The sequence below is a fragment of the Watersipora subatra genome, chromosome 3 (assembly GCF_963576615.1).
Source record: "Watersipora subatra chromosome 3, tzWatSuba1.1, whole genome shotgun sequence".
Taxonomy (NCBI): domain Eukaryota; kingdom Metazoa; phylum Bryozoa; class Gymnolaemata; order Cheilostomatida; family Watersiporidae; genus Watersipora; species Watersipora subatra.
In genome coordinates, this window is record NC_088710.1 from 60,537,518 (window position 1) to 60,675,035 (window position 137,518).

At 36.3% G+C, this 137,518-nt stretch overlaps 9 protein-coding genes and 1 long non-coding RNA gene across 11 annotated transcripts; 4 read left to right on the forward strand and 6 right to left on the reverse strand.

Moving 5' to 3' along the window:
- Nucleotides 1-9,669: 9,669 nt before the first annotated feature.
- LOC137391233 (transmembrane ascorbate-dependent reductase CYB561-like) lies at nt 9,670-13,691 on the reverse strand. The gene is made up of 4 exons (XM_068077641.1): nt 13,395-13,691; nt 12,560-12,762; nt 10,692-10,849; nt 9,670-10,031 (listed from the first exon to the last, which is right to left on the reverse strand). The coding sequence occupies exons 1-4, from the start codon at nt 13,582-13,584 to the stop codon at nt 9,878-9,880; spliced, it is 705 nt and encodes a 234-aa protein (XP_067933742.1). The 5' UTR covers nt 13,585-13,691; the 3' UTR covers nt 9,670-9,877.
- Nucleotides 13,692-22,475: 8,784 nt separating this feature from the next.
- Nucleotides 22,476-25,740, forward strand: LOC137389822 (transmembrane ascorbate-dependent reductase CYB561-like). The gene is made up of 4 exons (XM_068075948.1): nt 22,476-22,737; nt 23,432-23,634; nt 23,884-24,041; nt 25,207-25,740. Exons 1-4 carry the CDS (start codon nt 22,548-22,550, stop codon nt 25,355-25,357), a joined length of 702 nt encoding a protein of 233 aa, XP_067932049.1. The 5' UTR covers nt 22,476-22,547; the 3' UTR covers nt 25,358-25,740.
- Nucleotides 25,741-27,722: 1,982 nt separating this feature from the next.
- On the reverse strand, nt 27,723-38,984 carry LOC137391742 (AP-1 complex subunit gamma-1-like). Its single transcript, XM_068078277.1, has 19 exons — nt 38,819-38,984; nt 37,593-37,823; nt 36,547-36,671; nt 36,181-36,355; nt 35,952-36,092; nt 35,568-35,663; nt 34,903-34,983; nt 34,490-34,644; nt 34,088-34,201; nt 33,714-33,897; nt 33,243-33,334; nt 32,903-33,035; nt 32,671-32,798; nt 32,354-32,490; nt 30,429-30,568; nt 30,197-30,323; nt 28,980-29,138; nt 28,503-28,765; nt 27,723-28,372 (listed from the first exon to the last, which is right to left on the reverse strand). Exons 1-19 carry the CDS (start codon nt 38,864-38,866, stop codon nt 28,271-28,273), a joined length of 2,631 nt encoding a protein of 876 aa, XP_067934378.1. The 5' UTR covers nt 38,867-38,984; the 3' UTR covers nt 27,723-28,270.
- Nucleotides 38,985-39,388: 404 nt separating this feature from the next.
- LOC137391288 (uncharacterized) lies at nt 39,389-54,878 on the forward strand. 2 transcript variants are annotated; one of them, XM_068077713.1, is made up of 10 exons: nt 39,389-39,576; nt 40,331-40,841; nt 44,012-44,113; nt 45,615-45,682; nt 48,160-48,222; nt 49,151-49,168; nt 50,766-50,896; nt 51,080-51,131; nt 51,511-51,579; nt 53,574-54,878. In XM_068077713.1, the coding sequence occupies exons 1-10, from the start codon at nt 39,550-39,552 to the stop codon at nt 54,819-54,821; spliced, it is 2,289 nt and encodes a 762-aa protein (XP_067933814.1). In that variant the 5' UTR covers nt 39,389-39,549; the 3' UTR covers nt 54,822-54,878. The 2 variants fall into 2 exon arrangements, with proteins under 2 accessions (XP_067933814.1, XP_067933815.1); XM_068077714.1 differs by lacking the exon at nt 49,151-49,168.
- A 613-nt stretch (nt 54,879-55,491) lies between these two features.
- LOC137390816 (ubiquitin carboxyl-terminal hydrolase 4-like) lies at nt 55,492-98,393 on the reverse strand. The gene is made up of 22 exons (XM_068077131.1): nt 98,329-98,393; nt 92,177-92,300; nt 89,991-90,115; nt 87,350-87,450; nt 86,170-86,314; nt 85,197-85,473; nt 82,984-83,283; nt 79,359-79,527; nt 78,930-79,096; nt 78,045-78,210; nt 77,506-77,730; nt 77,333-77,416; nt 77,041-77,135; nt 72,021-72,083; nt 71,495-71,634; nt 70,121-70,276; nt 69,487-69,681; nt 64,411-64,603; nt 63,246-63,410; nt 60,158-60,261; nt 58,167-58,255; nt 55,492-55,916 (listed from the first exon to the last, which is right to left on the reverse strand). Exons 2-22 carry the CDS (start codon nt 92,287-92,289, stop codon nt 55,869-55,871), a joined length of 3,120 nt encoding a protein of 1,039 aa, XP_067933232.1. The 5' UTR covers nt 92,290-92,300; nt 98,329-98,393; the 3' UTR covers nt 55,492-55,868.
- A 174-nt stretch (nt 98,394-98,567) lies between these two features.
- Nucleotides 98,568-106,107, forward strand: LOC137391983 (ubiquitin-conjugating enzyme E2 2-like). The gene is made up of 5 exons (XM_068078565.1): nt 98,568-98,623; nt 103,041-103,354; nt 104,611-104,661; nt 105,174-105,306; nt 105,431-106,107. Exons 1-5 carry the CDS (start codon nt 98,570-98,572, stop codon nt 105,674-105,676), a joined length of 798 nt encoding a protein of 265 aa, XP_067934666.1. The 5' UTR covers nt 98,568-98,569; the 3' UTR covers nt 105,677-106,107.
- LOC137391773 (uncharacterized) lies at nt 99,391-100,013 on the reverse strand. Its single transcript, XR_010978169.1, has 2 exons — nt 99,871-100,013; nt 99,391-99,777 (listed from the first exon to the last, which is right to left on the reverse strand). It is a non-coding gene; the product is annotated as an uncharacterized lncRNA (long non-coding RNA).
- A 3,454-nt stretch (nt 106,108-109,561) lies between the features above and the next one.
- On the reverse strand, nt 109,562-110,611 carry LOC137390817 (tol-Pal system protein TolA-like). Its single transcript, XM_068077132.1, has 3 exons — nt 110,503-110,611; nt 109,931-110,257; nt 109,562-109,839 (listed from the first exon to the last, which is right to left on the reverse strand). Exons 1-3 carry the CDS (start codon nt 110,609-110,611, stop codon nt 109,562-109,564), a joined length of 714 nt encoding a protein of 237 aa, XP_067933233.1.
- A 4,146-nt stretch (nt 110,612-114,757) lies between these two features.
- On the reverse strand, nt 114,758-115,579 carry LOC137390818 (ATP-dependent RNA helicase glh-2-like). The gene has a single exon (XM_068077133.1). The coding sequence runs from the start codon at nt 115,577-115,579 to the stop codon at nt 114,758-114,760; it is 822 nt and encodes a 273-aa protein (XP_067933234.1).
- Nucleotides 115,580-118,839: 3,260 nt separating this feature from the next.
- On the forward strand, nt 118,840-136,416 carry LOC137392200 (superkiller complex protein 2-like). The gene is made up of 26 exons (XM_068078847.1): nt 118,840-118,979; nt 120,137-120,231; nt 121,200-121,317; nt 122,601-122,769; nt 123,146-123,378; nt 124,832-124,966; nt 125,090-125,235; nt 126,128-126,274; nt 126,361-126,445; nt 126,632-126,738; nt 126,925-127,071; nt 127,516-127,612; nt 127,849-127,925; nt 128,975-129,110; nt 129,486-129,596; nt 129,745-129,870; nt 129,981-130,085; nt 131,192-131,387; nt 131,647-131,726; nt 131,872-132,010; nt 132,285-132,501; nt 132,707-132,908; nt 133,089-133,250; nt 134,550-134,717; nt 134,818-134,958; nt 135,796-136,416. Exons 1-26 carry the CDS (start codon nt 118,860-118,862, stop codon nt 135,994-135,996), a joined length of 3,660 nt encoding a protein of 1,219 aa, XP_067934948.1. The 5' UTR covers nt 118,840-118,859; the 3' UTR covers nt 135,997-136,416.
- Nucleotides 136,417-137,518: the final 1,102 nt, after the last annotated feature.

Sequence of the window (137,518 nt, forward strand, 5' to 3'; positions counted from 1 at the left end):
AAAATTTGTTTGAAGCATTGCAGCTTTACTGACTATGCCTGATAGTTTAATTGTAGAATTGGCCAAATTGCAATATATATTTTATTGTTTCAAGTTTGGCCATATACCAAGAGGCGATCTAATCACTAACGAGGGTTCAGTAAGCAACAAGTTTGCTAATGGTATCAAATGATATAATAATATCAAATAATATAATAATATCAAATAATATAATAATATCAAACACAGATTCACAAGATTTTTATTTAGCAGTTGTAATCATTTTATCCAAAAAAAGTTAACAGTAAATTCATGTAAAATAAATTAACTGTTAACTTTAGCCAGAAATAAATTAGCCTGTTTCTGGGTATAAAGCAGTGTGAGCAGTTTTAGGAGTATACAACTCTATTGTATGCAATTCAAAAGCAAAATTTCTAGGTTGGTTTATTTTTTTATTTTCAAGGTTTCTTTAGCCTATTTTTACTTGATCTCATGGTTATAATTTCAAGTGACCTCAAAGTTGTTTTTTATAGGAATTTCATTTCAAGCACCGATTTGACTCTTAGTTCATAAACCTTTGTTCACTTGCATATTCTCTGATAATAGGAATAATAATAATAAAAATAACTATAATGATAATGATAATAAAAATGGCACAGACCGAGTATAAGAAGCAACACGACAAGTTTGCATGACTGATTCATTAGAGGATATGCAAGCAGTATGAATTAGATCACGAAAGGAATTGATACAAGCATCAGGCGGAAAGTGTGACAGAAAATGACAAAGCAAAAATACTGTCGGACTTTTTTTATACAACCAGACAAAATCATACCAACCCACAGACCGGACATCATGGTGCAAGACAAAGATATCGACCACGCATGGATCATTGATATAGCCATGCCAAGAGAAGCAAAAATAACAGAAAAAGAGAAAGAGGTATCAAGACCTGGAAGAGAAAGAGGAGAGGTATCAAGACCTGAAAGAGAAAGAGGAGAGGTATCAAGACCTGGAAGAGAAAGAGGAGAGGTATCAAGACCTGGAAGAAAAAGAGGAGAGGTATCAAGACCTAGAAGAGAAAGAGGAGAGGTATCAAGACCTGGAAGAGAAAGAGGAGAGGTATCAAGACCTGGAAGAGAAAGAGGAGAGGTATCAAGACCTGGAAGAGAAAGTGGAGAGGTATCAAGACCTGGAAGAGACTAGAGAAATAAGAAGAATATGAAAAACATCAGTGACAGTGGTACCGATAATCATGGGAGCACTGGGAGCAGTAGCAAACCTGCACAAACAAATGCAGTTGCTGGACATAGAGAAGAAGAAAGTATATAGAGTACAATTCTCTGCCCTACTAGGATCAGCGAGGATACTGAGAAAGGTGTTGGATATCCCAGGTTAGGGGCCAGATACCCACGCATCACCAGCTGAAGAGCTGAAGAAATAAACAAGGAAAACAATAATAATCAGAATATTAATAATAATCAGAATAATAATAATAATTGAGGAAGCTCCTCTGTTAGTGGAATTGAGGAAGATGTTGGATCCTTTGGCCTTTTGTTAAGACCCGGACTCAACACGGACTAAAACCAGTCACCTACCACCACACGACTGGGAAGAAAAACTTTTACAACAATAATCATAATAACAATAACATGTTCATACTCCTTCTAATCAAAATTCTTATCTTGGTCTTTCTTATGGTAACTTGTTAGCTACTACCCCAACTTTGGTGGTTCATGACCTCTAGTTGACTGTCATTACCTATAGTTGACTGTCATTACCTTTAGTTGACTGTCATTACCTCTAGTTGACTGTCATTACCCATCGTTGACTGTCATTACCTCTAGTTGACTGTTATTACCTATAGTTGACTGTCATTACCTATACTTGACTGTCATTACCTATAGTTGACTGTCATTACCTCTAGTTGACTGTCATTACCTCTAGTTGACTGTCATTACCTATAGTTGACTGTCATTACCTCTAGTGTACTGTTATTACCTATAGTTGACTGTCATGACCTATAGTTGACTGTCATTACCTATAGTTGACTGTCATTACCTATAGTTGACTGTCATTACCTCTAGTTGACTGTCATTACCTCTAGTTGACTGTCATTACCTATACTTGACTGTCATTACCTATAGTTGACTGTCATTACCTCTAGTTGACTGTCATTACCTATAGTTGACTGTCATGACCTATAGTTGACTGTCATTAACTATAGTTGACTGTCATTACCTATAGTTGACTGTCATTACCTCTAGTTGACTGTCATTACCTCTAGTTGACTGTCATCACCTATAGTTGACTGTTATTACCTCTAGTGTACTGTCATTACCTATAGTTGACTGTCATTACCTATAGTTGACTGTCATTACCTTTAGTTGACTGTCATTACCTATAGTTAACTGTCATTACCGCTAGTTGACTGTTATTACCAATAGTTGACTGTCATTACCTATAGTTGACTGTCATTACCTCTAGTTGACTGTCATTACCTATCGTTGACTGTCATTACCTATAGTTGACTGTCATTACTTATAGTTGACTGTCATTACCTATAGTTGACTGTCATTACCTTTAGTTGACTGTCATTACCTCTAGTTGACTGTCATTACCCATCGTTGACTGTCATTACCTCTAGTTGACTGTTATTACCTATAGTTGACTGTCATTACCTATACTTGACTGTCATTACCTATAGTTGACTGTCATTACCTATAGTTGACTGTCATTACCTATAGTTGACTGTCATTACCTATAGTTGACTGTCATTACCTCTAGTTGACTGTCATTACCTCTAGTTGACTGTCATTACCTCTAGTTGACTGTCATTACCTATAGTTGACTGTCATTACCTATAGTTGACTGTCATTACCTATAGTTGACTGTCATTACCTCTAGTTGACTGTTATTACTTATAGTTGACTGTCATTACCTATACTTGACTGTCATTACCTATAGTTGACTGTCATTACCTCTAGTGTACTGTCATTACCTATAGTTGGCTGTCATTACCTATAGTTGACTGTCATTACCTATAGTTGACTGTCATTACCTATCGTTGACTGTCATTACTTCTTGTTGACTGTCATTACCTCTAGTTGACTGTCATTACCTTTAGTTGACTGTCGATTAACCTTTGTTCACAGAAGTCTTTTTGATCCATTGTTTCTTTTGTACAGCAGTTGGCTTCCTGGCACATAATTAGCTTCTGTTCAAAATATTTTTCAAGAACATATTTTTCATGTTGACTAAACTCATCTGTATGTGTAAGCTTTAGCTGGCCACGTCTAAATTGGATAAATGAAATAAAATTTTATTTGAAAAAAGTTATATTATTTGGAAAATGATATAACCTTATAGTTTTGATTGTTTAAAAAAACTTGTAATAATGACCAAAAGTCTTACATACTTATCTTATGTTTTGAAACAAATTTCAAATGAAAAATTTGAAAAACATTTCTATTTGAACTGAAATGACATGTATTAACTTTAAAATAATATATATGTATAAATTTAAATGTTGTCAATTTGTAGTGTGCATGAAATTCTTTACAGAGGTTTTTATAGGATTAAAATGTTGAAACAAACTGGATAACATCTTTCGGAAAAAGTTGTTTTCTGATTTACACCAGTTTTTAAATAGTGATTAAAAATAATAATTAAGATGAAGTCATTTTTAAGATCATAAAAGAACTTATAAAGAGCAAATTGTGTAAAGTTCTTTAGATAGCTTTAGTCTTTTTTCATGTAGTGACAAAAGACTAAAGCTATCTAAAATATTTGAAAAATTGAGAAAAAATATTTTTCTCAAGTTAATAAAAAAACATAAAACAATGACACATTTTGTAAATGAGTAAATAGTATTTTATGCTATATTGTTGAAATCTTTTTCATGTATCTAATTAGGGGTACTATTTTAACTATAACAAAAATGCCTGTTGAAAATTACACTAGTCCTTCATTTCCTGAGCCGTTCCAGGAAATTGGTAAACAATCAAGCCCTAGTCAACACCACAAAGTCATACATGGGTGTTTGTACATGTGATAAAAGATTTTTTATAATAAATCAATTTAATAAAAAATCACAACCCGCTCAGTGAATTCTATTTCAATTCTTTTTATTAACTTAAAGGTTGACTTGCAACAAAATTCACATTACCGTTATTTAATATGAAAAAATTCACCATGTCTTACTCTGTTGTGTTGTAGGTGCAATATGTGAAAAGGTGATTACAAGCTCTTAAAAGCTCAAAAACAATCAGAAAATCGCAGCCACACGAGACCGCCGTAGTTTGGATTCCCTTTCCAAAACGGCTCAAATGTGATGTAGTTGTGAGAGATGGTTTCTGTTTACACTTTCTTGCAACCTTATTCGTCGAATTATTTTCACAAATATACTTCACGCATTCAATAAAACTATGTCTATTGATCTTACGCGTCTATTTTATCGTCATCGTAATGCTGTCACTTTTAGCACTGATATCTTATAACTTACCGTAAAAAATCGTTAAACTTTTTAACCTTACCTCGAATGAGTACACATCATTGTCTGATAATCATGACGAGCCTGTTGGTCACCTGTGATAATTGAAAAGTGCTGCAAAAATTATCTGCGAAGTATTGGGTATCATGATCAGATTACAACTTGACGATTGAATAATGCCGAAACAAAACTGTAAAGTAGCGAGCATCTATATTTGATACGGAGTCTTCAGTAAAACCCAAAGTGTTTGTCATAAACTAGTACTACGATAAGTTTTATATTGAGCTTTGTATTGGCCTTTCAATTCAAGCGAGAACATAGGTGACAAGACGATAACCAAATTTCGTGGTTACGTCATGGAAATAAAGAGATTCCAATCTACGGCAGCTTTTCGTTTCTGAGCTTTTATGAGCTTGTAATCACATTTCCACATATTTGGCACTTACAACACAACAGAGTAAGACTTGTGAATCTTTAGATACTAAATAACTGTAATGTGAATTTTGTTGCAAGTCAACCTTTAAGGCAATTGTCTGATGAACAGTTACAGACATAGCATGAGCAATGTATGTTTTACTAGCTGCAAATTACACAATTAAGGCTTGTTTCCTCTTTGATTTGGACTAATATTTGCAGGAAGGCAGACAACTCTTTGTAACACTTATGTGACTTCATAATTCTAAAAAATAATTTTATGCAATGGTTTTATGAACATGTAGCGAGTGTAATTATTATTGCTGTCAAAGCAAAGATTATTTGAAGCAGGTGATGACCTGCTGCTTAGGCTGAACACAGCCAATCATTTGTCTTGTCTTCCAATGCCACGACCTTTATCAAATAACTGCAAGAATGCCAAGACAAAGGAATTAGCCAATGCTCGCACTATTTATTAGTCCTATTCTTGAATGTTTTATAAGTCAATAAACAAACAAAGAGCAAATACATTTAATTGTACTTTTTCGAATAGCTTTGAGAAGCGTTGCTGAACAGTACTTTTGTATGTAAAGTATATCGATTGTTTGCAGAATATGAATGCCCATCGTAAGAACACAGTAATGACATGCACTGATATCATTAGGTTGGCAATCTTGACTTTATTAGGCAAGCCCTATGATGAGTTATTTTTTGACTGGCCCTAAACTGCTACACATAGATTTTCGTAAAGCATTACCTATGCTGTTCTACAACTTGGTGTAAATAGCTTTAGTTAGCTACTAATAGATAATTATATTATGGCTATTAATAGAGCTATCCGAAATGTGACTGTTTATGAAGCAATATTGACTGTTTTATTGATCGTTTTTACTTTTGTGTTTGTCCCAGTGTTCTGATGAATGTGCGGTTGTCTTTGAGACTCAATAGTCTGTGTTATGCATGAAGACAGGATTGCATAGCTCATCCACCGTCATTTGCTCTATCGGTTATGTATATTATGCCTAAATGCGAAGTATTCAGTTTTCTTTTTATATGATTTGATGTTTGAAGAAATATTCAAAATTAATATGGGAAGTTCTGTTAATCAAATCAGCTATACAGACTTTGGCATCGCTGTAGGCAGCAGCAAGATGTTATTACAATAGGAAGACTGAAAAGGGAAACCTCTGGAGAAGGATATATGGTAGATGTGCTGCAAGCAGAGCCTGTACATGCTTTTAATATTTATTTGGCACTGGGAATATTTGCATTGCATGCTAATCCTGTCACCTATTATGGTAATTGAACTTCGACCTCCTGATCAGAAATCAAGCAATCTAGATCCCTAGGACACAACTGGTCATTAGGAGAAGGCAGTTCCAAGCAAATGTTTCTTACAGCAGAGTGAGCTGGATGTAATCTATTATTGAAGAATATGCATTTTATAGATTGCCATATCGTCATTATGTCTTCACAGACTAGCCTTCAGTCTCTGAAACTGTTTGGTATTAATATGATAGCTGTTAAAAATGAACTTGGTAATGTAAACAACTAAACAAGTTTAAAATACTGTGCCAAACATTTATACAATAACATTTAATAGGTCGAAATTTATAGTTCTTTCTTGTCACTTTTTGATATTACACTTAATGCAGTATAAAATTAATCAGACGGATAGCAGTTTGGTTTGAACGCGGCTCCTAGCATTGACTCATGATCTATATATAGGGGAGGCCAAAGATTTTTTTCACAAAACATTGGCCTCCCCTATTCTGTAAGGGAAAGCTGAAGACCAGCATCTCCTTACAGAACTCCCTGCTCACCTAACCTTCTCACCAAGTATCATCATATGATTCCAGTCTTATAAATAACACAGTTTTTAATCAATTACTGAGCTCTATTGACGCCCAACCTGTCCAATTTACTCACATCTTCTCTTTATTCTTTCTAGACTTCACTTTCCAACAGATATACTTCATCAAAACATGTAATCTGATGCATTGCAGAAAAAACACCCAAAGGATGTTTTAGTAGTTACAAAAGTTACAAATATTTCTATACTAGCTATGCTACCCGGCGTTGCCCGGGTAATAAAAAAGTCTTTGCACAGAAAATTGATTTGTATTTAACATATAACAACATGTGCCATTCTAACTTTCAAACTACATATCATGAGAAAAGTGTTTTGTGTAGTTGAAATAAATTAAGAGAGGAAATAAAAACAACTGTAAAGGTTTCAAAACTTTGTCAAACAATTTTTAAATTTCATATCATGAGAAAAAGGTTTTGTACAGGTCAAATAAATTAAAAAAATAAAACGATTATGAAAAGGTTTAGATGTAAATGTGAAGTAATATTGCAAGTAGGTATATAATGGCTAAATTAAGTCCGTTTTGCTACGATTACAATAAAAGATTATTCGGCAATAATACAATTGATACTAATTGAGAAAACAAATTAAAAATCCTGAATATGTTGTATTAATAATAACAGTTTTTGCATAGAAGTGTGTGTATAAAAAAGGTTACTGTTCCACCAGAAGCTATCCATCAAAACTTTGAATACGACAATAATGGTACCTCTCGATACCAGTACAAATGTAAAAATGAGATCTTGCACTGTTTTTGTCTGACTGAACGAAGAGATAATGTCGAGGCTTTTCTCACAGAAGCAATATAATTGTCTGCGTGAGAAAAATTGGCCTTGATCCCAGATATAGTAATTGTACCTTACAAAAAATATTTCTTATCAGGGGCAGCATAACGCGTGGTCGCATTGGTAAAGTAATCAGTGTGCGCTATAGCTATAGCCAGAATGATTCTCATACATGCTTTGAGAAATATATATATATATATATATATATATATATATATATATATATATATATATATATATATAGATGTGTCATACAGTGATAGTACACTAGTGTACTTCTGTGGTACATTTCCTTGTGGCTTGATAGCATGAGTACATATAGTGTTAGCATATAGTAACTGGCACGCTATGGATGTGATACAGTTTACGTCTTTTATCTAAAAGTAATCATATTTTATATAAAATAGATAATGCAAATGTAATATGATGGCATGTATTATGCAACGCTCTTGATTGTACCAGATAAGTTGCATAAACGTAGTGTACTATTAGAGGAAGTAGATATGTTATCAGTTGTGGGTACTTGAAGCATGCCTCTAGCAGCTAGTTTATATAGGATATAGTAAAGTGCTATTGTATCATGTTGCTATTGTAAGTATATAATATGTTGCTATTGTAAGTATATAATATGTTGCTATTGTAAGAGATGCTGTAACAATATACGGTATCTCATAGAGTTCATCAGGTACAATGTTTATATGACAGATAGATAGTTCTGTAGGCCTGTGGTTAGTCATGGTTTAGCAAATAAACCAGTAGTTTAGGACTCTAGGCAAAGCTTAGATACTGGTTTAGGGCGGTTTGGCTATGCTATCAGATATGTTAAACTTCTGTCTGCAGAGATTTAACATTCAAGTATCAGTCTTCAAGATAGCATTCAAGGGCAAACATGTAAATAAAAAATTGCATAGGAGTCTAAAGCTAAAAATGACCTATTTCTATGAAGAAGAAATATTTAGGTGTAACAATAGGTTGTTGACACACCAACTGCGTGTGTAAATACTCACATAAAGACCTATGGAAACCATCCTTTTGTTATCCACACTTGATTCCGCGTCTATAAGTTGTGAGAGCATAATATTTGCTTAAGCTTGTTGCTTGTTTGTGGAATCTCAGATGTTCACAAGTTGGCCTGGAATAATCTAGAATAAAAGAAGCTTTCACCCGAAATCAGAAAATGAGACGCCTTGCTTTGTATACTAGCGAGAGAGTCTTTTGCATAAGCATAAGTCCTGCAGAACAGAGAATAACAAAGAAAATAAGTTCAACTCTTTAATATAATTTAAACTATGGAATGGGGACTCGCTATAATATAGGGCTTTAAAGGCAGTCGCAGAGAATCCAAACTTCTGGCAAGAGTTCATCTATGGTAGCTCACTTTTTACCAGAACGATAAGATATTAAGGTTTTTCTTTAGTACCATGAGTTCTCGAAAAACAAGAGCAAACATATCAAGGTTAACAGGGGTAGCAGGGCAGTACAACAAATAAATACCTTTGCATGAGCATGTTTCATCTTAAATTGAAATTAACGAACTAATTTGTAATGAGTAACAGCTGTTTTCCAGTTAGTCTTGAATGCCTTGAATTGCGTGCTTCAGCCAATATTGTTGATGACAGATTGAATGACAGACACCAACGTTTTCTTGTGGAGACAATTTGCTTTTTTTCAAAGCTGATAAGCCACTGCAGACTAGAAGGGGTGGAGTAAGGCAGACTAGAAGGAGTGGAGTAAGACAATATTCTTATACATATTATCCCCATCGTGATATGAAATCATAGCAATGGTAGTTTTGCACCCAGCTTTGTTTTTATCACTCAATTAAGCGCTCATTGCATTTCATAGCCTGTTTTCATTCAAAAAAGAAATATGAGTTTGAATGCTGACATCTTTAGCCCATCCGGCATATTGCAAAGTGGTTTTAATGTGGGGATACACTTGACATCCTCCTGTTTCAATGAGCTACGATATGGCGAAAAGGAGAGAGTTGAGCCATGAGTGTTCCTGACTACGCTGTTTACTACCATGTGAGTAACCAAACAAAAATTTGTTTAACTTTAAGCAGTACCTGTGAATTATCGACGGTCTAAGGAGTTTTACAGTTTGTGTCTGTGTCAATAGTCAGTAAACATGGTGACAAAAAACCAAATGGCTTATTTTTATTTACAAGAGAATATGAACACTTTTATTTGTATATACAATTATGATGAACTGATAAGGTCAAAACAATTCCCGAGTTAGTGGCAAAGAAAATAGAGATACATTTTTAAACTCTTATATTACGATTGCATAAATGCAAAGATATTGTCGAGTTAAGACTTTTTAGTTGATAGGCGGTTATCGGGCTTCCTCGAGTGTGCTGGTGTAGGCATTGTCATCTCGTTTGTACTCAGGTTTTGTAACCAGGTATGTCACTAGCCATCCAAACACAACGAGACTCATAGCCATAAAATTAACCACGTATGCTTGGGCAGGTCTAGAGCTGTAGTCCCTGTAACAGTCACAACAATAGAAGCTTACAGCGTGATTGGCTGTTTTCCTAACTATTTTTAGATTATTATACAAGCTAACACAACTCTTCTCTAAACCTATTAGTTCTAAAATGCTTTTAAAAAACGTTAATGATATCAACATACCCGGATTACACAACGTCATCTGGCAAGTAAATATTAAAAACCTTGTGTTTTGAGCTACATGAATATACAACACAGTCATTTGATAGCATGTTTTGTGAGCAATTACAGATGGTGTATGATACCTATAGCTAAAATACTCAGCCTATAAAAGCTGGTTTTTAGTCTAATGCAACTGACCCATTTTCCTCTCATGCTATGATGCAACTACATCTAGCTAATGGCAACACTTACCATGTAGGTTCCTACATGGTATGACCACAGATTAATCTACAACATTGGCTTAGATTGAAGGACAATTTAAGGTTAAATGTCTTTTCAGTTACCGCCAATGGCTAGTCTGGCCAAGAGTAAGGGTGCTATACTGCTATACTCCAGTTTAGCTCTGTGGAGCACCAGGATACAGCTGCTCTACTGCATGTGAGACAATTGATTTTTCATAAAAAACCAGCTGTCAAATGGAACTTATTGACTAGTCAAAACGTATCTATTTATGTCTTTCACTGTAAATAACTTACCGGATTTTGAATCCAACCTCCTCCATGGTTCCTACCAGCGCAGTGGTAATGGCCATTACAAATATAGCTACTCCCCAGTAGCGATGTGAAGACATATACCATGCCTTAAGGGGCTCACTCATAGCAGGTAACAAGTAGAAGATAAATCCCATCACAAACTGTAACATAACCAAGCCATAACGGATGAATAATTCAAGTATACTCTTGCAGTCTAGTTGTACCATAACTAAAACCCAAGCGTGCACGCCTCCATTAATACAAATTATGTGTATAGGAGCGGCCACACCGACCCCAACTACGCTCCAGAAATTAATGTCATTTTAGTTGGTTCACGGGCTGTTGTTCATGCGACTCAATTTGTAGTATTCTAAATCAGCGTAAAATCATTTGCTCGCCAAGAAATAAAGAAACAATTGCATTTTCTAATAACAAGCACACCAACCAAACTTGAGCTTCAAGTGTGTCTGGTAGAATGCAAGTAGGAACAGGAGCAATTTAGTTGGGAGTTTTTGGGCAATGACTACTCCTGGAGCTTCCCCAACCAAGGTTGCACACAATGAAGCTAACATATGAGGTACTCCAAGCAACTAAACCGACTCATTGTCAGAATAAAGGTGTTTATCATAATAGAGGCTATCTACTGCATATAAATCACTGTGTTTGTCCTTTGATTAAATCTTGTGTCCAGTTTTAGCAATTAAAACCTAGCAATGAAAAAACAGGATTTGATCTCAGGACCTAAAGATCTAGAGGCAGTGAACTTATCCATTAAGCTACATGGAATACAATGGATTTTAATGGGCAAATAGTCATTACATTGGTTAAGATGCTCACAGTTAATGCACTGATGACCCTTACGCGTAACGATTGTTAAACTGACCCAAAAATGCGGATGTTGTTTTAGTAAAGATTTTAATAAAGATCTAGTTTCCCAAGTAATTACTCAAATGCATTAGGTAATTATTCTATTACCTGTGCAACGGCGAGTATTCACCTATTATACTTATCATAATACACAACCAAATATTTTTCAAGTTCAAGTATAGCTTGTAAAACAAAAAAGGTATTTGAGACTAATCTAAACTTGAATGCTTTTGTGCTATTTCCTATTTTTCTAAAGTTGAAAGCAATTTATAATCATAGGAAGTATAATGGCCATCGTGCAACAAACTTGAACATGCCTTGAACATCTACGGACATGAAGAGGTATGCCATTTTAAACAATCCTATCCTTCGTTTTTTCGTGACGCCATTTTATTGTTGTCGGCCATCTTTATAGACAATTTTACCGTTAGAAACACGAAGCTTTTGCAATGATAATTTGAAAACGATGTTTTTGTTTGAAATTTTTTTATTATAGTATCAAAACAGCACTTAAAAGTACTAATAAATCATAGAAAAACGATCGTTTTCTACAAATATGGCGGCTTTTTTGTGAGCGAGCGCATGTGCAAACGACTTGATGACGTCAAAAAAACGATGGATTAGGGTGGCCAAATAATTCATGACAAGTGATCTGTAGACAGAGATATTCAAAAAGGTAATCTACAGACATTTATATGAATAAATTCTACTCGTCATTGTGTGTGAGCGCGTGCAGGTGCTTGTGTGTCTGTTAGTCTTTGTAAATGCAATGCATTTGTACATTTTTTTGCCTACTTCTTAAAAACTTCATGCTCATATGCTTCGTACCTCCCGCCACGTCACTAAAGAATATTTTGTATCATAACTCTATCTAGTTCATGAAAACCAGCGTCTTACACACCTACTTGTGGCCTGTCTGTTCTTGGTCATTGCCAGTTTTACTGCTAGTGAAGAAATAAATATGTAGCAGCCGCATAGCGAGGAAAGTCACATCTGGTTCCTACCTGCAAGCCAAATAAGATGATAGTAAGAATGCCAAGCCAGCCATGGATACTGTAGAGATTCGCTGCATCTTCATCCGAATGTGTGCTGAATACGGCCTTGACCCCGATCACTGTTATAGTAAAGGCTGCCAGCTGCAGAACCATATGCAGGATCTTTATGTATAGTTTTTTTTCCTTTCGAAATATTCGATATACCAGAATAGCTGCAACAAAAAATGGCATTACTACTGTATAGAAATAGATACTAAATAACAACCTTGACCTAAATAGAAGCAGCTCATTTCTCGAGAGATATCTCGGGCTATCACGGAAATCATTGGAGACGCAAGGAGGTGCCTGATTGTTTGAAGCATACAGGAACCCAGGCAGTTTGCGTATGCAACTGTTAGCTACAGCGCTTCATTTCAACCAACGTTACATTTGAACCGTAAAGGCTGTTATATGCCTGCTCAAGTATTGTCTATTACCTGGGCAACGCATATATCAGAAACCTTTTTTGAGCTGATCTGCATGAATATAGAGATTTGATAATTTCTTGTGCCTAAAACTCTAAATGTTGTTGTGTAAACTTTGAAAAGGAAGCTGATTTTAAAGGTAGCACTGAGAATAAAATTCAGCAATAAGGTTGGTGCCGCTGTAGAGCAAAAACACAGCGTTACTCTTTTTTAGAGCTTAGCCAGAACCGACAAAAAAGACCTCTGAGCTGAAGCCATAGAAAACTTTCAAAAACTACTTTGGAAGATAATCTGGTGCTCCATAAACATGTGACAATAAAAATAACTGGCAAGAGGTGCCACGCTAAAAAGTGTAACAGAGTTCAGTCAGATGTACTCACCATCACCATAGATAAATATGAGACCAACTGTCACAAGAAGTGGGTGGTAGTTAAACTTCAGTTTGTTCTTGTATCCCCATCCAAAGCCTCCCAGGTAGTAGCCCATCCAAACACCCATAAGGATAACAGCGAGGATGCCAACAATTTGTGACAGAATCCCTAAAACAATGAATTTCCTCCAAACCTCCATCTTGAGGTGAGGACAGGCGTTAGTCTATCTCTCTGTCACGCGATAAAGCGACTCAAACGCTCCAGTACTACGAATTGCAACTATGGCGGCATAGTTAATAATAGCGACTAGTTAGATAGCCATGTGATTAGAATCTGTGAGTCATTCAAGCGGAGCGCTGGAAGCTTTCATACAGCCATTGACTAAGTTATCAATAGCTTTTATTAGCGTTTACAGATTCTGCAGCAAAAGTGCAGCGATAACCTGCCTTAGATAGCAACCTTTACAGGTTTCATACCTTTCAGGTTTTATTAGGTTTGTATACGCATGTACATACACGTGCATATACATGTAAATATATGTAGAGGCTCAAGTGTAAGTGTGAGTGAAAAGTTGCACAAATAAGTTTATACACTGAATCCATCGGAAGGGCTTTACCTTCCCATTCGGAAATGTGAGGCCTACAGTACAGACCTAGCACTGTAGGGAAGAACTATGGTACAGTGGTAGAGGAGTATTCTATCAGTGTTTGGCTGATACATGTTTATTCTTTCACCAGCACTGAGACTGGCATTGACTAGGATTCCCTTCATTTTTCATCAGATAGTCCGTAGGTGAGTGTTTAGGACGCTGGTTCTTATGAACCAGATGGAGTTTTGAAACGAAATATTCTTTAGTGACGTGGCAGAAAGCACAAAACATAAGCGAGTGAAGTGTATTTCATAAAGAAATAACTTTAGTAACTCACGCTCTTGAAGACAGTGTCAGTATCGACCGACTGCTGCTGGTTGTCATCCGACTGCTGCTGGTTGTCATCCGGCTCATCAAGTTCTCCACACCGTAATCTTATGTAATCTTAAGGCACTATAAATAATAGCAATAAATCTGTTATCACATTCAGATTGACTAACATCTTGCTGAAGGCCGGTCCACGCTATATCATCATATGTCGGCATTGTCTTTTCACCGATTATTCATCGACTATGAACATCGTAAACCTATGGCATCGTCGACGATACACGGGGATGTCGGCAAACGTTGCAGCTGTCAAACCTTTCTGATAGTTCGCCAAGTATTTCCGACAGCAGGTGCAATGTGTGCTACTTCCACTATGGTGATTGGCTGTCGCAAATTGCTTGATCTATATTTTCTTTCAAGATTGTTGCTGGGGACGAGTATTTCATCGTTCCCCGAACCCACATCGTATAATGAGAAAATGGACTATTTGCTGATGTAAATGTGGATGAGTTTGTGTTAGTTGAAATAATGTTATCACAGACGATCACTGGAGTAGGCCTACTGTGCGATTCATACCGACATACTGCAATCTAGCCTGAACCAGCCTTTTGAGAGATCTGCTCATACAAGAGCAGGGCAAAGGCATGCTATGCAGTAGCTGTTCTATCAGCATCAGAATTCAACCAAAAATGCCAAAGTTATGGTTTAGATTTCTCAAATATGACAATTACTGAAATAAAGCTGCTTGATTCTGCTTGTTAGGCATGAATGCACCTAATGTTTCCTTTGTAATTATGTAGTATAAAGTTAACTTACATCATCCTGGACTAGATAGCTATGACATGGTCTATTGACAGAAACCTTCTTACAGCTTGCTAACACTTGCTCAAGTTGGGAGACTGCTAGTAACAGCACTGTATTGCCTGGAGAATTTCACGACGATAAAAAATGCTTGTTTATTGGTCGCACATAAAATAAAATTTCAACTCTTTGTGTAATATTTAAGAAGTATGGTATATAGGCCTACATATGACTTTCTATTGCTGTAGCACGGTGTAATAAAACAGCTTAAATGCCACAATCACTCAACCTCTCTTCTTCATTTACAACTCTCATTGACCTCTTCAGACAATTTGCAACCCGCATAATTGTGCAGATTCCCCATATACTCCCTAGAGTCACTCTAATTATTGCCTCTTTACAGTATAGTAACAAACAGGCATGTGACCACCAGCAACTGGCATATCTCGCCCAATCTAAATGACAAAAAGGTCACCGGAGAACAGATGAAGCTAATTAGCACAATAGCTATCTGAGTAAGAAGGTCTAACCAATGGTTCCGCTCCATAAAGTGTATAAGCTGTACGAAGACATCAGTGGGATTTCATGGCAGCTTCTCTTCAAATCACAACTATGTGCAGTAATATATCATCCTGGCATGTATATTTTAGTCCAATTCTGTACCAACCGATTTACATTACTTGAGCCAAAATATCTACTTAGCATTTTACCCGCCCCACTGTGCACCTTATCCCTATTGGTTAGCATACATATAGCATCAAGAGATCATCCAAAAACATTGCCTTAATCCTTTATTACCGCAAAACTTGAAAGGGACAGACACATGCCTAACCTAAAGATAGACTTGGTGAGAACCATGTGCAATTTTTTATATTTGGAGTTATCTACTGTTACGCCAAGATGTTATCTCAATTGTTCTTTCCTCTACAGACAGCAGTCTCTGAGGCTGCATAATGATTTCTTTCACTTGATATGGCTCTAGCGTCAATAGAAGGAGCACCAACTGTGTGCATGTCTCAGAACGCTATAGGATTTAGTAATAATTTTAGGCAAAATCAGTCTTACAAATAAAATTTTAAAAAGTTCTGCTAATTTTAGTGAGTAAGAATCCGAGCTACTATGCTCAGCAAAGCATCACAAAAGATCAGAAAATGCTAAAGTATGTGTTGATCTAAGGCTTGAACGAGGACATACAACCTGCCACAACCTGTCTCAACATCTGTTTGCTTCAGAATTCTAATTATATATTTTATTTAACATAATGCTTTTTCATCGTCAATTTTAACTGTCAATTCCTGCTCTATTGCAATTTGAAAATCAGCCGCATGCTATATCAAAAGCGGTCGAAAGCGAACCATCAGAAGACAACTCCAAAACTGTTTTCACTGATTCAGTTAACAATCAGTCAGTAGACCAGCTACTAGTAGTGTGCTCAACGGTGACTGATCGGATACCCAGATACGTATGTAGCTCATCGTCACACCAACTGCCATCCCCAGTCTGGCTTTCCAATAACTCGTATCGGTTCCGTCTGATTGGATTCGGATTGATTCATGGCAAAGGCGAATGTTTTTAAGATTTTGACTCTCATTGTTCATACACCATTTCTGGTTCATAGGCTACTGGAGAGTAAATGATGCGTGGGGCATATATTGTTAAAGTTTTAGCAAAATGTTCGGAGAATGAATGACTATATGATTGATGATGTATTGTGTAAGGAAAGAGCCGGAGCGGGAAAGTCAAAATAGATAGTTTCAGAATCGGCAAGTATGACCTCTCCCTGAAATAAACAACCTTTCATGAACTTATTCGAGCTAATGTGACTCGCCAAGCGTAAAGCCTAGCCTAACTATTTTAATCTCATCACATGATTCCGTAATTTATCATAGATGTCATCTGACTAATAGAAGTTAAGAAAATTGCTTGAGAAAGCTTCTCTGCATTTGAACAAAAGTTGCGTAAGGCTAGCTTACATAAGCACCGCATTTTCAGGTTGTAGACCGACCAAGTGAACAGACGGCTGACCCAATTACATTCTTTTAAAGGAAAATATGCTGGGTGAGGAGTACTGAGCCAAGCTCCTATAGACAAGTTGCCATTCAAATAAAAATTACATCTGTCTTGTCTTTCTTCAGAGAGTTTAAGCGTCGTTCAAAGCATTGGTTCAGCCTCTACTCTGGAGCCTCTTGCTCTGAGCTCAACCAACAATGCTAATGCTATCACTCAAAACCCCTTGTTATGAAAAAAAAGTATTAAATTATGCTTTTTGCCGAAGTCTCACTTATTGACAGACACATCCTGACGATACTATGGGATCATAGCCAATTCTCATGGATTGCACACACAAATTCAGTTTTTAAAAATAAATGAACTTAGCTGTTTCTTTAATTCGATTTGTTTCAATTCTAACACAATGTTTTAAAAACTTGACTCAAGAGAATTGTTATGATCAGCAGCGTATGAGTGAAGGTAGGATATAATATTACCAAGCACACCTAAATGCTCATAGTCCTTTTTCTAAAGCTTCATAGTTTGCTTACATTCTGTGATTGATGGTTTAAATTGGTTAAAATCAACAAATGGAATCATGTGATAACCTGTTTCGCGGTTTAAACCTCTGCGGTTTAGGCATATTTGCATGAAACCTACATTTTCCTCTATAATCAGTGCATTTATATATAGTGCAGCTCTGCTTGCCACGCGATGGGTTAGGAAATGTACAAAAGGTCTTGTTGATCAGGACTCTTTTGCAATTCAATCTTGCAAAAATATTTGAGGTGGTTATACATTTAATTGAATGCACACAATGTTCATTAGCGTGCACTATTCAGGCCTCTTGCTGAGAACAGACACTTATCTCAGGGCCGGTGAATGAGTGCCTAGGGGATGCAGAGCCTAGTAAGAGTGTGACACACTACACTAATATCACACAGAAGGAAGGAGCAAGAACTCCAAAGGAGCTCACAACCAGCCAGTTTGGCGGGTCGTGTAACGGTAGAAGTCAAAGTCTCAATTGATTAATCAATATTCACAATTTATTTTTTTGATGTTTTTATAATACGATGGCTGAGTTCTAGTTTAAAGTCAACCCACTGACCTGTGTTATTACAGCTGGCAATTGCCATTATATCACCTGGTGCCAGCAGGCAAATGGTTACAAGGAGATAGCTCGCTAGTTGTTTACCATCTATGATAAGTGAAAATTAAATTTCTCAACCTGCCAGCGCCCTGCGCAAACTGTTTCTTTCAACACCAACATCTCACCAGTGATAACTCATCCTATTTCCTACACTAATGACCATGCCATTTATCGGTGCGGTTAGGAGACTCACGCCAACATTAAGAGGACATTGATAAAAAAGCGATTAACGATCAGTTCCTATATTGTCTTTTAATAGATCTGGTCAGCCAATGTATTTCACAGCCCTGAGTCTCTTACCTGTTTCCTGTAAAGCCAGAGAATGATTAAGCGTGCAGGCTGCCAAGTACGGCAGAACACATACAGTAGGAGTATATTTAGAGATTTTGTGAGTTTTAAAATCTACTCAAGTATTATTTTCTAGCGACACTATTTTTTGGAAAACTTAGAAATCAAAGATAGCATAAGGTCTACCGCTTAGCGTAGTGCAGCAAGGTATAAACAGCTTCAATAAAAGCCTGATGTCAAATGCAGTATTTGGTAAAGTATCAGTATAATGTTAAAACAGTTGCAGGTGTGAAGCTATTTCTAACACAAGATGAGATGTTGAAAAATACACCTGTATGGCAGTAATTGTATTTAACTAGATATTCGTTCATAAACTTCAAACTACCGTCCATTGTTTTGAAACCATATACAGTGGACCCTCGCCATACGATTTTAATTCATTTCGGTGTTGGCATCGTGAGGCAAACACTTTGCATAGCGGTGTACAGAAACCCATAATGATTATCTAATGCAAACACCTCTTGGTAAAAAATCATAAAAATTGTTATATACGGACTGTACATCTTGAAAATTAGTAACAGAATAATACAATAACCTTAAAAGTCGACTTGCAACAAAATTCACATTACAGTTATTTGATATCAAAAGATTCACCATGTCTTAATCTGCTGTGTTGTAGGTGCAAAATATGCGGGAATGTGATTACAAGCTCTTAAAAACTAAAAAACGAACAGTTAATCGCAGCCACGTGAGACCGCCGTAGTTTGGATTCTCTTTCCAAAACGGCTAAAATGCAACGCAGTTGTGGGAGATGGTTTCTGTTTACACTTTCATGCAACCTTATTCGTCAAAATATTTTCTCAAATATACTTCACGCATTCAATAAAACCATGTCTATTGTTCTTACGTGTCTGTTTTATCGTCATTGTAATGCTGTCACTTTTAGCACTGATATCTTATAACTTACCGTATAAATTCATTTAATTTTTTAACCTTAGCTCGAAGGAGTACATATCATTATCTGATAATCATGACGAGCCTGTTGGTCACCTGTGATAATCGAAAAGTGCTGCAAAAATTATTTGCGAAGTATTGGGTCATATGATCAGATTACGACTTGCCAATTAGACCATGCTGAAACAAAACTGTAAAGTAGCGAGCATCTATATTTGATAAGGGGTCTTCGGTAAAACCCGAAGTGTTTGTCATAAACTAGTACTACGATAAGTTTTATATTAAGCCCTTTAGTGGCCTTTTAATTCACATGAAAACATCACGTGACAAGACAATAACCAAACTATCATGACTACGTCAGAGAAATAAACAGATTGCAATCTACGGCGGCTTTTCGTTTTTGAGCTTTTACGAGCTTGTAATCACATTTCCACATATTTGACACCTACAACACAGCAGAGTAAGAAATGGTGAATCTTTTGATACCAAATAACTGGAATGTGAATTTTGTTGCAAGTCAACCTTTAATAATTATAGTTACCTGCAGCAATTTTGGTGTATTTAGTGGTTATGATCTACAATAAATTGCAACGTTACAATGTAACATGTGTAGTGCACTGTAGGGGGTTCTTACACTCGAGGCAGATGATAACATGAACATTAAAGTTAACTTAAATTAATTTAACTCCCTAAACCCATATTTAAAGCTAAGTTTTAGCGTGTATTCTTAATCATTTTACTGAACTTCAATGTTTATATCGCTAAAATTTTATCACTTATCTGTTTCCGCTTTCGTTTTAACTATAACTATTAATGAACAGCGCTGAACAGAGTGAGATCGAGCATCGCATCTCTTCCATTTGTTGTTCAAAGAATGTTAGCATATCGACATATTTGTTATTCCGACGTAATCAGCATACCGACTGCCAGTTTTGAATTTTAAGAGAAAGTTTTGTTGATTTCATATGATAAAAAATATTTCGTATGGAGAAGGCAAAAAATATGGTCATCGTAACCCGAGGACAAACTGTAGAGCTAGAGGAGTTGAGAGTGAGGAGAGAAGGAAGCAGAAGAAGAATGTTGCCATAACTGCTTTAAATTAAGAAGAGAAAGCCTACAAATTCACCATTGCCCTGGCAATTCTAAACCTGCTGAAGCCTGTCAACTGTTAAAGCTATTTATAACAGAGTCTGTGACAAGATGCAGGTGCAACACGTGATGCTAAATGATTAAGTTGTTTCTTTGGAACTAGCAAATAGACCGATACCCTTAGAGAATAAGCAAGGGCAGATCCAAAACCTCTCATACTGGTATCACCTCTTCTGTGTGTGTAGCAGCTATGATGGGCCGAATCATCATTGTGAGGTACATATATCAGACTTTAGTAGTATCAGACTCTAGTAGCGCCAAAGACTGTCTGGCTATATAAACCCCTCAGAGTTACCATAAGCTATTGAACTTTATTACAACATCTTTTGTCTAGAACACATGTGTCAAACTCATGGCTCACGGGCCACATATGGCCCACCTTGTAATCAAATCTGGCCTGCAAGATCATTTTACATTATTGTTATTTGTGGTCCACCGATATGTAGCGCTGATAGCATAATACTGCACAGAACTACGCGCCCATAATGAAATGCTTCAGTTGCCTTGCTGCGTACTTATCGCGTCAATTTAACCTGGAGTTTGTTGCAGAAAGATATTCCTGTCTGTTTTTATCCATATTTATGTTCCAAAAACATTTAGTTTTAATGTGTCAATAAATTTTTATCCTGCTCGGCCTGTGACCTAGATTGTGCTTTGAATTTTGACCCATTGTACAATTGCGTTTGACATCCCTGCTCTAAAATCATGCATCATAAGTACACAATATCTAACAGCTAATATTGAAGGCGTCTCATCCAAACCAAAAACTGACGATATGCTAGTGTTTGCGCTTTACAACACTTGGGTATGTGAAACTGTTATTGACAAGCCGCAGCAGAGCGTGAGCTGGCTAGTTAGTTTATCTGACGCTGACATTGCAAACATATCCTCACAGGTGTTTATATTGAAAGCGTGTGAGTGTGACATGTGCCTTTCTAGTTACTAGCTGTTTTTGCTAGGATAAGCCTTTGGCTTGATCTATGCCATCTTTTGGTGATGTTAGTTCGCCTCTGAAAGGCCATGTAAGTTATTTCTGGAGGATTCTGGAAGATGCAAAAGACTATATTAATTGAAAGTTTCTTTGCATAACGTTGAAGTTGCTTTAGAGCCATTTATGTCTTGAATATTGATTGCTGCATTTCATCAATATTCACGGTAAAACGGAGCATGAGATAAATATTTTATAGATTTGGAATAATATAATAATAATAGTAAAACCATTTGGAACAAATATTTTATAGCTTACGAATTGATCACCAAACTATTGTAATTATTGAAGTTTCCACTTTTAATACCCGCCGAATATGTTTCTACAGGAAATACAAATTATGCAGCAAATCTGCAGCTCACTTAATTATTATAGATAAGAGCTGATAATAGATGAATTGGAATACTTCATATTCCAACGTGTGGTTGTCCATTTAAGGTAGTTTTATGGATGATTTCATCTAAACCTCATCACAGCTAATAACAGAGTATATCTCTAGCGAATGTGTAACATATATCTGCTTCAGTATTCCTTTTTCTTACACAGATAAGTTTTCCAATCAATAACATGTTAGATGCGTAATCTTACAGCTTGCTAGATTATAGCATTGCATTTCATTCACCTATTACAGCTACTAAATGACCCACGCCAAGCCTTCACGTCATTAACAGAGCTTGAGAGATGTACTCTAATCCATACCGAAGCTTTCATGAGTATTCTATGCCGGCCTGCAGGTGTTTTGTTCTATTCTGTGACCAGACGAATTTACTCATGTGATTAGGAAGGCACGGCTCATGTGACTCTACAATTTATATAAGCCGGTTTCGGTTGGGCGGTTTTCTGGGGTAGAGAGGTAGCTAGTGTAAGCAGTCGGCGAAGAGGTGGCATTCATACAACAAGTCTGCTCAGCTCTCTGCAAGTCTCAGCATGGAAGGTCGAACGAAGTTTATATTGCTATTTGTAATTGCACAATTCGTTGGTCTGCTCGCTGTGCTTTTGATGGGAATATGGATGGGAAAGTATTTGGGAGGTTTTGCTTGGTACACAGGAAGCCCTACAAAGTTCAACTACCATCCCTTCTTTCTCACTCTTGGTCTCATCTTCATATATGGTGACGGTGAGTATAGTCAGATTTTTGTAATACCTGGAACTGCATGAATAGTAATGTTCACATGCACTTTTAGGGTTTATTATATATGCCAAATATTCAATTTTTTCTCAATAGCTGTGAAATCTTTTAAAATTGGGAAGATTCATTTTTGGTAAGTTTTTAAAACTGCTTGAAACTTGTTTGTTATACTAAGATATTTTATTCTGATTGGTCTGTATTCAAATTTACAATTCTACTAGCCTCATCTACACATTTTCTATTTGTTTTTTGATATTTTTCACAAATTTATTGCATTTCTGTTGTTCTCTGATTTGTAACGTGCCAGTATGTATCAGCCTTTTCTATTGGTCGCATGTTGCAAAATTCTGCAAACTAAGTCATTCAGGTAAAGTTCCAAATTTTGAAGCTTCAGCAAACATTTGAAATACTCGAAACGCTTGAGTGAAGATCATGTGACTGTCACAGTCATTGATGAGTCCATCTAGACCAGTTGCAGCTACTCCTAGCAACAATAATGGCGGTTACAGCCAGTTAATAATACCTTGAGACTTACGTAACACCACGCTCCAACCGGTTGAAATGCTATTGTCTCGCTAACTCCTTTTGAAATGGTTTGAAAAATTTTCTCAACACGATGAGGTTGTTTTGATGCTTGACTGAGACAGGAAATGCGTGATAGATCAACTCCCATCTATTGCAGCTATTCTGGTATACCGACTATTCAACACCCAGAACAAGCTAACTATTAAAATCGTACACACCGTACTTCAGTTTGCTGCGCTGTTGTTCACCATCACCGGAGTGCAAGCAGTCTTCAGTGCACACGCTGACACTGGCAGCGCTAATCTCTATAGTATTCATGGCTGGATTGGAATCACTACAGTCTTCATGTTTGCCCTGCAGGTATAACATAATATAAAACAAACATTGGCACCCGTGGTTTAGGTTAATAGAGCTGTTAAATAGTGAGTTAGGGTTAATAAGTGCACCAGAGCAAAATAAGAAATAATATAATGGTTTGACTGTTTTATTTTTTGCTGCAAAGTGGTTAATACGATAAAATAACGACAGAAGTTGAAACTATTTACCAAATTGTTGCAAAAAAACATACAGACATTAACCGCTATTCTACTGTATGCACTCGTGTTGCAGTTTACAATGGGATTTTTCTTCTACCTGTTCCCTGGAGTGAGTGACTCTCTAAAGACCTGGTATATGTCAGCCCATCGCTATTGGGGAGTAGCTATCTTTGTTATGGCTATTGCAACGGCTCTCATCGGCTCTATGGAGGAAGTTGGATTCAAGATACCGTAAGTTATTTACTATGGTTGATTTTGACAGCATATTTTGATCAGTATGGGTTGGTTTTGCTATTCTGTGCCGGTTTAGATTAATCTTTGATGTAGAACATAATGTAAAATTCTATAAATGCATCAGACAGGCTTCTAAAATTATTAATTCTCATATCTATGGCATGATTAAAGACTACAATGTAAAGCATGATTGATAAGTTCTGATAATAAACACTTGCAGATAAGCCAATGCAAGAGAAGATAATGAGTAGACAACTCTCAAACCAATATGATTGTTAAATTTTTATTTAGTAGAACATAGCGGTGATATTTTAACTGGCTCATGTCATCAATGAAAAGCATTTCAACAGTCAATTTTTTGAACTCTGAATTATGGTTTTAAAATCTTTCATGGTTTGTGTTCGTTTTTTACAAGACTGTAACAAGTTTAAAAACTATTTTCCTGTAAGCACGAATTGCGTACGACCCAACAATTGTTTTAAAAATTTCCATTTTCTTAGCAGAGAAAGGTATTTTAACTGCTATATTTCAAACCATTTTTGTGATTCTATTGACTGTTGCTATGTTTTTGTTTTATGATGCTTGTATGGCATAAATTGGAAAACATTTCTGTTTGAAATAAATTTATTGTCAATGAAGTAATATATTATAGCGGGTATATTACTTTACATTTTATATATACATGTGTGTATACATATGTGTATATATATATGTAGATATTATATATATATGTATGTATATATTTATATATGTATACATGTATATATGTATATAAAATACATATATATATATATAATATGTGTGTATATATGTGTGTATATATGTATGTATATATGTGTGTATATGTATGTATATATGTGTGTATATGTATGTATATATGTGTGTATATGTGTGTATATGTATGTATATATATATATGTGTGTATATGTATGTGTATATGTATGTGTATATGTGTGTATATGTATGTATATATGTGTGTATATGTATGTATATATATATAGATATGTATATAGGTATATAAGTATATATGTAAGTTTATATGTATGTTTATACGTATATGTGTATACATGTACACAATAAATGCAGTGACTATTAATAAATGTTGGTTAGAAGTTGTCTCCCTTATAATAATAATCGTCTCATAAGAGAGGTTCTGTTACAGAGACTACAACACTAGGACTGCCCAAGCCTATGTTGTTAATTTTATGGCTATGAGTCTCGTCGTGTTTGGATGGCTAGTGACATACCTGGTTTCGAAACCTGAGTATAAGCGTGATGCCAGTGGATACGCCAACATGGATGCACAGTCGTAACATTCCATTGTTTGTAAAATCATATTTGAGAGATCTGATCATAAAAGATCTACACTGATCTGAATTCTGAACAGCTTGATGCCTATAACTTGTCAATTAAATACTTTATTTCTAACATTTTTTATCACCTGTGTAATTGTGAAATGGCCACAGTTTTCTGTATACCACAAGCAGCTACCCAGCTGAAGGTCAGTCACTTTTTGTCTCTTGTTTTCTTGGTCTATTCTTATTGATGCTGATGACGCTAGTTAGTGATTATTTAATATTTCATGTACAACCATATTGGTTTCTCATATTTGTTAATGTATATACTTGAAATGCCCCAGTTAACCACTAGTTGTACTCTAACGTTGTCGCATCAATATAATTCGCGCAAATACGAACGATGAAAGCCATAATGGTTAGTTGCAACTTATTTTGACTAAGTTCAATTAACTGGACCATCGGATTCATTTTGATAACGTTGGACTTTCATTTGGACAGACAGAAAACAGTTTGGCATTAAGGGAGCTTTATCTGGTAACTGCTAAAAGACACAATGCTACTATTTTGCTTAATGTACGCAAAGAAGCATTATTAATGTTATGATACGGTTTTCAGGTGAAATCTTTTTAACTGTTTCAAATAAAAATATCTATAGAAGCAAGTGAGTTCGAAAGCTTCCATCAGCTTGGAACATCCTCGAGGGCTTCAACAAGAGCTGTAGCTGACCTAGTAGCCAGGAAGGTGTTGGTAAAGAGTAACATCACTAATAGCCTAATAATAGTTTAATAGAACCTTGTAATACATCTACTGCAGCAACCTTGAAAGTATAGAAAGGTGAATAGTGCATATTCAAACCAGGTACTAATAAATTTAGTTGAGGGTTGATGAAGACAGCGGAGAGTTATACAGTCAAAGAACATCAAAGAAAAGGTAGAAGGGACATGTTCTACACACTGCTGTGACCTTTAGGAAGGGGTAGTGGATGGCTGAATAGATGCAAGATTTAATGGACCATATAAGAGGTGTAAAAAGATGTTTCATGTATGATGGAGAAGGGAGTGACAACTCCCCATAATTTAAGTAAGCATGGAATGAGATGCTCTTGTAAGGGTCTCACATGTTTCTATATGCTCTACAAAGAATCAAAATTAAAGATAGGAACCCATTGAAACGGAGTTGGCATAATGAATAGCTGCAATAGTGAAGACTTTATGAGAACATTGAGCAAAATGGTGTCTTCAGACTTCATTGTGGTTTAGCGCCCAGTCTAAGAATCATAAAGGCCGAGATAGAGGCTTTTGATAGTAGCTATTATACGTTGGTGCTTGTGAAGCCTTACCCTTTAATTTAGGCCGAGAGAGATCTAATCCCTGTCGTTGCATGGAGTGTGAGGGGGGAATAACTTCAATTATCCATAGTAATATACTCATCCATGTTCAATTCTCGTATTAGACCAGCCTGAAGCATGAAGATATTTTTACAGCTCCAGTAGCAATGTACTCATTTTATGACTTGATGAATTAATGGCCTGAACTGATAATTCCGACAGCTAGGGATATAGAATATAAGTACACAAGGTATGTAAGTACACAAGTACTTATATACCAAAAGAAAAAAAAACTGATTATCAAGTTAGTGTAGATTACACCTAGAGATATCACGAGGTATTATCTACTCAAATAGATATTTGATGGTTCAACCGAGACAAATCACCAATATTGCCTCATTGGCACATTTAAGCTCATTAATATGTTGTATATACATATTTACAACATATATATATATAACTTCTCTCATGAGATGAGGATTATAAGGGAGACAACTTCTAACCAACATTGTTAGTAGTCATTGCATTTATGATGTACATATATGTACAGTATTTATGTACATCGTAATAAATGCAATGACTTAACAATGTTGGTTTGAAGTTGTCTCGCTTATAATCCTCATCTCATAAGAGAAGTTCTGTTGCAGAGCCTACAGCTACAGACATGTCCAAGGGTACAGGTGAATTTCCATGGCTATGTGTTTCAACATTTTTGAATTGCTAGTGACTACCTGGTTACAAACCCACAACATATAGATCGTGTTTATCATTAACAATTTGGTACTTTTCTGGCTGTCACATGGCCATTTCAAATCTGGCTGCAGCCAAAGTGCACTCTAGGATTTCATTGCCACACATTTGTTAGCTATAACTAGTGTGAAGGGACTTGACAACTAGACTTAACTAGGCTTAACATAACTAGACTTAACTAGTGTGAAGGGACACTTGACAATAGAGTGTTTGTACAGTTGCGTCATACAAAGCATTTAATTATATAAAGATGCGCTACAGTCCTGCTTACTAGCAATCATAAAATACACAGCTTTACGCATATTCACATCGCTTTTAATCATTTATGTATTGTAAATAAATATCAGAGATCCACTGCCATAGTTGCATTAATGATTTTAGCAGAGGAGCTCATCATACCTATTAATGCTTGTCTGAGAATACGAAAACAATGGTAGGCAGAAAAATAGTGTTCAATAAAAAATCTGTAAATGACGTACAATAGATTGACAAAAGTGAATTGTTTCTTGAGGCGGACAGCAGATGGCCAGCTATAAAGGAGCTAGCCACACAGAGAATGGAGCATAACTATCACCGTTTGTCCATCAGCCAAACCATGAAGCGCCATCTCGGGTAACTCATTGGGAAGGGGAGGGTCGAGTTGGCCAATACAATCTGTAGCACCTTAATACCCCATGATGGAGCGAAACAAAGTGTGGAATGTGCATGTATATGGTGATGAGACTTGACAGACCCCTGAAATGGTCAGTCTCGCCTTCATCCATGTTAAACGTCCTGCCAGAGCTGGTATTACTCTATATTACTCCATATTGAGCTTCCTTGACAAGGTAGGACTATACAAGACTACGAGTTCATTGCCATGCCGCCTCGGGAATATTTGTAACATCATGAATCTCACTCACAGGGCTTCCATCTCGTTTGAACTGTATCTTCAGGCGCAGTTTTAGTTGTTGCTAAAAGTACAGAGCAGAGAAAAGATATTAACCATCTACCATCGGCCTCTCGACATACAATATTGCTGCCACTACAAGGACTCCAGACTAGACCAAGCGTGACTGTGCGCAATAAAATATATGGCATTACCTTATTTGGATTCTTGATAACCATTCGTTGACTAACATTTCCGAGGCCGAATGCGGCAATTTGATTGCCGGATGGCGGCTGGAGATTTAGTTGAAACGATTTTGGCACTGCCGCTTGAAAGATAAAATCTGTTAGTTCACTATTTCCATTGTTCATAGCTGTCATGGTGACTGTCACATCTGGGCTGCCTGCAGACCTCTCAAAGTCAAAGTTGAGAGTCAGGCCATTCTTGCTATAACCTTCTATAGAGCGTATGGAGGGAGCTGTGAATGACAATAACATCTGCAATAGTCATTTTAACTGAGAGAACTATATTCGAGAAAATTATTCATCATCGATACAGAAACAATTTCCGCTCTTCATTGACAAAATTAAGCGTCTTTGGGCGGTGAACATAACAGGCATATACCATAAACCGAACCTTATAACTCATGTATGTCAACTACAAGCATACGCTATGGAAAACTCAAAATGTACCTTCGCCATTTGTAGTAGGAGCTGTAAAACTTCCCAAGCCGAAGTCGTTCAATAATGACTGTTGAGCAAAAGATGTAGGCGTAGGTGCAGCGGGCGCTGGAGCAGCTTCTGTGGTGCCCAGTCCAAGACTACTCAACAAATCCATAGAGTTGCTCACATCTGTGTACAGAAATCAACTATTTACTATGCTGCAACCAGCTTCTTTTGAGAGTTGTGGCCTCACAGAAAAAACATTTTTAACGCCATCTTCAATCAGTACATTATTTTAGAGTTTTACTGAACCAGTTTTGTTGCAGAAGTGTAAAAATAACAACAAACAGTCTTCTTAGCGTGTCCATTTCTACTGGTTAGTACATGAAGGTAAATACTTGAAAGTTAAAATGATCTTGTTAACCTTAGCTTGTGATTACGGATTCTTTACAAACTCTGCCAGAGTCTGAATAGGAAATTGATGAAACCATCATTGGAAATTAATTGCAGCCTTACAATAGAATTTTGAAAGGTTTTCCTGCCCTAATTTGTTAATGCTGTATTGAGTCAGTTCATTGTGAATATATGCTACAATCTTGTTAAAACCATCTCAAACAGTTCTAAAATGCACTAAATACAGATTATTTTGGGCTTAAATTAAATGGGCTCAATCATTATTTGGTATTTTTGTAGGATTATTCAAAGGTAAACTGTGAATATATTGGCTATCCATAAGTGGAAGATTGCCACAAGGCATATTTTCAAGACTTTTGCGGTAGTAGATCAACTACTTTTCACATAGAGCTGTTAACCATTGATGTAACATTGAGAATAAAGTCAATTTGAAAGACTACCAATTTGGACACCAGCACTAAGGAGTTGAGAAAACGCCGCAAGGAATAGACAAAAAAATGGTTAATATATTCCTATATCAATTTTCATACAACATGTTAGGAAGCGTCCGCATACCAAGTAGTGAGCCTCAGTGCGAATTCAGCTTATTAAAACAGTGATATAGCGGGGATAGACTGCATTGTACGCTCTTCTATGTACTTATAAGATATGAGGTAAAGTCTCCGTGCAAACTAGCAAACCTAGACTATTACACCAGGCAAACACAAAGACTGATATAAACATGCAACAAGTTGCCAGCCTAGCAGTGTTACACGCAGTCTTGATAACATGTCTGAAGTCGATAGCAAAACTAACTCATAAGCTCACACCGAGTGAGGTGCTATGATCCCTACCGGTATTGCTAGGCTGGCTGGGAGTCCCACCCAATAGGTCTAGTATGTTTCCTCCACTTGAAGCGGAAGGTGTTGGTGCAGAAGCTGGAGTAGAAATGTCTCCCAGCAGGTCAAATACGCTCGAGCCCTGTCACACATGAATAACATATTAACTTAATAAACCGAATAAGACAATCGCATTGTTTCAACGCAGCCATCGAGCAGCATAATATCGTACACGTAAAAGTCGCACCTGCTGAGTCGGTGCAGATATAGGTATGACGGCGGGCGCAGCAGACTTGGTCGGACTACCACCGTCACCGCCCAATAAGCTGGGCTCTTGTTGGCCGACAGATGACTCACTTCCTCCATTGACTAGACCTGACTTTGATTCTAAAAGAATAAGTTGAAAATTTAGTTTCAACAAAGTTTTATATTATGAATTTGTTTTTATACTATGCATAATTACTTCAAGCATTTGCCATTGTTTTTTACACTAAAATGAATTATACAATTATTATACAATTATTGATTATAAAACTATTTGAACCAACATGAAACTTTCAATGAAGTAAATATCTGAGCAGATTCACTTTGCACATCTATGTTGAGGTTTGACTGCACACGGGTGTGAAAATCATCACCAAATCGTAACCACAACTGCTATAAGTGTACAGGGCCTCAACAACATACTGAAAAACTTTTGTTTGAACATAAAAGCACTTTATTTTTTAACATTTCCCTGTAGTGACGTTTTATCAGAGGTGACATTCAAATACGGTGACATTGAACTTTTTTAAATAGCTCGTCAAAATTTTGGGAAGATAAATTTAATCCTTTTAAGTGGGCGAAGCCAATGTCGCTTATATTTTGCACTCTCCTTAGGGTGGAGCAACACTGACCCTTTTAGATTTTAAAAATCTGTTATAATTTATCTCCTACTTGTCGTAGATCTCTAAATAAATATGTATTGGGAAGCCGAGAAATATCTCCACAAGTTGATATACAGTATATTGCTTGCAATTAACCTACGATGATCTTATAGCCTGTGTTGCAAATTTTGAAGCTTTCAATTTTTTATTTCATTACTTCAAATTTAAGGCATATTTTATTTTATAACTATATTTTACAAGGTTGCATGAAAGCTCCTCGCACTCGTTGATATGTTTTTACCGTTTGCAAACAAAACTGGCTTTTTATGCGCAAGAGAAGAGGAGTTATGATCGTCGATCATTGTAAGCCGAGTTTAGATAATGACAATGATGCTAACAAAAAGTAATATGCTATAAATCTGTAAATTTATAAGTTATATAATAATCTAGCAACACAACAAATATATATTTAAGAACACATGTCATAAACAAACTATATTAATAATGCATGAAGAAACAAAATTGACTGTTTTGAAACAAAAATATATGCATCGATTGGTCGACCAGTTGAGTTCTGATTGCTGCTTTCGTTTAGACCCATTTGATCTTCTTCTGGCTGTTAAATACCTTCCAGTGTCTTCCGACCTCAACTCTTCTCTACACTGCTGAACTAGTCAATATTGATGTCCATACAATTTTTAGCAGAGAAACAAAACTTTTACGTGTCGCCATTTAGAATACTTTTTACACAAATAATGAGCAAAAATTTTTAGCCACGGATACAGCCTGCACGCGAAGAGTGCTACCCAGAAGTCTTAGCCTTAAAAATAGTAGTTCAGATTCCAATGTAAATGCTAGACAATTTGTCATATGCATCAAAGTATTACGACCGCATTAAATTAGGAAATACAACTATTAGTCTGATACAGTTATTTCGATAGTGTCGCTTTCTAAGTTTTAAAAAAAAACTAAAGCTTTGCAGTTACAAGACAAACTTAAATACAAACAGAAACCATGAAAAAATTACTTTTTGATGATGTAACCGAGTCATTATCAGTACCAATTTGTGAACAATTTTTTACTTATCATGTTTTATTCTGGGTTCATAAAGACCAAAAAATGTCAAGTGGCGGTCAAAAAAAGGTGAAGGTCAAAGAAAAGTGGCATTCAAATGAAAGTGGCGTTCAAATAGAGGTTTTACGATATTTTATGTTGACACGATGTACAACAGCCATAAAAGATCTGCAACTGAGTTGACACACAAAAAGACAATTAGCCGGTGAGGATATATATAAAAGACACTCACCCACAAGAGGCATTCGTTCCAACAGACCATTACGGAGTTCTGAGAAGTTCCCAAAGAGATGGGAGAATTCCGCAGCTCTCTGCTGCAGCTCAACCTCTGTAGATGATGAGTACGGATGGACTATGGACTGGACCCTCCTGTGACAATAACACTGTTAAAACTGCTAATATGTTATGATATGTAAATATGACATTCTCTAAGAACAAAATCCGATCAGGTTGTAGTTTCGCAAACTTTTGAGAGTTGCAAAACGTGACAATAAAAAAGCTTCAGCATAACTCGGAGTAAGCTGGAAGAAACTTGCCAAGCAAACTCACTTGACTGTCTGATTAAACCTTGTGCTGAGTTTAACCAAGGCATTCAGAGCGTATTCTTTGGATATAACGGAGGACAAACTTGATATGAGGGTCTTCTCGAGCACATCCAGTACTTCATTCTCAGATATCTGTTAGCATCAAAACAATCGATTACGATAATAAACTACAAGCCAAGTCTGTTGACAGGAAATCATGGAAGAAAACAGGAAGGCAATATTTGACCAAGACCCACTTGTATTGGATCAGCCTCTTCAGAAGTGCCGTGGACAAGCACATCTCCATACTCCCCTACACACCAACAGGCAACTTGTGACAGTGATTGCTGACTAGGGTCTTCTTTCAGTGCCAAAAACAGTCTCTGAACACTACAACATATGTGGTTGGTGACTATGCACATTTTATGAGTAAGGTGAAGGTCGTATTACAAGTAAAAGTCAATATGCAGCCGTTTACAGTAACAAACAAACAAGAAATATCATACAAATCAATTGAATGCAAGCAAAGGTGAGGGGAACACAAGTGAAATCAGTTATTAGACATCAACACTGGCTAACAACTGTTTCAACAAGCACCTGTACTGATGAAGCTCACTGGTGTTGGCCACTAGCTGACACATGCTGTATATAACATCATCTCTGAGATGCTGCCCGGCTGACGTGAGGACCTGCAAGCATAACACATCAAAATGTCAACTCGATGTTGATAGAAATTCCAGCAACCACACAAGACTAGTTGTTGCAGTAGGAGGTGGTAATGTTGTATCTGTTGTATCACTCGACATTTTAACAAATAGCAGCACTATTTAGAAACGAGAGATGAATGAGCAAACACAACATGCGGTGTGAGGAAACAGCAAATATATTACTTGACAGCAAAGGAGTAAAATGACCCTTCTCACTGGGTATGTGCAAGACTGCCACATCAACAGGCACACCTCCAAGCACACCATACCAGTATGCATATACACAACTGTACATAAGGAAGACAATGATGAATGTAAACAAACTCGCACACGCATAGTGAACGTAGCGGGTTGCACGTACCTTAAGGACTGTGTCAACATGCCATCTCTTGTTCGGAGCGTATTTCTCAGCAGCCAGGACGATGTTCGACGCCACGTCTGCCTTAAAATCATCGTCACAGCTGACTATAAACTCTAGCAGCTCTTTTATCATGCCACGTACATTGTTCTCATTGATGAGTGCAAAGCTCAGTTCCATCGCTCGTCTGTTCACAAAATAAACCTGACATTACAAGAAAGATAAAGAGGGTTATTAACAAAAAAATGAGCAACTGATTTCTCAATAACTTACTTCTTAATGGTACTATCTACATCTTTGAGACAAAATCAACAATGGTAACTTACTTCTTAATGGTGCTATCTACATCTTTGAGACAATCAACAATGGTAACTTACTTCTTAATGGTGCTATCTACGTCTTTGAGACAATCAACAATGGTGCTCCGGTGCCGCTGTACAGCATTGTGGTCAACATTGATTACTTTAAGAAGAGTGCTCAGTGCCACATATCTGCAAAGGAAAGAGAACACAACTTCAAAAAGTTTGTCTCATCGTAATTAAATGCTAGAAAAAAGTGACTACAGAGCTTATACCAATTGTGAAACCTAGTAATAAAAGCAAGTTGGGCCATTAGCCGTTTATAGGTCAAAGGTGAAACTTTGTACGCTGCAAATAAAGTTGCAACTCTGATGCGAACGTTCAGACAAGATAAGATATTAATCTATGTAAAACACAAAACAACTGAATTTAATATTTATACATTTACGCACAAACTCAATAACTGAACAATAAACTCACCTAATATTTTTGTCATTATTGAGGAGGAACCTGCCAAGAATGTTGACAGCCAGAACTCGGAGACCACTTTCAGAGTTGATCTCCATGATGGTGCTGCATGTCTCATACAATATCGCATTTCCCACATTTTTACTGCTCTCTGTGTTTGTTGCCACCTGTTGGGTGTTTAGATATCAAATTTGGAATTAGACAATTATATATTGAACTAAAAAAATATGTGCGATAAAATATCAAGTTGAAACAGAGCAATCAGTTGTCAGTGAGACCAGTACAACTGTACATAGAGTACCAAATAATTCTTTATCATATATATTCATTACTGTAATCAACATATATTCATAAAATAGATAAAAGTCTGAAGGAAAGGAGTAAGGATGTGTAAGACAGCTAGTCTAACTGTATGTGGCACTCACCTGCGCTAGTATGTCATTCATTGTTTCACTCGAATCGTCATCATGACACCCGAGAAGACGAAGCAACTTTAATATTCTGGTCTGCAACAAACAGCAGAATGCTACACAGTAAGCATTGAGAAGACTTGCTTAGCTCAGGCTAACTTATTGCCATGGTTACAATGAACTCAGACAAACTTATTGCCATGGTTACAATGAGCTCAGGCTAACTTATTGCCATTGTTACAAGGAAGAGTCACAGACGCACCAACTAGCAGCTCTCTGGTCTTACTATTAATTACCAGAATCTTAGGCCACTATCAGACTTTACATGAGGCATGCGTGGAATGAAAGAGATATTCTTACTGTAAAAGCTAGATATCGTGGGTTAATGCACCTAGATTTCTTTTCTATCATAATGTAACATTGATCGTGATTACACACAAAAATGGCATGCTGTCAACTTTTAGTCAAAAGATCAATTACATGCTCAACCTTATGTTTTCTAGATTAGATTGCACACTACAAGTGCACCCATTCTGGCATGCGCACTACAAGAGCATTCGAGAAAACATTGTTTATCATCTGGCACGTCCAGAAGCACCACAATTATATCATGCACCAACTATATATAATTTAAGGCTAAAGCGATGACATTAGGAACAAGGACAGAAAAGGCGAGATACCTGCAAGAATGGGTCACTGATTCCGGAGACATCGTGTTCAGGGGAGTATCCGGCCATTATAAGGTTCTTTAATATTCTCACCAAGAGAGGCACCGACTAGAGACAACCAACATTCATAAAATATCCAATAAGATACCTCCTTTCATAATAGACGAGCGAGTCTAACCTCGTGGCATGGCAATAGCTCAAATTCATTAGCTACAAGTTAATGGTGATAAAACCACATATTAAAAAGGGGGCGTTTCTTTCAAGCTGGACTATATGCGTATCAGCTTATCAGCTAGATCTATTCAACCATATCAGCTTCAGGCAGTCCATCAGCAGAAATAGCACTACTCTCTGCGTTTGAACAAACTTCACTTATGACATCGCTAACTCAGCTACCTTTCTAAAATGATTGAGGGTGTCAGGACTGAGCCTACACATTTCTGTAATGAGAGCTATGGCACTCAGCAACACTCCATGATTCTTCTCATTCAGCAGTGACCTTGTACACGGTATAAACATCTCCATCAACTCGGGTACCTGCAACGAACACATCAGACTAGTAATACATAGCAGTGGTGTAACTGTGTCAGCGAATGGCAGCGCAACAGCAACTCCAGTCACATACCTTTCGAACAATTTTTACAGCGCACAGAATCGCCTTTTTCTTGAGATATGCGTTGGAAGATTTGATGACCCGTTCTATTTCTCCGGCAAGGTCTCTGCCCATCTCAGGAGATGCGATATTGCCGAGTGTGCATAGGGCCAATGCTGCTATATACTGAGTATTGTGGTTCAGATCGCTACAATATTACGCATTAACAGACACTGCGCAGCCAGAGATTGGCCAAAGAGAAAGTGATAAGTTGACGGTGAGAACGAATCAAATGAAGCATCTCCCAGCAGTCGGAGCAACTCTAAACACTCTTATTCTATGACCTTGTAGATAAAACAATTATATGGAAAGGAAACTAAAGCGTGGCATAAGTTCAACCTTTTCAGACAGTTGGTCACTAGAATGTGCACATCTGTCCTCTCATCCAAGAGCAGCATTGCACCCAGGTATCCTATCCGCTTGTCAGTAAATCTTGGGGATGCTATCAATTTCATACACTCCAGCTGAAGTAACAGAATATGAGTTGCTAGAAGAGTCAAATATTGTATGCTCTTTGAAAGACACTTCAGATTCGAATCCATCAACATGAATTTATACACTTCAATGATTAGGAAAACAAAGAATCTAACTTCCATTCACTGATACTAATTGTTTCCAGTTCTGGAAGGATGTAAGCCATAATTACACTTACCTATGCCTTGGAGACCAGTAAATGATGTTTAGGACTAGCGAGGTGAGAAAAATAAAGACCAATCAATATTGTGTCCTAATCAAATTGACACTAAATTATGACCCACAGGGGTGTCTGCTAAAATAGCAAACAAGTTCAACTCTGATATTATTATTACCACAGGTATAACGCCAGCAAACTGCACGACTCTGGTTTAAATTGCTCAAACTAGAAGCATTTACAAACTGTGTGTCAGCTTTAAGCTAATACGAATGAAAATGTTCCCGAATTGAAACATTTTGAGTCATGTCAAAAATTTCAATAAAACTGCAACAGCTGTTGAAGTAATTGTTTTCGCATTTGAAAAAATTGGAGTTGCCTAAACCTGTATATATACAAACTATTGTAAGAGTGTAATGTGGTGCGTTTGTACTCTAAAAGTTCCCCAGTAGTTATGACACTCATGCATAAATTTTTGTATAAATTACTGTGCATAAATAAGTTTGAGGTCCTGTAGTCTGAACTGAATTACTGTGGACAGCTTTAAATAGATTATAAAACCAAAAGGTTATGTATGGCATTAATACCGATGTGACATGAACCCCCTTTCGGACAACTACTAAGGAGTGCAGCAACAAATTTAGAACCGTAATCACTGGCCAAACTCCAAAAAGGGGAGCTAAGTTAGATTATACAAATAGGTTAAATCTCTGCAAAGGGTCTGCTCTATTACACAATCTAAAAGGCAGCTTACCTGGCCATAGTGCGCATCATAACCAAGCATGTAGATATAGAGTAGCTTGGCAACATTTCGACACCTGTAGGTGTTGTCCTCATCTCTAAAACTATTCCTGATATCTGCTGTCTCTCTATTGACTACAGCTCTTTCCTCGGCTTGAGTTTTTGCAGCTCTTATTTCTCGTATCAAGTCTCTCAGCTTCTTGGGAGAGGTCATAATGGACTGCTGCAGCTGACTTTGCAAACTCTACAAAGGGCGACCTCAGGATGAATGTGATGAATAGTTTTACACTTGATGTTGAGAGCGATTAACATTAAGTGCAAAACTATGTTAATTAAATTATGTGTGAAGAGTTTGTAAAAAACACTGTTTTGTTTATCAAAATGGTACTTCAGAACTATTCCATCATCTACCCGTGAATAAGTATTGTGCAGTAATAGATGAGACACTTTTTCGTAGAACACCAACTAATAATAGTTTTAATTTAATTTAAATTCAATAGTATTCATTTTTTACTAATGTTATTTCAATGCTTAAAAATGAACAACTTAATTACTGTAAAATATGGCAAAGTTAACGAACATCTAGAAACCGAAAAGAATTCAATGAGCATTCCGTAGAACTACCACCAGCTTTACTCATTTTATAAAATGTGGTGATGCATTGTGTAACAATAACATTATAAAATGACATAATTTGGATGTATACAAATCCTTCAAAAAACTTGCTTTAAAATCTGAATGATCTTGGTTTACTAAAATATCACTTTTATTGTCAATGATCTGTAGATGGATCAAGTAACTGCTAGCAAAAGTCTTCAACTAGCTATTAGATGTACTCTTATTCTGGTAGACTAATCCAAATGAATCCAACAATAATTGGTATGCTAATCGGTCCAAGATTTATTAGTTCAACGTGAGCAATGAAAATGGATTTCTTCGTTAATTGATTTTGCACTACATTGCCAATGTTGATCAGCCATTTTGTGTTAGGTTAGAATATAAATCTTGTGCTACAATGTTTGTCATTTTAAAATGTTTTTTGCAAGATCTTGTGAAGTATCTCATGCCAATGAAACTTTTTATGCAAATCTACAGATCAAAAAATTAACGTAAATTTTAGGAATCGAGAACTTTAATGGAGTCCAGAAAAACCACGCCAATATATTGCAGATGAGAAAAAACTGTCAAGTTGGCGAAAGCCGATCAGCAGTAAGTAATTGAATAATTTTTCAAACTTACCTTGATTTTTTGAAGAGCATCTTCTGTTTGAACTTTTATTTTCTGCATTTTAAATACAACAAAACACTAAAACCTGTAAAGTGACAAATGATTTAATTTGTATTTTTGTTTTAGTGAAGCTGTAGTACAGAGTAGAATTAAAATACTAGGAAATGGGCAGCTCCGGCATAGCTGGCAATGCAAAGATGGCCGAGATGTAGAATATACCTGCATTTTAAGCGCCAAATCGTTAAATTGTATTTTATGTTTTGAAGTTTTTATAAATAAAAATAAAATAAAATATTAAATTATTTTTTAAACTTATATCTACTAACATATTATCTGAGAATATGCACTGCATTTTATTGCGATACTACTTTGCGGGATAGTTATTGTAGCCCAGATCTTTACTTTAGCAATTTGCTGCGTGAGTTTGGCTAATCTATCCCCTCGTACTTAAGGAGATAACCTATCTTAGCCAGCAACTGCTTTGCGTTCATAGGCTTGTCTCAAAGCATATATGCTCGGTATCATATAAGCGCAAAGCTACGCTTGTAATGCTCTGTATCAATGATAGCCGCATTTGCTGAGATTGCAGCATGTCTTAGTAGTGATTGATCTGTGCAGAAAAATATTATTCTCTGCGATTCGCTTACACATATAAAGAGACAAGGTGCAAGCATACACAGAGACCATATTTGGATTTTTCTCTGTTCCTCCAACAGGTCAAGTTACAGTGATCATAGCAGTGCATGATAGTCACCACTCCAGGTGTACAGGTAGGTAAGAGTTTATCATCTCTTGAGCACATTAAGCGGGAACAAGAATATTCAATTTGGATATGTTAAAAACTCATGTATACTATACTAACGAAAACGAAAAGCGCTAGCTACCACCAAGCTGTCTGCAAGTAACCATAATAATTTTATAACCTATAAATATGGACACATGTCTAAAAAAAGACACAATAAATGTGTATGTCTACAATTTTCATTGGCATTGTAGAAAAAATGAATGATGGTACAAACCTAACAGCAATTTCTGCAAATAAATCTAAATGGAATCTTTAAAAACCATCAGAACAATTATACACTAAAGATTCACTAAAGACATGTTTATTGCCTATAGACTGTTTGAAGGCAACAGTTCAGCTGCAATAGTAGAATAGTTTAAACTTCATCAAATTGCTCATCAGTGACTTTGTTCTGAGAGAAGCTGGTAGGCAGCAGCTGGAGTTTATTATGTAATAACTTGATACAGTTGTGTAGCAACATAAATAGATATTAACTTAGTTGCACCGGTCAATGCCTGTCAATGCCGGTTAGAACAAACTAGACCACGAGACAAAAATAGTTATTTATCTTTTATGTATATTTATTTAGAATTTAGACTTGAATGAAATTTAAATTCAATTCAAAAGTTTAGACTTCAATTCACTTTTTGCATGTTAATAACATTATTTCATGATTGTTGTCCACAAAACATTTTAGGTTCAAAAAATTATTTATAAAAATTTTGTTTCATATTTTGCAGGAGAATGCTGATGCTAGAGACATGATTTCTAGATCTAATATACCACCTTATAACAGATTTGATAAGATTCCTTGCCACGCTCTGCAATGCGGTGTTCCTCAGTCGGATACTGACCTTATCGGCCTCTTACAACATCGTACCGATTTGACCACTTGTGAAACAGAAGTCTTCGGTGATGGTAGAGACGATCGGAAAGTTAAAACTCAGTTACACGTACTAGGTTCGACCGGCTCAGGGCAAAGTCTAAACAGCATAGAGTCAGCGCATTCGCAGGATACAAACAATGGGGAGAAGACAACTCCGACATTATCCGAAAACTCGATCACCTTCGACCAATGGACAGACCAAAGCTCTCACGGAGAGTCATTAGTGAACTTGCAGGGTTCCGCTAACGGACACATGATGCAGAGCGAAGGTCCGTCTCGAAGGGATCTACCAAAAAAGTCTAAAGCTGCTCAACAAAGTGTTGCCGAGCTGCTCAACCAAACTGCTGCCGCTTTCAAAGCTTTCGGTAAGTAGGCCTACATGAAAAGTAGTTACTCTATATGCCTGGCCACCGAGACTCTCCAGCTACCAGATAGAAAGCTTGGGTAGTTTAACCAATTATTATTATGTTCTGATCAACCAATTTCCATCTTCTTGAAAGCTGTCAGATGAAAACCTTGCTAGTGTTCTGTTACAATTTGGAGCGCGATTATGACTAGCGGAATAATGTAGACCTTTCACGGATAGGCTCAGCTATTTAGGTATGTAGCCAATTTGTCTGCAAGCCTTTTCAGCTATGATGTAAGAAAAACAATAATCTCTCTAATCTGTGAGGCGAAAAGAAATGTATCTGTCGTTTGATCAGCGTATCCACTAGCGATCCTGTTATTCTATAATGTCGAATGACTGTTTCAGACGTATCGTGCCATAAAGTTTGAATATCGTAAAGGCTTGTGTATAAGCTACTGAATACAACTTCTGAAGTGAGAGCAAATCCTATACGACGATTGAACTCTTGGCTTTGGTGTAATTAGCTGTTGAATATATGCTGTTTCTACAGCTGGTGTCTCGGCGACTGGTTAGTTTTCTTGGTACTAGGGCCAGTTACTAGTACTATGTTGTGAATATGCATGACCAGTATACAAAGCCTGTGCTTCTAGAGGAGAGTCAATTACGATAGCAAACGTTTTTGCTACATAATCTTCAAATTTCTTTATTCTCTTCTCTTTTTCGTTGTACTAGAGACATGCGATACCTTCCTTAAATACGAACCACACTGTCAAGGGTTACAGTACCCTGACACAGTCAGCGCTGCCAATCTATATACTCTAACCATTTAGAGATAATATTAAGAATATAATGAAATCTGCAAAGCAATGTTATTGAAAAACTAAAAATGCTTTTGATAACACAGCGAATTGAAGAGATGGCGCTTTACAAACCCGTGGTATTATCTATCGCTGCCTGGCAGCATAAATATGCTCCAATCATCAATTAATGATGATAGTTTGCAGATAGAAGCCAGTTGCGTGAGTTTATGGTGGCTAACTAATGAATTGTAACTAGTCCCTGGTTTTGTCTTTGCTCAGGAAGTATGTAGATATAGAGAGTAAGGTGACTGGTCCTTTCACGAATTGGAGCATGCTGCTACAAACTGTTGTAAAAATATATAGTACATGGCCATCCATTCGCCTGCATGAACATTAACCTTTCCACGCCTCGCAACACCCTGAGAGTTTCTATTATACGCGTTAAACGTTGAGCTGCTCAAACAATGCCAGATTAAGTTTTACTTAGATGACCATCCTGGTTGACCGACAAAGAGCCCAACAAAAGGCCCCTTCCCTTTCCTACAATAGCTCCTTTTTCAGCGGCCTTAGCTCTTCGAGTCTGGAGCGATTTGCTGCGAGATTTGCTCTTTGTATAGCTATTCAAACAATCTCCTGTGACATTTAACTTTGCCGATGATATACAAACATTGCTAGGTCAAGTTATATGCTCGTTGACATGTTCAAGTTATATGCTCTTTGACATATGTAGTTAGACAAACTTTTACTATATTGAATCTACATATATATACAAGCAATCATGTTACTCACCACCTGTTGACACCTGTCACAGAGCTGTAATAACTTGAGGCTTTACCTCAAGCTTGTATAGCGCAATGCAGGAGATGAGATTGCGGTCTTTGGTACAGTAGACCGGCTGAAAATGCTTGTAGGTCTCTAGGGTCATGGAGCTACAAAGCATGCTGCCGTGTAAATTAACATTATGTAAATTTTCTGGGTCTTCAGCGTGTTTATGAACGTGTAGTTGTGTTCCATAGTTAAACCCATATATGTGTGTATGAATATATTGGTAAATAACTAGAGGCCTTGCTACATACTGACACAATGCATCCCCGAGGCTGAGAGCTGTAGATGTTTGCTGTAGTTACACTAACCTACGCTACTTAACGATGCATCATGTTGACAGTAGATTGTTCAATGAAAGTTGGTCTATCTTTGCGGGGATTTTGAAGTAGAGTTACTGAAGTATCGTTGGACACTTGTTGTCTAACATGGATCATCGAAAAGTTGTAAGAGCAATAGCGTTTGTGAGGATTTTGCATTGCCATATTTTGCTCAAGATAAAGACCACACATGTTAACCGTGACACCAGCCAAGTATAACAATAAAACAAATTAAATTATAGAAGAAAAAAAATTAATAGATTTACTTATCAAAGAAATTTTTTTAAATGTCTTATGAACTGTTCCATTTTTTATAGTTATTCATTTTCCTATAGCTGTTACAAGAGCGAACATATTTTCTTATTCTTCGTTTTTTGTGTGACGTCATTCCATCGTTGTCTGCCATCTTTATAGACAACTTTTATCGTTAAAAACACAAAGTTTCTGCAATTAATTATTGCAAACAGTGCTTTTGTTTGCAAATTTTTCATTTTAGTATGAAAACAACACCGAAAAATACTATTAATCAAGAGAATGACGATCGTTTTTTATAAAGATGGCTGCTTTTTCGTGGACGAGCGCATGTGCAAACAGGGTGATGACGTTAAAAAAACCGATGGATACATAAATAGCCGTATGTGTGAAGCCTTTGGGGCTCCGTCGTTCAAAAGCCAGTCCTATAAGCAGCTTGCTTATATTAGAAATGAATGAAATTGAATCGAAACCGTTATAGCAAACTATCTCCGTCAATCACGGTTGCGTCGGTTTATCTCTACTGACAAAAATGTTCGTTTCAAATCGATGCAACCGACTACTCACCATTTACTGACTGTAGCCAACATGCTGGCTGCATAAAAGGCACATTTTGATTTGATGGTGTGTAGCCGGCCTTCAGATATATGGATACGCCCCGCGCTACCTTACACTGAATAAATATACACAAAAATGTACACTTGTTCATTTTTGCTTACACTACATGCAGTTGCTAGCTTTCCTACAGCATGCATATTATCGATAAATGCAACCCATGTAGATATAGCCCATGTAGATATAACCTAGGTAGATATAGCCTGTGTAGATATAGCCTATGTAGATATAGCAAATGTTTGTTGAAATACAAAAATGGAGCAAACAAAGAGTTGAGACTACAGATTTAGTGAATCTATTGAACTGTATTTTTAAAAAAATGAGCCTACAGTTATATAGGAGAAACCATGACGTAATGTTTTGATTGGTGCTGACAGGTGAATGCTTTGAGTGTAACAAGGAGATTGCCTCTGCATCGGATGCTTGCCAAGCCATGGGACAAATCTACCACAGCAAATGCTTCACTTGCTGTTCTTGCGGTAAGCGCTGCCTTGCGTAAAACTGTTATTAAAATGATGACTAGTGAAATACTCTTTGCCTTAGTGCCAGCATTTTCTAAAGTAGCCTGTGGCCAGAAGTAGCATGCAACCTAAAATTGCCCATAATCTGAAGCAGTCTGTAGTCTGAGTTGTTAAAAGCGGGCTGCGGTTTAACATAGCCTTGAGTCTCGGGTAGCATGTTGGCTGCCAGCAGTTTAAAGTACAGTACCCTGTGATCTAAAGCAGTCTAAGTTAGCCTGTGGTCTCAGGTAGCTTGGTTTCACACCTGCCTTCACAGTGTCTTCTGTAATTAGCGCTAGAGAGGGTTGTTAATGCACCTTGTCCGACTCAATTTAATGGGACTCAATTTAATGGGAGTTACACTTGAGTATGTTTATAACAATTTCTGTAAATTGGGGAGCTTGTGAAGCAATTTTATTAACGATTAACTTGATACACTGAGATGAGTGCAGTTGTTGAGTCAACTCCATGCTATGCATGCGTTATAAAGATTAATAGACAATGTAAACACGACTTGCTTTGTGGTCAGATGATTTCTTTGTTTAGTGTGGCAACGTCATGTCAGCTCTGAGAGAATTGTATTTGCGATGTAGACATGACACCCCTAAAAAATATGAAGTTCACTGAAGAACTGACTGTAACTTTAACTGTACTGTAAATATTTAGTGATTTCTCTGTGAAAATTTAGATTGACATTTTCTATTTTGTGACATCAACATACTACATCCATCATCATATATTTCAGTTTATGAACATTCTGCTGTCACAATCTACGATTCACTTTTGAACTCCTCTGCAATACTATTAGATTGCTAATCCTAAAACACCAATGTTTAACTTACTCAATAATTCCTGATGTCTGTCTTTTTATTTTTTTCTTTTGACATGTTATGAAAAACATCGTTTTGTCGATGATCATTGTCGATGCCAATAAAGAGTTATACACATATAGATTTTAGCTGCGTATACAGGAAAATGAAATTAAAACATTAGAGCAAAAATTAAACCCTTGCTGAGCTACAGAATGTGTTGCATAGTTATGTTTATGGATAAGCAACAGTTTCACAACCGATCTAGAGTAAAATATTAGTTTGAACATAAGAGAATGGTGAAGGCTCATCTGTTTGTAGCATCGCCTATAATATTTTTCCTCGCTTTGATATTAGTCGAAAAAAATTCATTTCTTTTTTTACATTCACTGCCATTTTGGTTACGATATACATATTGGTTTAATTCGAAATTATATAGACACCATAATAAGAAAATATTATCATTTGTATTAAAATTTAAAAATTGATTGATTTCTTAATTATCTATTATTGTGTCACTAACTACGATATTCTATTGGAATGGGATTGTTATGGATTATAAACACCTCTAGTTGATAACAGTTCAATAACCTCTGTTAATTGGAAGCCGTGTTTCTCTATATTGATAGTCATAGATGGTGAGAAGTATGTAACCCTCTTGCTATTAACAGGTCGAACTCTGCGAGAAAAAGCATTTTATTGTATTCAAGGCAGAGTATACTGCGAAGAAGACTACATGGTAAGTATAACTCGATGTTAAATAACTACGCTGTGTATAACTCTACACTACATGTATATAACTATGGAGTCAGATCCTATATAAGACATGAAAATTTAGTTTGAAAAAGCAAAACTTGCGTATTATGAGATTTTTAAATGAAAATGTGCTGAGATACTATTTCAAAATCTATAAATCTAAATCTATAAATCTAAAGCTCACCTGTCGGTTTGAAAATAGAATACAAATGAGAATATGAATAGCTTTTGTTTTTAAGAAAAATAATCTGGTCTATTGAAGCCAGGGGTGGTGGTCTACCTTTTACAAATATAGTAATACATGTAGATAGAAAACTTAATCTATTTGTGGAACAATTTATGATTACTCGCACATTAGCAGTAGTACAAAGCAATAAACATGCAGCCTATTGCTGTTATAGCTATGTGGTTGGCTATACTTTCAGCCAACTAAAAACTTAGCAATAAAAAAATTCCTTTTTAACAACCTAAGGTTCCTTCCATGAATTTGGTTGAGCTATGTTTAAAATGGCTAGCAATTGTCTCAACAACGGATATAATCTACCAAAATATAATTATGCACTCATTTTTATTGTAGTTAATTATATAAGTCAATTTTGTAAAAAGGTTTACTCCTATTATGCACTGATGTTTATTAATATGAAATATATGACATTATATCAAAATTCTATTATATCAAAAGTGTAACAGTTCCAAAGTCAACAGAGTTATAATTGCTTCGAATTTCCGCTTTGTATTTGTCTAACCTGTTAAAATATTAGAAAACCAGCGCTTGCTGATCTCATATTTTTATTTGCATTTGAAATATAATGCTTGAAATTAATTTATCAACATATACATTTATATAAAGTATTGCATGAGTAACACTGAAATTGCATAGATGGCAGCATTTGAAAGCACCGTCACATAAAAAAGATCAAAAAATGCAAATATCAAGAGCTACTACTGTAGTGTTTGAAAATTTGAAAAGTTACCTCAACCATATCTGGAATTATATAACTGCCCATCTAGTTCAACGAACCGAAAACGAAGTTTAATTATTATAGTAAACTAAAGTTGAGTCTAAATATAAATTTAAATGTCTGTTTGTCTGTCGCCCGTATGTCCAGATATAGTAATGAAGTTTTAGCAGCGAAAAAATGTTTTGCCCTAAAATGGAACTTGAAAACCGCAGTTCTGCGGACAGTCATGCTATCCAATACGCTGCACAACCTGCTTGCCATACTATGGAATAATTGTGCACATACTTATTACACCTGACAATCTTTAATGGCGATTGGTTCAGAATTGCCCGCTTAAGCTAGCACACTTGAACTACAAAAAAACCAGCTCCAGATTTCCCCAAAATACTATAAATATATATGTGAGTGTGTATATAGCATATATAGCATATACTATAGCATATATATAGCATATACTATAGCATATATATAGCATATGTATAGCATATACTTGATTAAACTTAAAGCACAAACGTAAATAAAGAAACATCTTCATTTAAAGTTAGAATAGTAGATGTTGTATATGTTGATTAAAAATAAATTTTCTATGCAAAAACTATTTTATTACCCGTGCATTGTCGGACATTCAGATAGTTATGATAGTAAACTAAACTCTAGTTATCATAGTAAACAGAAGGCTAGACATTTTAGTGGGCTGAAGTCTAGTTATTATAATAAACTTTATTGGAGTGTTCTACAGGGACAACAAATCAGAATGGGTTTTTGTTAGTTAGAAGTGAAGTGTCCAGTCCGATTTCCATGAGTAAGGCACCGAGATTAAATAACATGTTGAGATGTGATGTAATCCTTCCAACTTTCTCATGTTCATAGTTAGGTCCAATGCTGCATGCAAATTAATAAAAGTAAATACAGAAATAGCTGGTGGCTTTAAATTGCTAATTCAATTGGTTCTGCTGCTTTAACTGGATGTAGTAGTAACCTTCATGCATCACTTTTTCTACAACGATGGCAAACACGATGCCCACCTATTGTTTAACGCTTTGCCTGTTTAGAGGTCAAGGTTATTACTACCAATACACGACGATCGACATTCAATGCTTTGGAAATACTACTCTCTGTTTACAAGTTAGCAGTTTGACTAGTTTTTTAAAATATTCATGAAAAGTTGCATTTTAATATTTTCTTTATTTCCAGTTTTATTAATTCTTTGATTTTTGCTTTACCTGACTTTGCGGCTGTTTTCAGTGTTTTCATGAGAAGCAATGGAATTGTAAGCTGCTTAAGGTCTGGGCCACCAGCTGCTTTTAACTGTTACAACAAAGATTACTTTACAAACAACCTGGCAACAAAGATAATACCTTTCGCTAATACTCCTGAACATTTTAACGAGTCTGTTTATCAGCTTATTTGCTGAAATTCCTTTGAGAATTATCATTAATATAAAATTGGTTAATATTACTCCACTGTTATATAATATAATTGTTAATTTATGTTTTAGTATTCAGGTTTTCAGCAGACTTCGGATAAGTGCTACAGCTGTGGCCATCTTGTTATGGATATGGTGAGTTTACCCTTTGCCCAAAAGTATTTATAATCTGGTATTCTTTACTTTGTCACACAGCATTCTACTTAGCTTCAAGTCCTCTCTTTGACAACGTGTAAGCAATTTTATGCTATAAGATCTGGCAGCATCTATTTCTGGTATTTCTTCAGTAATTTTATTGGCTCAAATGAAACACTTGCAATGGATCACCAGTTCTATGAACAGCAAAGTTTTAACAAGAAGAATACTTTGCAGTGGAAAAGGACAGATCATTTTTCAAAAAAATCTACAAAAAACATTGTTAGACAAAGACATACATGGTCATCACAAAGGCTCTATTTTTATTGTGCTCTTAAATTCACGCGACAAAAGAACTTTGTCGATAATCTAAAATCGATAACGATGAAATTTGAACAAACAAAAAACATAAGCAGAGATGAAAGAGAATGCCATGCCAGCACTGAAACAGCGATGTGATAAAAAGACAGCAGCGCAAGTGATGTGTTGTTGATCTTGCCTGAAGGAATGAGTAAACGTAACATCAGCTGATCTGCTTTAAACTGGAATGTGGTTGTAAAGCAATTGTATTATTTATAGGCCATAAGTTTCAAACCTTCCAATATTTTCAAGAAAATAAGCAATGAGCTTTTTTGACTAACCCACTTTGTGTGATTACAGTCAACATAACACTCCTAATGTAAGGTTACTAGAGTTAACCAAGTGTATGTTCAATGCTAGAGAGGGCAAGAGGTTGAATTATGAAGAGTTATGACTAGCTACTGAACTGTGTAGATTAGTCCTCACTAGTCCAGCATTGCCGCAGACTCGCGGCAATGCTGAAGGGGCCTTGCCGGAGATTATCTCATAATTGCATTTTTGCATGATGCTTCTGTATATGCTAGAGATGCCATATGGCAGTCAAGTGCACACGTATTTGATGTTGAAGGGAGCAGAAGTAACCGAGGTATGTGAGGTCTAGTAATAGAGTGCATTCCGTAGCAACGCCTGGTTCTATGATTTAACGCTGCCAGCACCGCTGCTACCGCTCTCACATATATTTCACCTTAGCCTAGACCCGGTCCCATCCATCGCTGAGCTTGAAAGAGGGTGGCTGCTGGTAGCTTAATAAATTCCAGTTTCCAGTGGAGTAAATGCTTCCCTCTCACATATATTTCACCTTAGCCTAGACCCGGTCCCTTCCATCGCTGAGCTTGAAGGAGGGTGGCTGAGTAAATGCTCCGACTCCAGATAGACAGCCTTTTTCCCCTTTTCATTTCTTCAATCTTCTGCGTGCAAACGCAACAATGCCAAGAGGCTTGTTTGTCACTAAGCACTAGTGGTTGGCTCTAACCTGAGTTTTATATTTGACCTTATTCGCTGCCATACTGCTTTTCTCTTTCTCATAATCACCAGACTGCTCCTCGCTGCTTTGCTTTGAAAGGCATATTATTTATTGTTGTTGCTCCAGAGTATCGAAACTTTGTTCAAATGTTGTACATGCTTAGCAATAGAACGCAAATCTAAAAGGCCATACACTTGCTCTAAATCCATTACGTTCCTATTTCCCCAAAATAACCACTACACCTCGTACAATACACCAATCCTTTTAGCAGACACCGGCACCTTGCTAGTTTACATTAGAGAACAGTGTTATGCAAAACGAGCTTTTTCGAACTTTTTTTTAAATTAACTAATTTTGACTTTGTCTTACGGTCTATTTTGCTTTAAATGGCATTAACTGGTGTAAATAAAGTTAATATTTAATAATATATCCTACGTTACACATAAGATAGCTACACTATCTCATGCGTAACTGCAGCCTATCATGAGTACTCATTACACGAACATGGAGCTTTTTTACGGGTAAATTAAAATATAATTCTTTCAATGGTTATTATAAGCTATAAAGCCCACTGTCCAAACTTTCGCAGCAATTTGAAGAGTTATGCCAATTTGTGCGGATGAACCTCTTCCCTCAGTCAGAATGATTGTGTTTACTAAGGTCCAAAACTGGATGGATTTGAAGGTCTTTAACAATATTTGGTTGCTAGAGCTGTCTTTAGAAATTTGTAAGACTTCTAAATCATACACATGACACTGATAAACACGATTGAGAAAAAAGAATTTGTCTAACTATTTCAGAATAATATAAATACGCTTTAAGTGGATTCAGATGAAGCAACTTTCGCAGTCACCAAAATCTACACTCTTTGTTTTCCTTTCTGGCTAGAACAACAGATGCTCTAGTCTTATTTGATTTGAAGTTCATGTGGAACAAATAGTCTCTCAACTTAATTTTTAGCGGTTTTTAAACAAGAAATAAGTATTACCAAAGCTGTTGTACATGTAAAATACCATGCTATATATTTGCATATATTATACATATATATGCATATGTGTATATATATATGTATGTGCATACTATTTTTCATAATTACCAGGTTTAAATCATAATTTTTGTCGTGAAATACCTACCTTTGCAACATACGAAAAGCATGTTTTCCAGATTGTGCTACAAGGCTTATGCAGTTCTCAATCACACAGTAGACATTATATTGCAGGTGCTGCAAGCAATGGGAAAGTCATTCCACCCAGGTTGCTTTAGGTGCACAGAGTGCAATGAATGTCTAGACGGAATACCCTTCACGGTTGACATCAACAACAAAGTCTACTGCGTTCGCGACTTTCACAAGTTGGTTTCAAAATCTGAAGTGATTTCTTCATATAAAAACTTGTCTTGAGCTGGTTACTTTAAAATTTGCTGATGAGCCATAAATTTTGGCGTTAAGATTAGCATTGTGCTGTTTGGAAATAGGAGTAATTAAATATTTTGTGACTGATTATTGACTTTTGACAATTCTGTTTTGGTTTGTAGGCTGTTCGCTCCCAAATGCGCATCCTGCAAGCAATCCATTGTACCTATTAACGTAAGTCTATCAAGTGGCGGTGCATTTCTGAGCTAATCGTACATCAAACTACACTTAATTCGCAATGATTACTAAAGAATGTAACATTAGTGGCAAGGCTAGGCTTTCGGAGGTGCCCTTTCATAGTTAACTGTCAGCGAATGAATACACTTGCGCCATTAACTTCTGTCCAATTATGCCGAGGCTTGCTACAAATTGAACTAAGCTAATATTTCTAATTGATAAATGGCAGTGTGCACGCCATATATTATATAGAAATTAAGGTGGTGTCTGGTAAAATCATTAGAATATCTACACTGCAGAAACACAATGTCTATAATTATAAGGGGACTTGGGCCTGTTACTTGATAAACCAAGTGTTTGTTGTTATGACAATCAGGGTTCAGAGGAGACGGTGAGGGTTGTGGCATTAGACAAGGACTATCATGTGGACTGCTACCATTGTGAGGTAAGACGATCCTCCAGCATACACAAGTTTATGTACAATGCAATCTTTTGAACCACAGGCTAGTAGGCTACATAGCTGTTTAAAGAAAGCTATACATCATATGCATATGTGTAGTAAGCTTTCGTAGTTGTTAGAATATCATAAACGATAAGTGAATAATTTACTTTTTTTTCACAAACCACAAAGCTTTTGTACTTAGCTATTGTTTTGTAAGTGACATAATTGGTGTGTAAATAGCTCTGTCAACAAAACCACAGTGTAATTAGACACTAGATAAAAAGGTCAAACTTTGGATATGATAGATTTTCTCACATTAAAGTTGTAAATAATCACTGCAATAATTCATTAAGCTGTTCTGCAACAGTTATTGTGCAGAAAGTAAAACAAATGGAACAATGAAATACCTAATGCTTATAGAATAATATCTAGTTTATTACAGTATCCAGTGTTTTTGGTTCTATTTACAAAAAATGGCTATCAATAGCTTTAGCTTCTTTCGCATGATCGCGCTTAGAAAAACTGAGAACACATTGCAGCGATTTTTATTTGTTCAGCGTAGAGGTACATTTGTATACAAATAATCCCTGAAAAGATAAAAAATTTCCGAAATCATAGCAATGCTATAATACAATAAACTTATATTAATAATAATTATATTGTAGTGATTCAAAACCACCTTCGCATCTACATAGTCTCAATGGCTATATTAGGCCTCAGCGCATGTTTGAATATATTGTGATACGAAAGGCAATTAGGATAGCCTGACTTCTTTGTTTTAGTCTTGCAGCATGCATGCTGTGGGTGGATGGATGCGCGTCCCCCTATAAGCTATGAAAAGCTTGTTAACCATTAGTACGCTTCTCTCTCTTGTAAACGAATAGGCATTACATAACTAGTTCTTCATAGTGATGCTTTAACAATTATTAGCTGCTGTTGATAGTGCCAGTGTATTGAATGTTTTAAAACATAAAGCATAAGCCTATGTTTGCTCTTGTATGTGTATGTGCATATTGCCACTGGGAGCTATTGAGCTATCAAATAGGTTGGGGATGGTAAAGTGATTTTATCAAATCTGAAAACAATCGCCAAGCAAACATGAAGAGATGATGGATATCATAGGGAGATAGAAATTCTCTATGCATGTTTAGTGCCGTGTTGGGCTTCGTTTTCACAACCACTCAACACTGAGAAATAAAGGCGCAAAATATTAAAAGGATTAGAGGGAAATATTGTTGAACCAAACCGGCGGAGCAGGGGCTAAATTCCTCAGTAGCCACAGATGAAATTACCATTGACCTACATGTAGATATGAGTGTACATTCAGGGAACTAATCTAGTTTCATTCATTTATCTTTATTTTCTAATAATCGATAACAAGTTAGAATTGTCATCACTTGTCAAACTAAACAAATGACTACAATTCAAAACTTGTAGTTAAGAAGTTAAAACTAAATTTCTTTAGATGTCTTTTTGTTTTAATGTCTCATTTCTCAACGCCAAAGGTTAAGGAAAATTGTCAAGTCTGCTAATTACATAATATAAATTGAGTATTAACTTTATTAAGCAGTTAAATTATGAAACAGAAATTTAACAAAATTCCTACTCGTGGGCTTGACCAAGAAAAGTATTCTAGCTTTTTTATGTTTTGTTTTTGCTAGCATTTTAAAACAGGAGACAAAAAATCCCTTACTGATCTTTTACTTTGCATCTCTAAAGACTTGTAAGAGTTTAGCTAAGTGTAGTGATTAATGTTATTCATTGAACAAAAATGGCTAGTTATATGTGTGTTTTCACAATTAATACATATCTAAAAGTGAAAGATATTTGTGCTAATACAGAGAGGCTTTGCTTAAATCATGTGCGTTAAAAAGCAATAATTTCTTAACGATTTTCTATTTGCTTATTTTTGAAAGCATCTCTCCTTCATGAGTTTTGATGTCTTAATAGAGTCTCATTCTCAAATCACCTCACTGTGTCTAGTTATCTGTTGACAGAGGTGCAAGACACAGCTAACAGATGAAATTGATAAAAGATGCTATCCTATAGGAGACCGTCTCCTCTGCTATGACTGTCATATCCAGATACGCAGCTCTTGTCTGCCCAGCCCTGGAGCCTCGTCTACCTCTTCTAGTCACTCAACCAATAGCAGCGCCTCTTATCGAGGCTCGCCAAGTGGTGCGCCTCGATCAAATGGCAAGCAAAGACGTACGATTCCACTGGCTAAACCTTCTGGCCTGCTACAGAGCACAATACCGGAAGAACTGCCTGGTTGGGCTAAACCAACCATGCAGAGTTTACCAAAGTACTCAAACAATAACCAAAACATGTTAAAACAGCCCTTGCCAACACCGGACTTACCTTGGAATGCAGAGTCTATATCAGATCCGAATTTGAGGTTACAACAAAAAATCAAAGGCCATGTAATTGCAAATGAAGATTTCAAACTGAGACTGAAGCAGAACGTAGATGACCATAAACCAAAGCTAACTGAAAATCTTAAAGCATCAGCAACTCCACCAGCCAACATAAGGCTGAAGCCGCGAAATAACCCACAATCAGAAGTTGCTTCTCCTTTCCGGTCTGTTGTTTCTCCCTCTGATAGAAGGTTGCATGCCAATACAAATCAAGCATGGACAAGCAACATTTTGAGAGACCAGGGTTTAGTAGATGAACACAAGCAGCATGTACCACTGTGTACAACTCAAGGTCAGTCCAACCATCCAGTTGTAAATAGATCTGATCACTTTGCTCAACCACCCAAAGATCCCAATGAACAGCTCAATGTCGTTGCTCCTAGAGCTGCCCCGATAGACCATGCGATTCCCTACCCAAACCCTAAACGCGTCCACTCACCAAGACGACGATTGCCCCTTAGTGATGTGATAATGCACCAAAAAATAGCTGAGAGCCTGCGCAAATCCTTAGAAAGTGGGACTCAGTATCCTTCGCCAGAACATTCTCATGTACAAGCACGGTCAGCTCATACCCAAGGATCAAAATCCCCTTCTCCGAACAGATCATTAACTCGAGTGAGCACCTCCCGCACACCTTCTCCACCTCATTATATGAAGGTTTGGCACGCTAGCGAGATCGCTAGATCATCGCCAAGCAGTGCACCACTAGCAATTCCTCAAGAGCCTGTGCTTTCTCAATCGCTGCCGCCTCGACGTGCAGCCAATGATGTAGAGCGTCCACCAGCGAGACCACCAAAGCTTAACTCTTTGCAAATTACTAAAATATAAATTGTATTTTCTTAAATCTTTTTGTAGCTTGCAAATGCATTATTTACTACACAACACTCAAGCATTTTTAGTACAGATTTGACGTTAGTATATTTCGATATATAATATACCAGCAAACACAGCCAAGATCTCTATGTTTAAGTGCATTGTAGATGATATCTGGTTTTCACCTACAACTGTACAAAAAATTATTGCCTACAGCAAATCATTGAGATAACTGGGCATATAAGCAGATAGTCAGATGTCTGTAACTAGTGATGTCAGCTAGTATCTTTGCTAGCAGCGCCAAGAGATATAATCATAAGCTGCCATCTGTGTCACTAAGGAGCTTCCAATGAAAACTTACACGTAACGGTGTGAACTTATTATAACAAGCAGTAGTCACTATAAAAACAAATGACAATGGGGGTGTTCATTGGTTGAATTACATGCAGAATTCCCATGCATAGGATGCATGCAATGAAAGATCAATCATTTTATTCCTGTAAGAATTCGTTTATAGACAAATGTTCTTATGGCGTTGGATATGACCATTTTTATTATGGCTGCTAGTGACTCGATGACATTGGTCAATCGAGAAAACAAGATTAACAAAATGTTTCAGAACTTTCTAATTGTCTGGATCACAATAATAAAAACAAAAGAAATGCGATGAAACTTTTTCACCGCAAAATTTTTTTTCACGAAACTTTTTTCACGTAAAATGGCAGACACATTCTTTATATTGCACACACCCATCAATAATGTCACTCAACTAAAACATCTTAGCCTAGTTAAAAATAACATATGATAAAACGGTGCATAAAACTGCATGAATGAATCAAAAATTGTTCGAACGTGTTAACATGGCATATGGAGTTTAGAGAAGCGACAGGAACTGGGTGTGCGAAATAAAACTTAATATTGAGCAATATTGTGTAGGATTAAGAATGGCTGCGAGTGTACAATATTTCTAGTAAAAAGAATCTATTTCAACTATGCTAGAGGTTGAATTGCAAATACTGGGTCTGTCTGTGTCATCTTGCACCTCAACAGGTCAGCATTGATCTAGCATTTCTGTTGCCGAGCATATATCAGAAGATATCCGCTTCTGCTCTGAAAATACATTGAAGATGAATGCTAGGTGTGCTTATTGAAAAAGGTTAGTAATACACTGAATTCAATTGATAGTATGCTTTTGGGAAAAGTGTTGGAAGTGATGATTGCAGCTACTCTGCCTTCTATGATCAAACATAGCGCCTGTTGAAAGCAGAGACTTGAGAATTGTAAAATGGAGTAACAGAGTGATTAAAGCTAAAGACCTTTTCAAACTTGGTCGTAAATTGTAATAGCAATATATAAATCTATCACGGAATTGATAAATAACATCAAACATTGGAAATGTATGGCCTAAAAATAGATGACTTGGAAATAGATGGTCTGTAAATAAATGACTTGGAAATAGATGGTCTGTAAATAGATGACCTGGGAGAATATGGTCTGTAAATAGATGACCTAGAAGAATATGGTCTGTGAATAGATGACCTGGGAGAATATGGTCTGTAAATAGATGACTTGGTAGCATATATTCGGTAAATAAATGACCTGGGAGCATATGGTCTGTAAATACATGTAGATGACTTGGGAGAATATGGTCTGTGAATAGAATGCCTGGTAGCATATAGTCTGTGAATAGATGACCTGGGAAAACATGGTCTGTGAAGAGATGACCTAGGAGAATATGGTCTCTAAATAGATGACCTTGGAATATATGGTCTGTAAATAGATGACCTACGAAAATATGGTTTGCAAATAGATGACCTAGAAGAATATGGTCTGTGAATAGATGACCTGGGAGAATATGGTTTGTGAATAGATGACCTGGGAGCATATGGTCTGTGAATAAATGACCTGGGAGAATATGGTCTGTGAATAGATGACCTGGGAGCATATGGTCTGTGAATAGATGACCTGGAAGAATATGGTCTGTGAATAGATGACCTGGTAGCATGTGGTCTGTGAATAGATGACCTGGGAGAACATGGTCTGTGAAGAGATGACCTAGGAGAATATGGTCTGTAAATAGATGACCTGGAAAAATGTGGTTTGTAAATAGATGACCTGGAAGAATATGGTCTGTGAATAAATGACCTGGGAGCATATGGTCAATGAATAGATGACCTGGAAGAATATGGTCTGGGAATAGATGCTAGTTAAAAACCTTCGACTACCTTAATTTTTAAAGAGCCAAATTTAAAAACTTTATGTGGACAGAACTTAATTCAATTCTAGAAATTCTTAACTGCATATACTTGTGATGGCTGATGGACCCCAACATCTAAGACTCGGTGTCAACATAGGTCTAAGGATAAGTCAAATGAAATAATCTAAGTGTTTTCAAAAGTTGAAGAAACATTTTCTAATGATTCGTGTGGGAAAATTCACACACTAGAAGACGACGCACGATAAAATCTAAACAAATTCAGATATGGCCATAAATTTTGAAAAAGCAGAAACAATTCTGTAACAGATGTACTAATCTTTTGGTCATGTGACGAAATTAATTTACGCCGGAATTTTTTGCTGACATTCACTTGATAATTTTGCTGCAAAAGCTAATGTTTTTGTCACAGAGATTTAATATAAAGCTTTTTGGAATCAGCAGAAATTTCAGCACAAGTTTCAATGCATTTGACAAACAAAAGCCATGTTTAATAGTTTTGAATTAAGATTGGCCACCAAAAAATGCTATCGTTGACCCTATAGACTCCTATTCTCTAACATAAATATATAGTTGATAGAGATAATATCTGAGGTCCGAAGTTGAAAAAATTTTACTAGGAAAAATACGTTTGGGTTATTGTTTACAAGTTTTTTTTCAACTATTCTAAAATGAAAATAAATTAAAAGTTGAAAACTGATATTATCTTGTAAATTCTGAGTAAAAAAAACTAACTGGTTAAACTTTTTTGGGCAAAATGTAACCCTATATCCTAAATTTATTGTGGTAAAATTTTGGGCAGATCCATTAACCTTGATCCATAATTACTGTTTCTATACAGGTACTAAGGCTAAGGTGGGCCGTTATAAAAGCTGTTCATAGCACAAGAGTTAAGATAAGCATTATTTAGTTACAAGCACCCCAAAGACAGGTACATCTAATCGATGTTTATGAAAGTATGAAAATGTCATGTCTTGAATGGAACTGATTACCTTATGGGCGAATACATCTACGAGAGGCTTGAGAGCCGAATGAATATAAAAACAAGCATAAAGATTGACATCAGAATTACTATCCTAAAGCTAAAAGGTTACAACAAATTTCCTGGTAGAAACGTGAAGAAAGAAAGATAAAATAATACTCACGACAATAGAGCTCTCTGAAGCAGAAGACACACTTGAGTCATCAAAATTATACCAACTTTTGAGACGGTGGTTCTTTGCAAAGGCGGTGTCTAAAATATATTACATTAATTTACTATATTGTATTATAAAATTGTACTAAATGTATCATGTGCCTCATGGTTAGATTGTGTCAGTCCGAAGACCTTTGAATCTATGTAAAAATAGTTACAGCAACATGAAACGCTTGTGACTGTAGAAGAGTGATTATCATACACCAGGGATTAATACTTCCGGTCACAAAGATCAATCCTATTCTCAGAGCCACTCATGAGCATCTAGCCCAACACTCCCAATCCGATTAGGCTGACTGGTAGCCAACATTATGGTACAGATGAGATTTTACTAACAGCCAAAATTATTGTTTATTTATCAAAGCTTTTAATATTCAGGTTGATCAACTGAAACTCACATATTTTCTATCAACCAACGGTCTTTTTCTAACATACTAATTTGTAAGCTATAATTAGGTGTTTTAGGTTGAGAACAAAGCCAACAGCAACTTGATTGAAAACCACTTTGACCAGCTCTAAAGATTGGGATATTTCAATGTAAGGTAGGAATAAAAAATTAACTATAGCACTACAAACCTACTGATATAACTAAAAACGTTGTATTCCTTTTTTTAGAACACTCTAGCAATACTCAACATAAATTGTCAAACTCGTTACAAATCGTTAAAGTTGAATCAAATTGAGAGCTGCTTATAGAAAGTCGTCTCAACTAACAAAAAATAAAAAAATACCTACCAATATCTAACTTTAATTAAAATAAAGATAATTAGAAGATTTCATGGACATTTGACATTAACTACACACAGAATGCCAAAACCCTTCGTCAATTTGAGAGTCATAAAAACTTGCAGATTAAATTAATTAAACAGTCTGAAAAATTAAATAACTTTCACAAAAAATACTCACAAAACCAAAATAACTTGTATTCCCATTATATTTTATGTTTATATTTTATATTTAACAGTTATATTTTCCCATTAGAACTTCACATTCTGCATAGCTTCAAATAGCTAAACTATAATATAAAGTTTTAGGATGAAAATAGCCAAGTATGCCTAAAAGGCCCTATTGAACCATATTCAGGTAACACAATCTGTTAGCACCATGCTGTTAAGTGGAATTTTTTTGCAAACTCATCACATTTTACGCCGCTGAAAGCTTGTTGTAATTGGTTAAAATGAGCATAAGCATTAGACAAAAGCTTGAAAAATACTCAAAGCCGCAACCAATCATTCCATGATGTATATAGTGAATGTATATACTGTATGTTGTTCAGAGAAGACAACCAATAAAATGAATGAATTGACAATGTTCGAACTTGACATAAAGAAAGATCCTACAACAACTGATAGTTCAATTTCGCAGTCAACTTAATGAATAGAGCTAAAGTCATTGTTAAAAAAAACAACAGATGCTAGCTTTGCTTACATCCCTCTGATCTTTAGTTTGTAATAATATCACTCTTTCAAAGAGTTGGTAAATTAGCAGCATGAGAGCCAAGTTTATTGTTCAAGGTTAATTCTTGTGCTGATTCCACTAAACATTAATATTACTTGCTTGAATGTAGTACTAAAATATTGAAAACATAATTAACATAATTACTAAAATAATATACCATGATTAGTTGAAGCATTAAGAAACAAAAATGCACAATTCTTTATGTGTCATCCAATCCAATGACAGAATGGGACTGTATTTTGAGCCGTGACCAAATATGCGCGCTTGTACATTTGTAAATTAAGTATGTGTGTACATTTTAATTAGTCACAAGAGAACTAAGGCTTCAAATAGCCTAAAATTTGGTAATTCGGGATAAAAGACTGGTTAACAGATACTAGCAAATAGCTTTACCTTATCATGGCCCAGTAGGACCTTTAAACAACGAAAAGTCACACATGAGCTTCTATCGAATGCATTGACTTTAGCATTCATAATACTTACAATGTCCGCCGCCAAGTCCTCCAAAGTGATTGCTTACCGCTATCAAGTCATACAGACAATTACCCGCTTGCTTACTTTTGACCCACTGCGACATGTCCAGGTTGCTAAAAATAAAAACTAAGGAAATAAGCACCTGAAAGGTACGACCAAAACTTTTGAATAATTCTACTGACTGTTCTATGTTGTTGTAAGTTTGCAAAGAAAGCCTACTTATGTATATAGGTATGCATCAATTTACGCGCAAACAGTGCATATGGGCCCACACTTTTTACATGTATATATGCACGCATATACGCACAACTATACACGCGTAAATGAATGTACGCAGGCACATTTATGTACAGAAGAAACAACACTATATCATTAAAATTATCCATATAAGTGTAACTTTTTTTCAATAAGTTGTGTAGATTCATCCACACCGAAAACATATTTGTTTACATTTTTTTACAAAGTTTGCATTTTTGAGAATACAAATACAAGCATATGAAAAGGTGACAGTTGCTAAGGTCAAAAGATGCAGGAAATATTCAGATAACTAAAAACTCATTTGTGACTAAAAATAAATTCATTTTTAATTGATTGCTCTATTGCAGAGCATCTTTCCATGGATAGAATTCGAGTTACAATATTCAATGTTGACTATTATTTATGTTGTCCTTTATAATCCGTCTTCAATAGCACACTTTTATTTTTTATTTACTGATATTACTTTGTTATTGTTGAAAAGTTTTTTAACTATCAACTCAATGGCATGGTACTATTTTTATATTTTCCAATAGACACTAAAACAATGTAAAATTCTAATTGATCGACACGACACCGTGAACAAGATATAAACCCAGAAACACAAAATGGAGCAAACCTTTCAGCGATTGCTAGGACAATTCACAAACCCAAGAGGATTTTAACGGACACCGACAAAACATCTGCTAAAAGGCCAGATGTATTGAGATGCAAGTACATTCTCAGACCAGTTGGCAAAGCGAAAATGACTTCAATGTTTCTGCTATTTTATTTTTGAAATCTTCTCAAACAAAAAGTGAGTGTTTACAAATAAACAACCAGGAGCGATGGTTAACCTAATGCCAGACACCGAAGACTCATCCTAACACATGCAAATTTATCTAATTTATATATAATATATATTTCTCAAAGTTTGTGTTTATGTATGCATGTTGATATGTGTGTATTTTTAGCTATGGCTATTAAAAATTTGGAATGGAATAAAGAACCTGTATCGCAAAAGATTTGGTCTCGGACCCTCCAGTTCACCAGTCAACACCTTACTAACTAAGCCACACAAGCTCGATGCATTTGTTAGGCGATATATGTCGCTATATGGGAGCAAATACGCTACCGCTCTGCATCACGACGTAAGGTTATAGTATAACGTCGTGAGAAGCGGGTAGCTCTTACTAGTAAGCTTACTCAAACTATCCATTGGCATAATAGCAAGTGGCAGACAACTCTCATTACCTCTCGTTGTTTATAAGCTGATTTTTAATATCCGGGCACCGCCGGGTAGCACAGATAGTGTATGTATAAATGACACAAACATATACCACATGCCAAAATATAGGTGATCATTGAGCTTGCATGCAACTGCAGGAGGAGATAACAAGTGCTGTATCGATATTAAATAACCTGTTTGGTAAACGATCAAACTCTAAAGCTATTGAATGCGCTAAAGATGATCCAGAGCATTTTATAAAGTGGAAAGGTGTAGACAATAAGGGTATAGGAAAAACGGATAAACAGTATGTGTGTGGAGATGTTGAAAGATGTAGACAGTGAAAAGACAGGGAGAGGTAGCCTGGGCATGGCTCTCGTGGGGGATTGGGAGAGAGAGCCTGGGACACATAGCAACACGCAGAGAAGACAACTCTAAAAGTCGACTTCTGCAGTCGCTAATATCACAATCGTTATTTCCGAAGGAGTATCATGTGACGGTCTTTTTTATGATCTTCGCGAGTATTATGTATTATTTTTAATTTGAATTGGCAGCAAACAAACGCTCGTTGGTAAGTATGAAATATTGGTTGCATAATAAATCAATCACGGGAGTTATATTATTTCATATGTTTAATTAATTAGGTTTTGATTTAATTATAATCAAAAATTAAATCAAGTGAATAAAATATTTTCACAATAACAATACAAACGAATAGCAATAGAACAACAAAAATGAATCGCACGCTGCTAGTAAAGAAAAGTTTATCTAGTAAAAAGTAATCTCAGTTTTATTTTACTCGCGAGTATTGGGATTACTCGCGACAGTTATTATGAACAACTCGGACCTACCACTGCAAAACGGTGCTATCTGAAAGCAAATACATACTCTTTCCGAAGCCAGTAAGAAGAACTATGAATTAGTCAAAACCTACGATAATATGTTGTAAAGCTTGAGACTGTTTTGGTCTCAGCGTGACTATGCCTAGCTTTGATAGATGATTTTTGAATCGCTCCATTTTTTATCAGTAAATTAAATGAAACCGCAAACGTGAAAACGCAAGAGAATAGTAACCTATGGTTCTTATCGTTTTGTTATCAAACGGGGTATTGCATAACTACCCAGTCTATCAAAAACATATGGCCTTTCACTAGATCAAGTCACGTTACTGTGACGATAGGCTTTTAAACGCGCCACATCTAATACATCGTGAGATCGGAATCTATCGAAACGCTTTCATTAGTATCAGTCTGAGCGTCATATGTAACATATGTCGCTCATTTTGCCGAAGTTAAAAAGGTAAGATAACTTCGGCAAAATGAGCGACATATGTTACATATGACGCTCAGACTGATACTAATGAAAGCGTTTCGAGTCTGGGACACATAGCGAAAAAAAGGTAAGATTTCGCTATGTGTCCCAGACTATCTCTCCCAATCCCCATGAGAGCCATGCCCAGGCTAAGGGAGAGGTAAGTGATGTGGAAATGTGAAGGGTAGAAAGTGAAAATATGGAGAAGTGTTAAAAGTGGTGTTGAGATGAAATGTGGAGGAGGTGAAGGAGGTGAAGAAGGTGAAGGAGGTGAAGGAGGTGAAGGGAGGATACCAAGATGTGTAAACATGGGTAAGAACTTACTCTAAAGGGTATGAAACAAAAGTGTTAATTTTGTCTCTGCTGCCATAGCTGTAGGCAGAGGAAGAGGACTTGTACCTCTTCAGTTGTATGACCAAATATTTTGGCAGCTTCCACAAGGCAAATTCTTTGGAGGCTAGCACGTGCTGCTTGCATTCTGGGCAGTACCTGTGACACACAGCAAATGTAGGCAACCCAAGAACAACAAGCTAGACACCACAACTACACTTTGGGAAATATATTTATTCTCTTTATAATCATTACATTTGTAACGGTATCGCAACTCCAATTAAATGTATAATCACTTTGTCGGCGACAATGGCGACCAGTCTTAATGCTAGTAATCCATATTTTACTTCACTTTTTAAATGTTTATTTTTGTTTCCCTTCTGATCTAATTAACTTTGACTAGCCAAGTGTCAGCTGTAACATCAGTTACAAGCGATTATCCATCTATTAATTATACAGCAGTACAGCTGGTGCCAGGCAGGCAAAGGATGACTACCACTTATATATGCTCATAATAATAGAGTATTACACTTGATTAAAGATAAACTTACACAAAAATAGTAGTTGATTTTATCAGAAACTATTATTATTTCTCTGAACGTTCTACCCGTGATCAAGTTTTGTCAATTTTAATCTTGAAGCATCCTGGGACTCAAGTCACTTCAAAAACCAAAACAATCGCAAATGATAGAATACCGACACTTTCTGATAAAATCTACTAAAATTGTGCATAATTTCATCGTTAAATAGCCCATATTTATGAACTCCATTATGTGTTTCATTCAAAAGCCGCAGAAAATCAGCTGAAACTTTAGAGAAACAAACTTTACAAAGTTCAATGCAAGACAGCCAATAATGACCAGTGAGCAAGCATCAGTCATATAGAAATATTGAGTCCAGCAAAATAGTAATTTTATCCAAGTTAAACCACAGATTGAAGCTGAACAACTAATATAAACTCCCTGATCAACTACACAATGTAAGACAACTCTACACAATGTAGAGGGTAAGACCAAATAACTGTGGCATGCTGTCAAAATGAGTAGACAAATCTAAAACAACAGCCTACAATAATTTGAATATCTGTCTTCATGTCCGTCGGTACACTTATGTTTCGTAGACTATACGTGTTGTCTGAAAATGGAAATGACCAACTAACCACGCGTCATGCTTGCCAAGCTGTTCCTTAGAGGTGAAAAGATGCAAACAATCCTCAAGAGTTACTCCCTCCTTCTCCTTTTCAACCTCATATAATGATTCATGCTCAGTGACAGCGAACGAATCATCGGTATGAACGACTGTGCCGAGCAACTTCTTTTCAAAGTCCGCAGATATATATGAGTATATACTTTCTAGAAAAGAGACCAACGATGCACATAATTTTAGCGTGGGAACAGAAACTCTGCAAGTACTAAATACAAAATCTAAAGCTATTTGTGGATGTTAACCCATGGACCAAGGTTTGATAAGCAAACTAAAGAAACAATTGAGATGAGACATCAATCATAAGGAAAATCAGTTATATGGAAAAATAAGAGTATAAGTGTTCACTTGTGTGCCCACACCGAGTCCAGCTCAGCGATTCCGTCTATGAAAAGTAAAATGCGTACAGACACTCCCCAACTTGCGAATGAGTTACGTTCCGAACGATCGTTCGTAAGGTGAATTCGTTCGTAAGTTGCTTCAGTGCTATAATGTGTATTATAATTTATGTTTAAGGCCTATATAAGTATATTGAAGGTTTATATAAGTATGTTTAAAGCTTGTATAAGTAACCTGTATTGGTTTGTACTGAAAAACTATTTAATAAAATTGAGAGAATACTGTGCTGGACGCCGGGCCATGACACTGCATTTCTTATTTATTGTATGTGTTGTCCCTTTTATTATATCGTTGTTTTACTTGTTATGCTATCACTTATCGTTGTTGTCTTATTTTATTGTATGTATTGTCCTTTTATTATATCGTTGTTTCACTCGTTATGCTATCACTTATTGTCACTTATATTGTTGTCATACCAACACACTAGCGATCCTATTTATTCACATTGTTAGCCGGTGTTCTTACCATTTGCCATTAGCCGGAATGGTTGATATTATTGTATATAAAGGAGCGCGGTCACTTAGTACGCTCCTCGGCTAGTGAAATGTCCTTCGCTAACAAAAATCTGAATGAAACTACACGCACTCTCTTTTCTTTATTTATTAGTCTAGATCGTGCCAAGTAAAGGCCGGCAAATTCCTTAACAACACGTACAGTAAAAATGAAAAGTTCTTTGCGCACTGAAGATACGTTCACGCACTTATGCACTGCAATGAACTGGGCAGAGGACAGTGGATGCTGAGTGGTGCTTCCAAGTAATGCCTCTTTCCACCGCAAATACGTCGGTAATACTGTAGCTAATAGCGTTGGTATTAGCGGCAGACATACGCACAGACATGTTCGTATGTACCGTTGTTCGTAACTCAAACGTTCGTAAGTAGGGGAGCTTCTGTACAAGCTTCAGAAGCATGATCAGTCAACTTCCAGACTGAAGACAAAAATGTGGAGATTTAGTCTTTGCCTGAAGCAAATGCTTCTATAAAACTAACAAAAGATAGCGCTAACATAATTTAAACATATACATGTAGTATGGTGCCAAAACGGATAAATTGAAAGCATACAGCGCTTAAGGTGATACGAGAGACACAGGCTAGGTATATTCGTCTTGAACCTTTCATCTATAAATCTTTGAGCGATATCAAAAAGATGCTTTACAGTAAAAACTCTCAAATTTATGTTCTAACTAAAATCTGAACAGTTCGTCTTTGCGCTAAACTAAAAAGCAGGATCTAAAGTAAAAGCTGTGAGTTCGTCTGATCGTAAATAGACAGTATCCATAGCATCGGATAAGTTGATATTCTCAGCATTAGCACGATATATTTTGCATCAGTATAATCCCACGACCACACGAGCGGAGCGGAAGTGTGGGAGTTTTATGATAAATGCATGCGCACACAACTTACGAAAATTATTAATCAAAAATGAGACGAACCCTCGTCAAGAAATTTAATCAAAAAATTTAAGCGTCGGAATTTAAAGTCGTTAAAGTATAATAACGATACAAAACACATTTAAAACTATTTAAATATGTTACCAAGTCTTTGTAAACCTATGATAATATCTTAAAACTTACCCATCCGATCGGATTATACACAAATAGACAGATTAATTTCGACGAAAATCGCCACAAAACGCTTGAAAAGCTTGGTTTAATAAAAGTTAAGACCGGAAATTAAAACGCCGAGGGACAGATAATAGAACGATGAAGTATGGAGATGTCTTGCGCATTTCACGAAAAAATAACATGCACTTTTCACCAGTCTATAGCATTGTCGAATTGCCGAAGGTTTTGGCCATTAACATAGGAGTACAGAAATCGTTTCATTTTTGCTGATTTCAATTTTTTCATTTTCATTTGCCAACACATTTAAATACTTTCCCATTCTAACTGATGTCCAACGCAGTATAAGTGAAGGCAAGCAAATCACGATGATATTTTTTAACGTTTCTTATTACAATAATTAACTATAAGTTTGGACGACTACAGAACAATGACTACGTAGTACAGATTTTCTAAAAATCTATATAAATATCACAACTTCGTGATATTGTTATCTATGCCGTTTTGAAATGTAAACAAAATTGTGCATTGGTTTTTTATTATTACTATATAAATAATATTGGTTATTCTAATAATATCAATGCATTTTACTTCTAACATTGGCCAATATTGCATTTCTTTTTTTGCAGGAGGAGAGATATAAACATATAATCTTTTCCTTTCATTATTACTATTTGTTGTATATAATAACACCCAGTACATTACAGCTACCATTGCAGTTATCCTATTTGACTGCTAATATTGCATTTCTCAACCATCAGTACCCTTTCTTTTTTCCAATATCACTTTGGTCGTGGGCTGTATGACAGTGGAATTTCTAGAATTCTAGAATTTCTGTTAAAGATCGCTTATCAAAACCATTCTACATTCAACGCAACCAACTTTCAAACTGTGTATAGTACACAGTAGCTTGCCATTTTACTTCTAATTTTGCATTTCAGAGTTATAATAAACATATTTCTTTATTGTTGTTGAATTACATACATTACAGTAAATTAGGCCTACAGCTTTATAACACTTTAATAACAGCTTTTATTTTGCTGCAGTTGGCAGAAATCTTCGAGACGCATGAACGCTCATAGGTTTTCTATTATTGCTGTATTACTATATTAACAATATTGGTTATTTTAATATCAGTGCATTTTACTTATAATATTGGCCAACATTGCATTTCTCCTATTGCAAGGGAGAGATAGAAACGTGTAATATTTTCCTTTCATTGTTGTTGTTTGTCATGACCAAACACTTTTTAAATAAATTTTCTAAAAACCTATATAAATACCACTTCTCGATATTGCTACCTATTACGTTTTGAAATGTAATCAAAATTGTGTATTGTTTTTCTATTATTACTATATTAATAAAATTGATTATTCTAAGAATATCAGTGCATTTTACTTCTAATATTGGCCAATATTGCATTTCTCCTATTGCAGGGGGAAAATATAAACATCTTTTCCATTTATTATTGCTTATTGTTGTATATAATAACACCCACACCCAGTACATTACAGCTACCATTGCAGTTATCCTATTGCACTGCAGAGCCATTTGATTGCTAATATTGCATTTCTCAACCATCAGTACCCTTTATTTTTTTGCCAGTATCTCTGGCCATCTCTTTGGTCGTGGGCTGTATGACAGTGGAATTTCTAGTCTATATATATATTTCTCAAAATTGGTTGAATGTGTATTCGTCGTTTTGATTGTCCAGCTATAGCTATTATTTTAGCACTGCGCCCACACGTTACGAAGCCCCCATCAGAAAATTTCGATCTAAGGCTTTATCATATTTGATATACCGTAACCATATGCTGATTATTTTAGCAAAGCACCCACGCGTTACGATGCCCCTGTTGAGAAATTCTTTTTTGTAAGGTTCAATTACCGTACTATATATGGGGTCAAGACCAATTCTTTTCACGCGGGCATTTATAGAAAGAGCTTCGACATTCTCTCTCCGTTCGGTCAGACAAAAACAGTACGATATCTCATTTTTACATTTGCACCAGTATCGACTGTGTAGTTGTTTTTGTAGTGTTTTGTGTAGTTGAAATAAATTAGGAGAAAAAATAAAAACAACAGAAAAGTTTTTCAAACTTTGTCAAACAATTGTAACTTTCAAACTTCATATCACGAGGAAAATGTTTTGTACAGGTCAAATAAATTTAAAAAAAATAAAACAACTTTACAAGGGTTTAAATGTAAATGTGAAATAATTAGCAATAGCTAAATTAAATCGATCTTGCTACGATTACAATAAAAGATTTCGGTAATTCGGCAATGATACAATTATTAGGAACTGAGAAAACAAAATATAAATCCTGAATATGTAGAATTAATAATAACAATTCTTGCAGAGAAGTGCGTGGGTATAAAAAGGTTACCGTTCCACCAGAAGCTATCCATCAAAAATTTTCTCAAAATATGCAGTTTAAAGGTTAAAATGGAAAATGTTGTTATATATTAATACAAATCAATTTTATTACCAAAAACTTTTTTTTTATTACCCGGGCAACGCCGGGTAGCGCAGATAATAGTGTAATACAAACGAAAAAAGTTTAAACGCTTACTGAAAATTTCTTCGCTATTTTATTTGAATTTTTTTTATAAATTGTAGAGAAAAAAACTCATAAAACTGGCCAAGGTAGGAAATAAAAACAAACACTGGACTCTCATTCTGCAAAAAACTACCAAATATGACAAGTTTCACAAGATGAATGTAAGCTGTCAAATATCGACAAGAGGAGCTGTGTGGCAGCCTTCTGTGGAATAGTTCCCTTAACTATGTTGGATGCTAACTACTATCTAATGCAACTTTATCATGAATTACTGCAAATGACACGGAAAAATTACTCACTTGATTCACAGGTGTCATATTTAACTTTAAACGGTTAAACTTTCCCAACGGTAAATATTTTTGCTGATTAAAACGAAACAAGGAAAAACAGGCATGTGAATAACTCTTCACGGATAAAAAATATGACAATCTCCTACCTTGGCAAGCAAAGCTAGTTACAAACTTAACTCAACTCTAACTCAACTCCTACTCTAGTTCAACTCAGCTTTCACTAACAGCCAATAAATAAAAATCCAAAACATATCTCTTACTGCTAAAAGCTATTGGACCATCTCGAGGCAGTGATGACTCAGTATTTCCATATTGTGAGACTAGCTCCAATTTAAAAAGCTCTCTAATAGATTTGTCATTAGGGGTCATCTTGAAATCGGCGAGAGCCTCCTCTCCACTCTCTGAGATAGATTTATCTGCCAAGGTCAAAGAAGCCTTTATGAAGTTTACTCATGATATCTTTTGAACATGTAAAACGTGCTTTAAGCAAATGTCAATGCTGGCGATATTGTCAAAGCTGCCATAAATGATTAAAATGTCAGAAGTCAAATATTTAAATAGTGGCTCTACTGAACAAATTGACATTGAACCAGGTCTAATGAACACAGTCTATTAATGATATGTTATTACAACTAACATATGCTATAATATCTACAATATGCTATAACAGCATTGCCACAACAGCTATGCCATAACAGCTATGATATATTTTCGCAAGCATGATATGCTATAGAAGTTATGTCAAGCTATGACAGTAACTAACTAGCTATATTACCATAAATAAATATAGTATGCCAACCTAAGATCAACCTGAGCAACATGTTAATGATTCTGCTAATGGATTGGGTTACATACAAGATTTGGCGGAGTTTGAGAATGAGGCTTTGTGAACCCCGGCTATGTCATCGTCCAAATCTGTATTTGAGCTTACAGACACATCCATTGGTTCCTGTGCATCGGGTTCCTGCTTTGAATTCTTCTCACTGCCTGTATCTGACTTTTCCCTCAGGCCTGCTCAGCATGAATGATACACATATTGCGGCAGGAATGTAGCATGAGATGTTACAAAGTGTAAATGGCTATAAAAGAACCCGGATGAAACGGGAGAATAAAAGCAGCGTGGCTACTAGTCTAGAGAAAGAGCTGGAAGTGCCGGTACAAGTATTTCATTACTTTTGACCAGGGAACACCTAGTATCATTCAGTTTTGTCTAATAAATAGCTCAGCTTTGAAAAATCATCAAAGGTGGAATTGATGTTATGCCTTATGGTAACTTTAGACTGACGCATTGCGATGATCCACCTTAAAGATGAGCCTACACAGAATTTTAGTAGACTTTATCAGAAAGTATCGGTATTTTTCTATCATTTACGATTGTTTTTGATGTTTGTGGTGATCTGACTGCTAAGATGTTTCAAGATTAAAATCTATAAAAGTTGATCGTGGTTAAAAAGCTCAAGTAGAAAATACGTAATGACGTCATTAGTTGTTATCGTTGCGATAGTTGATATCGACAATTGCATTCAAGTTTCAGCATTACACATTTCTGTTCCGTTGATTTTTTTTGCAGCTATAGACATCAACACCTCACTTTTGCTTGACTCGAGCGTTTTAATAGCGATCAAATTTATTGATTTTAATATTGAAACATCCTGGCAATCAGATCCCCTCAAACATCAAAAAAAATCTTAAATGATAGAAAAATATCGATACTTTCTAATAACATCCCTAAAATTTTGTTCAAGTTCATCTTTAATAGAATCACGCAATATTTTGGCAAATGACACAGAAAGAGCCTGTATAGTGTAGGAAAGTAGAAAGAATGACTGTCTTGTCTGGTACAGAAGAGATCAGTTCAAAAATAGATTTCTTTTATAATATTTGGAGTTCTCTTCTCACAAAGAAAAAAGAGTACAGATGCGTAGAACATGCCGATTGCCCGACAGCAGGTGTTTAGCAGATCGAGTGTTAACCTTGTTGCAGTGTTTTGGGCGGTTACCTCACACCTGATTCCTTCAAATGAGCATAACAATAGTTAGGATAGTTTTGAAGCTAAAATTCTAATCAATGTTCAACTTGATTAGCCCATGAACCTATTTATACACCATACCGATGTACAATCCTAAGATGGCATAGCACTTTCTGCCAACTCTCATTATGAAAACATATAAAGAAAAAGACAACTCCGAATCAATAAATTACACAAGAACTTTCCAAGTGAATGCATACCATTAAGATAGGCCCTCTCTTCTTTTGTATCAATGAACGGACTATAACACTCCCTGATGATGTCATAGAGCCTGGCATATGTTACATCCTTCGGGACAGACAGAACCAAAGGCCAGCTAATAGCAGTTGAAGTGTTTTTTCTGCATGAACAAAATTACCATGCGTAGGTAAATGATAAAATAATGCAAGTGCAGTACCAGAAGGTGATAAAACACAATGCAATGTTAATGCAAAAACTCCAACAAACTGCAATATCTTAGGTACAAAGTGAATGCATGGACGAGAAGTTTACAAATGCAAGAGAAATAACTGTTACGGACTAAGTGAATTCATATCAAACATAAAGCAATACAACAGACTGAAATAATGGTGATTTCAATGGCACAACCAACGGAATATAAAAACAATGAGCAATACTAGTAACATGTGATCCCTCTGGATATGGACAATTCTGATGGTACCTAAGATGGAGCTGAACGACACATGCACACCATTGCATCTCGATGCTAATAGACACATAACTTACTTCTCCAGCTCTTTGAAATACACAGCAACAACAGTTCTGTCTTCGGATGGATCCACTTTATAACTAAAAAGGAAATTATCTCCATATTGCAACTATTTATCGCATGTCGAAATACATCAATAAGGTGAGAAGATAACTCGCCATACAAAATATGGTTCATGAGCCGATAACTACAAAGACAACTCGACACTAATTGAAAAAACTAAACATAACTGGATACAAATTATGTTGAAGAGATGCGATTAATAAAGCTGGTAAGATAATCACAGTCATTAGAGCTGGCTAAAAGCTCATATAAAAACCTCTTCTTTGGATGAGAAGAATGAACTTGATTTTACTTGATTTGTGTTGATGTTGAGGAAGCTTACCTTACCATGTATAGTTATACCACATATCAATTAGCAGTTACCTTACCCTGTATATATCAGTTAGCAGTTACCTTACCCTGTATAGTTATACCACATATCAATTAGCAGTTACCTTACCCTGTATATATCATATATCAGTTAGCAGTACCTTACCCTGTATATATCATATATCAGTTAGCAGTACCTTACCCTGTATATATCATATATCAGTTAGCAGTTACCTTACCCTGTATAGTTATACCACATATCAATTAGCAGTTACCTTACCCTGTATATATCATATATCAGTTAGCAGTACCTTACCCTGTATATATCATATATCAGTTAGCAGTTACCTTACCCTGTATAGTTATACCACATATCAATTAGCAGTTACCTTACCCTGTATACAGTGAAACTCGGATAACTCAAACTTCAAGGGACCGAGCAAAAGTGTTCGAATTATCAGAGTGTTCAAGTTATCAGAGCACTGTCACAAGTCCATGTATTTACTTATTTATTAGTAGATACATGAACATATACAAACTATAATATAAATCAAAAGCACAAATGGCTTGTTTCAAATTAAATGCTTCTAATGTAAAGTTTAAAACGTTTTTATCAAAAAGTATAGAGATTTTTCTATCACTTGAGATTGGTTTGTTGTTTGAGGTGATGTTATTGCCAGGACGTTTTTTAGATTGACATTGGCAAAACTTGATCGTTGCTGAAATGCTCAAAGAAAAGACATCTTTTTCTTTTGAGCGTTTTACCCACGATCAATTTTGCCGATCTTTCTTGAAGTTTATGGAAAGATTACCTTACTTTACCTGGGATTCGTTAAGAGCAACACTCCGAGGCAGTTCAATTAAAAGTTTTACGAGGTTTTACGGTACATCGCATATCACTCACACTTTTTGAATGGATACTTATTGAATGTACACACGTATTTTGTGTTTAGGTCAAACGATGAATAGTTTTTTTTAGCTAAGACAACGTATACGTTTGACTACAACAATTCTTAAGACGTTTTAAACATTCAACATTCCGACGTTAATTCAACACGGAATCAACGTCGGAAAACTATTCATCACGGGCTAGCCGGGTCACGCACTCAAGGATTTTCGCCACGCAAATACAAAACAAAAACAACATGCTGTTTTTGTTTTGTATGTGCGTGGCGAAAATCCTTGCGCCCGTGACCCGGCTAGCCCGTTCTATTCATCGTATAGCAGTATAAATCAAATTTCACCAAACCTTTAGAACAGTCGTTGACAAAAATATTTTGCCGATGGAGGTAATAACGACGCTTATGAATTACGAAAAGTTGAGGTTTACCTCTATGGCTTGGAATAAAGTGATTTTCTAAAGCGATAGCAACCGTTTCGGTAGCCGTTGGGCAAAAAACAGTTCGTTATAACAGTGTTGAATTCGAGTTATATAGAGCCATTTATCATTGCGTGGGAACGGACCAAGCAAATCCAGTCGAGTTAACCATGTGTTCGCTATATCCGAGGGCGAGTTATCCATGTTTCACTGTATATCATATATCAGTTAGCAGTTACCCTACCCTGTATATATCAGTTAGCAGTTACCTTACCCTGTATAGTTATACCACATATCAATTAGCAGTTACCTTACCCTGTATATATCATATATCAGTTAGCAGTACCTTACCCTGTATATATCATATATCAGTTAGCAGTTACCTTACCCTGTATAGTTATACCACATATCAATTAGCAGTTACCTTACCCTGTATATATCATATATCAGTTAGCAGTACCTTACCCTGTATATATCATATATCAGTTAGCAGTTACCTTACCCTGTATAGTTATACCACATATCAATTAGCAGTTACCTTACCCTGTATATATCACATATCAGTTAGCAGTTACCTTACCATGTATATATCATATACCCTACAGGATGAAAATATTCGTTGGTCATAAAAATTCGCGATTTCGCGAACAGTCAATCCCGCGAATTATTAAATTCAGTGAATAATTAGTTCTATTTTAAATCACAAGAGAGAATAACTACTGCATCAAATTGAAAACTAGTCGCTAGCCTAATTTTTAATGTAAATACTCAACGTAATTGAGTTCCAAAACATTTTTCAAATCATTGCCTAAGCTTTGAGCTAACACCATTGGCAATGCATCACATTTATTTACAAAATTATTCGAGGTTGTAAAAAAATATGCAGAATGGCGTCATCGCGAAAATAGCCCCGAGACAGAAGTACTAAACGTAGCCGAGTTCCAAAACTTCTTTAAAATCATCGCCAGGCTTCGAGCTTTATTGCCATTGTGTCAAACTTTACAAAATTATTCAAAGTTTTTACAAGTTATTCGGCATGGCTTCAGCATAGCAAAAAAGCTCTCCTAGTCTTTCTACATTAGAATCAACTTCATCAATCTCTAATACTAAAGTCAAGGACGATCATGATTCTGATCTGGACATTATGGTATGTAATCGATTTGCAATGCAGATACGTTTTTCCATAATCAACTGCATTAGTTAATTCTTTTGTTTAAAAACTGATCACTTTCATCAAATACTTCAGCTATTGTTTTTGTACTTCCTCAACACTCGTTAATATCTTTTCTTTTTTTGTGTTTACTGCAGATTGAGAATGAAACAACCTACTCCGATTACGAAAACTAGAGACAAGTAGTAATATTCATCAAGACAGGAATATTGGCAGAGAGGCAACCAGTCAACCTCGACCCCTTCATCGACAACAACTCCTTGATATTGCTGTAGCAAACATGATTAAATTATATATTTTATTTCATGTATAGATATATTATAATTTATTACAAACTTGAGTGTACAAATAAAATATTTCAAATACAAATAAAATTTTACAAACAATGAATAGAGTAAATATAAACAGTTTAGTCCATATGGTGGTTGTCTAGCAATAAAATTAAACGTACTCTTGATATGTGAATACTAGCGTGTAAAGGTGCTTTCTGACTAGTTATTTTACTAATAGCAGATCTGTCGCTGTCACTTTCTCGGGTAGGTGTTGAAGGCGATTCTCTCGCTACTACATGGCTGGTAAGGAAGTTATCATCAGAACTCTCCTCGTGGCTTACTATTGCAAAGTTCTGCCGGTTGGCCAAAGATTTGTGCTCGTAAAGGCGTTTTTGTTCCTTTTTTAAAAACAGATATATTCTTCTCGTAAGTAGCTGCGGTCACTTCAACCTTAATTTCTAGACCTCCCTGAATGATTGGTGATCTTCTAAGAATGACTTCTATCACCCTTGCAATCATTGTTCTTCGGTGTATGATGAAAAATCTCTCTCACACACTAAAACAAATAATGAAGCAGTAGGGATGGAAAAAATACGGTAGTATTGCGTTTTATCGAAGAAGAATCAAAGTAAAATTCAACTAACTTAGTAAATGTAAAAACTCATTACCTACCACAAGTTGTTGGCTTATCAGAGGCCTTCAAAGCAATGAATATTCGTGAAAACCTCTGGACGCAGCAAAAATTGTTTACCGTAGAATAGCGCGATCGCCTCGCAGTTGTAAGCTAAATATAAACCGGAACACGCGGTGTGCGCATGCGTTGTAATAACTATTACTAGCCGCAATAGAGTTAACTTTTCCTAGAGAGCGGCAGTTTTCAGTCGCGAATAAATTCATCCGCGAATATGCATGAAAAGACAATTTTCGCGAAATATAACTCTGCGAATGAATTCATCCTGTAGGGTATCAGTTACCAGTTACCTTACCATGTATATATCATATATCAGTTAGCAGTTACCTTACCATATATCAGTTAGCAGTTACCTTACCATGTATCAGTTAGCAGTTACCTTACCATGTAACAGTTAGCAGTTACCTTACCATGTATATATCATATATCAGTTAGCAGTTACCTTACCCTGTATAGTTATACCACATATCAATTAGCAGTTACCTTACCATGTATATATCATATATCAGTTAGCAGTTATCTTACCCTGTATATATCACATATCAATTAGCAGTTACCTTACCATGTATATATCATATATCAGTTAGCAGTTACCTTACCCTGTATATGTCACATATCAATTAGCAGTTACCTTACCATGTATATATCACATATCAGTTAGCAGTTACCTTACCATATATCAGTTAGCAGTTACCTTACCATGTGTATACCTTATACCAGTTATCAGTTACCTTACTATGTGTATACCATATTTCAGTTAGCAGTTACCTTACCATGTATCAGTTAGCAGTTACCTTACCATGTATCAGTTAGCAGTTACCTTACCATGTATCAGTTAGCAGTTACCTTACCATGTATCAGTTAGCAGTTACCTTACCATGTATCAGTTAGCAGTTACCTTACCATGTATCAGTTAGCAGTTACCTTACCATGTATCAGTTAGCAGTTACCTTATCGTACCTTATTAGGTAGATTCAACTAAGTGCTGTTAGCATTTAAATGCAGATTTGCTACCAAATCACACATATTTATGAACAAATTATAGGAATATTGGTTTTTAAGAACTGAAACTGAAATAGATGATTGCCTTGTCAGTGTCTCGCTACTCCTACCTTGACTACAAATTAAACTGACAATAAACTCTGAGAAAACTTAATATTAACTTCGAGTTGCATAAAGCTACTTGTATATAAAATTGAATACTTATACTTACACAAATGTCTTGTCACAATCACGTATCGACCTCAGTGAGAAACTGTTTTGGTATATTCTATGGAATCTGGCTTTGTATAGCTCTGCGGCCACTAACTGCAGTTGAAAAATAGTGAGCAGGAGTGAATGAGTAGTGTGGTATGGCGGAGAGAATAACAACAGCTACCTAGATGTAGGCGACTGATGATATGTCCGTGATACGCTCGCATAGAGCATGAGAAACAACAAGCGGTGTTATGTGTAGAAAAAGTTAGGTGCTAGGGCTTTCACAGACCCTCAACTAATCTACTCACCCAGTCTGCCGGCAGATCAAACATTTTACCGACAGCCTTACAAAGGTCTTCGATACAACCATCAGCTGGAACTTTGACTTTACACTGTAACCACAAAATCTCGGGGCACTTTTTCAGACATTGGAAACAAGGCATAATAGAAAATAAGTAGCATACAATCACGAATGACCTACCTTGACAGGAGGTTTGATGGGGTCACAGGAAACATAATGAACAGTTAACGGTTTGGTATCCTTCCCTGGAATAGGCAATGAGAGGTAACACGTGGGGTCAAAAGTCGTACTTGTCTGGTTGCATTCTGGACATGTGAGAGTAGATTTGAGTTGGCCATGAAAGAGGTCTATGATGATAGAGTCATTGCGTTTCTTATAGTTTTCCCAGGCTTCATTTGATACCTCCTGCAACAAAAATAATGTGAGTGCAACTTGTAGGGCCTAGATTCACGATTCAGTCCCATGACTTGACATGGCGCATAACTTTTTAAGATTATCTAACTAAAGCTAACGTTCATGCGAGATAATGCATGAGTGCGATAAGAATACTGATTGAATGATGAAAAACAATAGGAATACTAACTGAACGATAAAAAACGATAGGAATACTGAGTGAATGATGAAAAGCGATAGGAATACTGATTGAACGATGACAAATGATAGGAGTAGGCTCACAAAACAATGATTTAGTCTAAAACCTTAGAAAGGGGTTTAGATACCTCATCAGGCCTCTTATTACTGTCTTTAGTTTCTATGTATGGCTTGACACGAATTCTGTTGAGGTCTTCATGAAGGCCATCAAGGAGGAATGCCATGAGCTCGTGAGAATCCTGTTGGTGATAGCCACTAAATCGTGGTGCGAACCTGCCAACAGCTCCCTTAAAGCTGCCAAGCAATAGAATAATGTCCAATAACTGTTATTTAAATTTAAAAAAAACACCCAAGTGCATTCAGTTTTAAATGTTTAATCAGTTTGGAGCAAATCCATTTATGTAACCACGACTTCCACACCAGAAGTATGTAACTCCTTTATGCATCCACTACATACTATCATGAAATTATTTTTAATGACTCTACCACTAACTTTCTGTTGTATATTGAGGCATCTCCCGTGTGCCTAACTATGTTGTAGGAATGTGGCTACAAATGCCGGATAGCCTTTGGGAGGCCCCGCCCTTAAAACGAACCTATAGGATGCTGTAGCCTTTCGAATGTCCCAAATACATATAAAAGGGCGTATGGTAGAGCTTTCTTCTTCCATTTAGCGGAGATTGTGGTGAGTGCTTATATAATACCTTCCACAATTTTGGTATTAGCCATCATCCCATGATATTTAACTATAATTGATGTACTAAATGGGTGCTACAAAAACCTAGTTTATATAAGAGTAATGTTAGAAATGATAATAATATAGTAATATTTGTCATATCTAGGGTAAATTTAACTGATAACAGGCAAAACAGAGAGACAATGCAATCTCAAAAGCAAGTGTGGCATGAAACAGCTTCTCAAACACAATCACTAGACCACATAACTTCATCCACTTTAAAAAGACACCCGGTATGTGAGTATCATAGGTTTAGTTCTACAAGTTGAATACTAACTGTCGAGGAGCGCAACTAGTGGTTTTACCACTCCACATAACCTTCATAAGATCTGCGTATGTTTCAGCTATTTCTCCTTTCATACCCAGGGGGTTCTTCTCATTCAAGTCCTTTGACCATTTATTACTGAGGAAGAAGTCCTTGAGATCGGGAACATTACTGAGGCACTACAACAGACCCCACTTACCATAATTTAAATACACAGATATAAACAATATATGTAAATAAAATAGCACGCAGTAACATACGGGTTATGTGGAGAAAAGAGAATGCTGAGATGTAAGAAGAGATCAAGAGAGTGCCGAGTTCGTCGCAGAAGGTTATTGACAAGCCACTGATAGCTATAGCTACTGACAAGGACGGAATGTTTCCAAGAGTGCTCTGAAATACTTCGAAAAGAAACATACGTTACTTCAAGGGGGAATTTACCTGGAGCGCTGAATTCATGAAACAAGTATTGCCTAGATTGTTGAGACCGCAGAGGCCAGCACTTGAAGACTTTTCTTCACCCTTATAAGAGTTACTTGATGAGAGTGATCCATTATAACTTGTCGAACCGTATCCACTGTCTCCGTATAAAGACCTCCCTTCACCTGACCTTTAATTTACAAGATCAAAGTATTTAGTGACCGATGGTGTGCAATATGTTACTGTTATTATTTTTCTAAAGATTTTGTTGATGGTACTACGGCTGTGCCCAATATTGTGGTACTGCCAAGCCGTTTTTAATATCTGCAAAATTAAATAATAGGCCTACATTTTCATATAGATATACATATATTTCTATGACAACCAGCTAAAATCTGTTTAGATTTTTAAATTCAGCATAATGATATACAGCCCCCAGCTATATATATATATATGTATATATATACAGTGAAACTCGGATAAATCGCCCTCGGATATATCGAATACATGGTTAACTCGAATGGATTTGCTTGGTTCGTTCCCACGCAATGATAAATGGCTTTAGATAACTCGACTGAAACTCCGTTAACTCGAACAGTTTTTTTCCAAACGGCTACCGAGACGGTTGTTGCTATCGCTTTAGAATATCACTTTATTCCAAGCCATAGAGATAAACATCGACTTTTAGTAGTTCTTAGGCCTCGTTATTACCAACATCGGCAAATATTTTCATTAACGACTTTTCTAAAGGTTTGCAAAAATCAAATTTTACCAAACATCCGCTTAGCGATAAGCCCTCCGAAAGCAAGAAAAGCGAGGTAAAATTTGGATAACTTTAAAGTAATATCGGCAAAATTGATAATGGGTTTTTAATAGTAAAGCAGTTTTGTAATAACTGACTTACTGCAAAATTGATCTTGGTTAAAACGCTCGGTAGAAAAATACGTATGTATTTTTTCTGAGCGTTTTAACCGCGATCAAGTTTTGCCAATTTTAATCTGAGAATGTCCTGGCAGTCACATCACCTAAAGCAACAAACAAATCTCAAGTGATAGAAAAATATCTATACTTTCTGATTAAAAATATTTAAAACTTCACACGAGAGACCCTTCAACTTGCAACAAGCAATCTATGCTTTTGATTGATATATAGTTTGTATATGTACATGTATCTACAGATTAATACGTGCACTTATGACTGTCCTGATAACTTGAACGCTCTAATAACTCGAACACTTTTGCTCGGTCCCTTGAAGTTTGAGTTATCCGTGTTTCACTGTATCTATATATATATATATGTATATATATATGTATATATATATCTATATATATATAATATGTATAGGTGGAACTTCACTCTATAAGTTAAACATTTTATTACTAATAGTTTCATGTGGTACAATAAGTATCACACTCTTCAGATAAAATGTCTAAAATGAATCTCATACACCAGTAATATGCTGTTATACAGAGTTAGATAAGATGATAATTGGGTGGGGGTATAGAAGCCAAAGCCAAATAGTTAAGTCATACAATTGCGTAGCAAGAACTTAGATAAATTTCTGCATGATGACAATAGCAATAGGTTATTAAGAGTGCCTAGTGATGGTCTGTAAATAATAAAGAATTACGCAGAAATATTGAATTGTGCAGCATCCACTTTATGTATATACATTTATATATATATATGTATATCTATATATATACTACTAGTAGTGCCCCAATGACCATTGGGATATACAACTGTAATCCCAGTAGTCATTGGGGCACTGGGTGCAATAACACCGGCGAATAAAATGTGGCTTGCCCAAATACCAACAGCAATCAACTCAGGTGAGTTGCAGAAATGTGCGCTATTGGTAACAGCTAAGATCTTGAGGCGAGTGCTCAAACTCCAAGGTCTCTGGTAAGAGATCCGAGTTAGAGCAGAAATTACAACCCATACGGGTTAACCAGGGTGAGGAAACAATTTTTTTTATCAATTATTCAAGTATTCAATTTGTATATATAATATATTCAATTTTATATACATATAGTTCAGAGCCTCGGTATTATGTATATATATATGTATATATACATATATATATATATATATATATACAGTGAAACATGGATAACTCAAACTTCACGGGACCGAGCGAAAGTGTTTGAGTTATCAGAACGTTCAAGTTATCAGATCACAGTCACAAGTGCATGTATTTATCAGTAGATACATATACAAACTACATGTATATATAAATCCAAAGTATAGGTTGTTTGTTGCAAGTTAAAGGGCATCTGATGTAGAGTTTTAAAGTATTTATCAGAAACCATACATATTTTTATACACTTGAGATTTGTGTGTGGTTTTAGGTGATGTGACTGCCAGAACTTTTTCAGATTAAAATTGGCAAAACCTAATCGCGGTTAAAACGCTCGGAAGACATTTTTTTCTCCTGAGTGTTTTACTGGAGATCAATTTTGCCAATTTTAATCTTAAAACGTCTTGGCAGTCACATCACCTAAAACTGCAAACAAATCCCAGCCCAATAAAAAATGTCTATACTTTCTGATAATTTTTAAAACTTGACATAAGTAAACATTTACGACCAATGCAAAAAAGCAAGCTTTTTATCTGATCAGTTATTTCATTTAAAAAACTTATCGAGTGTAGTCTGTGACAAGGTAATTTGTTGACAAAGATCAACAGTGTGACTGATTGTAGAAATAGATTTTAAACAGTTATTATCTTTGCACTTTCTTGTATCTATAAAACGTCTGAGGACATCTAAAGCGTTGTTTGCATCAGCCATGGTAGGTGGTTCAGGTTCAACAATTTCAGCCTCATCCTCTCTATCGGAATCATCGAGAGTACCACAACATGACACGGACTGCACAATCTCTGCATCACTCAAATGCTCAGCAAAAGTGATGTCTGCATCAACTGCTAAAAGCTCATCTGCAAAACAAAACTTGAATTTAAGCTAAAGTAACACTATTTTTAAAACATTTGTTAGGCACCATTGACGGTCATAAATGTAGCCCTTTATTAGGTCGAATTCATGATAATTTAACAGCATAGGCTATTTCAAGATTACCTACTAGCTGTCACATTTGATGTTGGATCTATGGTATGTAGTAGCAGATTTAGATTTCTCACAGTGTCAGCTTCTTCATTATCATCAACAGTTGAAGTCACATCTGTTTGATCAAGGTTGGTATGACCAAGCCGGTGGTGAAAACAGCGGGCTATGGTTTCTTTCGTGACACAGTTTCATGCTCTGTGCACCCAGCATATAGCTTGTAAAACATTGATAGAAGCATCTGGCTTCTTTCCATGAGTGTCAATGTAATCAACAGTGAATTGCAAAACTTGCTGACAATAGTAAGATTTAAAAGTTCGAATGATTCCTTGGTGCATAGGTTGCAGCACGCTTTTGGTATTGGGTGGTGTAAATAGAAGCCTGATTGACATAAGCCCATTCATAGTTGGGTGTGCTGGACAGTTGTCAATGATGAGAAGCACTTTTCTGTTTTTTATGGTCATCCGGCAATCAAAATCTCTTACCCATGTTTGAAAGATGTCACTCACCATACAAGCCTTCTTATTGTGGTAATAATGACATGGAAGGTTCGTAACATTTTTAAAACAGTGGGGTCTTTTGAACTTTCCTATCACAATAGGAACTTCCTTCTCGGTGCCCGACATGTTAGCGCAAAGTGCCACAGTCAGTTTTTCTTTTGACAACTTCTCTCCACTACACTTCGCCCCTTTAAAGTGCAACGTTTTGTCGAGCATGAGCTTGTAAAACAACCCGGTTTCATTCATATTGAATATGTCATCATAAATGTACGTTTGAAGTAATGGAGTTGGCACCTCTTCCTTCCACTTTTCCACCTCTCCAACATTAACTGTAGCTGACTCTCCAACAACTATCTGACTGCCAATAGAATGCCTTTTCTTCCACCTGTCGATTCAACTGCGAGAAACAGTAGTATCCTTTCCTAAATCCTGTAAAAACTTGTTAGCCTTTTCTAACAAAATTGGCCCATCGATAGGTACGCCTTCATTACGCACTTGTCTAAACCAACTCAATAATACGCCATCCAAATCATCGTGCGACGTTGGACGATCTCTCAGCCTTGATGAACTTTGGTCACATAACGATCTTATTCTTTCTTTTTGTTTAATCCATGTTGACACTGTACTTTTTGGAAGATTTTCTCTTTTTGATATTGCTGATAGCTTTTGTCCTGCTTCGATTTCCTCGATTATTTTAAGTTTATCTGAAGGTTTCCACGCTTTTACTTGCTTGCGTGAGGCCATCTTAAAGCGGATGTCTGTTGTAGCGGACTCCAAGCCACGAGCCTATTTGTGGCATTTTATCCTTATGTATCTGCGCATAATCACTGGTACATTATGTATTTTGCATGATGTGTCTATCTTTATTATCCGTGGTACCTTGTGGAAAACATATTGTAAAATATGACTATTGATTACCACAATAAAGATTGCTCATATATATATTAAATTCTTATCGCTAATGCTTTCTAACATTTATAGCTTGGCCGTAACTAAGCGAACGTTTTAGCGACCCTATTAATCAATTTTATATGGTTTGTTATTCGGTTCCATTATACGGTACGGAGGAAATATATGTACACTATACGCGTATAGGAAGCGAATTCATTAAGAGAGCAGAGTAGTCTCATTTTCGCGACTAGTGGAATAGCCTGTCTTGACAAACTGTTGTTTTTGCGGAGTTGTCCCCGTCGAGCGGGCGAGCAACACAATGAGCGGCACAACACAACACGGCGAGCAACGAGTTGTGTTGCTCGCCCGCTCGACGGGGGAACAACTCCGCAAAAACAACAGTTTGTCAAGACAGGCTACTAATGGAAACTCCTTCAGAATAAATTGAACGGAAACCACGTTTGTGAATTCGGCAAAAAACTGTTCGAGTTAACGGTGCCGAGGTCGAGTAATCTAAAGCAATTTTTCATTGCGTGGGAACGGACCAAGCAAATCCATTCGAGTTAACCATGTGTTCGAGCTATCCGAGGGCGAGTTATCCGAGTTTCACTGTGTATATATATATATATACCGTATATACATATATATATATATATATACAAGCAAACTCGGATAACTCAAACTTCACGGGACTGAACGAACGTGTTCGAGTTATCAGAGTGTTCAAGTTATTAGAGCACTGTCACGAGTCCATGTATTTATTAGTAGATAAATGTACATATACAAACTATATATAAATTAAATGCATAGATGGGTTGTTGCAAATTAAAAGGCTTCTACTGTAAAGTTTAACAAAATGTCATCAGGAAGTATAGAGACTTTTCTATCACTTGAGATTGGTTTGTTGTTTTAGGTGATGTGATTGCCAGGACGTTTTTAGATTAAAATTGGCAAAACTTGATCGCTGTTGAAATGCTCAGAAAGAAAGAAATCTTTTTCTTTTGAGAGTTTTAACCAAGAACAAGTTTGCCGATTTTCCTTTAAGTTTATTTGAAGGTTAGCTCACTTTTCCTTGCTTTCGGAGGGCCATCGCTAAGCGAATAGTTGGTGAAATTGGATATTTTGCAAACCTTTAGAAAAGTCGTTAACAAAAATATTTTGCCGATGATGGTAATAATAAACGTCGAAGAACTACTAAAAGTTGAGGTTTATCTGTATGGCTTGGAATAAAGTGATATTCTAAAGCGATAACAACCGTCGCAGTAGTCGTTGGGCAAAACAATGTTCGAGTTAACCATGTGTTCGAGCTATCCGAGGGCGAGTTATCCGAGTTTGACTGTATTTTACTCATTTATTTACATATATTTTAACAGAAAGCGATTGAAAACAAACACAAGATTAACTAACTTGCTTGTAGTAGAAGTCGATGAACTTGAAGTAGCAGATTTAGATGCTGAAAAGACATTACTAGCTGAAGTGTTCTTATAGCGGTCAGGGTCAGGCCAAATTGCACCTTGTTTCTCCAATATGACTACAAACTGTCTTGGCTGAAGATTAGCATTGTAGAGATTTTCATCAACCTTTGGCAATTCCTCATAGCACGATGACGTGTAGGAGCCCACGAGTTTGACTTCGGCAGCATCCGGTACATTGTACATGCCCCTCATTTTAGCAGTCAACTCTCCTAGAAAAGAGCGGATAGCATCAAAACATCAATTCATAAAACAGAAAAATGATAACTCTTTATATACATTACTTTATTGGCAATAACTTCATTTAAAATTAAAAAAATATTTTCAAATTATATCATACAACAATAATAAACCAAAAAAGGAAAAATTGGAAACTGGTAGCCACTAAAATCAAACAAATAGTGTTTAAAATGCCTTTCTCTGCTAAGAGGGCGGATATTAGGTAGAAGATTGTTAAAGCAACTGGCGACGATATTTTCAAAAGAATTATTAGTGTTTGTATACAATTTGATCATATCACGTAAGTTAAAATGTATTGAAAAGCTGTAACCGCCCTTTAAAAAATGAGGACACAAAACATGAGATCTTGAAACCTTTAATTGATGTAAAATAAACATTCAGCATAAGTAAAGTAATAAGAGGCAAAGATTTGGAATAATCATTCGTTGGAATAAGATATGCTGGAATAGGATGTAAACTTGCATATAGTTAAAATGCTCTTTTTTTGCGTCACAAATAAATTATTTGTGACATATCTTGCAACTGGATTATAATGAATGTGTATACCATCAATAATACGGCAAAAAATAACGTAATAATAAAAAACAATGGCACATGTTGTTAAATGTTAAAACGACATACTTACCCAGTCATTTATGAGGTTATAAGAGACTGACTTGTCAACTTACCCACAGTCATTCCTTGACTACATGAAACTAGCTTTCCGTCGGTTGGTTTTTTATAATGGGAGAGAAAAAGATCAAGACCATAAACTTCTACCCTCAAGGATTTAGAGAATGTGCCAACCTCTATGACGCAGCGAGCAAGGGGCTCCTGAAAATAAAGACCCACTAATTAAGTATGTAGACAGGTTGATATCCAGTCATACCTCGGCATACGAGTACCCAAGATACGAGAAATTTGAGATATGCGCAAAATTTTGAGCAAGGTTTTACCTTGAGGTTCAAGAAAGATTTGAGATACAAGCATACAAGACAATTCTTGATGTGGCCGTTAGGTGACCAAATACGTAAGAGGCTGCTTATGAGACCTTTCTCATCAGATAAGTTTGAGAAAGTTTTAAAAAGGCCGGCTAAAATGAAAGCAAGGCAAAACAGCCATGCCAGGTAATGAAAAATGAAAATAGAGACAGAATTACAATTACAAGTTTGGAATAAAACTAACAAATTATTTCTCAAGTGTGTTTTTAGTAAAATAAATTCATTGAAGTTAAATTTAAAGTTTATGTTGCGTAGCGTCACAAAAGTCTAGCGTAGCATGTCACCGGACGTGCTGCTGTTAAATCTCTCTCGCACTGTTGTTAGTCGCTGTATCCAACTCGAATGTAAAAACTAAATACAAAACTGTACATCAAAACATTACAGTTTATTGTAGATCAGAACCAGTAGATAAGTATTTGTTACTTTGTAAGCGTGGGTAGTGAATTAAAACAATGATAATCATGTTTTTCCTTTGTAATATGCCTTTTTAGGTGCTTTTTTCAACGGATGGGAACGGAGTAACTTATATATAGTTAATTTATACAAGAAAAATTGTTTTGAAATACAGGAAAATCGACATACGAGCTCGGCCTCGGAAAGGATTAAGCTCGTATGTCGAAGTATGGCTGCAATGACATCTATGCAAGTATATACCATACAAGTATAAATTACACACCAATTACATATAGGTAAGTATAGTTGAATTTAATCTAGCTTGAGAAAAAAGCAATAAAGCATTACCATTGTTGATAAGTAGTAGTCCGAACTCATTGTTATTGCAATGCTGAAATTCGAAAGAGAGTAGAATGATTCCCCTAAACCATAATATATCGCGAACAAATGTAAAAAATCCATCAGAGAAAGTTACCTGGCCATCAACAATGCCATAACATTTTAGCAACATCTTCCAAATGTTCTCTGGAATCACTGTGAAATTGATGCTTTCTATCAAGTTCTCTTTCAAAACTCCTGAATAACAGATGAACTTTGGTGCTTTACATTTTAAAGAGAAAGTAGAAGCGAGGGTGTGCAAATCGGGCTGGCACAATAGAGACATCTTATTACGTACAAACAGCAGTGTCATATGAAATACTTGATGTTGTCACTAAATCTGGTGCCCCCTGAACTGTCAACATACCTGATGATAGCACATTTGTACTAGCTACCTTCATCTCTGTGCTAGTTGATATGGCCTACATACAGTGTATTTCCAAAAGACTAATTAACCCTGTAAGTGATCAAATCCACTTATAAAGAAAACTGCGCTTTCGCAAGCTCTTTTTGCTTGAATTTTTTTTGTTAGAAGTTTAAAGCAATAATTTTAGTTATAATAAATATAAACCTAGTTTTAAATTTCAGTCGTAACTAAGAACTTATAAAGAGTTGAAGATTAACTTACACAAAATTTTAGAAATTTGATCAAAAAGTATCAGTATTTTTCTTATCAATCGCGATTGTTTTTGATGTTTAAGGTGACCTGCCTACCAGGATGCTCTAAAATTGAAAAAAACTGATCGCGATTACAATATTCATAAGAAAATCATGGCCAAAATGACATCACTAGTTGATATCGGCAATTGGGTTCAAATAGCAAGTCTTGCGTCTCTATTCTGTCAGTCTGTTTGCAACTATAGACGTCATAGTCGCATTTTCGCTTGATCTGAGCGTTTGAACCACGATCAGGTTTTGTCAATTTTAATCTTGAAACATCCTGGCAGTCAGATCACCTCAAAAACAATGACAAATGATAGAAAAATACTGATACGTTCTGATGAAATTTACTAAAATTTTGAGCAAGTTCATTTTTAACTCATAAAGAGTTGCATACAATTTTGAGTTTATCTAATTGAAAGGAATATGAGTATGTTTAAACTTTTTATAAATCAAAGAGGTACAAAAACAGCCACTTCTACTAAGTGCCTTTGTTCTTGAAATAGTTACAAATAATATTTTAATAGCGCAATGAAGAAAAGATCACTAGCCCCTTATATTATAACATCAAGCTAACTAATCAACTGCGAAGTTCCAGTGACTTTAAATAGTGTGTTTCTCTCATTTGGCGCATTCATAAAAACTGTATATTTATTGTCAATAATACACTTATTGTTAAAAATTACTGATATTACTACGTATTAAATTTCTAAAACTGTTTTAAGAGGTTTGAGAGGTTTTCAAAGATGACAATTGAGAATAGCGACGTTTTTATGCAATTCTTTTTTAATTCTCAGTTTGTGTAAAAGAGGAATTCAACGCTAACACAATCCACAAGACGAGACTTGCAAGCCGGTTGGTATAATGTTATAGCTATCAGTCGAAAACAAACTCAGGTTGAATACAATACTGTACAAACTTTTTCGGTATCACTGCATCTTGCTCCAACCTTGCTCTGCACATGCAGAAGATTGATGTCACAAGGAAGTAATGTAACCACCAGAAAGTTAACTATAGGCCGATAGCGTATGACAGTGTCCAATCAGTATTGCTAGTGACAAGTTTAACTTTGAAGTTCTACTATTTAATATGGTGACAAACTCATAGAGTGCATTGCAATTAATCGTGAAAGTAAGAGCCAGCGTAAAATAATTTGTCTCTTAGTTCCACCTTGGATAGTCCGCAGCATTGATATTGGTAAACCAAAATAACTATGGTTTGTTAAGAAAATAGCCTCTTTAAATTACAGCCAAAAGCTTGTCAAGCTAATGCTTTTGTCTATAAAATGTGTTTTTGTTTTTACCAACAGCAAGATGATCGGCATAAAACAGAATGCCATGATTATATTGTTATAAATATAATGTTAGAATGCTACTGATCACCTTCATGAGTGGTAATAGTCATATTAGCGTGTCTGAATAATTGTTCGAAAAAGAAAGAGTAATTTGAATGTCAACCTTCTGTTCAGACAATGATGAAAAATTGTTTTCAATAATTGGCTAATGTGGTTTTTAGCTAAATATGCTCAAGTAATGATTGTTGACTTTATAGCCTGTCAACAAACCTACGGCAGCAAAGCGAGTATTAAACTTATAAGTTCAGTGATTCCTGGGTTCAATTGATCCCTAGGAATTCGGTGAGTCAGTCTCATGAGTTTAGTGAAGGTTTCTCCAAGGAGAAGTCACACTGATTTGCATGGTCATGTCTTTAAGAAGATATATGTAATTTGTTGTGAGTTTATGCACTGTATTGGTTTTTTTTAACACAGTGATGTTAATGCACAGTTTATTTCATACACCAGTGAAAGATATATCTTACTCGAATGTGAAAAAAATCATAATTTGTTTTCAATAAAGGATTCGGCAAAAGAGCATATGAAACTGGTGGGACTCAGTACTACGTCTAATAAGGTTAAGAACCACTGTGTCAGTTCTATAGAAGAATTCTCTGTTAACAGAATTCAACTATGTCTATGTCGATTAATTATCTCAAAAACAAAATGGGTAAAAAAATTAATTTCACTTCAATACAAGTGAATGTAAGCAAGCAGTAAAAACCAACCAATGATTATTACTAACCAGAGGATGTGAGAAGCTCGCTGTTGTCTATAGGTCCAGGAGTATCCAGAGTGCTGTCTAAAGCTGAGTTATCATAGTTAACAAAGTCTTTCCATTTCTCATACCACTTCATATCTAATAGATACCTTCAGAATATAGCACTCAGGATATAGCAACTCAAAATGTAGCAATTCAGCATATAGCAATTCAGCATATAGCAATTCAAAATGTAGCAACTCAGAATTATATATATACCTGTGTTTCAAAACAACATTGTAAATCAGCTAAATCAAATCAATATTTTATAATACTGTTTCTACCTGCGACTAGAAATGGCTACCAGTAAAAATGGCTACCAGTAAAAATGGCTACCAGTAAAAATGGCTACCAGTAAAAATAGCTACCAATAAAAATGGCTACCAGTAAAAATGGCTACCAGTAAAAATGGCTATCAGTAAAAATGGCTACCACTAAAAATGGCTACCACTAAAAATGGCTACCAGTAAGTGGGGCCACAAGAATCTGTTCTAATTATCTGGCAGGTTCTATAAACTACTCAAAGCATTTCCCCCTGAATACTACCTCTAAAGCTTGCATACTGCGGTACATACACCACGACCCCGAGTGACCTGAGGACTGTGACTTTGTCTGTCACCCTGTCAGAAATATTATCAGAAAAGGTCAAAGACAAAAAGAATTGTCCAAGCTTACAATAAAAATACAACAGAAATTATACAATTAGCTGCTTTATATGTACTTTAAGCTATAATAGAATAATTTCATCGATATGGTTAATATAAAGTGTTGGATCATTTACCAAACTGAGTGTATCCCCTTTTTGGATGTACTTTTGGATGATATTGCGAGTTTTTGTAAACTAGCAATATCACACAGAAGCGTTAATGATAAGAGTACATGAATACTCTTAATCATAACTAGGCTATAATTGTAAATACAGACCAAACTCTAATAATATACTATAATTAGAATAACTGTAACTAAAATTATAAAAACTATAATTAGAATACAGACAAACCTCTGTATACTAAGTTAATTATAACATATAAATTAGAGATACGGTATATCCAATGTGCATTGAAGTAAATATTATGGGAATACATTGTTATTAATTCAATTCATTCCTCAAACTTAAACCTTACACTACTGCTTAATAAATGCTGCACGTAATTTTAAATATCATTGAAACAAATGCCTTACCTAAAGCTATACAAAAACTAAACATAAATAAATTCCATGTACAAACTAGATTATTAACGTATAATACTTTGTAATTAAATTAACTACATGTATTACTATAAAAATATTTACTTCATCATACAAAGAGATAAAAAGAGATGTTCATCGTTACACTGCCTTAAAGGTACAAAAACGAAAGTGTAGGCGCTATGATGCACATGTTGATGTCAAGAGGCGGTGATAGTGATATGCATGGCGCGTGTGAAACTGGTGGAGCTCAGTGCGTGCAACAAGAGGATGTACTGAGTTTTATTTAACAAACAATATTTCAAAGCAATAAAACGTTTTTAACAGATGTATTTTATATTATTAATAACTCTATGACAAAAAATAACAAGACAGTAGTTAAGTTTCATTATACCGTCAAGCTAACTAATCATCTGCGAAGCTCGAGTGATTTCTAATCGCCTCTGAAGTCTGGCATATTGATAAAATATGTATTTTTATTATTACTAATTAACTTACTGCTAAAATGTACTAATTCTTCAAAACATTGTAATAGTTTTTGCCACTACATTAAGGTTAGCTCCAGTATCATCACTTTGTACTTGTATTGGTTTAAAGACTTGCTAACAGTTCATAACACCCGTTTTAATGTACCTACAATATCGCTATGTTTTGAGAAGCTTCAAATTTCATATGATAGTAAGTACATTAGGTATAGAGTAGAATCATTGCTGAAATTTTGCATGAGGTGGTCGTAATTAGAGACATGATTGTACTCAAGCAGTATCTCAACTGTCTATAGATGTGTATCATATACGTTTATATAATATATTATCGTGTTATGTTATTATAGATATACCATTATTTATTTTAATATATTTTAACTATATTATATACTTATATATTACATTATGTTATAGTTTTATTATGTGCACATAGAAAATACATCAGCCAGTAACATTTTGTATAGTATCTAGCCACATGAATCAGGCATGATTTCATACCAGGTTTGACCAAGATCTAAAGGATCATCAATGTGAGACTTGACAAAGTCTTTTTGGTCTGACTCGGAAAGAGACGAATCCATAGGTTCGGGTTGCTTTGTGGTGTCTTTCATTATTGCTTTAGCTAAAAGAAAACGTGTAGTTGAATTTAAACGTAAGGCAAATCAGATACTCCTGAGTCAAGGATGAACCCAAATGAGAGAGAGAAAGCTAGCTTAGTTATAATGGTCATACTCTAGAAGATGACATCCAGGTTAATTGATCGAATCCAGTCATAAGGACAAACATTTATGCTTGTGGATACAGATCAGCAATCTCATCGATTATGCTTGCAGCTGACATGCTAACTACAGGGGGCGAGATGAATCATATTGTAAACATTAGCTGTCATCAAGCAATGGCCATAAGAATGCATCAGTATTACAGCAGAATGACAATTAACAGGTAACAAGACCTATCAGGGGAGTTTTTCAGTTGATTTCAAAAGCAAAGCTTGCACGTAATGCAGTGCCAATGCAAAAAAGTAGAATATTGGTTTTTTTTATCAAGCAAAAAATGCTTTGACAATTGATGCATTTCAAAATAGCAGTCAGAGAAGGCTACAGGCTAACTAACAGTAAAAAGTGAACACTTTTAAAATGCTAGAAAGTCTGCCAACAGGAATTTCATGATTACAAGAACCAAAACTGACTTTGGCACAACAACCGCCATCATTGTTATGCTAACATGTTGACCTCTGCGCACACAATATTTCCATAAAGTACAAAATCATTAGAATAATAATATTATGCGACCAAGTTCAGTTGCATATAAAATGTATATAACATTTGTTATGGCAGGGCAACAAAAAAGAGGTGAATGTCCTCTTTTTAAAAGGTTGTGAATTTGACTGTAAGCAAAAGCTTTTGTTGTTGAATAATAAAAAGCTGACGGACTGACTTGACTATAAGTTAGACAAGCTCACACTACATAGAAACATAAGAATCGTTATGGCGCAGAGAAGCGTCTCATCATTGCAATCATATGATGTTTTCTGGAACAACAATTGCAGTAGTAAATCATACTGTCGCAGACTGTTTGAACTAACTGAATGTTAGTTCTATGACAATGGACTTCGTCACTATTATACATATAGCTAATCTATTGGGAACCAACATGAATAGGATTAACAAAATATATTGTATTGGCCTTATGTGTAATGGTCACCCCGTTTGACAAACTTTTGTCAAGTACTGCTACTTTCTTTCATGTGTTTGATTATGCTTGGTCTGTTAGGCAGAACAAGACAATTATTCATCCTAATAAAAGGTTGATATTTGGTTAAACCGTTATTTGGGCTTTTTAGACTTGTACGTTTATAAATTTTGTACAGGCTATACCCTGTAGCAATTCATTAAATTCTCAAAAACAGCATTTGTCTACTTTTACAAAGGTTTGCTTTATTATTATTTATAGGAGCGAGTTCAAAATATGTAAACTTAATTGGTTTATTTTCTCTTTAATAACTACTTAATTGGTTTATTTTATTTTTAATAACACCGTAGACATACGAAATATTACAATAAACATGACACCTAATACATTAGAGGACCGGCAATGAAGACAGTCATCATATAACCATCTACAAACAGCTTAGAAACCTCCTGTGGAAGTAGCTCATGAGAAAAGAGACCTCGATTGACACGCCAAAAACCATTAAAAAATATTAGAACTGTACCGGCCACGACCAAGACAATTGGAGTTAGTCATCATTTCCAATTATTACACACCCATAATGTACTTAAGACAAATTAACTCAATCGCTAACCCTCTACAATGAATGAAACAGAACCTGATTGCCTAAACACCTCACAGGCTGACAGATACATCTATAAAAGAGAACAACTCCAACGACGCAGCGTCTGTCTATCAATTGATCTATCTCTCTTCTTCTCAAGGACCTGCTGAGGCTCCCTCTGCCTGCTGAGGCGCGTTCCTGTTTCGGGAGCCTCCCTCTCTCTCTGGAGCCTCTATCTTTTTTCTACCTATGGAGCCTCCTTCTCCAGCGTCATCTTCTACTTCTCTATCTCAACTCACAAGCCTCTATATATAAGGACTGCCATGACTCTCATTTGACTGTCAAAACTCGCAGCTGTATGGACCGAGCAAGCAAACATAGACGACTGTTCGAGTAAGGGTGTAACTTTTATTATTGGCTATTTTAACCTTTTGTCATTAATATTTTGTTTAGAATTCTGTTAGTTGTGTATTTAATTGTTAGACTTATAGAATAAAAAGTAGCTTCAACTGGTAAATATCAGTATTGCTTAGAATAGCTTAACACCTTCACTTGTACCTGAACCAGTAATAATCAAATTAGTTCCCACAAGCAAAGCAAATGTGTACAAACTGAACATAGTCAAAATAGAATGACACGACAAAGCAAATTCAATACCGATGTTGTGTGTGGATTTAAATTAGTTATGCGTAACATAATTTCTCCACATTCACCCATAACATGATCATTCTTCAAGGTTCGGGTTTGCGTTCATGACTTAGAACATGATATCTCTCTAATGTCATCCTTGAGTGTGATTACTAAACACTCATTTAGTTTCTCAGAAGCATCTATTCTATACTCTTTTGCGTATTATTGAAGCGAACCTTTTCTTCATAAACACCCCTTTACTTATGCATATAAAACTGACTGTCGTTCGATACTTCAACTACACTTGAGCAACACGCTAATAAAATTTTCAATGTTTCAGTTTGAAACAACACCAAATACAATCTCCAGATATTTCCAATTGGTTACATAGTCAGACAAAAAAGAACAAGAGGCGGATTTTCTCCTGAGAAAGGAGCTAAAAGAGACAAAAGCGAACAATCCAGGCAAAATATTCAAAATTGTGAAAGGAAAAGTAACCAGAGTAGGGGACCTAGACCAGTAGGTTTTGCTGGGAGTAGTGTAAGATTGCTTTCTTTAAATGCCAGATCACTGCGAGGAAAGGTAGCTGAAATTGAATCTCTGGCTGTAGACTATGACATTATTTGTATCACCGAGACTCACTTAGATAACAATTTTTTCAACTCTCAGTTGTTTATGTCTCAAGATAAAGTAATATATAGGAAGGATCGGAATTTATATGGTGGAGGAGTTCTTGTGGCCATTAAAGCTAGTATTCCTCACAGAGAGATTGCATGTGATTCTAGCGCGGAGGTGGTTTCGATATGTTTTAAACTCTGTGGCGACGAGTATTGCAACTTAACATGCTACTACAGGCCACCATCAAATAATGATCTTAACTCGTTTTTGTCATATATAGATACCATCAAATCTCTCCACCCCACAAATAAAACACTCATAACCGGAGATTTTAATTTACCTGGTATTAATTGGAACAAAGTGGAGTTGTCGACTTCTTGGAGGCCTTTTTATATTGATTTTATTAATTTACTGGCAGAGCACAATCTAGAACAACTCATTCATGAGCCTACACATATAGCTGGCAACACACTGGACTTACTATGTACAGACTTGGCATTTAAAATTGAAAATGTAAGCGTTATCCAACCAGGAATTAGCGATCACTTCATGATTGAAGCTAAGATCCTTGCCACTCAGACTGAGAAAAGTAAGTCACTTAGACCACCTGTTAAACTATTCCACAAAGTGGACTTTGCACAATTTAGTGATGACCTAGATCTTGTTTACACAGAGATTAAAGATCAGATTAACCAAGGGGCAGATATGAATACCTTATGGTCAACTTTCACAACTGGATTACACAATGCTGTTGACAGTCATGTTCCTACACGCAAGTGCACAATTAAGAATGACAGTGAACCTTTATGGTTCAATAGTATGGCTAGGCGGGCATGCAATAAACAACGGAAATTATACTCCTTATATAAAAAAACAAAGGACCAAAGCACGATGGCAAAATATAAAAACCTGAGACGTTCTAACAAAAACATGTTCAAAGCCCTGAAAAAATCGTACATGACGAACAGATTGTACAAACCACTAAGCTGTGGGAACTCAAAACCTTTCTATAGATATGTAAAAGATTTGAAAGGTAACAGCAATCAAATAATGTCTATGGAAAAAGCAAACGGAGCACTAACACAGGACTCGGTAGATATTGCCAATACCCTTAATAATTTTTTCAATAGTGTTTTTACAAAGTCGTCTCCACTACCAAATCTGCCCTCTGTAGATAGTGCTGTTGATATTCAGATTGACAAGGAAGGAGTTATAAATCTTTTAAAATCTCTCAAGTCTGGAAAGGCACCAGGACCAGACAAAATAACCCAGGAGTACTTGTCAATTAATTTAGACAAAACTGCAGACATTTTGGTATGTATTTTTAACCAATCTATTCAAACCGGAGCTCTACCAGATGAGTGGAAATTGGCGCATGTGACCCCCATTTACAAACAGGGCGGCCGAAGCAGTCCCTCAAATTACAGACCGGTGTCTCTTACATGCATATGCTGCAAACTCCTTGAACACATTGTTCATCATCATCTGAGTAAGCAGCTTGATGAGATTTTACACGAAAACCAGCATGGTTTCCGTAAAGGGTTGTCATGCGTTACTCAGCTGGCTACGGTAACTCACGACATTCTGAAAAGTATTGAGAAAGGTGTCTCTGTTCATGCCATAGTTCTAGACTTCTCGAAGGCTTTCGACGTAGTAGACCACCAATTACTTTTAAGTAAAATGATTAAACTTACGATCAATCCTATTATTATTCGGTGGGTTTCATCATTTCTTAGTGAGCGATATCAGAGAGTAATTCTGAATGGCGAAAACTCTGATTTAACTGTTGTCACATCTGGTGTCCCGCAGGGTAGTGTGTTGGGACCAGCATTGTTTATACTCTTTATCAACGACATTGTGGACTGTGTGTCCAACAGCACTATTCGATTGTTTGCTGACGACACTCTAATATACCATCCCATTACTGGCCCTGGCGACCAGGCTGAACTGCAGGATGATTTAAATAGTTTAACATCATGGGCAAAAATAAATAAGATGAGATTTAATGCAGGAAAGAGTAACTTTATATCCTTTGGAGACAAAACACTGAACGCGTACATATACAAACTTGACAAGAGTGTCTTAAACGCATGCACCACAATTAAATACTTGGGAGTCATTATTTCACAGGACATGAAATGGCATCACCACATTACTGCAGTGTATACAAAGGCACTACGCATTCTGGGTCTACTCAAGCACTCACTTTACAGTGCTCCTCAGAAAATTAAACTGCTTGCATATAAGACTATTTGTCGGCCCTTGCTTGAATATGCTGCGGAGGTATGGGACCCAGTAACTAAATCTCATTCTACTCAATTAGAGAATATCCAAAGTAAAGCTATTCGCTTTGTAAAAAACATCAAGGGTCGAGATATTTCAGTGACTGACAGCAAAATTGAAGCGGGGCTGACCTCACTTCAAAAAAGAAGGCAATTGCAAAGAATTTCTTTATTTTGTCGTGTTACAACAGATAACTATTTGCTTCCTTCTTTTGAGGACACTTTAAATTTTATGCAGAGCTCAACTCACAGTATGAGTACTCGCACTCAGGGTTACAATGCTATTGCTTGTGAGTCAGGCTTGTTTTTACAGAGTTTTTTAGTACGAACGGCAAGGGAAATTCGCACAGGAGAAATTCTTGATGATTTTAAAAAAAAAACTAATATTACTATAGCTTTTTCATGTAAATTTTTTATTGAATAAATGGGTTTAACAATATTTTGATAGGCACATGAAACTGTCGTTTTAATATGGTGCTATAACGTGCATACTTTTAGGGTGGATTTTTAACAATCAATTTTAGCTATAAATCTTACATTAAAAAAATTAACTTTTCATTTTAATGACTCTCAATTTTTACGATTCAGTGGTCAGAGGGTCCCACATTTTACTCGGCTCAAGAGGTCTTGGGACCTAATTTATCCAGATCCAGATCCAGATCTCAAATAGGTTACCGCCTAATCTCAGAAACATTTCACAATGTCAATACTATTCACAACTACACTCCCAGCACAATTCAAAATGCCACATAATAGTATATCGAGTTTCAAGCAAAAAATATGAAAACAAACGGATACTATACCGAATAAAAACAATTGAGTTGTCACGGATATAACGCTACTACCTAGCTATGAGAATTGTTAGTCCAATACGAAACGAAACTGCCGGAATTGTTAACAGCGCTCCCCGAGAAGACTTCCTTTACAATTCCAGTAAAAGGTTTGCACACCACTTTACGCACTCTGCATAAATTGTGAAGACGTGGAAATAGTAGCAGTTTTGATTCATTTCTAATTGCAGCGCAGTACCTACGTCAATGAGCTAATGTTTGTATTTTTTCTAAATTAAAATTGGATTCGCTATCGATGTTGCAAAAATTCCGACTTGATAGTTTTTGGCTATGCGGAATTTTCGCGAAAGTATGTGGGCCTACATACAACTACTGCTAACGCTATATTCGCTTTGAGAACTTTGTGCAATAATTTCGAAGCAGTTGAACAAAAAAGTAGATACTCAATTAGTGATTGTCATTAAAACTATAAAGAATTAGATTGCTCGCAGGGAAATAAAGAAAAAAAAGTATCAATTCAGTCGAATGCATTGTTATGTGTGGTTTGAGAAAAATTATGCTATACACAATTAATTTGCATCTATCCATACGTCAGCGTTGAATTTGCTTTGTCATCTTGTCTATGTTTAGTTATTGCGTTTTTGCTCAAGTTTTGTAAACTAATTGTATTATTACCGGTTTAGACAATAGTGGGAAAACAGTCCCAACATCGACAAGTCCGAACCTAGACAAGTCCCAATCTCGACAGAGGTTGGTCCGAATCTAGACAAAGGTTGGTCCGAACATCGACAAAAGCTGTGTATGTGTCATTGGCTCTAATGTCCTTTGGCGGCTTTTTGACCTGTTGGTTGACGCATATTTTCTGATAGATATCTTTTACATGAAAGCTTCTAACTTGCTTGTTGATGTTTGTCTAGTTATTGTGTTCCTTCAGGATCCTTGATGTGTTAGGCGTATTATTGGTTGCCCATATATTTCTTGGGGTTTAGGTGTTACTCCCGTTTGGTATCTGGTTTCTAATATATCCATGCAGCAGAATTTAACACTCGGCATTTTCGGTAATAAAATGCCACACAACTACATCGTTTCTGCTTTTAACGTTAAGATGATGAATAGTATGATCGTAACAAAATTTTATTTAGCCATATATAACATCACAGTGGAGCAAGATATACGGTGATTACATGAAAAAAACAGTAGCTCAATAGCCGAAGGCAAAATACTTGTCTAGCAAAAATCTATATTAACATCACATCGTTTCCAAATATAGATATTGAGATAGATGCAATCAAGAAGCAGATTCAACCTCAGGCACTATCTTCTAGTATCAGCCATTGTAGACCATAAGAAAAGGAATAGAAGTTGAGTCGCTTTCCCATATATTGCCGTCATCACATGGATGGTTTATGCCATACGACTACTCTGAAAAATGACACCAAAAATCATCTTTTCACCCAAATTGCTGTTGTGTCCACACCCTGAATTCAGCCAAATGACCCTATCCTGCAATAAAACCAGAACACAGCTTGAACATTTAGACATCTTACAGGCTGCCAATGTTATCTATATAAAACAGCAGGTTTCACTTACTCTTACTTTTTGATAATCTATTGCTTGTAGTAGAGGTGGAGAATTGGACCGTAGTGCTGTCAGAAATTATGTCACCATCCAATAATTCATGCTGTTGTGCATCTTAGCACCCTTGCTGAAGCCATGTTAATCCATTTAATTACCGCATGTCGCACATCTTTAGATGCAGAAATTTATCCTAGCAAAATAAAGCAAAGCCCTTTCAGTCTCATTGTTTTAGCAGAGGTGTCATGATGTTATATCTCCATTATTGGTAATCTAGCTACTTTACACACACCGAATGGCCCTTTTCAGGGCTACCAATTATTACAAAAGTTGCTCAAATTATGTTGCAATAAGATCACAAATTTAATTAGCTGAGAAAGCAATAAGGAAATATATAGGTTATCTTTTGATTTTTGTCAAGGTCAATTGCATATGCTATTTCATTAAAAAAATTAATTGCCAATTGTTGCTTATTGCAAACTCACCGCATATTAATCGTTAGCAAATTCTGCAGCTAATGGGACAGTCATACCTTGACATACGAGCTTAATGCGTTTTGGGACTGAGCTCATATGTCAATTTATTTGAGTCTCAAGACACTATTTCTTATATAAAATGACTACAAGTTAATCTGTTACATTGCTATGCAAAAGTCACATAAAGCAGGATATTACAGTGGAAAAACATGTTTTTAATTGTTGTAATTCAGTACATACGCTAACAAAGTAACAAACACCTATTTAGTTGTTAATATCTCCAATAAAATGTAACATTACTAGGTACACTACTACAAGTTTTTACTTTCGAAACAGATGTAGTGACTAACGGTGGTCTGGAAGACATTTGACAGCAATGCGTTCGGTACACTAGAATTTGTGGTGCTATGTAACAGAAACTTTAAATAAGTTTAAATTAAATGGATTTATTCTATTGAACCTAAAGCTAGGTTTTCATCTTTTACTAAACTTACTTTAAGTTTGTCGTCTTGATTTTTTATTATCTGTTTGCGGTTTGGGGCTTTTGCCTTGCGTTTACTATAAGTTTTAGCCAAACTTTTAAAACCTTTTTTCCAATTAGTTGAGGAGAAAGACCGAGCAATGCTGTTGTAGAAAGCAGCCTCGCATACATGGGCATATAGTGGCCATCAAGAATCATCTCGTATGCTCGTATCTCAAAGAGTACTTTTATGTCAAAGAAGAAACTCTTTTATAACCTTTTCTGTATGTTAGGACACTCGTAGGTTGAGGAATAATTGCTGTATATGGTTTGCGGAGATTTGTAGCAAAATGAAGGCAGTAAATCATTGCTACTAGCAAATGTCTTTTAAAATGTGAGGTGGTCACATAATTTTTGATAGCACTACAAGAGCATTAATGCATTCAACATACAGTAGACGCTCTTACAATGTAAATACTACACTACGGGAATGTTTACATAATAGGAATTTTATGTTATGCGAACAGGTAAATTCATATAACAACAAAGTACATGTAAGTCGCCTAATCCACTTCAAGGTCTTCCCCAACTGACCCCTTTGACCATTCAAAAAGGAGAACAACTAAACTTACTATAAGTTTTTTAATTTAACAATGGTACAGTAACTGTAGTATTATTGGTTTGTATCAATAACTTGTTTCTAATCGCTTGTGCTCGATTCAGAGTCCATGATTATGGTGATTTTACGATAAGTTATGGGAAACACACATCAGGTGGGAAGCACATCAATTTAATTCTATTTTTTTTACTTTATTTAGAGAGCAAGTTCTATGCTGCTGAAAAACCAAAATAAGAACAAATTTTGTATTTGTCTAAATAAAATTAAACAAAAAATATATCTTTGTTGCAATATGAACGTTGTCTGTCTTTATGTCTATATATTTGTCACCAGAGTTAAAGGTGAGGATAAAAGATAGCTTTCAATGAGACTACAACTCATAGCATTTAGGTCGGTAGGGCCGACACCCTAACGCCTGCGCCAAGTGATCTCCTTCAAGTATTTCTGAATACTTATTACTACATTGTGGCTACCTCGTCTGTTTTTTATTGGTATGCATGACGATCTCCCACGGCGCACTAGACTACCAGGGTACTGGTATTATAGAGATAACCATATAACCTTTTTTTCTTGCTAGTGCAGCAAGAGAGAAAACAATATTTTAAGACTAACAATTATACTCTCTTTATTCAAGTCGAATTTGAGAACTTGCACAGACTTCTTGCTTTACGTTATAGGTAATTTCTTTTGCAATACACAGCAAAAACATTACATAAGTTCTTTATGCTATGTGAAATTTATTTTATAGGAAGTATATGGTATAGAAACATCTATTGTATAAGTTTGAGTGGATGCAGAACAATTGTGTATTCAGTTTGTTGAGGTACTTTAGAGTTTAAGCAAAGCTTATGCAATAGCAATTTCTTATCAGCTTTTGCATCTAAAGCACAATTTGGCATTTCTCCACGACTAGCAGGGGCTTAGGTCTTATGGCAGCCAAGCATAATTTTGAAGATTGCCTGTGAACTATGTCTGAAGGCTTATAACGGTCCTTCCTTCCTTATAAAAGGTCCTTCAAACAGTCAGAACATGTCGATAGTGAAAGCATCAAATATATTAACAAGGATGTTAAAACCATTTATATATTGTATTCAGAAATCCAAAGTAAGTAAATACTGTGAAAAAAATGGAATTGACCATAATATATGTCAGTTAAGTTACTCCTTTTTTAGATTCAGGTAGATTAGACGGTATTAAAAGGATAATTGTGAGGAAGAATCATTAAAAAAGCATACATTGCAGTTGCGGAATTTACCTTTTGCAACCGTTTGATGGTTTACAATTTGTTGGCACAGATGAACACTGCTAATGAACACGTAACTTTTAAAATATCATAATTAGCTCAGGGTGAGACGGTCAATAGTTGTTTACTCTCCATAAGGTCAGTAAGTTGGGCATGTTCAGATAATATGCAACAAAATGTATTAAACTTGCTATCTGACTCATGCTTATTGGCTATACCCTGCATTTTTTCAGCCAACAACTAAAAAGTATAGAGGTATATGTAAATATGGCATGAGAAGTCTATGTTGAATCCAATTAGCCTTTGCCCTATGCTTGATAATATGTTGTTCTTTTACATTTAAAAAAAGCTTGGTATGGGTATGTTTTTCTTATTGTCGAATGTCATTTTTAGAGATCTATAATGGCAACTCAGCAATCTTCACACAATCAACAAATAATTCCTAGTGCATCTATAGCATCATCAGCATCATCTGAAATGGAGACGGAACCAGCCTCTAGTGAGTCTCCGGCAACTTCTTCGAGCTCGGATACACAAACCACTATCCAAACTTCATCAGGGCTTCGCAGACCAACACCTCCCATATATCGCAGCATGGTTCCAGGCGCTGACACTTTGTTAACTCCTAAACAGTTTGCCCCTCTCTCTATTAACAAAATCAAGTCAGGAGGAGATGATCCTAGAACTTGGCCTACCCGAGTGAAAAGGTGACTAAGCTTGCCATTTACTCACTCAATTCTAGTAGCAACATTTGTATGCCGAGTAGACATTAAAATAATGACTGTGGCATCAAAAAAGATTCATGTGAATAGATAAATAACCTAGCAGTTGATCAAATGATTTGATGCTAAGCCCATCAAATCATTTAATTGGATTTGATTGGGACAAGCATCAAATCATTAAATCAAGCATCCATTTTACGAGCCTTTATCTGTGAAGACTCGTTTATTCGTCACCATAAACTATGTCAATAACTAAAGGCAAAGGCTAAATTAGTCACAATATTATCACATTCAAACATTGAGCTAGCCTCATATCATAGAAATATATTATTTTTTGCTGTTTACATTTCTAATAACCATCCTATATATACAGAGCTTATGCTACCAAGGCTAATCCTTGGGTCAATCTTCACAACGATAGTTTTCACCAACTTCTGAAATATCACAAACCTCATGGACCAAAATTGATCGACTTGCTGTTTTATTTAAATTTTGTGGGTGCTTAAGCCTACAAATAAAAACATTTTTGCATTCTAGCGAGAATAAAAAATGTAAAATGGGAATTTGGAACTCTCGACAATCTTTTTGAAGTACCGTACTTTTCGGACTATTAGCCGCTACTTTTTTCTGATGATTTGAGCCATGCGGATTATATAAGGGTGCAGCTATTCTGTGACTTTTTCTTTCATCGCTAGGGCGTATTAACCAGAATCTCCGGTTAGTGCGCCTCTAGCAGTGAAAGAAAATACGGAACAATGCCTAACAGTACTGTTCCGTTAGGCACTGCTCTGTTTTAGACCGGAAAGTTGCTGCCGTGTTAAAAAGCACCGTCCTGAGTTCTGCGGCCTATACAAAGGTGCGGTCTATGTATTGTTTTATTATCGTTTTTGGAAAATAAAGCAGATGCGGCTTATATAGGGGTGCGGTTTATAGCCCGAAAATTACGGTACATGTACAGGTTATTATAGATTTTAGACATGATAGGCTTTGCCTGAAGCAATGTCTCGCTAGTTTACCACATCAACCAAACCTTGTAGCCATATGTATTTCTGAACATTTAGTGCAGGTAGTGACTATAATCAAAAACTTATCATTTAAAACCTTGACATAGGCACATTTTTGAGTTTACTATCTTCTGCTGTTTTTAAATACCAATTTTATTGTCATTGCTACAACTGTTACACAGAATATTTAGCTCAGTTGATTAGGTTTGCTTGTAAAGCTGAAATTTTATTATACAGGCTGATGACAGAGTTACAGCTGATTACTGATGAGCCTGTGGCCAACTGCAGGTATTTCTTTGATAGCAGGTCTCATATATATAGCTTATCTTCTGCTACATACTTTGATAGCTACTAGACTATAACCATCTAACCTCGTCTCACCAAGATCCTTTGTTCACAAATTTGCGGACTGTCAATGACTTGTTGCTATAGCTACCAGTAACTGTTATCTGTTATACTCAAGTTTGCTATACAGTAGTAGTGTCATTATGCTCAGACAGTTCAAGTCTGGTTTCTGATGTTCTAGCTTAAACTGGTGTCAGAGTTTGTGATAGTTATCCCCCTTTGTATGGGTAAAATGACTACTTCATTGCTTCATACTGTAATATGTAGATATTGGTAAAATAGGAGACTATTCGTCAGATCTTGTGAGTTGTGAAGTTATTTACTCAGCTTTTGCGTATTTGTTTAGAAGAATGTATTTAGCTCTTTGAGGTTCAGGTAATATTGTTCAGTAAATTCTACTCGAATGCAAATCATTTTATAGTGTTATAGTTTTAGACATCTTTTTGCATCTGTAGTGCGAGTCCAAGAGGTGATGATTTAACTGAATGGACTGCGGTAATTAATGGGCCTGGGGGCACAGTCTATGAAGGTGGAACTTTTTTCCTGGACATATCCTTTCCTAAAGATTATCCATATATTCCGCCGAAGGTCTGTTATCTGATTATTATTCTGCAGATCACATTCACCTTGAGTTCAAGGTGCAGAATTCGGAATGCAATTCGGTAATGATACGCGCTTCATATTTTATAGACTTCTATGCACTTTGATGTAGGTACGCTTTGCTACCAAAATATACCACTGCAACATCAACAGTCAAGGCATGATTTGCATAGACATCCTTCAGCAAAACTGGTCTCCTTCCCTGACCGTCACCAAAATTCTACTTTCCATTTGTTGCCTCCTCTGCGAATGTAATCCTTCAGACCCGTTGGTCGGTTCCATAGCCACACTCTTCCAGACCGACAGAGAAGAACATGATCGCACAGCTAGAATGTGGACCACAAAATATGCAACATAAACAGATTTTTGCAGGAACATATCAGGAGACACATAGATTGGTCCCCTTATAGCTCTAAAGTCTGAAGCTCTAAGTCTAGGTAAAGACAACAACACCTCTTCATTTTAAACATAATTAAAAATTTTATTTTTTTGTGATTTTTTGTTCACTTGTGAAAAATCTTGTATTTTGGGAATTAAAAAATCAAAAGCCTAATCACAGACTTGTTTCAGGTACTTCTAAAGAGTTGGCTTGAAGATTTTGTGTCGAAATAGAGGCAATGAAATTGTTGTCACCTTTGCATTATATTTGTAACTTATTTTTAACTCTGACATGCCTATAGAGTTTGTGATCACTGCAGATATTGGACACCCACTTGTAGTCTTGCTTAGTACCACCTGTTTATGTATTTTATGAGTAATGTAAAATTTCAAAAATAAACCTTCATAGTAATACTGCACTGTTTTGCAATGGCCGTTAAAATTCAAGTCATTTAGTTATATTGCATAATTGCTAACCACTATCCCAAAATTGTTGCCACACATATCAAAGTTAAAATTGGTAGCCCAATAATCAACTTCATGTGTAGAAAATACCGGTTTAGGTGCAGTACTTTCCTTAATGATTGGCTTGCATATAATGTATAAACGCGTTCAGTACATGTAGTCTACCAGCATTGTCTATATACGTAGACAAGCAGCTTAAACAATGCAATCAACGACATTGTCTGGAATACCTTGTCTGCAAATGTGGTGTATCGAAATTGTCAGTGTTTAGTCACACAACCTAATTTGAAAGCACAGTTGTGTACGTCATGTACAGCCAATGCACTGCGCTTCCCTGCTTCGAATGGATTTGGAGTTTCTTCCACTCTGAAGAATGGTTACGGTACATGTATACTACGTACAATACTTTGATAGCCTCTATGACGTCAATCTGTGTCAGGTAGCGCATCAAGTTTATAGTTTTACTCATGCTCCCACAGCGGATACGTTTACAAATGACAAATTTTATGTTGTTAATTTCGTCATGACTACATCCGTCGTATTAAAACACATACTTTGTTGGCAAGTAGTTGTTTGGTTTTTTTATTATTGATTTAAAAAACACTATACATGTTCCTTTTGTTATGTTTTAACGAAATAAGCATTTCCTATTACATTAGTTGATAAGATTTTTTCGTGGGATAAGCGATCAAGATACGCATGTTTCTTAAGTTTGATCCAGCGTCGTAAAAACGTACCATGCATTAGATTAAGCTGTTAGGTTTTATATATAGAATCATTCATTTGTCTAAAACAGTTTAGTTTTGGCGCGCTGTGTATGTAATCGGTCAATTTTCTATTAATACCGCTGTTGCGTTTTGATTTAGTGATCGAAACAGCGTTTAAATTTTTACGAAAGTATATCAGGTTCTGGCAAATATGAAAACACTGGTTGTTTCAGTAGCAGATGTTTTCTAACACTGACACTTGGTTGAGCCAGTTTATGTATCATCATCTGCGTCGGTTCCGTTGTCTCACTACTCCCCATTCCTCAAGTTTTGTCCAAAAGATTTACTAAAACAAGCCTTTCCTTATCCTGATAGATCATCTTTGATTTGCTAACGCTAATTGCAAACTTATTTATGCCTGACTGCAGATTCTTTCTTCATGTAAACTAGGGTTCTCATTTGGAGTGGTCTAGTAGTCTGTCATGGCAATATTGACAGGTGCTTCATCTTCCATCCAACACACATGCTTATAGAATTTTAACCTTTACTTTTGGATCACTTCACTTAACGATTATTCTTTGGTTAACTTATACATCATATCATTGCTGATTTTTCACAGCCAGTATACATTTAACACCTTCTTAAGTTGTTTTTGATGGAAACTATTGTCGGCACAAAATTGTCCATTTTGTACCGTTGTTAAGAAATATGTTTGCTACGTAGGCGTTAAATGGGAAACAGTCCCAACATCGACAAGTCCGAACCTAGACAAGTCCCAATCTCGACAGAGGTTGGTCCGAATCTAGACAAAGGTTGGTCCGAACATCGACAAAGGCTGATGCAGTTTTACAATAATTTAATCTTCAACAAATAATAAATGTCTTTTTGCAGCTCTATCCTCACTTCAAAAAATAAAAACCAAAGCTACTCACTGAAGTTTAGTCTTCAAATAAAACATTTTGCTAGCATAACAGTCAACCATATTTATGATTGTTATTTGTTTTAGCATTCGTTCTATATTTAGGTTGGGCAAAATATTGTTAGGCCTACATAAGCTGGGGAGTGCTGCATCAAATGGATAACAATATATTTTTGCGCAAATAAATCTTTTACATATAAATCGCTCATTTACTATGAAAATAGTAGATGGTAAAATAGTAAAACTGCTGTCGAGATTGGACCAACCGTTGTCGATATACAAACTCGTCGAGTTTCAAACCAGTCGAGGTTCGGACTATAAACCGCGTTAAATGCCTATAGCTTTATTTCCAGATTGATCTATTTGTCTACAGTAATGTTTTATTTTCTGCCTGGCTTCATTCGCTAATCTTTTCCTTCTCTTTATATCTGCCGTTGTACCAAGCAATGTTCCCAAGTAGGCCTACTTTTATATCTCCATATTTTTTGATCTTATTTTTTTCCGGTTTAGATTCATTTATCGTCAAGTTCCTTTCTTCTAATATGGCTGGTATTTCATTCTTTACTTTCTCTATTTCATGGCTACAGTTGATGCCAAGCCAAAATATGTCGTCTGCTTAATGCGGCGAAATAAGTTCCCCAGTTCTTTTTAATTGTGAGTAATTATGATTTTCCAAGTGCGGTGCTAGGCAGCTTGTCTTTTCTAATGTTACGTAGCAGAGATCTCTTATTTGTGGTAGTATTTGTTGATTCTCATTTTCACATTGTGGTCCAATCCTATCCTCCATTGCTACAATAATCCACATATTAAAATAATTATGCAAAAGAAGCCAGCTAGAGCCTCAAATTTGTCGAGTTTCAAACCTAATATATATCACCTAATATATGTTACCTTTGACATCTTAATATAATATTATCTTTTACAATATAATATTATATAAAAGTTTTGACGGTTTCTCATTTTTAAACGTTTTCACTTGAAGGATTGCCGACACCAAAATTTGAATCATAGATTTTTTCCAAGTGTAACATTGAGACAGGATGTTATTGATGATCCAAAAGTTGGGAGCATTTGAAGCATGTTTCGCAGAATGTTGGTCACACAGCCAAATGGGCAGAGTTTTTCTTATTAATCAAGTTGAAAGCTAATATCATATCTGAGCATAATAGTTAACTTGGTTACCAAGGTCACTGCAAGGGCAATGTTAAATTATGACTTACCGCGCCAGATTCAGAACAAGAATTGCCGGTACTGTCTAGCTGTATAAGGTCCATTAGTTATTCTTCGGTATTCTTGTAGAGCATCGTTGGCATTTACGGTTGGCATAAAACCGGTCTTGGCCTTGACATAGCCTAAACTGTAATCTTGACCTTTATTCAATCATTCAGATAGAGTTATCCAACATGCCCCCTCCCTTGGAGGACAGAGGAAACAGTTTGCAAGTGGTGGGTTGCAGGAAGTGATTATTGCAGAAGCAGTTATTACCAGTGTAGCATTAACCCACAAACTGGATAGAGCACAACAAGGTGGGAAACCAAAACAATGTTATCAAGTCGGGAGTGTTTCGAGAGAAATCAGCGAAGCTAGCATTAGATGAAATTATGACAAGCTTGGCATCAAGGAGCAATCGAAACTGATATTAATATTAGCACAGGCATACATACCTATTAACCAGCTACAATATTCACGATTAGGTTGCGGTTGCATTTAAGTATATATGCATGTAGCTGACTTCAGAACTCCCATACTATTGCCGATAACTACTGGTAGCATTTTAGCAGTCAGTCTCGCCCTTCATTTCAACATCATCCTCAAGGAGCCTATCATGTAACTCTTCATCATTGTCGGAGGCAGTAGCCTCATGTGGCTCACTTCCTCCCTCACCTTCTCCCTTTAACCTGGCCGAAGCCTCGCTATCGCTTGCTTCAGCCGAAGCCTCAGCACCGCTTGCCTTGGCCGAAGCCTCAGCATCACTCGCCTCAGCCGGAGCCTCGGCATCACTTACCTTGGCCTCAGCCTCAGCACCAGAAACAGCGTTGGCCGAAGCCTCAGCTACAGTAACTTTTGACCACAGTTGGCAATTAACTGTTTCGAGGGGAAGCAGGGGTTGCGCTGTGCGCACCCTCCCTGGGACCGCTGGAACCTTCCGCAGACGAATCTGCAGGCGTACGTGATCTCCGAAATTGGGCCCTCACGTTAAGCAACTTGTTAACAGATTTCTGAATAGCTTGTGACAACTGAAACTCATATTCATAATTCTGCTCTTCCTCATTAATAGCCTGCATTTCTCTCTCATACCGAAGGTTAGTTTCTTCTTTTCGTCTCTCAAACTGTAACATTCTCTCCTGATAGACCTTCTCACCAGGTGGTCCCCTACTAGTAACATTTGACAGAAAATCATTAACTGTACCCATTAGAGACACATTAGGCTGTGTAGGCCTACTAGTTCCAGCTACGGCTGCTGCATAACCTTTAACCATAGCATCAGGCTCATTACTACTGGGAACTTTAATCTTTATTTTACCACCAGACCATGTGGCCCCCCTTTATCACATCCAGCGACCTCATGGCCCAATTTGTGACAAAAGCCACGTTTTAGCACCTTACAGTCTCTGACAAAATGACCGAAACCTTGGCACCTATTACAAGTAAACCCTGGACATTCGCTAGCTACATGATCGCGGTTGCACCTGCAGATCATACAGTACAGTGTACCATTTTTACCGAAGACTTTAGCGGCGTTGGTGCCATCACTTCTTCTATCACTGGAGCTCTTTCCACTACTCGAGCCATCACCCTTCGCTGATCCGTTAGGCTCGGCCATGAGAGTTTGTATGTTCTATAATCTATAACAGAAACAGTTACGAGTAAACCATATCAGAATATCTGTGACGCCGAACAAGCCTGCCACTTCTCGTAGTGGTAACAGGCGTTTCATCCGGCTCAGCCGCAGATCCATCCCCGGCATCAGCTAGTGACTTGACCCAAACTTTATCATTGACGTTCAGTTCAAGCATTTCTGAAACTCTATACTTTTTATCAAAGTTACGCTTAATTTCTGTTTTCCTGTTTTCATCTTTTTGTTCAAATTCCTCGTAATCCACCTGACGAGACCTGGGCAGTTCAAACGTAGACCTTACTGCCCTGCCAAACATGAGTTTGCTCGGCGAATACCCAGTTGACAGCGGAGTGGTTCTATAGACTGACAAGGCTTCGATCTTATCCTCATTCTTCAACCACAACCTTTTGACTATTTTGACAGCACTTTCGGCTAATCCATTAGATTGAGGATAGCGAGGGCTACTCGTAACCAACTTAAAACCATAGCTAGCGCAAAGTTTCTAAATTCATCACTATCATAGCACCTGCCATTATCCGACCGTACAATTTTAGGTACACCAAAACGAGAAAATATGCTTTTCATAACAGATATTACTGCACCAGATGTCTGGGTGTGTACAGGTAACGCCTCAATCCACCTAGAGTAGTAATCAATGATCGCTACATACAATTTGCTTTCAAAGACAAGTATGTCAGAGCCTGTTACCTCCCAAGGGCAGGAAGGCAATTCGCTTTCTACCATTGGTTTGTGTCTAATATCACTGTGACAGATGCAAGTATTGCAGCTTTTCACAAAATTCTCAATGTCGTTACTGACACCAGGCCACCAAATGTAGGCCTGCGCACGGCGTCTACATTTCAAGATACCCTGGTGACCTTCATGGCACGTTGCTAGATACAATTCCCGCAAGTATTCCAGGATAAAAATACGTGAGTCATACATTATTAACCCATTGCACAAGGTCAACCTATGTCTACACGTATAATACTTTGACATCTCATCACAGCAATTGCAAAGGAGTTTCCCAATCGTTATTAATATGACTAAGGAGCTCTTTACTAACATTATCAGTTCGCATAGCGTCTTTAATCTCACTTTCACAACCTTCTGTATCTATCGAGGCTGCTACAATAGCCCAACATATGCTTCCATTTCCCTACTTTTGTTGTGGTCTACAGAGTCATAACTACCGTTAGGACGACTCAAAGAGTCGGCTAAGTACATTTTTGCACCTGGTGTATGAAATATGTTGTCATATCTCATCAACTGTAGCCTAAAGCGTTGAACTCTTGCTGGCAAATTGGCCATATCTTTTTCACCCAAGACAGACACCAATGGCTTGTGGTCTGTCTCGATCTCAAAGTTACGTCCAACCAAATAAAAATCAAATTTCTTACAAGCCCAAGTGATGGCTAAGGCCTCTTTTTCAATCATTGCATACCTTTTCTCTGTCTCCGTCATTTTTCTGGAGGCATATTCAACTGGCTGTCCCACACCATTATCGTGTAATTGTAGGAGGATAGCTCCTATAGCATTTTTGCTAGCATCTGCAGAAACCCTATGCTTTTTGTTCAGGTCAAAGATACACAAAACTGGAGCTTTAGACAGATTTTGTTTGATCTCGACAAAAGCTCGCTTTTGCTCTTCTCCCCAATACCATTCAGGTTTCGTTCCTGATATACCCTAGGACACATATGTATTCGCGGCATCTAACTTTCGCATTTTCGCGGCAACATACTCTCGCGAGAATTTCATGAGCGAAACTAAACTATTATAACGAACGAGCGAAAACGCGAAATTAAATGGCTTTGTTCATTGATATTCACAATAAAATCGTCATATTAAAAATGCAGGCAAGTTTCGTGTGTGGTTGGCTCATTGGGCAATTCTTGCTAAACTCATTATAGCTAATACACCGACTGAGCAGCATGGCAAAACAAACTAAGATACACGTAATAAGTTTTTTTGGAAAAGCCTAGACAAATTAGGAAGATGATGATATTAGTTTAGTCATTGAATTTGTAACTGATGAGGATGACAGTCTAATAGGGAAAGTCATCAAATTGAATAACAATTATTGTGGTGATGAATTTTATTACCAACCTAAAGCAATAACAACCTGGAGCCATGGCCACTGCATGCTATAAATACTTGAATTCTAATATTGGTACCACATAGGTCACTGCGGGAAGGACCTTGATGTTATTGATAGTCCAGGAAACAAATGGCAACAAGCGATCAAATTGCATTATTGATATCGCCTACACATTTCTACCTGTGGTTCACAAATAAAAACTACCGTACTTTTTGGACTATTAGCCGCTACTTTTTTCTGATGATTTGAGCCATGCGGCTTATATAAGGGTGCGGCTAATCTGTGGCTTTTTCTTTAACCGCTAGGGCACACTAACGGGAATCTCCAATTAGTGCGCTTCTAGCGGTGAAAGAAAATACGAAACAATGCCTCACGGTACTGTCCCGTTAGGCACTAATTTAAAAAGCGTCGGATAATACGAAACGGTGCCGTTCTCCACTGTTCCGTTTTAAACAGGTAAGTTGCTGCCACGTTAAAAAGCATAGTCCTTAGTTCTGCGGACTATTCAAAGGTGCTTCTTATGTATTGTTTTATTATCGTTTATTGGAAAATAAAGCAGATGCAGCTTATATAGAGGTGCGTTTTATAGTCCGAAAAGTACTGTAGTCCCAAATTGAAAAATATTTCGTAGCAGTGAACAGGACCTGAGGAATCTAATGATGTTTGTTCCACTGCATTTATTTTCACATCACTATATTTTCGCACTCAACAGAGCTGCGAAATTAAGTTGCAGCGAAATTTTACTCTGTATGCTACTCACGAAACTAAATACTAGCGAAATATAAGTGTCCTAGGGTAGCATAAATCGGAACACAAATTCCAGCTATCTTAGAGCTAAATTTACTGAGGTAATTTACCATGCCAGTTGAGGCGTCTCGCCTCCGTTTTATTGGAAGGCGGAGCCATCTCAATAATAGCTTTTATCTTATCAGGGTCAGGCTTGACACCAGCAGCACTAACTACGTGGCACAACCAAATTCACATTTTTCCTTTTTCAGGGTCATCCCCAATTCCTTTATTCTATTCAAAACTTTCCTCAAACGTTCCCAGTGTTCGTCGGGACTTTTTCCATAAACCAATATATCGTCCATTAGACAAATGACACCTTTTAACCCTAACAGTATCTTTTCCATAGCCCTCTGAAAGAACTTTAGAGCTGAAGAAATCCCAAATGGCATTTTCTTAAAGCAAAATCTTCCCCAAGACGAGACAAAAGTTGTCAGCAGTTTGCATTTTGGATCTAATTGTACTTGCCAGAAACCAGAATTTGCATCGAGTTTTGAAAATACTCTACCCTCTGACAATTGACTAAGCATTTCTGAAACCCGTGGTAAAGGATAGACTTCACGTTCTACACTTTTATTCAGATTTGTCAAATCAACACACATTCTAATCTTACCACCCGGTTTAGGAGCAATAGTAAGACCTGAACACCATTCAGTTGGATCCTCGACAGGCTCTATGATAGCATTAGCCAACATAGAGTCTATCTCAGACTTTGCTTTCTCCTTCAAACTAGCAGCAATTGTGCGAGGCGCATACAAACATTTAGGTTCAGCACCAGGCTTCAATTTTATCTTAAAAATCCCAGGCATTGTTCCCAAACCAGTAAAAACTGAAGAGAAATCTGCAATTGGATCAAACCCTTCCGAACTCAAAGCATTAATAACAGCTAACAAGTTAAGGCTACGTATCTGTGGTAGGCCCAGTAAGTTCGTTCGAGAACCTCTGACAATATATACTGGAGTTTCAATAGATCTATAAGTACTTTGAACGTTCACATTAGACATTCCTAGGACATTAAGCTCATTGCCATCTGCCCCAACTAAACATCTTTCGGGTTTCTCTAGTTTTAACTTTAACAATTTGCTAGAATTCTCTGTCAAAACAGAAACTTTGGCACCAGTATCAAAAGTGAAATCTATACTCATGTCATTCACGTTCATAGTGCGTACTATACTATTGCTGCTTCCATATAGTCACTTATTATCCTTGGTGAACCTCACTCTACGGGGACTTTTACTGTCTTCCCTTCAACCCCTATAACCATATCTATGTGGACTGGGATACCGTCTACCAGGGCTCCTATTACGACCACCAAGAAAACCCTGCCTCTGTGGGCTAGACCTCTGCCTATCAGGACAGTCCTTTGAGGTGTGTCTTTGTGTGTTACATGTAAAACAGTGAGCATCGGGACAATTCCTTACTTTGTGCCCTTCTCTTTTACAATGGTAGCAAGTTCTGCCATGTCTAGCAGGAGAGCTGCTACGCATGTAATACCTTGGGCTAGGTGACCTGCGACTGTCGTTACCACCTCTACGGCCGTTGCTAGAAGCACTTGAGTCACGGGAACGATATTTAGAAAAACTGGAACGTTTACCCTCACCATATCTGTCATAATACTGACCTCTATTCATGTCAGAACCGTTACTTTCAACGCTAGATCTGCTAGAATCTCTTGACTTATAACCAGGACGGTAATCATACTTATGGTATCTGTCGCGGCTCTGTTGGTGCGACCCATAACCAGACGACCCTTTACGTGGCCTTGCTGAGACAGAATAAGCACCAGCGTCGCTGCTATTACTCGCACCAAGGCCAGAGGCGTAAGCACATTTATCAGCATCTACTTTCGAGACACTACTAGTAGCATTAAAACGGCCAGCTTTCATTTCAGTTAACACGCTCTCTGACTCTCTAGCTAAATGCCTAGCTTTTAATTTGGAAGCCAGATTTTTCCAGGACAAATCACTTTCTTGCAACAGCTGCATACGGGTCGACGAATCACTGAGACCATTGACGGCCAAAGCGACTGAAAAACGCTCACGCAATTCCTCACTTTCTCCGAAACCCATAGTTTTGCTCAATTTCTCAACTCTTAGCAAATAATCTATAGCATTCTCATTGACCGTTTGTGCTACAGTAACAAATTTCATTGCTCTAACATAAATACTTTCTTCACGTTCGAAATGCTCTTGTAACAATTTTAAAGCATCTCCAAAAGCATTTTTACTGTCAGTGTCAATATTAAATCCTAGGGTTTGCAACAGCTCAATACCCTCACTGCCTACAGCACTCAATAACGCTAACAACTTAGGTCTACCACGAAACCTGGGAGCTTGTTCGCTGGACACAGTTTCTCTACCTAGAGACCAAGTAGCTCAATTGACGGCAATTTTAAATTGCGATAGCCATGACTTGAACGATTGAGTCATATCGGAGGCGGAAAACACTAGCTTAGGTAAAGACGACAGATCTATCCTATTACTCATAGCGGAAAATTTCCGATTGATTTCAAACAATAACAAAAGAGTTGACACAGTATTACAACACTAATACGGCACTATAAACAATCACAAAGTAACACCGCTAACAATATGCACGAGCAAAACAACACCATATCACTAAGCACGAGAATACACACAAAATACACTAGCACAGCGCTAACACGAAGGTTCACGAAAAATACACTAACACGACACAAAGGTAACCACTGACACAAATTTGACACGAGCACTGTAGCTACACCACGGTTATCACGAATGAACACCATCACTAAAAAACACCACCACTATAAAACACCACTACACATTAAACACTAACACGCACCACTGCCAGCAACACGTGGGAGGGACCGAAACACCAAGAAACTATCAGAAGAAACGGTAAATCCTTTAATATATCGAATGCAAAATAATTTTAAAGTCTGTAAAAAATAAAAGTGGATCGATAGCAAGTTATGTGTAAAGGATGATAACGGATTAAAATTAGCTTCTTTTATCCTGCTGACTGCGTCATGTTAAATTATGACTTACTGCGTCAGATTCAGAACAAGAAGTGCCGGTACTGTCTAGCTGTATAAGGTCCGTTAGTTATTCTTCTGGATTCTTGTAGAGCGTCATTGGCATTTACGGTTGGCATAAAACCGGTCTTGGCCTTGACATAACCTAAACTGTAATCTTGACCTTTAATCAATCATTCAGATAGAGTTATCCAACAGGCAACTTGGTTACCAAGGTAAATATTATGCTCAGTTACCAAGGTAAATTTGATGAAATGAATCCAGCTATTGCCAGAGGTTTTTGTGGTTAGTCCGATTTTAAAATGAAAATTTGGTTACAAATTGTAGGCTGAAAGTAAGGCATCTATATGTAGAATGATAAAGCAGTCATTACTCTCCACACCAAATAAACTACCAACCTCATGCACAAACTATTTTTATTTTTTAAGATAAACTAGCAAATAAATCACTGGTTTTATTGAAAAAATTCTACTTCACATAAAAGTTGTATTTTTATAGATTTTACAATGCTGTCCTGATAATTTTTTTAATTTTTACAATGTTCAATTAACGTAGCCGATGTGTTAATACGTCTGAAAGCTAGCGATGCTAATATCAGCACATGTGCTTTTACTTATATTTACTTTTAGTTGTATTTCATATACGCATGCTTTTTTTTACTCTTTTCACGCCATGTCACCTTTGCATTGCTATGTTTACTACATTGTCTTCATTTTTATCTTTTCTTAGTTAGTGTTGCTGGTCATTTGCGTTACTCCTCATTATAGGCTACTTTTTAAAGGCTTAATCACAGTTTTGGCTTCAAACTTTACAAACTGTGGTTCTAATACTTTAGCTGCAACCAATTTTGGATATCTTTTGCTCTAAAGTTAATTGACAGGCATATTTTTCACTGAATGGGGTTTCAATTTGATATGAACCTGTTACCATAATATTCTCTAATGGGCATATGGTGTTGGTTGATTTTTAGCTGTACAAATACGTTTCTGGCTGCATCCTGTTCGCCAACACCAAGCAAGTGTTATATGATTGTAAAATGCGGAACAAAGCGACTTGCTAAACATTCCTGGTCAGTTTTAAATTTTAGTTTTTGAGTGCCTTAACCGATGTACATTTTTCTAGTCTTTTGCTTAACTTTCCTCTAACACAAGATATAAGGCAGTATAACTATTTTGTTATTGTTTTCCTGAACTCACATATTTTTCATCTGTCTAAAATCAGGTTTCATATACGCATGAAGCCGTCTAAAAAGATAAAGTGCATAAGCATGTCAACACTTTAGGCGGTTTCATTGATTCATTGGATCTCATAATTACAGATGCTGTCATTGTCTTGATTATTTTCAGTGATCAGTATAGTGGTACCTTCAAAGTATATGTACAGTGTATGTCAATAGCGCTCTGTAGCTCAACTGTTTTCCTCTACTTATCTTTGTGCCTGTCTATCTAACCGTTCAGTATGTCGGAAATATGGGTAGGTAAATTTTTGCAAAGTGAATACAGCCAAACCATATATATGTATTTATTGCGTTTATACTTTTTGATATGTAGTTTTGTATTTATATGTGTAAATTATGATGTAGCATTGTATTCATACATGCGAATCTTAGCATAACATTGCTTCGGATGTTGAAACATTATTGCAGCGACGTATTCACTCATGTAAATATTGTATAGCACTGTATTCGCGTAGACAAACAACACTAAATTATTGCATTCATGAAATGTTATTACATGTAACTACGGTTACAACATAGTATAACGCTGCAACAATATATAGCATAAAATGATGCCATGGCATCAGACTTACACTTGGCACTATGAGAAGAATAGAACAAATGTCACAGGCATAAAGGACAATGAACATTCATTTTAGGTTTTGTTGTTTATTACTTTTAGCAACCAACTTTGATGAGTTTATTTATCATGGTTTGTATTTGTGGCTTCAATGTTTGTCAGTTATTTCCATTCCATCATCGGTGATGAAGCACATAAATAACCACTCTATGTACTTCAATAGTTTGCTAACGTATAGTGGTTGCAAGCGTAACAAGAAATTTGTAGGAACTGCTTAGTGTATACGTCAACTTCTGACATCCAATTTATTTGTGTGAATGCATTGGTCAAATGGCAGGTATAACTTTGTTTTTCTAAAGCATGCAGGTGGAAAACATTTCAGATGTTGCTAAGTTGTTCCTTAGTTCATAAAGTTTAAAAATGCTGGAATAACTTAAAGAATGTACAATTTTATAAATCACAAACCTGCTAGTTTAGTTTCAACAGCTCCATATATAGTCATATCATACAGGGTTTGTGATGGCATAGAAACCTGCAATGGCATGCCCTGAAATTGAGTTGCCAGTTTGTGTAGAGGTGCCCATCAGAGGAAAGAGAGCTCAAGAAGATGTTGGAGAGCATCTTACTGATTCACCTTCAACAAATATGCATGTATCTGTAAGTTTAACATTAATTACAGAGGATGGGAGGTCTATATATCAGAGGTTGCACTAAAAACACCTACCCTAACTCTGTATAGCCACTATAATAGACCTGTTTAATAAATTCTTTGACGTCCTTATATTTTATTATTTGAATGTGTTATTTAAAGGGAAGAGTTTTTCATGTTCCTAGAACAGGGGTGGCCAAGATGGGGCTCTAGAGACACTGTGGCTCTTTGCCTCAATTCTAGTGGCTCTTTGCAATGTTACAAAAATCATTTCCACTATGCTAATATTCATTGTGCTGAGGATTCCCATCACCCATACACACACCCACGAACCGCAAGTGTAGATCATCAGACATAGGGGATTTCCCCTCACTGCAAGGGTAACCTTTCATGACTGTTCATTTGATTAGTTGCTGAGTAATATGATCAGCTAGCATACATTCACCTCACAGCATCCTTAGATCAGTCACCGGAATCATGCTTCCAAAGAGCAACAAAAGTTTCGTCGATTTAACTTGGAATGGACTTCATGTACTTCTTTCATGAAATAAACAACAAGCCAGTGTGTCTCATTTGCAATGCAACGGTAGTATACAGCAAAGCAAGCAGCATTTCAAGACACTGCCAGACAAACTACAGTGACTATGATGGTCATTTTCTGGCTGGAACAAATCGAAGAAAAGAAAAGCTGGTGAGACTGCAAAATCAGGCTTTGAGTCAGAAAAAAAATGTTTCAACCATCAAATGCTCTTCAACTGCATTACACTGGCAAGTTAAGAGGTTGCACAAGCTATAGGTAAGGATATGGTGCCGTATGAACACAGTGAGCTACTAAACAGTCCATGGCATGATCAATGAAAAAATGGATGATCATTTGTCCTTTCAATTTGTCTTTGGTGATTCATGAATGTACTTGTTATCATTGATAAAAAGTCCTTTTTTATCAATGATGAAAATTCCTAGAACGTGTTGATGATTACTAGACATTATTAGACTGCTGGAGCAATTTCTATAGCAGTACGCTCTAATTTTCAAGCCTCTGCTGTGTTCTACATCTGCACTGCACCTATTGGAAAGATTTGTTGTAGTTTATCGTAAAATAAAAGTCTTCATATTTCTATATAGTTTGTTATTCTTGTTTTAAAGCTGTGCCCGAATGTTGCAGCTGCCACCCATCTGGAAAGGGATTGAGGAGCAACTTTTAGATCATTTAGAAAATGTTGGTTCATTGCCGATCCATGATTACAGAAGGCAGCAAAGGTATCTTTATCGAGCAGTTTTCCCCCAATTACTAATTGGTTCTGAGATCTGGTTTGCGTGTTTAAGCTGCGGTATGCTGTATTTATGAGAATTAAAGTGTATTCTTGTAAATTCTTACACGAATACACTTTAGATCGCTTAATTTCTTTTAGAGCATAAACAATAATAACTCTTTACTTAATATTTTATAAATACTTTCTATAAAACTGTAAAAACAAAAGTAATGATCAATAAAAAGAGACTTTCATTGTTACTTCAATTGAAGACTCATGAATGAAATTTATATTTGGTAATGCATAGATTCAGAAGTGAACTTGATGTGGGAGATAAATGTAACTTATCTTAAATAGGATTAAATGAAGTCTGAGCGATTTGTTTCTGCATAGTGTATAATTTAATGCATAATTTTTAATTTTTGCCATCACCTTCACTAATAAAACTATAATGTTTTGGGTAATTGTGAATGGCATATGTTAAAGACTATTTCTGGTGTATTATTAAATATTTGCTCAAACTTTATATTGTACGTTGGAGGATTTGTAAAATGATTTGATAGTATGTAGAGGTTCGACAGCATATCTTTTTTGTAACAATACAGCTTTATATATAGCGTTTTACAAAGGGCTTACTGCATGCTACCCTTGCTTCAAGCATAATTTATACTGTATATGGAAATTTCATTGGAAACTTTATCGTTGTCTTCATGCAATTGAAATGCAAAACGTTGCAGTAGTATATTTAACAATTGATTGAGCTCGCCATGAAATTCATTATCTCGAGACTAACACTAAAGGCATTTTCAAAAATGTGCACCAATAACAACCTTATTAAATTACTATTCTGTTTTTGATTTAAACTAAATACTCCCCCATCTCATTAAAATTGTATCATGTCTTCCATGGTTCTTAGTATGCATTATGCAATATTGTTTGTAAAATGACCTGTTAATTTGATACTTTTTTGTGCAGATACGTCGACAGAGAGCCTGACATTTCTCATTTAGTTAAAACAGCAATTCTCCCTCCTGTCTACGAGCTGGCAGTGGAACGAGATGAGAAAACTGGAGCCCTACTTGATTTTACAGAGGTACGTTGCTTAAACCCACTGCACCTTTGCGTATACAGTAAGCTCTGAGATTCTCTAGATGATACTATATTTTTATGTATATGACATACCAATTGCCAATAGCGGCATGGAGTTTTAAACTAGGTCTACAGTTTGTACGTGTCTTATTAGGTAGAAGGTGCCGCAAATGGCTTAAGTTGAGTTGGTACAGTTGTGAGCTATGATTATGAAGTGTGTGTATCAAATACCTGTGCAAGAACAAAACTACATGCATTCTCTTTTAATATGTTCAAATATGTTCATATTCATCATAGTAAGATATAGCATTTATCAAAACTTAATATATTCTAGAGATCTTACTCATCTCTATGCAGTCTATATTGTGCATTTGAACGAGAGTTGCCTAGTTTGCATTAATGAACATTCGTAATGAAAGACTTGATAAATAAATAAATTTAGGGAATATTCAGGTGTCAAATGGTCACCTGAAGTTACAGCAACCGATCATATGGTGCTCATGGGGCTGACTACGAGTTCTTCTACCCATTATTCATCATATTTGTAAAAAGTAGGCATAGATGTTGTCATATTGATAGAGTTTTAGGGTTGCTGTAAGCTAGAGATTATCTCTTACTAATCTCCTTATGGAATCAAGAAAAAATTCTTTAACCATGTACTGATGACAACCAGTGGCAGGTGACCATGCTCAGCTATCACATTTATCACAGTTTATCCATATACTTGCCAAACAGGCGAAGTCTTGCAAGTAATAGTTTATATAAAATATTTACCTATGATAAAGTGATCTATAAAAAACATGGCATTCAGCCATTAAAGGTATATATAGAATATATTACATATAATTTGGTTGTTACACAATGTTATGCACACAACATTTTAACATGGTCAACTATTTTTCTTTCCATTAGATTATATAATTGTTACAATTTCATTGCCTTTTTATGTCTTCTTAAGAACACATTTTGTCTACTTGTGATCTGTTAACCACTCATGTAAGCATGCCTTTCCTTAGGTATTACAAAATCATGCCAGTTATAATCTATAGTATCGCAATAAGACAAATACAAGACATTCACATATGTGCAGAAATGTCTGACAAAGCTAGCGATTTCCATCCTAATCTGTAGCTCCTGTACTTGAGTCCTGTGAGATTATGTTATAAGCACCAGTCTCATCACTGTCATCACTGTTAACGGTGTAGATGCTAACTTGTATTTACAGATTACACGCATCAAGAATAGTAAAACATGGATGTTTAGGGTTGGCTTGTTGATGCTTTTTAGAAAGAGAGGTTAAACCCTGGTGGTTCTGCTATAAATAGCATGTCCATGCTTCGCGCACCCGACCCGGAGAGCGCTCTGAAGGGCAGCAGTCGTAACTTTCCTTTTTGGCCTGGCGGCCTCGACATTCCACTTGAGGAATTAACCGCTGAAAAGACGGACGATTGTACAGGTAATTCTCTATATCGTTATTTTATTGATTGTATAGCCTTTATCATTTAGATATGCTCTGCTATTGACTATCAATAGCCTTTATGTAAGGTGTTTTGCTATATAATTAAATATTGATTTTGTGTAGCCCCTGTGTAGTTATCAGCAGTTGAACACATATCAAGCACTACCTACATGATGTATAAATAATATGTTGCGTCTGCCAAATCTGGTTATTCGAAAATTTTTGTATAAATTATTTCAAACGAGGTCATGCATTAGCTAGCAAAAGTGCTAACTAGGATATCAAATATGACCTATGGATGCTATACGCTGCACTTATTCTTTGTTTTATGGCAGATTTTCTGTAATTATAACCTGTTCAAATTTTTTATTAGAAAATTACAAACAGATTGCACCAGGCTTAAGTCGAGGACTTGAGATTGAGATGCCATCTTCACCCCCAAACCCTTTGGAGATGAAAGTCACCGATCTATATGTGGATGATGCCTTGTTTAACTTTGATTCATCATCAGATGAGGAGGAGGAAGATGTCACAAAAAGCACCGAAAAGCTCCCATCAGAGCCAATTGCTGCTGATGAGGATGAGATCATCGAGACTCTCACCAAGGTGTGTGTTCATAGCTCTCAGTCGCTTGCCTCGTAATTTGTTTTATCCATGGGCTTACCACCATCATTACCACAATCATCACCACAATCATCACCACCGCCATCAGCATCACCACCTTCATCATCATCATCATCACCACCTTCACCATCGTCATCACCACAATCATCACCCCCTTCATCACCATCATCACCATCACATGCTGTCAATCCCATGTGCCATGAGAGATCATCAGGTGTAATAGTTGTATGTACAATCATTCATCAATTTGAAGGCACAGTTCGAATGGCACAGTTGGTAGTGTTCTCAGCTGCAAAATAGAATATCCAAGTTTGATTCCTGTGTGAGACAAATTTTTCCTAATGCTGTTAGCATGGCTTCAGGTGGATAGACCCGACGAATGGATCTTATTATAGTAAAGATTGTTACTAGCCTCATTCCCGATTCATGACCAATGCTATGACTGTTTAATCCAACAAGGTTGCTCAATACTATTTGTACCCGTTGTTATTGCTAATACAGGTGTGAACGGCATTGTAAATGTATACACCTAATTAAACCTGTGCTAGTCATTGAGTGTTGCCTAGCAACTAAACCTTGGACATGTCCAATGGCTGGAGCTGTAATAGTTGAAGTAATAGAAGCTTTGTTGTATTGGCTTCCTTTGAAGGATAAGTTAGACTGACGTAATGGATGAAGGCGCACTTAAAGTATGTAACTATGTATAGAAGCAAGTGCTATACAAAAACCATTATATTTACATACGAACATGCAAACAAAGCAGCAAACAAGAAAATTGCCATGTTTGCAAAGTAAAATAATACAGATACTGATTCATGATTCGGACTTGCACACGCAAGTCTTTTTAGGCTGCCTTGGGTTCAGCCCCTTGGGTGCATAGCTTAATGTTCAGTCTAAATAGAAGTAGAGATGTTCTCATAAATTAATTTGTTATAATTGAAATGTTACCTTAATATTGTTTCACTTTTTCATGATGAATAAACTAATTCAGGGATTTGGATTTTATGATAGCAGTTCTTTTTATTCTGAGCGACGCAGAGAGACCAATTCAGCAGACTATATTTGTGAAACTTCACCCTGTTGCTTTACACGCATCCAGTTGTTAGTATCATTACCTTAGTAGCCGTGGCCTTGTGGTCTAGAAGGAATAACCTACAAACAACTGGTTATATCTCCAGCTGTCAAGGTTTTCTTGTCACCGAATGTCCATGTCTATCCAAGAGCGCGGAGTCATTGTTTGTACAACAATGGCTCTTAAAATACTCTCACAGCCTCTGCTTGCAGTAAGCTAAGCAGACATTACACTTGATCTCCGAGGAATTGCTCACCAATTTACTGTATCCATCTAATCAGTTCCTTCACAAGGTGTAACTCTGGTTGCATTTAACACGTTCAGAAGACACTGGCTTACTGACATGCTGACTTCATATTTTAGACTGCAAACATCATCGTTCTCCCAGACACAGTTGCTGTCAAAGCAGAGCCTAAAGATACAGAGTTTGCTGTGCGGCTCAGTGTTACCGAACCTATAGAAGACTTTGATGAGCGAGTTCCAGAAATGGCCTACAAGGCATGCTTGTTAGACATTTTCGGCATTCTTGATTATTATCGATTCTTGTTTGATTGATCAACTTTGATTTATTGACTTTTTGATCGGACTTGTGTCAATGGTAAGAATGATTTGCTATTGCAGTGGCCCTTTGAACTGGACGTCTTTCAGAAGCAGGCGGTCTTGTGTCTTGAGAACCACGAGAATGTATTTGTGGCAGCTCACACATCGGCAGGAAAAACTGTGGTCGCTGAGTACGCCATAGCCTTGTGTAGGAAGCATATGACGAGGTACACTCGCTGTCCATTTCCACCTTTGTTACATACGAAATTGGGTTCTTAAAAAAATAATATTTGTTTTACTGCTTCAAGTCTCAAACATAAAAGCACTTTATTATAGAGTGCTAACTGAACATGTACTTCGTTGCTTATCTAGCTAGCACATGAATTACAAAGATCATACACAATGTTTTAGAACACAAAAAGTACCTTTTTATGCAGTGTTGCATTTGTAAATTCAATTGAACCTTTTTCAATGCACTCAATGTTCAAAAGTATATAAAGCCTGAATAGATTATGATTTAAGATTCATATTTCATTATAAAGATGTATCAGAGTAGGACAGTTTTTACTTTAGCTGTTCTATTATCATTTTCAAAATCGGCATGAACACAGAACATTCTACTTTAAGATTGACCACTTCTGAGTTAAAATCTTTTTGTTTTGTTATCACCTAGACATCAAATCAATAGTAACTTGATTTAATTTGTATCCAATGATCTAACTAATAGCAATGTTCTAAAATGGCTAGTTCAAAGGTCTTTCAAACCTAATACTGTAAGTAATCTAGAGCTTTTTAACTAGTTATTGCTGGTAACAGACTAGGTCGGCATTTCATGAGTCTTATGAGAATTTTATCATTCATATTTTTCTTAACACTGTGTTGTTCAGTACTTTTCAATACATCATTGACTCAGATATTCATATATCTATAAAATAAGCTTTGGTCTTGCATTATATTAAAACAGTGTTGACTTCAGCACATTTTGCCTAAAGACCTTAGTTCATTTTTATAGTGCTATAAACTATAGTGCATAGACATCCATATTTCATTTTATATTTAGTTTCATGTCTGTACTGTCATCAATTTCAATTATCACCTTATTAAAAACTTGTTTCACAGGGCCATATATACATCACCTATTAAGGCCTTGTCCAATCAGAAGTTCCGAGACTTTAAACAGACTTTTGAGGAGGTGGGACTCATCACAGGAGACATACAACTGAACACCGAGGCCTCGTGTCTCATCATGACGACTGAAATACTCAGGTTAGCTTTCTGTTCCGTTTAGAATGTTTGATCTTGCTTTGAAGTGCCATATGGTTAGCATCCTTTTGTAATCTGCTTCTCTACAGATCTCTTCTATACGGTGGCTCTGATGTGATCAGGGATGTCGAGTGGGTGATATTTGATGAGGTCCACTACATAAATGACGCAGAGGTATGTTTGAGAATTCTTTATGCTCCTAATACTATTATACAAACATAGAGTTATCCACCGGATACTCAAAATACACATGAGTCAGTTGTTGCATATTCTATTCTGTTCAGTCACTTACTCATCTGCTGTCAATGGCATCAGTGCGGAAGGTGCTATGTCAGCCATTGAACAAATGTTGTATTGCAGCGGGGAGTAGTTTGGGAGGAGGTCATAATCATGCTGCCTGAGCACGTCAATATTATACTGCTGTCAGCAACTGTCCCCAACTACATGGACTTTGCTGATTGGGTCGGGTAAGCTATTTTCTAGGCACTACATTTGTTTATGGTGGATATGGTCCATTATTGAACAAGAATTTTGTTATATCAGAATTAGTTAATGAAAAGCATCATTGCAGGTGATATGTAACATACTTGTGCATAGAGGCTTCATCGATTGTTTCTAGTACCTTTTTACATGTCGTTTTTGCTTTTACGCAGGAGGACAAGGAAAAGAAAGGTAAAGGTTATCAGTACACTGAAGAGGCCAACTCCCCTTGAGCACTACCTGTATACAGGCAACTCCTCCAAGACTAGTGACGAGCTTTTTCTCCTTGTTGACTCTGAGTCTAAGCTCAAAGAATTAGGGTAACTCTATGCAGGAGACCAATATCTGTGATCTTGTAATATTTTCTTTCCATGCCATGTCTAGGGCTGCTCTCACAGAATATGTTTCCATGTCATTTTAGTGTATTATCCAATATCACGCGCCCGCTTTTTTACAGTTCTTTTGTTTTTAAATACGAAGAGTTTTACTCTCTGACTGTTTTGTAAACCATATTACAGTTTTTAGCACCTATTTAGCTTTCTGTTAGGATGTTGCATTTTGATAACTAGTTATTGGCTAAAAGAAAAATTAATTGTAAAAAAACTTTCCTGCAGTTTTTATTGATTTGCATACATAAGCACTATGGGCAGGTGTCACGGAGGCAGTACTCATTTTCTACACTATTGCATCTAAGCGCTGTAACTAGTGTTTACCGGTGACTTGGAGCTTGTACTGTATGTGTAAATAACATAATACTATTGCAGGTACAAGAAGGCAATGGCGGCTAAGAAAGCTCGTGCTAGTAGTCATTCACAAACCACTGGGGCTAAAGGCCTGCGCTCGTTTGGGCATTCATCCGCAGTATGTTTTATAACAACTATTGTTCAAACCTTCAAACAGTTGACACACTAGACTCAGATTCTGTTAAGGGGAGAAGTTAAGGCCGTGCCTCTGAACTAGCCAGTGGCACAGAGATTATGACATGTTTCCTAGAGCTTCTTTAACGATCTATAAACATTTGGTATTTGGAAAATCTTTGATGTTGCTGATAAGGCCAGCACTTGTCCTGCTTGCATCAATTCAATGTAATTTTGTAGGACAAGAATGTTCTGTTATCCGTTATCGAGATGCTCAGAAAAAAAGACAAGCTTCCTGCTGTTGTCTTCACTTTCAGGTATGTTTACTTTTGGTTTTAGTTTCCTGTATTCAAAACGTGCACATGTATCTGTTTTGGTTGACTAAAGCATCGGCTAATTCGTAAAACCTAAACTCAACTGAAATTGTCAATGTACAGACCCTTACTTTGTGCACCCGAGAGAGGGTCAAGGTTACCCTAGACATAAAGCAACACGTAGGCGTTATACCATACACAACTTATAGACTGAGTTTATAAAAGCTAGAGTATTTAAAACTGATGTTCTATAAAACTTTTCAGTGTACAAGACATGGCTTTTAAAACTAACATCATTCCATAAAGTGTGGAAACATGTGGTATTACTTTGCAAGTTGTCTCCTCATGCATAGATGGCTGTGAAAGCAGCGGTGTCTCCTGGTCACAGTTACTGTTACCATCAATTGCCTTTTTTATCCATTCATTAATCAATATGTAAAAGGCTACCAATCGTCTGATATTAGTGCAACTCTCATTTAGCGCTTTTTACGTTTCATCCTTTTGCACTTTTGCTGTTCATTGAATACATTTGTTAGGTTCTTGTTTGCATTCTGTCAGAAAGAGACCCATATTATAGTATAATCCCACATTCCTTAACATTCTCATGTGAAAAACTACATGGTATACTTTTTATGTTCTGCTGCAGACATGCACTACCTATCTGCTAGAGCACATTGAATCATATAGTCCGTATCTGAACATAAAATACTCCATAAACTATTGATATTCAATTGTAACTTTCAATTGGACATACGCCATAGGTACGTATATCAGTTACATAATCACTTGTCAAGTACGAGTGACTTTACGTAATTATTTTTTTCTATGGTCTGAAAAAACTTTTTTTGCAAAAGTTAGACTTTATGTTAAACCTGAATGTTTCTATTCATTTTTCCTGTGTATTTGTTGTGGCAGTACTATCTGTGGCCACTCCCATTTAAAATGCTATGTTGAACAGCTTTTCTATGGCTGTGGCAGTTTCATCCTAGTTGAGAAGTTGACAGTCGGTGTCATTGTGGAGCAGACTGTAGTCAATGCTCTGATGCTTGTAGCAAGAAGAGAATAGAGGAAAACTCACACCACCTAACTAGCGTGGACTTAACGAGCTCTTCTGAGAAATCAAGTATTCATGTGTTTATCAAGAAAAGCATAGACCGACTGAAAGGCACTGATAAAGATCTACCTCAGGTATTGTTTGTTGGAGTCGTCTGCTACTTCATCTACTTTTGCTTTCTCTCCGCTCTTTTCAATAGGTTTTGATTTGATTTTCTACATGGTTGCTTGAGGTTCTTGTATGCAGGTTTCTTCTACTTGTATTGATTTATGGTATATTTATAATAATTTTGAATATACTGTTTTAGTTTTGATTACATTATGCTTGTATTTCTGAATCTTTTTGGCTTGTCTCTACTTATAATTAAATTATTTGCAGTTTTACATAGCTATGCTTAATAGCGTGTCCTTTGCTAAATAATAGGAACCAGTGTGGTTTGGTACAAAAGCTGTTTTATTTACTGTTATTCTCATACCACAACTGTAGCACAAATAATTTGACTTATGTAGGTCAAGTACATAGCTGATTTGTTAAAGAGAGGCATCGGGATTCACCACAGCGGAGTTCTTCCAATTCTCAAGGAGATCGTTGAGTTACTTTTTCAAAAAGGTCTGCTAAAGGTACGTACGTTTGATTCTACGCAATGAGTAAGCTACCGTCTTTCTGTGAAATTGACCCCTGACCTTTGGACATATTGAGTCTAGCGAACTAATGGCAATATCTCAGTGGATGTGACCTCTCACATTGTGGCTGTTTTCACTGATGTAGGTATTGTTTGCCACTGAGACATTTGCTATGGGTGTCAACATGCCAGCGCGTACGGTGGTGTTTGATAGCACAAGAAAGCACGATGGTACCGGATTCAGAGATCTCAAACCAGCTGAATACATTCAGGTAAATACAAACGATAGGCTTATAATATTGTTCATTTGTTGTCATTTACATGAGCCATTTTCATGACTGGAAGTCCTGATAAATTGAATGTTTTACCTCAATCATTGCAGATGGCAGGAAGAGCTGGGAGACGAGGTCTCGATGCGACTGGCACTGTTATCATACTCTGTAAGGGTGATGTTCCAGAACTCTCAGATCTCAATAGGATGATGCTGGTATGTTGATGAATTAATTTTTGTATCTCCAGGATATGCTGATTATGGGTAGATCTCGGTGTGCTAGATTAGGGATTGGGGAATAATCCTCTGAAACTGTTAATTTTAAACGATATGAAGTTATGTTACAGAATTTTTGATTTTGTATAGTGAAACTTGTAAACCATATTTTTTCTAAGCGTGTTGTATAAACTCACATGAGAAACATGAAGTTTGTGGAATGTTATAGATGTTAGCAGAAAGAATGAAAACTTTCAAAAATCGTCATAAAGTGGGCATTTGACTTACAGAAGAGATGGTAAAGTTTTGCATTGTAACTCGCAACTTATCTAGAATTATGCATAGTGCTGATTTGAACTTTGAGGCTATGAGAAAAGACAGACATCAAAGTGGGTCTAATCAGAGTATTGCTGCTATACAGGGTGTAAGGTATTCAGTATCATTAGCGTTCTAAACAAAATGTGGGTTTTGTTGATACAAGTATGTATATGGTAGTTTTGTTTATGAGAAACCAGCAACAAGCATTAATTTGATAAAACTTAGCAAACTTAGCAACTTATAGCAAACTGCAATTCAGTTAAAAATACTGAGGAAAATGAGTAGCAAATACTGTGGGTTTCTATTGAACCGATCGAAGTTAGACAATTATGCCTCTATGTCTATGGTATTCCTGCCTAAATGCTGATTTGAATGAGTTTTCGCAGTGCTCGGCTGTAAAGCCATGGAGCATGTGGCTTAAATCCTGGTTTTAAAATGAAGTTTTAGCGAATACAAAAATAAATTTAGCAACGACTTTTAGCATAATCAGTTATAATTGTTGGTGATTTTAACAGATTGTATTGAAGACAACCTTATACACAGCAAAATAGAGTTGTTTGATCATTGAGAGGCAATTCCTTGTACGTTAGTTGTGTGGCATTTAGGTACAGTTTGTGGTTTTATTGTGACATTAATTTTAACTTTTCAAAAATGTTTAAAAATGCTCTGTTCACTTAGAATATAAGTACCTTTGTTTAAGCACTTGATCTAACTTTAAATATTTACTTAGTTTAAGAAGTATTGGTGCTCTTAAGATATCCAAGTTTGCTTTATCCGTATGTTTAAAGGGAAAGCTGACAACACTTGAGTCCCGGTTCAGACTGACATACACAATGATGCTCAATTTGCTGAGAGTAGAAAAACTCCGAGTGCAAGACATGCTCAAGAGATCCTTTTCTGAGTTCGCATCGAGGAAGAGCGAGGGGAAGGATCGAGACTCATTGCATGATCTACGTAAAAAAGTGATGAGTTTGAAAGAGATAGGCAAGTAGTTGCTCTTTTTGATATTACTAGCGATTAACAAAATTACTACTTGTTGATCATGCAGTTACTAGTGTTTGTTGTGGTGTTACCATTAGCTAGTGGTTGGTGATAATCTTCAGTTTCTTGAGTGCCAATGGACTGCAGTGGATGTGACATCTAGTAGAGTAATAACAGTATGAGTGAAGCTGCAGGTGTTTGCTTACCAGTAGAACTAATGGCTCTAGTTAGCGAAGATATTGTGATGTTGATATGCTTGTAGACTGCTTCTACTGCTCTAAGGACTTGCAAGCGTATTGCAAAACCATGAAGAGTTATCACGAACTCAGCACAAACTTTCACGTACGTAAATCTTGTGCGGTTTCCGTACATCCAGTGCCATGTTTGCGTAGTAGACGTAGTTGTAAGGATGTTTTGCTTTTTCATATTAACTATGATTCTACTGATGCTACAAGCGACTTGAGTGTGTTCCGCTGTTGAATTTTAGGCTAAAATAGTGACACATCCCCAGTGTGTGAAATATCTCTCAACTGGCAGAGTTGTCACACTAAAGGCAGCTGATATTTTGGCTTTGGCTGTCACCTTGACTAGCTGCACTAGAGGAAGTCGCACCTACAAGTGTCTTGGTAAGGCATCAGCAATAGCCTATGAACTGGAGATGGCAATAGATTTAGATCCATAAATCACTTACCTGTCCGAACAGCTTATAGATCTCTCAAACATTAGATATATAGATCATACCATCCACAAATCCATAATTTTAACATGTATAATTAGAATAACATGTAGAAGTCTCGTGTCTGCATGTATATCAGGTGCTTGAATGTATTACATTAACTGCAAATACATCATATAATCTTTTGGTTTATCTATTTTTGATCCTATATTCTGGCACTGTAGTACTGACAGATCATTGCCCTGCGTGGTGGAAGACTGCATTGAAGGCATCAGAACTCACACCTGCCGATAAAAACCGGAGCATCTACATGACGACTTCACACATAGTCTTGGAAGTAGAGCCTACTCAAATATGTACCATCACGACTTCCCGCATCAACATCGCAACTCCAGAGAAAATCGTCGATAACTATGAGAAGCGTCAAATTCCTCGTTTCAAGTAAGGAGTGCACACCAATTACTTTTAACTTTCTGGAATGTTCTAATCTAGCATTTCTTTAAGCGCTTTTATCTAAAAAGTCGCGCATTGAATATACATATTTTACTTTGTGTAGTTTTTTCATAAATACCATTATCTGTTAGATAGTTATTCATATACTTTCACGGCTCCTTAGCTTGAATCTTTGAAGTTGTCTCACCTCTAGGGATGATCCTCCCAGTCAGTCAACTCTACAGTTGGTAGCCGAATTGTCCGGTTTAGATACATCTGCTCTAGAGGCTGTCAATCCCGTAAAACAGTTTGGTCTGAGGGACATTGACACAGTTGAGAGGTTTGGAGAGATTGAGATGCTTTCAACTCGTCTCAGCAGCTTTCAGTGCTGTCAGTGTAGCAATTTCAAGGAACACGTGAGTCTGCGATATAAATCTTTAAGCATCATTTAGGTTTTTGTTAAGGTCTGCATGATTGTGTATGATAAGTGCTGATTCAGCCGTTCAACCATCTGCTAATCTCAGTGATTCACTGCTCTGCTATCGGCTATCAGTCATTCACTGTTATTATCATGACATAGTCTGTTTGTGTGGCAGTTTGAGTCTGTGAATGCTGATCTGGCTTTGCGAGAAGAGTTGGAGTCGGTTAAGTTTAAACTATCGGAGGCCAGCCTCATGTTGCTGCCGGAATATAAGGAGCGGCTGAAGGTCCTGGATGAGTTGCAATACATTGATAGGAATGACAATGTCATGCTCAAGGTAAGACAATGAACTTTGACTGGAGCAGCATTCTAGATTCACTGCTTCTACGCTAAATATACTCTTATAGCAGTTTATGGTTCTATGATCAGCTTTAGTAGATGGAGTCTTTGCTGGTGTAACACAATGATTGGATCAATAGATACTCTTTGGGTATACAGTTCATACAGCGGCATGTACTGTATACCACACCACTGTGGTATACAGTTGTATGTGTAGCTACATGTATCAAATAGATGTGAGCTCCAAGTCAAGTTTTCGCTTTATGAAGCTAACTTGTCCATCATCACATGGCAACACAGCAGTTTAAATTCTTACCTATAGTCTGCAGTACTTTGCTAAAAAGATAACTTTTATTTAGTTATGCTAGAATTGGAGTTCTATTCTTATTCGTTCGTATGCAGGGAATACTTTGGGGCCTTACAAGGGCTAGCCACCATAGAAATGCTATGTAACACAGCTGACTATGTTTCATAGTCTAGTTTTGCTCTCACACAATTTTCAATAGTGGACAAACTTTGTAAAAAAATACATTTGCTAAGTCCATGCTGACTATAAGTTAAATTGAAATGGGTACAGGTCAAGTTTACATTAATCTAGTACAAATTTTTATAATAATTAACTTGCGATGTGACAATATGTTTGAAATGTGACTAAATACATAACTGCAAAAAGAGAAGAACATTTGGTCAGTTATATGTGGGAGTCAAAAGGTCTTAACTCGTTCCTTTTGTGTTTTATTGAGTCTAGCATTTGTTGAAGCATTTATTGTATCACATTAGCCTTAGAGCTATTACCTAGATGACCTAGAAAGTATGGAAAATTGTTCCTTTAAAAATAGCTCAACGGTGAATCAGCTGATACACTAGTTGAAAGAGCTGGTCACCAATGCAGCATTAGTGGCATTAGTAGAAATGTACTTGTTAACCGACTTAAATGCATATATTCTATTCTTAACAGAGCCAGTTTGGGCTTGGGTGAATTATAGTTTATGGTAGTCCAGTACATGTGTATATTTCTGCTGACAGTATAGTATCAGCAGTTGACTGCTTGTATAAGCAGAACAGGAAGACTTTAGTTACACCTGATTTGTTTAACTTGAAAAAATATACCTAAAAAAATGTATATTAATTTAGGCATGTAACTAGTTATTTTAGAAGTTATCTTCTCACAAAGCGATTTTGATTGGCCAGTTATAGGTATAGAAACTTCAGTGGGGTGATATCTTATGAACTCTGAATTTAAATGAATTATAAAGATATCTACGCATGTAATCAATAATCAATATTGCTATGTCAGGGCAAGGTCGCTTGTGAAATCAAGCAACACGAGCTCATGGTCACTGAGCTTATATTTCAAAACATAATGGAAGATATGCACTACACAGAAATAGCTGCCCTATTGTCTTGCGTAGTCTTTGAACAGAAGAACTGCTCAAAACCAAACCTCTCCCCATCACTGCAGAAGGTAATTCACTTTTGCTGTTTGGTTCCTTGTCTAAAACTGGTCGCTGTTGCCTTTCATCCAACCATCTCACCCCCTGTTGTCCCATATACGTATATTCTAGGGTGTGGATAGAATAAACCATCTGGCTCATGCATTGGCCAGTGTGCAGAAAGCACACATACAAGACTTTGCTGCAGATGCTTATGAGTCTGAATTCAAATTCGGACTTGTAGAGGTTGTGTTTGAGTGGGCCAGAGGAATGGTACGTATATTCTTATATTATTGCTTATTCTGAAGGTCTTCATGCATGGCTAGAAACTCACATATTTTATTTACATACAGCCGATTCCCGGTATAAGAGTTTAATTCATACCCTGATTTAGTTTGTATGCCGATCAACTGGAGTGCCAATTAAATTAGGTAAGCTCATTTGAAATAATTAAAATCGAATTAATGTTTTCTAGACTTGAAGAAACATCTTGTTATCACTGTAACTTATGAGAATAAAACTGTTTTAAATAGTAATCACTTGTGTATACTTTATGAATGCCTGACAAAAACAACATAAGTTGTTTATATAAAAAGTATTATATTCAGCGTTATTAACCTTAGCGGCGACGAATGTAGGTGGAGTTGGCTGAGGCAGAGAATTTTTCCAACCTGGAGTTAGAGTCATCTTATTTGATGACAAAACAATGATGATAACTATTAGTACTGTTTTGTTGGATATAGTTAACGGAAAGGGAAATAAAAAATTATGTTATATTTTAACTCAAATTTAACATTTTTCATTTGATTTTAGTTTTTATCGGTATCACTTAATACAGAATGAACACGTGACATGCGCTAGGTCTTGTTCATCATGTGTGCTTTGTATGTAGTTACAACTTCTCTAATACAATGGTTGACAATACAATAATGGCTCGTAAATACCAAAGCTTGTATATTGGGCTGTGAGTTTTTGTCAGACCATGACGCAGTTTCGGGCTCTCCATATTACAGATTGCTAAAATCCCCATGGTTGGCTTAGTTTCTTGGTCATTCAGCCTCGGCAGCTATCATTAGGCACTTTTAATTTTTATTATTGAATGTTTTTCAGCCATTCAATGAGATAATTCAGCTCACAGATGTGCAAGAGGGAATAATTGTACGCTGCATACAGAGGCTGGATGAGCTGCTGAGGGACGTGAAGGATGCTGCTAGGATTATTGGTAATCCTGTTTTAGGTAGGAAGATGGAAGATGCATCCACAGCTATAAAGAGAGACATTGTGTTTGCAGCCAGCTTGTACACCTCATGATGCATTCTTCTTTTAAAGCCTTTATCGTTTTGTAAATAATCACATTCAATTTTATAATACATTTTAAAATTTGGTTGTTTCAAAATTATTATAGTTTAAGTTTTCTGTAATTAATTACATTTTAAACAATCAAACTATGATAAAATGCTAAGCGTGAATTGCTAGCATTTGTTGTTTTTGAGCAGCCATTTTATTAGAACATTAAAGTTGTCTGCTCCTAAAGGTTCCCAGACCCGTATAGTTTCGATATTTGGTTGCAATAAGTCATTGAATCTGAGAAGTTCATATCCTAGTATAGAATATATGGATTTCATGCAATAAATATATATATATATATATATGTCAGTAACAATCTATGGCATGACAGCATTAGGCATTTTTATGGTGAATCACTTCCAACAACAATTTAATCAATTTAAAGACTGCACAAATTAATGAATACATCCGTAATTTAATGTTCAACTATTTCTTCTTCCCGTTAATCAGTCGCCCAGGTGGGGCTTTAAAGTGATATGTCTGCTGAAGCTTGTGTCTGTGGTTATATTGTCATTTTTGTTATAAGGTTTGGGAAGTGATAAAATAGTTTGTACAGACGAAGTTACAGACACGGTGGAAGGGTTTCTGATGGATGTATTAAGTCATCTGCTCAATAATAACAACATTATGAAATGGTATGAGACTAGTGGTATGAATTCATGCCCAACACAATCAATGTTTACATACACGATGGTAGAAAAAGTTTAGTGTTAGTGTTAATATGGGAAGTAATGGAGCCTGTGGGAGTTGAGTAGTGATTGGAGGGCTGTAATGAAAATTTATTGGTGCTGCTATGTCATGTAATAAGATTTGGTCTTTAGTTTTAAGGTCAGTATGCTTCCTTCTGTCCTTGAGAGTGTCTCAGTTTGATGCTTGCATTAGGTCAGTGATGTGATCAAATTTATGAATGTTATGTGCCCATCATACCTGCCAACATTGGGTGTGAGACTCACGCAATTGCCCCATGTCTCACGCCTGTGTCACGCAATTGCCCCTTTTACCCAAACAATCCTGTTTTTTGCCCCAATCTTCAAGTAGTAATCATATACTTACTACTAATAAACAACTATGTATAAACATATTTGTGGCATTCTTATATATCAATAACCTCCACGACATGTAGTTTTCATATGGAGTTATTATCTTTCGCTGTGGTGTTTTTATCCGCTATGAAAGTTTACCCCATTTGTCAAATCCTCGCGTTTTCTTTACCCCCAAAATAGACTCTCACTCCTTTCCCCACTCCAGGGTTGGCAGGTCTGGTGCCCATCGAAATGCTTCACGGTTAGTTAATTATTTGAGCAAGTTTATATGTTTATGAAGATAGGGTGATCAGATTACACAGCTGTATTCTATAATTGGTAGACAATGCTTTGTAGGCCATTGATTTGGTTTCTGAAGAAGTAGATTTCTGAGTTCTCATTAAGAGGTATAAGATGGAGTTTGCTTTTGAGACAGTTTTAGTGAGGTGTTGGTAAAAGTGCAG

Coding starts and splice junctions, on each gene's coding strand:
- LOC137391233 (XM_068077641.1), bottom strand. CDS start 13,584: ATGGAGGTTTGGAGGAAATTCATTGTTTTAGGGATTCTGTCACAAATT. Junction 12,763..13,394: donor CATATTTATCTATGGTGATG/GTGAGTACATCT, acceptor TTTTTGTTGCAG/CTATTCTGGTATATCGAATA. Junction 10,032..10,691: donor GAGGTTGGATTCAAAATCCG/GTAAGTTATTTA, acceptor TGACTGTTACAG/GGACTACAGCTCTAGACCTG.
- LOC137389822 (XM_068075948.1), top strand. CDS start 22,548: ATGGAAGGTCGAACGAAGTTTATATTGCTATTTGTAATTGCACAATTC. Junction 22,738..23,431: donor CATCTTCATATATGGTGACG/GTGAGTATAGTC, acceptor CATCTATTGCAG/CTATTCTGGTATACCGACTA. Junction 23,635..23,883: donor TCTTCATGTTTGCCCTGCAG/GTATAACATAAT, acceptor CTCGTGTTGCAG/TTTACAATGGGATTTTTCTT.
- LOC137391742 (XM_068078277.1), bottom strand. CDS start 38,866: ATGCAGAAAATAAAAGTTCAAACAGAAGATGCTCTTCAAAAAATCAAG. Junction 37,824..38,818: donor ATGCTCTTCAAAAAATCAAG/GTAAGTTTGAAA, acceptor CGCCCTTTGTAG/AGTTTGCAAAGTCAGCTGCA. Junction 30,569..32,353: donor GGAACGAATGCCTCTTGTGG/GTGAGTGTCTTT, acceptor TTATTCTTTTAG/AATCAAAGTCAGGTCTAGTC.
- LOC137391288 (XM_068077713.1), top strand. CDS start 39,550: ATGATAGTCACCACTCCAGGTGTACAG. Junction 39,577..40,330: donor TCACCACTCCAGGTGTACAG/GTAGGTAAGAGT, acceptor CATATTTTGCAG/GAGAATGCTGATGCTAGAGA. Junction 40,842..44,011: donor TGCCGCTTTCAAAGCTTTCG/GTAAGTAGGCCT, acceptor TGGTGCTGACAG/GTGAATGCTTTGAGTGTAAC.
- LOC137390816 (XM_068077131.1), bottom strand. CDS start 92,289: ATGAAAGACACCACAAAGCAACCCGAACCTATGGATTCGTCTCTTTCC. Junction 87,451..89,990: donor CGAGCTTCTCACATCCTCTG/GTTAGTAATAAT, acceptor TCTGTTATTCAG/GAGTTTTGAAAGAGAACTTG. Junction 72,084..77,040: donor GATTGTGACAAGACATTTGT/GTAAGTATAAGT, acceptor TTTCCTTTTTAG/TTATAAAGTGGATCCATCCG.
- LOC137391983 (XM_068078565.1), top strand. CDS start 98,570: ATGTTGCAAAAATTCCGACTTGATAGTTTTTGGCTATGCGGAATTTTC. Junction 104,662..105,173: donor GAGCCTGTGGCCAACTGCAG/GTATTTCTTTGA, acceptor TTGCATCTGTAG/TGCGAGTCCAAGAGGTGATG. Junction 105,307..105,430: donor ATCCATATATTCCGCCGAAG/GTCTGTTATCTG, acceptor ACTTTGATGTAG/GTACGCTTTGCTACCAAAAT.
- LOC137390817 (XM_068077132.1), bottom strand. CDS start 110,611: ATGGCCGAGCCTAACGGATCAGCGAAGGGTGATGGCTCGAGTAGTGGA. Junction 110,258..110,502: donor TAAAGTCTTCGGTAAAAATG/GTACACTGTACT, acceptor CTATGGTTAAAG/GTTATGCAGCAGCCGTAGCT. Junction 109,840..109,930: donor TGCAGATTCGTCTGCGGAAG/GTTCCAGCGGTC, acceptor AAGTTACTGTAG/CTGAGGCTTCGGCCAACGCT.
- LOC137390818 (XM_068077133.1), bottom strand. CDS start 115,579: ATGGGTTTCGGAGAAAGTGAGGAATTGCGTGAGCGTTTTTCAGTCGCT.
- LOC137392200 (XM_068078847.1), top strand. CDS start 118,860: ATGGCATGCCCTGAAATTGAGTTGCCAGTTTGTGTAGAGGTGCCCATC. Junction 124,967..125,089: donor TTCCAGAAATGGCCTACAAG/GCATGCTTGTTA, acceptor TTGCTATTGCAG/TGGCCCTTTGAACTGGACGT. Junction 129,111..129,485: donor CTGATAAAGATCTACCTCAG/GTATTGTTTGTT, acceptor TGACTTATGTAG/GTCAAGTACATAGCTGATTT.